General features: G+C 37.1%; 1 protein-coding gene across 7 annotated transcripts; it reads left to right on the top strand.

The window, feature by feature from the left end:
* The first annotated feature begins 14,856 nt into the window (after positions 1–14,856).
* On the top strand, positions 14,857–102,597 carry LOC145997193 (uncharacterized). 7 transcript variants are annotated; one of them, XR_014442873.1, is made up of 5 exons: positions 14,857–14,918; positions 79,101–79,349; positions 87,779–88,282; positions 92,667–95,354; positions 100,840–100,903. XR_014442873.1 is itself a non-coding variant. In XM_083133920.1 (4 exons), exons 2-4 carry the CDS (start codon positions 79,219–79,221, stop codon positions 102,128–102,130), a joined length of 1,926 nt encoding a protein of 641 aa, XP_082990046.1. In that variant the 5' UTR covers positions 14,857–14,918; positions 79,101–79,218; the 3' UTR covers positions 102,131–102,597. The 7 variants fall into 7 exon arrangements, 5 of the variants coding, with proteins under 5 accessions (XP_082990046.1, XP_082990051.1, XP_082990047.1 ...); XR_014442872.1 differs by lacking the exon at positions 92,667–95,354 and adding an exon at positions 96,081–96,280 and having other exon boundaries at positions 100,840–100,885; XM_083133920.1 differs by lacking the exon at positions 92,667–95,354 and having other exon boundaries at positions 100,840–102,597.
* Positions 102,598–127,642: the final 25,045 nt, after the last annotated feature.

The raw sequence follows: 127,642 nt of genomic DNA, 5'->3' as shown, positions 1-127,642 counted from the left end.
GATCCTACCGGTTCGGATCATCATTCATTTCTGGTCCTTCACAGCCGGACAGGTTCTACATTCAGTTTTGGTCCTGTACGGTCCGGAACGCAATCAATTGTTGACAAGAAACGAGATGCGCCAGTGTTTGGCGATTTTGTAGAGAATATACAAAGAACGCAATATGTACCTTCCCATCTTTCTTTAAGAATATGTTTCGAATTGATGGAGGTGTTTAAAGGTGTGAGAAATGAGAAGGGTGAAAATAAGAAGACAGGGGGAACAGGGGAAAATATACATGAACGAATGATGGAGATGTTGAAAAAAAGAAAACTGAACGAGTAACAAACACATACTAATACACTAACATCTACCAGTAGTGTAACAAAATATGTAAAAATATCTAATAACCTGTAGTACGAGTTGAAATAAAAAGTTTGTATATGTAGAAAACTTGTAATTTTCTGTAGAAGTTCAATGTGTTAATAAAAGATTTTGTACAGAACAATATTGTTTTTGTATATAAATAGTATTATATTAGAATGCCTAAGACAGGATAAAAACCCCAAAAGTTTAATGAAAAAAGTACCACGAATCCTGAAATTAACTATGTTTTGATAAAAGAGGTACCGGATTCGAAACCCTCCAGACATGGTTCGAATCCTGGAATTGCCAATGTTTGCATAAAGAAAACCAGGATTCGAATCCCACTCAGGTATGGTTGCGAATGTCGACGGAGACCCTGGATTCGAATCCTGCAATTAACTAAGGTTCCCTAAAAACATGTTTGATTCTGCTCAGGTATGATTGTGAAATGTAAAAGGGTACTTACAACATGTAATAAATCTTGGCCATCCATGTTGCTGCCCAGATGAAAAGGAGATGAACTGGAGGGAAGGATGCCTGCAGAAGGAATTCTATCCACTTCCTTATAGAGACACACATCTGCAATTATTTTTTGCAACGTACGTTAGAAGTCTGCATATGAGATCACGACGTTTTTGTGAGGCACAACAGTTCCTTGATAATTTTCACAGAAGTTCCTTGTTTCGTGTCAGCACATGTTCTTCGAACAAGACTTCCTTATAGAGACGGACATCTGGTATCATTTTTTGCAACGCGGCCCAGATGAAAAGGAGATGAACTGGAGGGAAGGATGCCTGCAGAAGAAATTCTATCCACTTCCTTATAGAGACACACATCTGCAATTATTTTTGCAACGTACGTTAGAAGTCTGCATATGAGATCACGACGTTTTTGTGAGGCACAACAGTTCCTTGTTCCGTGTCAGCACATGTTCTACGAACAAGACTTCCTTATAGAGACGGACATCTGGAATCATTTTTTGCAACGCGGTTTCCTAATTTCTTTATTTGCAATCGTAGACCCCCTTCCGACCACTCTAACGAAAGGTCTCGACGTGCAGATTACGAATATGTAATCGGATTTGCTCTACGTCAATTAGGGGAGGAGTTAGAGCGATTTGAAAATTTCGATTTTTTTCACTTTTTTTTTTTTGGCGAAAACTTAAAATCGCTGTAGCTCGGCTCCTAATTGAGCTAGAATTCAAAATTTCTATATATATTTTACGATTTTGAATGTTACACAGATATTCCTCACTCCGAGAAAGAGAAAACTTTTCTTCATGTTCCTAATCTTATTGTGGTGCAGACGGCCTGTCACGCATGTTACAAAAAAGAGGAAAGGTCTCGACGTGCAGATTACGAATATGTAATCAGATCCGCTCTACGTCAATTAGGGGAGGAGCTAGAGCGATTTGAAAATTTCGATTTTTTTTAACGTTTTTTTTATTATTTTTTTTTGCGAAAATTTAAAATCGCTGTAGCTCGGCTCCTAATTGAGATAGGAGGGTGATCGATAGCTTGTCGGACTCGGAGTGAAGTCCTCTTTTCGGTGAACCAGGTTTCATTGTTCTAGGACCGGTGGTTTCCTACTTTCTTTATTTGCAACCGTAGACCCACCTTCCGACACTCTAACGAAAGGTCTCGACGTGCAGATTACGAATATGTAATCAGATCCGCTCTACGTCAATTAGGGGAGGAGCTAGAGTGATTTGAAAATTTCGATTTTTGCAACTCATATGAGTCAGGAAGACATCTGCGTTGAATAACAGAATGTGTCACAGCTAAAAACCATCTTGTAAAGACGGTTAATTGATTCCGAGAATTTACATGAGCCTTCGTATCAGTCAGAAAAACATCTGCTGAAGACGTTTGACGATTTCTGAGAATTTTACATGAGTTGCCATATCTGCCAGGAAAACATCTGGTGAAGACGGTTAACTAGCTGCAGTAGAACCGTTAGGAACGGAAATAACTGCTTTGTCATGCTTGCGTATATAAAGAAAGGCGTTCTCTCCACAACACAGTGTTCGTGAAACAGTCATCGTACGATCATAGATGTACAGTTATCCGCTGACAATCTGTTAGCACGTTATCGTGATGGATATTACACAACACATGGACAGTTGCGGGAAGTGTTGACGATCATCGCGCAAAAAATCATCGCGGGAGAAAGTATCTCCCTAGTAGAGGAATATGACCGTCTACTACAGACCGTGACATCATTCGTACCCGATCTTACCGGAGAAGGATGGAGAGATATTTCCGAAGATTCGCCAGGCCCGTCATCGACACCCGATCCTGTATCCAGAGTTGTCGAGGAGAAGCAGATAGCCGTCACATCACCAGGAACTTCCAGAAACACCGCATCCGGATCAGACCCGGAACCTTTACCAGGACCGTCATGGAGACCGGATCCCTTACCCTCAGCAGAACCGTCATCCCAAAATGCTTCTGTATCAGATAGAAGAGGTAAGAAAAGAAAACGTGATACAGTGCCTCGTGAACAAATAGGGAACATAATATTACATAACATTCAAGAACGCGAATATCCCAAATTCCGTTCCAAAGGACGTCGTGTGGAATTCAGTTTCTCGCACCCTCCAGAAAATGTCGATCCTCACACATGGATCCGTGAAGGCGTCGAAAATCTTCTCACCTACGTTAAAAAAGACACCAAGGATGAAGACAAAATAGGTTTAACTCTATCTAACATATCTGACCCCACCGTGAAAGATATTTATGTCGGGTGGCATAGGTGTGACCAGTTACAAAGTGATATGGTGTGGAACATCATGTACAAAATATTGCAAAGTGCGAAAACCTTCACTGCTACAGATCGCTTAATTTTGCGAGCTGATCATGTCAACATACCTGTCGGAGGTGGGGGTAAGCGAACATATTGTTTACCTAATTACATATTAAGCACACAGAAAAGAAGTGTCGTCGGTGTGCCAAATAGAAAGAAACCACTCTGTTTAGCTGAAGCTCTGGTCATAGGGAAGGCCTATGCTGATAATGACCCGTCCTATTCACAGTATCGAAAAAATAAATCTTCTCAAACCTGTTTTCGAACTTATGCGCAAAGCAGATGTAGATCTCACAGACAATGCGTGTGCAGGAAGCGGAATTCCTGAACTGAGAAAATTTCAACAAGTTCTTACAGAATATAAAATTGTTGTATACAACAATCTTCGTGATGTTAAAGATGTTTTGTTTGAAGGAGTGGTTGAAAATGCTTCCAGATTTATATACCTTCTTTATGATAACCTCAGACAGCATTATGATGTGATAGTGAACCGTGTTGGAGCATTTTTCGGCAAAACAAGAATGTCGCGGGTGTAACGAACTCATATTTCAAAAAGCTCATAACCATCTGTGTAAACAATTATGTTCTATGTGCCGTTCAACTCCACCGTGTGTGCCTGAACAAGGTGTTCGCAGAATATGTCAGATATGTCACAGAATTTTCAAAAATGAGAACTGCTTCACAAATCATGTTTCTACACCATTCCGATACGGTACAGTCTGTAGTGAAATCCAGCAGTGTCCCCGATGTTTCAGAATTATTCTAACACACAATACATATGAAAAAGTGCATAAATGTAACATTAAATACTGTACCGTATGCAACTGCGTGAAACCTATAAATCATTTCTGCTACATGGCTATACCAAAACCAAAACAGAATTCAAAGTGCAATCGTAATCTCGTGCATTGTGTGCACAAATGGTTATGTTGGAAAACTTATGTTGCAATTCAAGGTAGGACAGGAATGTGTCTACAGGGTCATCCCAGAATATAAACTCTCTTGTTCCACAAATAGAACATGGAACCGTTAGATCCTCTTTTTTGTAACATGCGTGACAGGCCGTCTGCACCACAATAAGATTAGGAACATGAAGAAAAGTTTTCTCTTTCTCGGAGTGAGGAATATCTGTGTAACATTCAAAATCGTAAAATATATATAGAAATTTTGAATTCTAGCTCAATTAGGAGCCGAGCTACAGCGATTTTAAGTTTTCGCCAAAAAAAAAAAAGTGAAAAAAAAATCAAAATTTTCAAATCGCTCTAACTCCTCCCCTAATTGACGTAGAGCAAATCCGATTACATATTCGTAATCTGCACGTCGAGACCTTTCGTTAGAGTGGTCGGAAGGGGGTCTACGATTGCAAATAAAGAAATTAGGAAACCGCGTTGCAAAAAATGATTCCAGATGTCCGTCTCTATAAGGAAGTCTTGTTCGTAGAACATGTGCTGACACGGAACAAGGAACTGTTGTGCCTCACAAAAACGTCGTGATCTCATATGCAGACTTCTAACGTACGTTGCAAAAATAATTGCAGATGTGTGTCTCTATAAGGAAGTGGATAGAATTTCTTCTGCAGGCATCCTTCCCTCCAGTTCATCTCCTTTTCATCTGGGCCGCGTTGCAAAAAATGATACCAGATGTCCGTCTCTATAAGGAAGTCTTGTTCGAAGAACATGTGCTGACACGAAACAAGGAACTTCTGTGAAAATTATCAAGGAACTGTTGTGCCTCACAAAAACGTCGTGATCTCATATGCAGACTTCTAACGTACGTTGCAAAAAATAATTGCAGATGTGTGTCTCTATAAGGAAGTGGATAGAATTCCTTCTGCAGGCATCCTTCCCTCCAGTTCATCTCCTTTTCATCTGGGCAGCAACATGGATGGCCAAGATTTATTACATGTTGTAAGTACCCTTTTACATTTCACAATCATACCTGAGCAGAATCAAACATGTTTTTAGGGAACCTTAGTTAATTGCAGGATTCGAATCCAGGGTCTCCGTCGACATTCGCAACCATACCTGAGTGGGATTCGAATCCTGGTTTTCTTTATGCAAACATTGGCAATTCCAGGATTCGAACCATGTCTGGAGGGTTTCGAATCCGGTACCTCTTTTATCAAAACATAGTTAATTTCAGGATTCGTGGTACTTTTTTCATTAAACTTTTGGGGTTTTTATCCTGTCTTAGGCATTCTAATATAATACTATTTATATACAAAAACAATATTGTTCTGTACAAAATCTTTTATTAACACATTACAACAGATTTGGTGGTTTTGTAACGGTCCGTTCCAGGATTCGGCCAGGGAAGCTAGGGGAATTTATGAGCCAAGAGCTCGACCTAACGTTACCTGGTCTTGTTTACCCGTTGCATTTACCAATGATCAGATTCTTAATATCTACCTCTTGCAGATAAGGGAAACAAATATAGATTTTAACAAATTTAATTAATAAACACATAAACCTAACATACTTACACAAGCAAAAGGATACACTTGTTACACATGATTGGCGCTTATCGCCACACACGACTGTATACTTATAGCACAATACTGTCCCGGGTTCGAACTCTTATGCACACACTCTACCGTGTAAGTTACTGGCGCACTCTCTATTTCAAATCTCGTCACACACTGTTGGCGGGTACTCTGTATTTCAAGTCTCGTCACACACTTTGGAGGATAATGTTCCTTTTTGAGCCTAGTCGCACACTGTCCTCTCTTCCAAACTGTTTCCCAAAAACTGTGGCTTTTGCTGGATCACGTGCCCCCCTGGCCCAATGAAATTGTCTGGCGTTGTTTAGACCAAGCCGTGGGAATAGCATCTCCTGGTCATTCTCTGGATCCTCCAGTTTCTGCCACATGTTCCCTAAATTAGTTCAGCGACGATGGGCAGTGTCCAGTCGAAGGGATACAGGGCTCATTTGTCACTTCTTGCATTCCTTCGTCCTGGTCCCTCCCCGGCTGGGAAGAGAAGAGCCCACACAGGAAGAAACTTGGTTCCCAACTTTCCGAAGGAAAGTATTCTCAACTTTGAGCAACATAGAATTGCTATATATTCCCGTTCCCCCGGGGAAAAATATCTGAACTTGTGAAGAAATTTTTCATCATTTGTCCTTCACTAGTGGAACACCCTGTATATGATGAGATGAAACTGTCTTTCACTAGTCGAACACCCTGTATATAATCACACTAAACTTTGTTCATTCACTTGGTGGACACCCTGTATATAGTTCAGCTCGACTTTTGTCCATTAAGTTCTGTCACACCATGACATCTTCTTCTTTCTTCATAAGGTTGGGTAAATTTGACTTAATAAGGTTGAAGGGTATATTTGTCTTCTCGGTTAACAAGGATTAATAACTGCCGATGTCTTCGCAAGTCCTTGGGATGGGAAGGAAAGAAAGATGGGTTATTCTTACTTCTTTCTATCTGGAATGCCAAACGTCACTGGGTTTGGACTTCATAAAGTTTTGGTGTTCTCAGGTGTCTACAGAGGAAACAACTCTTTTGTCACTTTGAGTCTATTAAGCTACTCAAGTAATGAGTCTGCGAGAAAGCCAGCGCAAGCTCTTGCATCTCAGGTCTGAATGACCACGGTTGGCTTTGTTTTGATTTTCTTTGGTTCTTTCGACCCTCATTATTAGTCTTCGTTAGTCCCACTTTTATTTCCCTCACAGAATTATCACTATCATCAAGCTTCCCATTCAAGCCTGCATTCCCATCTTTTCTTGTGAAATTATCGTGCAATTCATTTAATTTGATTTCAATTTCCTTGGTGTTTTCCTCTTGAATATCAACTTGCTGCTTTACTAGTTCCTCTTCTACGCCCTGAATTTCTTCATCTTGATCTACTTTAGAGCACTCGACTGAACTTCGCAATTCGGAAATTTGCTGTTGGATAAATTCTTTAAATGGAGAGAGAGCAGCTTCAATTTGTTCCCTGATAAGTTTCGCAAGATCGGCGTCCATGGTGCGAGTTATGGGCATAACTAAAAAATCATTTAAAAATTAAGTCGTCTTTAAGAGCAACCGTAAAAAAATCCCCTTCAGTAATTTTAAAAAAAATTACCACATCGCGAATTATTGATATTTATAAATTCCAATAGATGTTGGTCACTCCCTACTCTCATTTATTATTTATCTATCGCCTGTTTTATTCCTCTACATGCTGCGAGGATGACGCGCATGCAACACTCCCGAACAGACGATAAATTAAGACCTGATCATGTTAATTGCAACGGTTCAATTTGATAAATTTAGGTCCCTGTTCAAGGGCATGGCCATATACAACAGATTTGGTGGTTTTGTAACGGTCCGTTCCAGGATTCGGCCAGGGAAGCTAGGGGAATTTATGAGCCAAGAGCTCGACCTAACGTTACCTGGTCTTGTTTACCCGTTGCATTTACCAATGATCAGATTCTTAATATCTACCTCTTGCAGATAAGGGAAACAAATATAGATTTTAACAAATTTAATTAATAAACACATAAACCTAACATACTTACACAAGCAAAAGGATACACTTGTTACACATGATTGGCGCTTATCGCCACACACGACTGTATACTTATAGCACAATACTGTCCCGGGTTCGAACTCTTATGCACACACTCTACCGTGTAAGTTACTGGCGCACTCTCTATTTCAAATCTCGTCACACACTGTTGGCGGGTACTCTGTATTTCAAGTCTCGTCACACACTTTGGAGGATAATGTTCCTTTTTGAGCCTAGTCGCACACTGTCCTCTCTTCCAAACTGTTTCCCAAAAACTGTGGCTTTTGCTGGATCACGTGCCCCCCTGGCCCAATGAAATTGTCTGGCGTTGTTTGGACCAAGCCGTGGGAATAGCATCTCCTGGTCATTCTCTGGATCCTCCAGTTTCTGCCACATGTTCCCTAAATTAGTTCAGCGACGATGGGCAGTGTCCAGTCGAAGGGATACAGGGCTTATTTGTCACTTCTTGCATTCCTTCGTCCTGGTCCCTCCCCGGCTGGGAAGAGAAGTGCCCACACAGGAAGAAACTTGGTTCCCAACTTTCCGAAGGAAAGTATTCTCAACTTTGAGCAACATAGAATTGCTATAACATTGAACTTCTACAGAAAATTACAAGTTTTCTACATATACAAACTTTTTATTTCAACTCGTACTACAGGTTATTAGATATTTTTACATATTTTGTTACACTACTGGTAGATGTTAGTGTATTAGTATGTGTTTGTTACTCGTTCAGTTTTCTTTTTTTCAACATCTCCATCATTCGTTAATGTATATTTTCCCCTGTTCCCCCTGTCTTCTTATTTTCACCCTTCTCATTTCTCACACCTTTAAACACCTCCATCAATTCGAAACATATTCTTAAAGAAAGATGGGAAGGTACATATTGCGTTCTTTGTATATTCTCTACAAAATCGCCAAACACTGGCGCATCTCGTTTCTTGTCAACAATGTAAGTAAATATTTTGACCAAACAATCCACCGATACCTCGATATATTTACATGTCTCTTCTAATTTTGCCAATAACTCTTCCGCCAGTCCATTTTCTTCACAGAAATTCACATAATTGCCGATGTGTTTTTCAACCTGTCTTGCATGTGTTTTGCTCCATAAGTTCCTTCGTTCTGTCGGACCTGCTGTTGTCTCCTTAATATCGCCATACACCAAATTGAATCCGAGAGGGAGTGTCGACATCTGAAATTAGACAGAAAATAAGTTCATTATGTTTTGCACAAATTAATCACTTTCATATATTAATTCACACATATTTTCAGGAACACATACTCCATCACGGAGAGGCTCGGCGAAATGCATATTATCGACATCAGGCAGGCACTGAAGGCGCTGCGCATTTCGCAGAGGCTACGAGGTACATTGAGCGGTACCTGGAGGAAGAGAATAGAATTGAGGAGGCCCAACAGCGTGCCTCCGCTATTTTCCGGGCTCGACGTACCCGGAACAGGGAAAGGCTCCACGCCAATCTCCGTCGGTATAGAGCCAGGTAATTATTTTTCAGTTTATTTCTGATAACATCGTTTATTCTAGCATGCTGTTTTTTCGATTATATATGCTACACATCTGATAACTTTTCTTTCTAGCCGATATCTACATGGAACGGAATATATTTTAATTCTTATATTTTGTTTTTCAGAATGCGTAACCGAAATGACGCTAGAGCCAATCGGCAGCGCCAACTGGTGCCTCCTGTTTCTCCTTCTATTTCTCCTGTTTTGTCAGAGCAGGAAGAAGAGGACGACGTCACCGATGTGGTTGTAGAAGAGGAGGATGGACGCTATACGCCCCCTCTCCCACCCCCAGCAGAAGAGGACCGGGAGCCGACCCCCCCACCATCGATCACTGTTAAACGTCATCCTCTTCTGCATTAAACTGTTGATGACACAGGTACCGTTTTTATTTTCACACCTTTCAAGCTGTCTGCTTCAAAAGAAAGATGTATTTATGTTTACGATTCTCACTGTGTGAAGGTGATAATAGTCTTTGACCAGCGATTTGCATTGTTCTAGGTAGAACATTAAAACTAAATATTTGTCTCTTACCTTTTCAATTTTCTTCACTCTCGCAACAGATGTGCCAGTCTCGGTTATGAACTCCGGTCGGTAGGCTTCGATCAACAGTTCTGCGGTACGTACACAATTTTTCTTTTTTATATAGTACTGTCTCCGTGACGTATTTTCGAATTATATTCGGCGCGCATTGTTTTGCGCAGAGCATCCAACGCCCACGTGCCTCTCCTATTTTCTTCCTGCCCTGGTGCACTATGCACAGTCACCCCCTCCGTGAAACCTACTTTTTTTACTCTATTTATTTTCTTTACATCTAGACGCTCTCTCTCCTTTTTCTCTTTTTGCCGTTTCTCCATCACTCAAATTCATCAACGGCCGCCCGAGAAAAACATCTCCTCCCCAGAATGACTCATCAATCTAAAACATGTTCGGGCATGTTTCAGACCACACCCAATTCCTGGAATTTCAAACTCATCAACGGCCGCCCGAGAAAAACACCTCCTCCCAACAATGACTCATGAACGCCATCTGTTTTCAGACACCGGAAACACGTACTCCAATTACCAGAAAACCAACCGTCACCGCGTCGCCTACTTTTCCTCCTCCCCAACCCAGACTTTCTGACTCATCAACGCCATCTGTTTTCAGACACCGGAAACTACCGCGGGAAAAACCCGAATTCCCTCCTCCACCCAATCAAAACACTCCTTACAAAATAAGCCACGCCCATTTATGACGTCACAACCAATCAAAATCATCCTTACAAAATAAGCCCCGCCCCTTTTATGAGGTAAAAAACAACTGCTGCGTCATCAATTGATCTTTGATCGATCTTTTCCAATCAATTGATTTATCGGACTCAACGGGGGTACATAACTACTGTTCTCCTTTAGAATTTCGTTATTTTACAAATCGTAATATAATTTTAACAAAAACGTGGCATGCTGAAGAAGAATTAAATAGTTTCAAAAAATAATTGATTAATAGACTTATGGCCGTGTGCACGAACGAAGATCAAATTTTAAAGTCGGATCGGGAAAGGATCATTGATAGATTCCATTGCACGAAGACGGTTCATCACTTGATCGCGATCTAGGAACATCAAAACGAGTTTATCTTCTGATCGGTCATTCGCCAGCGTTTTGGTGTCTGATCCTGGTTCACGATACTGACGCTTCGACTGCAGGCAGTTGTTTTTTAATATAAAAAGAGCGGAAAGTGATATCGAGGGCGTGCAAACGCTAGAGATGTTGGCTGTACAATGCTGATAATTCGAGATATGTGTAAAGTAATCTAAAAACTGCCAAAATAATAATAATAATTTGTGGTTCTGTGGTGCAAAGTCGAAATGTTTTTAAATACTGTACTTTCTATCCCAGACACAAAACATGTGCAATTGTATAAATTTACGAAAATACATGTTACTGGCTATTTACACGACACGACAATATAAATATATAAGAATTAAGAAATGAAAAATTCAAATACTTACCTCAATACAGTAATAATAATAATAAAATATCTTTATTGAGCGGGCGAGGTTCAGCGTACGCTGTTCTCTCGCGAATGCATTTTGTAAGGCATTGAAGTGAAAAATTTCCTGAGGGAGGGGTCTCGATACATCTGATGCCCACCTTGGATACGCACTATTAACAATAACAGGGTTATAGAACATTCTCCGTCTCGCGTCGACAATTATATATCTCAAATTATTATAACATTATTCAAGAAGCCAAAAACCTACGTAATTTTTTCTAGTGTAAACAAAACAATTTCCTAAAGGGGGGAGGGCTCGAACCCCTAATCCCCACCTTGGATACGTGCCATTAACAATATTAGGGTTGTAGAACATTCTCCGTCTTGTATCGATAATTATTCCTCTCCTTAAATTATCGTCATATTATTCAAGAAGTCAAAAACCTAATTTTATCAATGTAAACTGAAGTATTTCCTTGAAGAGCGGGGGGGGGGGCTCGAACCACCTGCAGGGCGATTCACGAAAATGACTACAAAATCGAGTCTACAACGAAGTAGTAGTTTTTAGTAGTAAAAGATGTAGTAAAGTGCGATTCACGAAACCGTCTACTAAGAATCGACTACATCTTTAATTGTCTACAGCGCACGGCTACAAGGAAAGTGGTGAACTTGGCGAAACTAAGCAATATCTATGGAAATAATCGATATTTTAATCGATTGCTGTGCTATTTCCTTGACATTATCGATGCATGTCGTACTTCGAGATTCCGAGAGTTGTTTGTTTACGCAGAATGCTCAGAAAACTAGTTTAGTTTGTTAAAACTGCGAAGTAATCGTAATGTACGCGTAACCGCAAAGTAATTGGTATAAAGTGAAAATACTCGTTGAATTAAAGCAATTGTGTGTAAATACACGAAATTTAATAACAGATGCTATGTTTTACCTATGGTTTTACCTTACCTTCTACTGTATGTCACTGTTGAAACAATATGCGGCAGAACTAAGGAATACTATTTTTCTTATGTGTTGCAATTGAATGATGCAAAATGTAAAGGCAGCTGATTTTTCATGATTGATTGATTTAGTTTATTGGTAACACTTTACTATACCGGAGACGGAGTTCTTCAAATTTACAGGAGAAAGTACTTACGCAAATCATTTTCTGTAGCGTTGTTGATGTTCGGGAATGTAGTTTTGATCCATTTTAATGCGAAAGCATGTGGTTTTCTACGAAAATCTATTTCCGACGCGCTATTGCTGCTGCCGCCATTTGCTTTCTGCACGAGAGCACAATACGCTCTCGTATTTTCCGTATATGCTAAATTGAACGAAAGGAGTGCTAATGGAACCTAACCTAACATAGAGTCGTTTTCACGTTCAGAAGACACAATGGGCTCTTATGGGCAATGCTTTTCTTATGGGAAATACGAGCGCGCTGTTGTGAAATTTCTGGATTTACAAATTTAGCTTAAGTAAAATCGGTACATGCAGTTTTGCAGGAAATTTTGTAGAGAATACGATGGTGAACACAAAAAACTGGTAACTTGCTTACATAATTTTAGATAAATTAAAAACGCAAATTTTCTGTGAAAACACAATTTTTACATTGTTTTCATTCCTAACGTTGAACCATGCCGTAAAATTGAAGCTTTCATTATGAAAAAAATTGACACTGTTTTCTAATTGTCATAGGTGACGGTGGTACTCAGAATTTATCAATACTTTAAAGCATATTTACATTAAAAAATATTCAAATAAAGTATATGGAGATTTTTTATATTCGTGCAGTAGAAAATGTCGTCGCTGGCCATTTTGTGTTCTGTAATTCCAAGTAAAAACTTCCAGCGACAAAGTTGTGGAGAAAATAATGAAATTATTTTTTAAAACCACTCAAAGGTTCCCAGAAATATTACTTCCATGCATTTGGAGTTTCTTTTTAACCCGAACCGCGCGCGAAGTAAGGAGACGTTGTCTGGCCATCTTGAGCTGACTCACCGCAGCATTCCGGCTAATCACCACCAAGTTTTCGAGTTATTTTATTTCCATTCAGTAAAAATATGAACTTCATGCAGTTTGTTATAATAGAAATGAAAATACTTAAATTTAATAATTGACAATTATTTCCAATGCTGCTGTTGTGGGCAACATTAGTGCTGTCGCAAATACACGTTGTTTTTGTTTACATTACTGTCGACATTAATACTGAAATGAAGATCACCTTTCAGTTTCCAACGTACACATAAATTCATAGACAGCATATTAAGCTTTGAAAGGCTTTCCAACACGTGACAAAATATGGGGCTTCAAGATAGAAATATGACATGCCTTGCTTGAGTCATTCACGTGGGCCATAACTCATTTGTTTGTTTTGGTTGCAACTTAATCTAACCCATGTTCCAGGTTCCCCTTACTTGAGTGAGAGATCTGCTTTGGTCTGTTCAGACTTTTTCCCTCTCCCGAAAAAGTGTTTTCAGTTGTGTGAGCTCTCAGTGATTTTTACTTTTTTAAGTGATCTCTGAAGTGTCATATTCGTGCATTACACTCGCGTGTGTAGTGATCGCAATGGATCATAGTAAAAAGGTTAACTGTAACGTTCACAGTATAATATTAATATTAATAATTACATATAATTATCATTATATAGACAAAATATGTAACACCTTCATTGTGAAGGAAGGTCATCATTTCCCGGCGACATGAGCTAGCGCTGTATTGGCAACACTGTGCGGTTTCTCCATAAGCGCCGTTGTGTCTTCTGAACGTGAAAACGACTCTAGTAGGCATACCTCGTCCCCGTGATGGTTCGTGAGGCTATCGTGAATTTTTGGGGCTGCCCGTGAAAGTTTGTGGGAAATAAGGAACAACAGTAAGTACTCGTTATTGTAAGAAATAGACATTATTTTCGTTAGAAATTCATTATTTCACCTAAAGAAATGTTCCGCAATGCAGAATAGGGTCTCACTAGGGTCGGGTACCCTATTCTACACCCTCGAATTTTGAAATTATTTTTTTTTCATTATGAACATTATTTGATCCTATTTGTGAATAAAAAAAAATGGAGCGCGGAGAGAAGTATTTACGACTGTACAGCCGTTTAAAGTTGAAATTTTGTCGTTTGAAATGGTTCGCAATTATTTCCAATTTCTAGATCGTGATACTAACACGACACCAAATTTTAACTATCGATCTCAACCTAACTGAACTAACCTATCCACGCGCCAATGGTTCGTGGGGCTAGCGCCAATGGTTCGTGGGGCTAGCGCCAATGGTTCGTGGGGCTAGCGCCAATGGTTCGTGAGGCTAGCGCCAATGGTTCGTGGGCCTAGCGCCAATGGTTCGTGGGGCAGCAGACCATCTCCCTGTAAGTCAAGTACAATGTCCCGTATGTCTCGTCGAACAAACTCCTCTATGTCCTTCATCCGTTGAACGTGTGTCAATCTCATATTTAGTCCTTTTGTCTTAATTCAATGTCACACAAATCAATTCCAATGTCTAAAGTAGCACAAAACAATTGCAATGTCTCAAATATCCAATCCGCCAATAAATTACATAAATAATATATTGAAATCGCAAATTATCCCATTGCACAAGTCATTCATAACAAGAAAAAATTGCAAATTATCCCATTGCACAAGTCAAAGATAAGAAGAAAAAGAAAACGTTCAGACGTGCGCCTGTGACATGAATCCAAGATGCGCCATGGGCATGATCAAATCCCTGCAAAACCGTTTCGACGTTACATAAGGAATCTAAATATTGAAAAACGTAAGTTTCCTAGCACGTAGATCTAAAAAAATTACTTTCCGCGCTATTTAGAAACATCGTTTCTTATGAAGAACTAACGTATTCGTAACGAGAATATTTGAAATGTGCGAAAAATCGAGGGTGTAGAAAAGGGTACCCGAGCCCCTTCTACTTCCATTTTCCGGTGTTCCTTTTACGATTACTATTATATTATTGCTCGAAAAAAATGTTTTTCCTGCTACTAAAAGCAATGCATTTCTTCATTTGTTCGCATCAATATTGTTTACGCGCTCAAGTGTTGTGCGATAAGTGAGACCCTTCATTTCGCGGCATTCGAGTTGATTTGTCGCTCCGAATTCCACCCACAGACGCACAGTTTCTTTCATTATTTCAGACGAGGAATGCTTACAAGGTTAGGTTAGGCCTGTTAGGTTGGGTTCCAATAGCATAAATACAATGAAAAATGTTTTTCCTGCTACTTAAAGCAATGCATTTCTCCATTCGTTCGTGTCCATATTGTTTACGCACAGTTTCCTTCATTATTTTTTCGAGGAATGCCTACAAGGTTAGGTTAGGCCTGTTAGGTTAGGTTTCATTAGCATAAATACAATGACTAATCATTATTTAGGCTAAGTGAACTAAACCTAGCTACCTAAGAACATAGGCAATTTTTGCTTTCCCTAGATTTGTGCAGGAATATGCCTTTTCCTTCGTTGCTACGATTTCAATACTGCCCAACCTGGACACGTTTTTCTGGTTTTTTTAAAGAAAAAAAAATTTCCGCACCTTAAACCTTACTTTCCCCGATTACTAACTACAAAACGTTACCAAAAAATTATGAATCGCGTTCCTCCTAAGCAGCCCATATTCTGCAGTCTTACCCAGAATAGTACGTTAGCAATGTAAAAAATTGCGAAATAAAACATTGATAGGTGTCTCCGGTATAGTAAAGTAGTACCAGTTTATTTTACTTCGCGTTTTGTGCCTCTTGGCTAATTTGCGAAGATGGGATGAGTGATGAAATAGATGAATGGACATTCACAAACAACCAAGCCCGACCGGGATTCGAACCCGGGACCCTTGGCGTCGCAGCGCGATGTGCTAACCACTCGGCCACAGGATCGGGCAGCTGATTTTTCATGCTTTGCCATTATTATCTATAATGCAGGGAGTAAGAAACCATTAAATTATCCACCCATTGAATATCTCGTGAAAACTCAATTTTCTTCTTTTTACAAATGTCAAATTTTTAGTTGTTTGGCATTACATTTTCTTAAGTTAGTCGTTCGTAGCAGGAACGTCTACGTTTTCTTAACCTGTTCAAACCCATTAAGATTAACGTTGCCAATTTCGTACGAACTGTTTCTCTTTACTCAACTTTATGCACAAATAGCCCTGCTGAGCAGCCATCATCTTATGCTAAGCACATTACATACACATTAAAAATAATACTAAAGAAATTATTTACACTTTTAGTGTCTCTTCTGTACTGTTTTCAGTACATCAACAGGTGTTTTGAAACATCTACTGTGTGTAGATTTTCAAGCAGATATGAAAACAAATAGTTTATCATGAAGAATGACAATTTATATTTACAGCCAATATGTTAAAGAAATGGTAGGCGAGTTGTCCATAACAGTTTTTATTTGGTCTGTTCTACACAATGTGAAATTTAAATGAAAATGTAAAAAAAGTGGAGGACAATATGTGCTTCACTTCAACAGAATTCCATTCTTTAAAGCAACATATGATGTGGAATGAAAAAAATGAAAAGATATGAACTATTTGCCTATTATTTTTTCTCTTTCCTGTACATTAGATCTACTGTAGGTGTTTGGTAGAAAACCATTCAGTTTCAGTAGATTTCCAAGAAAACAGTAGAGTACAATTGATAACAGTTGTAAATAGAAATTCCCAGGTAATCGGGCCACTATGTACCTCCACTGAGTATCGAACCTAGTAAAGTAGAATCTGAACAATTGGAATCACTAGCGAAAATTAAGTTCAAGGTTTACGGATTACAAATGTCACTAATTATTAGAACAAACTTTTGAATGTTTTTGTGCTCAAAAATTGTTCATGCCTTGAACTTGGCCAAACTTTTAATTGATGAATAAAATATTGTCATGTTACATGCTACATTTGTACATATGAATTTGATTTCTGACTGAATGCACATACTACGGAAACATAAAAGATAGGCCTAAATGTTACGTCTTTTTTCTTTAAGGACGATTTTCATGTCCCATGTTATACTGTATGGAATTCTCAGCAGACAGTCATTCATTGTTTGTTGCCAAGAAGATGGACTAGTACTGCCACCACCTGGCAAGAAAAACAACAACATACATTTGCATTATCTATAAGCAGCTAGTGACAGCAACTTGGAGTATGGTAAAAGCACCAAACCGTGACATACTTAACCTACTCACACCTGCATCTGAGATCAGAAATAAATCAAACATAACCACCCTAACCTTTTCAGATGTTTGTTTTTGCTATCAGATGCATATGCTAGTAGGTTTGGTGTTTTTAGCATGTAACACCAAGCTGCTGTTAGGTGCTCATGTAATATCTATGTATAAGACAACCACTCACATCACATTTGCTTACACCTCAAATTTACAGAAATTTCATTCAATGAGAATTTCAAGAAATTCTTAAAAGTTACACACATCACAATTTCATACACTCCAGAATATACCTTTCATTCCTGTTGATAACAAAAAAGAAATGTTGACATTTGTAACAATTTGGATTAGAAATCACGGAACGACTTGAGATGACCGGACCCCTCTCCGATTTTCTTCACATTTGGCATACTCACTAATTGAGGCCTCCTAATCACGAATCTGAAGTTAAAATTTGTCGGAAACGTCTAGAAATTACAAAATAAGCGAAAATAAGGTGTTAGTTTTCGGAATGGAAACTGTCGATTTTCGAGAATTTTTTTGTTTCACAAACAAATATATATATGCCTGATACTACCACGACACCAAATTTTAACTATGTTTGCCTAACCTAACAGAACTAACCTAACCACGTGCCAATGGTTCGCAATTATTTCCAATTTCTAGATCCTGATACTACCACGACACCAAATTTTAACTATGTTTGCCTAACCTAACCGAAACTAACCTATTCACGTGCCAATGGTTCGTGAGGCTAGCGTCAATGGTTCGCAATTTCTAGACGTGACCGACAAATTTTAACTTCAGATTCGTGCTTAGGAGGCCTCAATTAGTGAGTATGTCAAATATGAAGAAAATCGGAGAGGGGTCCGGTCATCTCAAGTCATACCTAAAATCACACAATAATGAAAGAACCAACTATATGGGATTATAGATTTAAAATAAAAATGCTCTGTTCACATATTTTTTTAACCTATTTATTGATTTATTTATTGCATTGGTCTTCTACTACTTTTGGCTAATCATGAAGATGGGGATGAGGAATGACATGTTTAAATTGACGAAAGGACACTCACAATAACATCCATGTCCTGGGAAGGATTTGAACCCTTAACTCCTGGCATCATAGCAAACTTTGCTAACCTCGATAACAGTTTGTTATATCGGAGACACATTTCTTCGTTTTTACAGAAGAAACTACTTACAACGTTCATCGAGGTATTTTCTTTCATCCTGGAATCTATTTGACCGGGAAATCATGTATTTTTCAAGAGAAACATCTCAGCAACGCACAAGTGCCATTGCTTTCGCTAAGTGAACTGGATGCTACATAAGTTTGATGATGTAACCCCGTCAGTTTCCAACCCCCCTTTTTTTAACTATGCTTGCCTAACCTAACCTAACCTTATCAGAAATGGTTTGTGGGGCTATCTGTCAGCTACCCATGCATAATATACAATTTGCAGACGTGACGAACATGATAGTAAGTATTTTTCAGTAAAGAAGGTTGGAAACACTGCATACCTACAACAGTAGTCAACCTCTGCCCACCATATTGTGTGTTACGGAAGCGAAAAAAGGAATAATAAAAACTACTCTCTATATGAAAAATTGTGTTTGTTTTTGTGTAAAAAGCATAATGGCACCTTGAACTATGTTTCACAATACGCAATTGGTAAGTACGAACCATGCGAAACACAAAATATCCAATTTTAATGTGTCTCCGATATAACGAACTGTTACCCTAAACTCTTTACCTATTTACACTAGAATGCTTTGGTGCACCAAATTAATTTTTAAAAAATCATGTTCTAATGCAATTTCCTCTCATTGTTTAAAAAATTACTAACCATTGTTATAACTGTATCTTTAGTCAAAACAAAAATAAATGTCTGATGAAAGGAGCGTGTGTTCTCCTGAAACGTCACAAAGAAAAACTGTTTTCTTATGCTTGTAATAACCGTAAACTACAGGAAAATATTTCCTCTCATGTATTAACTATTTTGAAAGTTATGTTGTTTTACAATAATTGCTACCACAATTTTTTAACCGTTAAAAGATAAGTAGTGTTACATAATTAACCATGAATGTGCTGAGGGGTTGCCAATAGAGGAAATATAGTTCTTCTTGTTTATAATAGTGATATCCCTAATATTGTATATGCATCGAAAGATGTTTTATGCTGGCTGATACAGGATTTGAACTGAGAAGTTATGTACAATACACTTCCCAAGCACAAATCCCATACCGTGCCTTGCATTAATGCTCCTGAGTCTGGATCCCAGGGAAGCCAGAATGAACTTGGAACCTGAGAAAAATAAAAAATATATATATAGTTTGCACATGGTAATGAACACATAATCGTCACAACAAACTCTAAATGTTTACATGTGTTTGTGTCAGTACAGTGTACTGTTTTGTTCTAGCAGATAATATGTGCTCTATCTACACTATGCCCTAAGTATACAACGTGCTCTATCTACACTATGTCCTAAGTATACAATGTGTAAATAAAACCTGCTGTAAAGTACAATTTTTATCCACATCTAATTTTTAAATGACATATGTTTCAACAATTTGTATTAATGCATGATCATTATAAAAATTATTTCAAAATAAATGCATAATTATTGTGCTGTGAATTTTATTTATAAATTAAGTAAATGCTTAATAAATTTATGTAAAACTATATTTCACACAAATCTTGAGCACTGCACAAAGAAGAAATATAGCTCTCATGGGACTTCATTGAAGCCCATGTTAACAATTGAGATGGTTAGGTTGATTTGATTTGCTTTATTTTGCTTCACTTTTGGCTAATTTGCGAAGATGGGAATGAGGGATGATATGATGAAATTGATGGATGGACACTCAGAAACAGCCATGCCCAGGTCAGGATTCGAACCCGGGACCCCTAGCATCATAGCACGATGTGCTAACCTCATCGCTGGCAATTGAGAAGGCGAATGGAATGGCATGGATAAATAACAATAATAAAAACATCATCACAACGATTGTACATAACTGGCAAAAATATAGGCTGCTATGATAAGTGGTGTGTGTACTGTGAACATTTTCGATGCATGCGTTTGTATGATTTAGCAACCTTAAGTAGCCTATCAAGAGTTTTCATTTCTTTTCAGAAATGTTTTCACAATTTACTTTTGTCCTGTTACAGCCATCGATAACCTATGCACATTTTTTTTTCACTTAAGTTTGTGCTGCTTCTTCTCATCCGTCTGCCTGCAAGCACGTTCGTACAAAATCAAACTGCATACTGTTAGGGCTTGACTTCCGTATAATTACGATTTTGGCATGGCTTGTGGGATGCATAAGATTGAAAATGAGTGGTTATTATTTATGGTCTGTAGAAGATGAAATTGCTGTTTTTAAATCGCATGAAATCCTAGGTAACAGTTCCGAATGTTTCATGATTTTTCACAAATTTTATAGGAGTATTAGGAAGTGTTTACAAAACTGGAAATGATTGTGGGAGTAAGTTAGAAACTTGGAGAAACTAATTAGCACAGTTAAAAGTTGCACAAAGTATTAATTACAAGATAAATTATGTTTTGAAATGTATTGTGCACGAGCAGGAATGCCTGCAAAGAGGTGCTAACAAATTATGCCTACCAAACTTAATCTGCTCGTGGAAGTGTATTTTCATATAAATTAGTCCAAGATATGGATAATTATTATTATTACTAACTTGGATTACAGGAGGTTGAGAGAAACAATCCTTTTGTTGGGAAAATGAGGTTCCACAGTTTTGATCAATCCGGCACCTCCTGTTCAGTGACAAATTACTATGAAGATATTTTCGAAACAGAAAAAGGATTTCCGATATCTCTAAGATGCGTTTTAAGTACACGCAAATGCCCACTGTCATTTCCTTCTGCTTTTCGAAAACGTGAAAACACAGATTATGGGCCATTTTGGTAGCTCTATTTTCGGTAACACTTTACTATACCTGAGACAGATTTATTCAAATTTACAGGAGAAAGTACTTACGCAAATCATTTTCTGTAGCGTTGTTGATGTTCGGGAATGTAATTTTGATTCATTTTAATGCGAATGCATGTGGTTTTGTACGAAAATCTATTTCCGACGCGCTATTGCTGCTGCTGCCATTTGCTTCCTGCATGAGAGCACAATACGCTCTCGTATGGTCCGTATATGCTAAATTGAACGAAACGAGTGCTAATGGAACCAAACCTAACAGGCCTAACCTAACCTAGTAGGCATACCTCGTCCCCGTGATGGTTTTTGAGGCTATCGTGAATTTTTGGGCTAACGTCAATGGTTTTTCTGGCTCAAGGAACGATCAACGGTAAGCTATCGCCATGTTGTGTGTGGAAATAAACAAGAACAATAAGTACTCGTAAATGTAAGAAATATACATTACTTTCCTAACAAATTCAATTATTTCACCTAAATAAGTGTTCCGGAATGCAGAATAGTACGTTAGCAATGTAAAAAAGTGCGAAAGAAATGATTCCCAGGTGTCTCAGCGGCGCGATTCACGAACTATTAGTAGTCCGATATGTAGTCTAATATGTAGCCGCGTCAGGCTTGTGGTCAAATTTGTAGTCATTTCCTGAATTTGCGATTCTTGAAACTGTCTACAGCGGTCTACAGGCTACAGTCGACTACATATCGGGCTACAGTTGTAGACAGTTCTTGTAGGACCCTTTTTAACCCTCCTAGAGCGGGCTACAGCGAACTACATTCGTCATATTCTGTGTTTGTGTATGACATCCAACTTCAAAGAAGAAAATAGAGCTACCAAAATGGCCCATAATCTGTGTTTTCACGTTTTCGAAAAGCAGAAGGAAATGACAGTGGGCATTTGCGTGTACTTAAAACACATCTTAGAGATATCGGAAATCCTTTTTCTGTTTCGAAAATATCTTCATAGTAATTTGTCACTGAACAGGAGGTGCCGGATTGATCAAAATTGTGGAACCTCATTTTCCCAACAAAAGGATTGTTTCTCTCAACCTCCTGTAATCCAAGTTAGTAATAATAATAATTATCCATATCTTGCACTAATTTATATGAAAATACACTTCCATGAGCAGATTAAGTTTGGTAGGCATAATTTGTTAGCACCTCTTTGCAGGCATTCCTGCTCGTGCACAATACATTTCAAAACATAATTTATCTTGTAATTAATACTTTGTGCAACTTTTAACTGTGCTAATTAGTTTCTCCAAGCTTCTAACTTACTCCCACAATCATTTCCAGTTTTGTAAACACTTCCTAATACTCCTATAAAATTTGTGAAAAATCATGAAACATTCGGAACTGTTACCTAGGATTTCATGCGATTTAAAAACAGCAATTTCATCATCTACAGACCATAAATAATAACCACTCATTTTGAATCTTATGCATCCCATAAGCCATGCCAAAATCGTAATTATACGGAAGTCAAGCCCCAACAGTATGCAGTTTGATTTTGTACGAACGTGCTTGCAGGCAGACGGATGAGAAGAAGCAGCACAAACTTAAGTGGAAAAAAAATGTGCATAGGTTATCGATGGCTGTAACAGGACAAAAGTAAATAGTGAAAACATTTCTGAAAAGAAATGAAAACTGTTGATAGGCTACTTAAGGTTGCTAAATCATACAAACGCATGCATCGAAAATGTTCACAGTACACACACCACTTATCAAAGCAGCCTATATTTTTGCCAGTTATGTACAATCGTTGTGATGATGTTTTTATTATTGTTATTTATCCATGCCATTCCATTCGCCTTCTCAATTGCCAGCGATGAGGTTAGCACATCGTGCTATGATGCTAGGGGTCCCGGGTTCGAATCCTGACCTGGGCATGGCTGTTTCTGAGTGTCCATCCATCAATTTCATCATATCATCCCTCATTCCCATCTTCGCAAATTAGCCAAAAGTGAAGCAAAATAAAGCAAATCAAATCAACCTAACCATCTCAATTGTTAACATGGGCTTCAATGAAGTCCCATGAGAGCTATTTTTCTTCTTTGTGCAGTGCTCAAGATTTGTGTGAAATATAGTTTTACATAAATTTATTAAGCATTTACTTAATTTATAAATAAAATTCACAGCACAATAATTATGCATTTATTATGAAATAATTTTTATAATGATCATGCATTAATACAAATTGTTGAAACATATGTCATTTAAAAATTAGATGTGGATAAAAATTGTACTTTACAGCAGGTTTTATTTACACATTGTATACTTAGGACATAGTGTAGATAGAGCACATTGTATACTTAGGGCATAGTGTAGATAGAGCACATATTATCTGCTAGAACAAAACAGTACACTGTACTGACACAAACACATGCAAACATTTAGAGTTTGTTGTGACGATTATGTGTTCATTACCATGTGCAAACTATATATATATATTTTATTTTTCTCAGGTTCCAAGTTCATTCTGGTTTCCCTGGGATCCAGACGCAGGAGCATTAATGCAAGGCACGGTATGGGATTTGTGCTTGGGAAGTGTATTGTACATAAACTTCTCAGTTCAAATCCTGTATCAGCCAGCATAAAACATCTTTCGATGCATATAAAATATTAGGTATATCACTATTATAAACAAGAAGCACTATATTTCCTCTATTGGCAACCCCTCAGCACATTCATGTTTAATTATGTAACACTACTTATCTTTTAACGGTTAAAAAATTGTGGTAGCAATTATTGTAAAACAACATAACTTTCAAAATAGTTAATACATGAGAGGAAATATTTTCCTGTAGTTTACGGTTATTACAAGCATAAGAAAACAGTTTTTCTTTGTGACGTTTCAGGAGAACACACGCTCCTTTCATCAGACATTTATTTTTGTTTTGACTAAAGATACAGTTATAACAATGGTTAGTAATTTTTTAAACAATGAGAGGAAATTGCATTAGAACATGATTTTTTAAAAATTAATTTGGTGCACCAAAGCATTCTAGTGTAAATAGGTAAAGAGTTTAGGGTAACAGTTCGTTATATCGGAGACACATTAAAATTGGATATTTTGTGTTTCGCATGGTTCGTACTTACCAATTGCGTATTGTGAAACATAGTTCAAGGTGCCATTATGCTTTTTACACAAAAACAAACACAATTTTTCATATAGAGAGTAGTTTTTATTATTCCTTTTTTTGCTTCTGTAACACACAATATGGTGGGCAGAGGTTGACTACTGTTGTAGGTATGCAGTGTTTCCAACCTTCTTTACTGAAAAATACTTACTATCATGTTCGTCACGTGTGCAAATTGTATATTATGCATGGGTTGCTGACGGATAGACCCACAAACCATTTCTGATAAGGTTAGGTTAGGTTAGGTTAGGCAAGCATAGTTAAAAAAAGGGGGTTTGGAAACTGACAGGGTTACATCATCAAACGTATGTAGCATCCAGTTCACGTAGCGAAAGCAATGGCACTTGTGCGTTGCTGAGATGTTTCTCTTGAAAAATACATGATTTCCCGATCAAATAGATTCCAGGATGAAAGAAAATACCTCGATGAACGTTGTAAGTAGTTTCTTCTGTAAAAACGAAGAAATGTGTCTCCGATATAACGAACTGTTATCGAGGTTAGCAAAGTTTGCTATGATGCCAGGAGTTAAGGGTTCAAATCCTTCCCAGGACATGGATGTTATTGTGAGTGTCCTTTCTTCAATTTAAACATGTCATTCCTCATCCCTATCTTCATGATTAGCCAAAAGTAGCAGAAGACCAATGCAATAAATAAATCAATAAATAGGTTAAAAAAATATGTGAACAGAGCATTTTTATTTTAAATCTATAATCCCATATGGGTCATTCCATATCAATTCAACCAAAAAAAAGAGGTTTGGGAACCAACCATCTCAGATTTTTATGAAACTTGGTACATTCAATCCTTCCATGGTGGTAAGAAACCACATAAAATTTTTCGCCTCTAACTCATCTGGTTTCAGAGTTATGGCCTCTCAAACTTTCAGCCAACTCTCCTTTCCCTTCATTTCCGAAGCCCTCATTCAAACCTGCAGCGCTTTACAAAATAAATTATATCTCGCTCACACATGATTCAATCCTTTTGAAATTTCACAACAATATTAACCAAACAATAGGCATTTCAGAAAAAAATATGACATCACATGATATCAATATTTTAGTAAAAAAAAAAATTAATAAAAAAAATATTAGCGGGATTTTTTTGCCGAAAACATGCCTTGCTAAAATTTCAATTATCATTAAAAGGGAATGAATTAATACCAGCATAAGTATTTTTAAAATTAACCTAGATATGTATTCTAACTTACCCAGCAATAAAAGTTATGGTTATTTTATCCCTTCCATAAATATAATATACTTATGTCTGATATTTGGATGAAATGGCTTGCGGAGTATTAAAATATTTTGGTTAACTCAAAATCAATCAAATAATGTGTTATAAATTAACACAAACTCGAAATTCTACACTTTTGATTATTCTTTGAGTATTGTTGTATTATTATTTCCTTGCTTATTTATAAAATAATTTATCCATATATAAACAACATGTATGTGTTTCAAAAAAAACTTTGTTTGATGTTGTGTTCTTTTGTAAGCAGCAGTCAACATTACCTGAGACAGAATAGCAATGAAGATGATAATAATAATAATTTATATAATTTTATTAATATGAAATCATCATTGAACAATATCAGTTATTATGGTATCACCTCCTGCTTCAACATTTGGTGTTTGATGATTCATTCCCTGGTAAACATAGACTAGTGACACATATTCTGACAGGTCACAACATGCAGTAACTTTTAGTAGGCAGTCTGCATAGCTTCTTCTTGAGTGAAAAATGCAGCTGGACTGACTTAAGTCTTTGTAGTGTGTAATAGTAACTGACAGTGATGTTAGAAGCTTCTTGATCCTAAATGAGACTTTGTCTATTGGTTACAGGAAAATGGAAGAAAGGAAGTGTAGTGTTGGACAGTTACTTCTGACAGAGTGCCACAAGTTGAGTTATGTTTCCAGAAAAGGCATTGAAAATGTTGCAGATCTCAGCGAGGACAGCAGGGTTCTGTTAAACTCTAGGACAGAAGCTGATGAGGTTTTACGGACTATATGTTTGCACCATAAAAGTGTTTTTCTAGAAAAATTTGAATTTCTTCAAAAAGTGTGTTGTGATCCCCGTAGAAAGCACAAGAAACCTGTTACAAAATCCCTACGTGTGGTGACTGTACACCAATTTAAAAACCTATTTAGAAGAGGAATTAAAGTGAAACCAGGGCAAAAACTATGTTGTAATTGTAGAGCCGCTTTATTTAAAGATGATGTAGTGAGTGTTGATGAAAGTGCTGATAGCCCAAGAGACACAGAGGATGTTGATGTATGCGCAGAAGAAGTCACTGGATTAGAGAAGAAGGAAACAATCGAAAAGCTGAATTCATCTTTAGTTGGGGTAGGTTGCTCACCAATAAAACTCCATGCTTTAGGTGAACATAGGAAGGCATCTTACGGAAGGCAAAAACTTGAAAATTTTGAGAAAAATGTTCGGAGCAAAATTCAAAATGTATTAGAGGTTGAAATTCCAACAGAAGAAAAGAAAAAAACAAACCTTGAAAAAAAAAGCAGCTGATATGGACAAGCTTGTAGATATTATGAAGAACAGTATGAAATATGTTTCAAGGAAAAAGCAAATTCAACTACTAACCATTCCTGCCTCACTGACATGGACCCAAAAAGAAATGCAGGAGACATTCGGTGTATCCAATTATGCTGTTCGTAAAGCTCAGCAACTGGTTAAAGAACAGGGTTTCTTGGCTGAACCAGCTCCCAGGCATGGGAAAAACTTGAGACCTGAAGTTATAGATTTCGTGAAGAACTATTATGAAAGTGATGAACAATCCAGAGTTATGTCTGGAATGAAAGATGTAGTTAGCATAGGAAAAAAAGAATACAAGAGAAAGCGATTGATTATGGCCAACCTTCGTGAATTGTATTCAAGTTTCAAGCATGAATATGCCAGTGTTAAAGTGGGGTTTTCTAAGTTTTGTGCTTTACGACCAAAGTGGTGTGTTTTAGCAGGTGCCAGTGGGACCCACTCAGTGTGTGTGTGCACAATTCACCAAAATGTCATACTTCTCCTCCATGCTGCCCAAATTCAAGAAAACTATAAGGATGTTATGAAATTTTTGTTGTGCGAAAAAGCTAAAAGGGAATGCATGCTCCGACACTGCAGTGAATGTCCTCCGAAAGAAAATCTATCATGCTACTTACAGTCAAAGTTTGAAGACTATGAAGAAAGTGATACAATTCAATTTTCTCAGTGGGTTTCAACTGACAGAACACAGATGTTGAAATGTTCATCAAAGCTTGATGATTTTCTGGATGACTTAACTAACAAGATTGAAAAATTAATTCCACATTCTTTCATAGCAAAGTCACAGTCTTCATTCCTTAAGAGTCTTAAAGAAAATACACCAATAGATACAGCAGTAATTATGATGGATTTTAGTGAGAATTATTCTTTTACAATCCAAGATGAGGCCCAAGGTTACCACTGGACTTCTGAGTCATGTACTGTACATCCTGTTGTAGTCTACTGTAAGAACTCTGTTGGGGAAAAGATTGTTTCATCACACTGCATCATATCTGATGACCTAAAGCATGATGTGAACATGGTTTACAAAATTCAAGGAATAGTCGTGAGATTTCTGAAAGAAAATTTTTCACATGTCAAGAAAATACACTATTTTAGTGACGGGAGTGCTGCTCAATACAAAAACAAATATAACTTTCTCAACTTGTGTCTGCATGAAGAGGAGTTCCAGCTAGAGGCACAATGGTCATTTTTTGCAACAAGCCATGGGAAATCAGAATGTGATGGGATTGGCGGAACAGCAAAACGCTTGGCACGAAAAGAGAGTTTACAGAGACAGATCACAACAACAGGAGATTTTTACAATTTCTGTGTGGAAAAAATTACAAATATTGCATTTCACTTTATAGAGAAAGATGAAGTTGATTCAACCCGTTTGACACTTCAAAACCGGTTTACAGATGTGCAAACAGTTCCAGGCACTAGAAGTTTTCACAATTTCAGACCTCTGGATTCTACAGGCACCATTGTGGCTAGAAGAATCAGTCAAGATGAGACACCATCTCTCACGTACAGTCTGAAAAACCACCAATCTTTTATTGTAACCGTAGATGAACTCTTTCCTGGATGTTACATTGCTTGTAAGTATGATCAGTTGTGGTATTTTGGAATGGTATCTCAAGTGGATGAAGATCAAGGAGATGTTGTTGTAAAGTTTCTTCACCCCCATGCTCCTTCCCCATCATTCTATTGGCCAAAACATGAAGATACATGTGCAGTACCAATTCCCCATGTGCTGGCTGTTGTTGATCCACCAGAAACAACATCTGGAAGGACATACCACTTCTCAGACATCTGCATGATGTCAGTGCAGGAAAGAATCATACATTTGGATGGCAAAAGGTTCTAAGTTCAATGGACAACAAGATAATCCAACATTGTGTCACAAAGTAAATTTTTGTATAAGTTGCATGCACATATATGGAAAGGTAAAAAATATATATATAGGCAATATATGGAATATTCTGTAATTCTTAAACCTGTGTTTTGATCAATCACATTTAAATATCTGTATGGATAAATCATCAAACACCAAATGTTGAAGCAGGAGGTGATACCATAATAACTGATATTGTTCAATGATGATTTCATATTAATAAAATTATATAAATTATTATTATCATCATCTTCATTGCTATTCTGTCTCAGGTAATGTTGACTGCTGCTTACAAAAGAACACAACATCAAACAAAGTTTTTTTTGAAACACATACATGTTGTTTATATATGGATAAATTATTTTATAAATAAGCAAGGAAATAATAATACAACAATACTCAAAGAATAATCAAAAGTGTAGAATTTCGAGTTTGTGTTAATTTATAACACATTATTTGATTGATTTTGAGTTAACCAAAATATTTTAATACTCCGCAAGCCATTTCATCCAAATATCAGACATAAGTATATTATATTTATGGAAGGGATAAAATAACCATAACTTTTATTGCTGGGTAAGTTAGAATACATATCTAGGTTAATTTTAAAAATACTTATGCTGGTATTAATTCATTCCCTTTTAATGATAATTGAAATTTTAGCAAGGCATGTTTTCGGCAAAAAAATCCCACTAATATTTTTTTTATTAATTTTTTTTTTTTACTAAAATATTGATATCATGTGATGTCATATTTTTTTCTGAAATGCCTATTGTTTGGTTAATATTGTTGTGAAATTTCAAAAGGATTGAATCATGTGTGAGCGAGATATAATTTATTTTGTAAAGCGCTGCAGGTTTGAATGAGGGCTTCGGAAATGAAGGGAAAGGAGAGTTGGCTGAAAGTTTGAGAGGCCATAACTCTGAAACCAGATGAGTTAGAGGCGAAAAATTTTATGTGGTTTCTTACCACCATGGAAGGATTGAATGTACCAAATTTCATAAAAATCTGAGATGGTGGGTTCCCTGGCCTCGTTGAACTGACGTGGAATGACCCATATAGTTGGTTCTTTCATTATTGTGTGATTTTAGGTATGACTTGAGATGACCGGACCCCTCTCCGATTTTCTTCATATTTGACATACTCACTAATTGAGGCCTCGTAAACACGAATCTGAAGTTAAAATTTGTCGGTCACGTCTAGAAATTGCGAACCATTGACGCTAGCCTCACGAACCATTGGCACGTGAATAGGTTAGTTTCGGTTAGGTTAGGCAAACATAGTTAAAATTTGGTGTCGTGGTAGTATCAGGATCTAGAAATTGGAAATAATTGCGAACCATTGGCACGTGGTTAGGTTAGTTCTGTTAGGTTAGGCAAACATAGTTAAAATTTGATGTCGTGGTAGTATCAGGCATATATATATATTTGTTTGTGAAAAAAAAAAATTCTCGAAAATCGACAGTTTCCATTCCGAAAACTAACACCTTATTTTCGCTTATTTTGCAATTTCTAGACATTTCCGACAAATTTTAACTTCAGATTTGTGATTAGGAGGCCTCAATTAGTGAGTATGCCAAATGTGAAGAAAATCGGAGAGGGGTCCGGTCATCTCAAGTCGTTCCATGATTTCTAATCCAAATTGTTACAAATGTCAACATTTCTTTTTTGTTATCAACAGGAATGCAAGGTATATTCTGGAGTGTATCAAATTGTGATGTGTGTAACTTTTAAGAATTTCTTGAAATTCTCATTGAATTAAATTTCTGTAAATTTGAGGTGTAAGCAAATGTGATGTGAGTGGTTGTCTTATACATAGATATTACATGAGCAGCTAACAGCAGCTTGGTGTTACATGCTAAAAACACCAAACCTACTAGCATATGCATCTGATAGCAAAAACAAACATCTGAAAAGGTTAGGGTGGTTATGTTTGATTTATTTCTGATCTCAGATGCAGGTGTGAGTAGGTTAGGTATGTCACGGTTTGGTGCTTTTACCATACTCCAAGTTGCTGTCACTAGCTGCTTATAGATAATGCAAATGTATGTTGTTGTTTTTTTGCCAGGTGATTGCAGTACTAGTCTATCTTCTTGGCAACAAACAATGAATGACTGTCTGCTGAGAATTCCATACAGTATAACATGGGACATGAAAATCGTCCTTAAAGAAAAAAGAAGTAACATGTAGGCCTATCTTTTATGTTTCCGTAGTATGTGCATTCAGTCAGAAATCAAATTCATATGTACAAATGTAGCATGTAACATGACAATATTTTATTCATCAATTAAAAGTTTGGCCAAGTTCAAGGCATGAACAATTTTTGAGCACAAAAACATTCAAAAGTTTGTTCTAATAATTAGTGACATTTGTAATCCGTGAACCTTGAACTTAATTTTCGCTAGTGATTCCAATTGTTCAGATTCTACTTTACTAGGTTCGATACTCAGTGGAGGTATATAGTGGCCCGATTAGCTGGGAATTTCTATTTACAACTGTTATCAATTGTACTCTACTTGGAAATCTACTGAAACTGAATGGTTTTCTACCAAACACCTACAGTAGATCTAATGTACAGGAATGAGAAAAAATAATAGGCAAATAGTTCATATCTTTTCATTTTTTTCATTCCACATCATATGTTGCTTTAAAGAATGGAATTCTGTTGAAGTGAAGCACATATTGTCTTCCACTTTTTTTACATTTTCATTTAAATTTCACATTGTGTAGAACAGACCAAATAAAAACTGTTATGGACAACTCGCCTACCATTTCTTTAACATATTGGCTGTAAATATAAATTGTCATTCCTCATGATAAACAATTTGTTTTCATATCTGCTTGAAAATCTACACACAGTAGATCTTTCAAAACACCTGTTGATGTACTGAAAACAGTACAGAAGAGACACTAAAAGTGTAAATCATTTCTTTAGTATTATTTTTAATGTGTATGTAATGTGCTTAGCATAAGATGATGGCTGCTCAGCAGGGCTATTTGTGCATAAAGTTGAGTAAAGAGAAACAGTTCGTACGAAACTTGCAACGTTAATCTTAATGGGTTTGAACAGGTTAAGAAAACGTAGACGTTCCTGCTACGAACGACTAACTTAAGAAAATGTAATGCCAAACAACTAAAAATTTGACATTTGTAAAAAGAAGAAAATTGAGTTTTCACGAGATACTCAATGGGTGGATAATTTAATGGTTTCTTACTCCCTGCATTATAGATAATAATGGCAAAGCATGAAAAATCAGCTGCCCGATCCTGTGGCCGAGTGGTTAGCACATCGCGCTGCGATGCCAAGGGTCCCGGGTTCGAATCCCGGTCGGGCTTGGTTGTTTGTGAATGTCCATTCATCTATTTCATCACTCATCCCATCTTCGCAAATTAGCCAAGAGGCACAAAACGCGAAGTAAAATAAACTGGTACTACTTTACTATACCGGAGACACCTATCAATGTTTTATTTCGCAATTTTTTACATTGCTAACGTACTATTCTGCATTGCGGAACATTTCTTTAGGTGAAATAATGAATTTCTAACGAAAATAATGTCTATTTCTTACAATAACGAGTACTTACTGTTGTTCCTTATTTCCCACAAACTTTCACGGGCAGCCCCAAAAATTCACGATAGCCTCACGAACCATCACGGGGACGAGGTATGCCTACTAGGTTAGGTTAGGCCTGTTAGGTTAGGTTCCATTAGCACTCCTTTCGTTCAATTTAGCATATACGGAAAATACGAGAGCGTATTGTGCTCTCGTGCAGAAAGCAAATGGCGGCAGCAGCAATAGCGCGTCGGAAATAGATTTTCGTAGAAAACCACATGCTTTCGCATTAAAATGGATCACAACTACATTCCCGAACATCAACAACGCTACAGAAAATGATTTGCGTAAGTACTTTCTCGTGTAAATTTGAAGAACTCCGTCTCCGGTATAGTAAAGTGTTACCAATAAACTAAATCAATCAATCATGAAAAATCAGCTGCCTTTACATTTTGCATCATTCAATTGCAACACATAAGAAAAATAGTATTCCTTAGTTCTGCCGCATATGTTTCAACAGTGACATACAGTAGAAGGTAAGGTAAAACATAGCATCTGTTATTAAATTTCGTGTATTTACACACAATTGCTTTAATTCAACGAGTATTTTCACTTTATACAAATTACTTTGCGGTTACGCGTACATTACGATTACTTCGCAGTTTTAACAAACTAAACTAGTTTTTTGTGCATTCTGCGTAAACAAACAACTCTCGGAATCTCGAAGTACGTCATGCATCGATAGTGTCAAGGAAATAGCACAACAATCGATTAAAATATCGATTATTTCCATAGATATTGCTTAGTTTCGCCAAGTTCACCACTTTCCTTGTAGCCGTGCGCTGTAGACAAAGATGTAGTCGATTCTTAGTAGACGGTTTCGTGAATCGCACTTTACTACATCTTTTACTACTAAGAACTACTACTTCGTTGTAGACTCGATTTTGTAGTCATTTTCGTGAATCGCCCTGCAGGTATAGTAAAGTAGTACCCTATTGGTAAAAGTGCGAAAGAAATGATTCCCAGGTGTCTCACGTATAGTAAAGTAGTACCCTATTTTCGTCTTTGAAGTTGGATGTCATACACATACACAGAATATGACAAATGTAGTTCGCTGTAGCCCGCTCTAGGAGGGTTAAAAAGGGTCCTACAAGAACTGTCTACAACTGTAGCCCGATATGTAGTCGACTGTAGCGTGTAGACCGCTGTAGACAGTTTCAAGAATCGCAAATTCAGGAAATGACTACAAATTTGACCACAAGCCTGACGCGGCTACATATTAGACTACATATCGGACTACTAACAGTTCGTGAATCGCGCCGCTGATCTCTACTTTGGATACGGGCTATTAACAATAACAGGCTTATAGAACATTCTCCGTCTTGTCTAGATAATTATCTCTCTCAAATTATCACCATATTATTCAATCTGAAGGGGGCTTGAGTCTGTTCCGCAACACTCCACCCTTACCGGGCCGCTTCTGGCAGGAAAAACCCAAATAAACAACTAAATAGGCTCGTTAGTCCTGGGTTCCCATCCCGTTCCTCACCAGAGCGCTCGGAACCAAAGAATCAATCACAGGCAAGAACTTACTGAAATTAATGTTGCAGGGTGATTGCTGAAAACTCGCAGAAATGGGCTTTATACATTTATTTACAATTTAACAAAACAAGGCTCGGATTCTTCCAATATTTCTCTAAGTTACATTATTTACATTCCTCTAACGTGAGCCCCACGGCAGAACTGCCAAGTGGAAAGCTGAACATCGGCAGAACTGCCTCGGGATGCTTTTTCTCAAGGGAGGCCACTGGAGCCCGAAGATCGCTCTCCCTTCAGCTATCCAGTTCAAAAACACACTCACTCTGTCCTCTGACACAGGCCATATTTATACTTCCTTCCGCGTCGCATGGGGGAGGGCTGAAAGTTCAAACCTTATTGGCTCTTATGAGCTACACAGAACCATGGAAGAAACCCAAGCATACAAATTCATACACAATCACAAAAAAGAAAAAAAAAACAAATACTGTTTGTAACAAGTCCCCTGATTCCCACCTTGGATACGAGCTGTTACCAATAACAGGGTTATAGAATATTCTCCGTCTTGCCTCGATAATTATTTCTCTCCTTAAATTAACGTAACATTATTTTATTTGACACCACAAGAAACAAAAAAATCTCATTTTATCTATTGTAAACCGAAAACTTTCGGGGGGGCTCGAGCCCCCTAAGCCCCCCTTCGATAAGTGCCTGGGAAGCAGTCACGTTTATTACACCCTTATATTTACACACAATATTAAAAAGTTCTGCTTTTAGATCACGCACAATGCCTTTTTCACAAAAATGGGCAATCCCGCATTTTTTATATCAATCTAGCTGTGATATTTTAGATTTCTTCCGTTAGTTTTCTGATAATAGTTTTCACAGCTTTCCATAGTATTTAGACATGATTTCAGTTGACAAGAACAAAGTAATCTTATTTCAAAACATAGAGCATAAAGAAATCCAACGCGCTTAAGTTAAAACTACCTTACATTGGAAGCCTGGAGAGGACAAAACAGGGGTTCCTTCGTAACACGATTTCTTGAAAACCATTTTACACATTTGAATCAACTTTGTGATAAATTTATTAGAAAGGATGAATATTAACAGTAAAAGTTGTAACTTTTTCCCTTCTACTATATTTTAGAAGATATTCGTTGTCAAATATCTCAATTTTTGCATAAGGAACCAGCCCTTTCCGTTGCGAGCGTTTCGATGATGACGTAATACATCCTCGGACAACTGCGCATACGATCTGCGCCGCCGAACGAGCACCTGCGAGCAACCCCTGAATTGTAAGTACGAAAGAAAGTACTATTAGCGAACATATATTATTTTAACGTCGAAACGGATAAACGCTTGAACAATATAGCCTTGCAAAAATAATCGATACGAATTGTAAATCGTGCTTAATGATGTATTTTATGACCAAACTGATGTCATTGTAATGTAAATTTGTTGAACTTAATGTAAAGCTAAAACTTCGATAGCGTCCCAACACCTCTCACTCGTTTATTTCGTCATTTTTAACATTCGTACTTACCTATTCTGCATTGCGAAATATACTTCAAGGTGCTATTTTGCTTTATTCAGGAAAGAAGTTCAATTTTTCACATAAAGAGTAATTATTAAACCATTGACGTTACCCCCCAAAACCATCCACGGGTAGCCCCACAAACCATCACGGGGACGAGGTATGCCTACGAGGTTAGGTTAGGTTCCACTAGCACTCCTTTCGTTCAATTTAACATATACGGACAATATCGGTTTTTCTCGATTAAAGAAAATACCAACATGAACTTCTAAATGCTACAGAAACTCATGTTGGTAAGTAGTTTCTTGTGTAAAAATGATGAAATCCGTTGGGACACTATCCAAGTTTTACCAATGTAAACGGTAAAATTTTCGTATCCCCAAAACGTATTTCTTCAATTTTACAGGAGAAAGTACTTACCGAAATGGGTTTATTTATACTTTAGGAAGGTCTTGGAAGTTTGTTTTCACCTCGTTGAAATTTTTTTGCCGGTAAATCATGTAATTTTCGACATTAATGTCACTCCAATGCACGAAAGCTGTTCCCTTGATGTCCGTCTACTACGTGAACCAAATATTTGCGAGCGTTTCATGACGTAACAACCGGTCAGTGTTTCCAAATACGCGGTTTTGTAACTGTGTAACAGTTCTAGAACGTAAATAAACGTGAGTTACTGTTCATCATTTCTGATTACGAACTTGCGACAACATGACGTGCACAGGATCAGTGGCGTGCTCAATGTGAGGTTGATGGGGGCTATAACCCCCCCCTTTTCGCCCAGTATCTCTAAGGCTATTTATGAATGGTTCGTGGGCTATTTATGTATGGTTCGTGGGGCTATCCGTGAATGGTTCGTGTGGCTATCTGTGAATGGTTCATGGGGCTATCCGTGAATGGTTCGTGGGGCTATCCATGAATGGTTCGTGGGGCTATCCGTGAATCGTTTGTGGGGCTATCCGTGAATGGTTCGTGGGGCTATCCGTGAATCGTTCGTGGGGCTATCCGTGAATGGTTCGTGGGGCTATCCGTGAATGGTTCGTGGGGCTATCCGTGAATCGTTCGTGGGGCTAGCGCCACTGGTTCGTGGGGCTATCCGAGAATGGTGTGTGGGGCTACGAATATTTTTTTCGAAACCAATTTTTAACTATTGAAACCTTTGCATGGCCCTACTAACCTATCCACGCGCCAATGGTTCGTGGGGCTAGCGCCAATGGTTCATGGGGCTATCTTTTTCACTATTGAAACCTTTGCGTGGCCCTACTAACCTATCCACGCACCAATGGTTCGTGGGGCTATCTTTTTCACTATTGAAACCTTTGCGTGGCCCTACTAACCTATCCACGCGCCAATGGTTGGTGGGGCTAGCGCCAATGATTCGCAATTATTTCCAATTTCACACTTTGCACATTCCTTTCCTCTCTTCACCACCCCGTGTGCAACCAAAAACTCCACCGGATCCTCAACACCCGGCACCAATTTCACAACACACCCACCACACGACACCTATAACTTCCGAGTTTCGTCAATTTTTGACATTCGTACTTACGTATTCTCCATACTAGTACCTAGATATTTTGCTATGAAGAAGGTCGCAACACTGCATAACCACTGATCATGGACTACGCTAGTCAAGATTTCTCCGCCATATCGCGTGTAACGCAAGCAAAAGCGAAGAAAATAAAAATACTCCATATTTCGAAAATTGAGATTATTTGCCTGCAAAAAACGAAACGCGAAATAGAAGAATCCTTACGAATGCAGAATATGTAAGTATCAATGTGAAAAATACGAAAATAAGGGAATTAGAGACGTTTGGTGGTTACCGAAATTTTAATATATCGGATAACGCCCGGACATCTTTAACTCATTTATTTCCTTAATTTTGCAACTGGTACTTACCTTTTCTGCATTGCGGAATATTCTTTAAGGTGAAGTTATGCCTTTTTCCATAAAATAGTGTCAACTTTTCATATTACGAGTGATTATTTGTATTCCTTGTTACGCTTTGGTTTACAGACAATATGGCATGCACTCGTCATGGATCATCGCGCCATGCTTGTGTTTTGTCTTTTTGGAGTGGGTATGCAGTGTTTCAACCTTCTTAACCGAAAAATACCTACTTTCGTGTTCATTATGTGATCACAAACCATTGACGGATAGCCCCAAAAAACCATTGCCGGATAGCCCCAAAAACCATTTCTGGAAAGAAAGAAAACAAAATTCTCGTAAAAAAAATGCACGTTTGGAAACACTGATGAGACCGTGTGACTTTCGACGCTCTCGCCATCTGCACGCACACAATGGAAACAATGGCATAATATGGCAGGCAATGCAAGTTTCTTACGTAAAAAGTGATTAATTCTTGTCCGGCAGCATTCAAATACAAAGTTTTTAGTTCCCCTTGAAAGAAAATACCTCCAAGAACGTCCAGAATGCTAAAGAAACTCATTTCAGTAAGTACTTTCTCCTGTAAATTTGAAGAAATCCGTCTGGGCGATATCACATATTTACCTTTTTTAAAAAAGAAAAGTGTTTTTGTAACTGAAGAAAGTACGTTTCCGCAATGGTTTGTGGGGCTATGTGTCAATGGTTCGTGGGGCTATGCATATTTTTTTCGAAACCAATTTTTAAGTATTGTAACCTATACGTGACCCTACCTAACCTAACCTTATGGGAAATGGTTCGTTGGGTTGAATTTCCGCTATGAAACATTCCCGCATCACACAAAACACCTTCCAGATGTTAGACAATGCTACAGGAACTTATTACCGTAAGTAGTTTCTTCTGTAAAAATGAAGAAATCTGTCCTGGGAATATCAGATTAGTACCAATTTGGCCTTCCAATCACGAATCTGTTGTTAACATGCTGTGGCCGCATGTAAAAATTCACGGGTAGCCCCACAAACCATTGACGGATAGCCCTACAAACCATTTCCAGCAAGGTTAGGTTAGGTTCGGATGGTACTACTTTCATATAGGTGAAAGGCCTATAAATCATTTAGTTCACACTTTTTTACATTGCTAACGTACTATTCTGCATTGCGGAACATGTCTTTAGGTGTAATAATGCATTTCTAACGAAAATAATGTCTATTTCTTAGATTTACGAGTACTTACTGTTCTTCATTATTTCGATTTTGTAACACACATTATGGTGATAGCGTACTGGTTCATCGTGCGTTGTGCGAGTGTTTTGTCGATTTCTGCAGTGTTGCAACCTTGTTCACCGAAAAATACCTACTTTCGACCCCCGGATTTGAAATTATGCTAATACCTTGCAAACCATTGATGTTAACTCCACAAACCGTTTCCCGTAAGGTAATGTTCGATTAGGTTAGGCAAGCATAGCTTAAAAAATTTTAAAAAAAAATACTCGACACGTCATGTTATAGTGAAAACTTGGCGAGGTTTGAAACACTTACTGGGGGTTTCATCATGTAATACACGGAACATCGTGCTCACGTGCAGAAAGCAAATGGCAGCAGCAGCAATAACGTGTTGGAAGGATATTTTCACAGATAAACACATGATTTCGCATTAAAATGGATCAAGACTATTTTCCCGAACCTCAACAATGCTAAAGAAAATGATTTGCGTAAGTACTTTCTTATGTAAAAAGTAAGAAATTCCGTTTCCACTATATGAAAGTGTTACCGTTCGGTTACGTTAGGTAAGCATAGTTAAAATTTAGTTCGTAAAATGTGAAAGCTTTTTTTTTTTTTTAAGAAAAAAAAACAACAACTTTCATCAGCTTTTTTCACGATTTCCAGACGTGTCCGCGGCATTTTAACAACAGATTCGTGATTCGAAGGCCAAATTTAGTTAGGGCCAGTTTTTCAATGTCCTGTTAATCTTTCTGTTAACTAACTGCCAGTTGGAGATAACAGCCAGTCTTAACCAGCACCGGGTTTTTCAATATGAAAGTAACTGCCAGTTAACTAAACCATGGTACGTTCTCCGAAACAGTGTGTTGGCAGTTCTGAAGCACGGAAATTACAGGAAATCGATCTGCGCACCATCTGTTAGTATAGTTGCAAACCGTGTCGACTGGCACACAGCCTGGCGTTTAGATATAGAACTACAAGCACGCCACGCTCGAAAGCACGCTATTGCATTGTGAAACGATAGGAACAATGGCTGTGCATCCATTTTGTAAGCTTTCGAAATAAATTAACGAAAGACAGCACTACAAATTTGGTTTTCTTCTAATAAAGGCCAATTCGACGTGGGGGAAATGATGTTATGAGGCGCAAGCGCAGATACTTTCTTGTAGAAGAAGCGTGAAGAACTCGAAAGTCGAGACATTAATAATAACGGTTTGTTGATATAAACACTATTATTATTATTAATATGTAAATATTGTACATTTGACTGCATGCTTTGTATCTCTCTATGTATGTTGTTGAGCGAAAAAACATGATGTTAATAGTAAGCATGCTTTCTAAACTTCTAAAAATATGAAGGTACGAGTAAAAATAATTTTAAAATTTACTCTAATATTAATCCGAGAAGATCATTAAAAAATAAAGCGTGAATTAAATACAACACACGTAATAAATAATTGACAAGAAAAAAAAATACCCGTGACCAGGACTCGAACTCGTATTACAAAACACAACACTCTCCGAAAAGTGTTACCGCTAACCACTACACCAAATTACAGATTGGAGATTGTCCCGCCTAGTAGACCGGATATCGTGACCACAAATTCTCTAACACAACATTACCAAATGAATTCTAGCAACTATGCTGCTTAATTTCCATATTTGCATGGATGTTGGTAAGCTCTGCCAAACAAAACGAGTCTTTTTCTGTACCAATTTAAAAGTTTTATTAATCATATCTTGTTTAATCTGACAGTGAATTTGCGAGTGTGGAACTTCGATAGCTGCACGAGTCATCCATGTTGCCTCGTAACTTGCAGTTACGCTGGTAACTGCAAGAAGAAGCACCAGTAAAGATAATCGCCACCAGAGTTCCAGTTACGAGCTAACTGTACATTGAAAAACAGAAATTTTCACTAACTTCCAGTTACGTGCTAACATGAACCTTAACTGAACATTGAAAAAACGGCCCTAAGTATACCAAATATTAATGAAATTAGAGACATTCTGTATATTCTACATTTGCTCTGAAATTTATTTGAATTTTTGTTATTGGGGAATATATTTCAAAACCGTACGGATATGGGATTCATTCGAGAAGATTCAACCCCTATTGTATCCTTGGGGTAATGCAACTATACAGGGTGTACCAAAAGTCCCATTACCCCCCTCCTCCCTTTCCCTTTGAATTGTAGACAAACCTGCAAAATGTTATTTAAACAACATGCGTATGATGAGAGGATGGTATACCATTAAATCAGACAAATTACCACTATTTACTCCAGAAAAGCTGTGTGCCCACCATTTTCATGGCACAGTGTTATTTGCCTCCAAGTGCGTTGTGAAATCCTTCGTAACATGTTTGGCGTAAGGGAAGCAAACGTGCTGCGATACTTCAGATACGGAGTTATTTAATAGTCCTAAAACAAAACTTAAATATTTTGACCAATGTTCATGATTTTTACTTATGTACATTCTTAATAATCTAATTAACTCCTTGTTGTATCGTTCAATAGGATTGGCAAACTGAGAATGAACTGAAGTTGTGATATGCCTTATTTTAAATTCTTCCACAAAAGTTTTCCATTCTTGTGACTTAAATTGCGAACCATTATCAGACAGTAGACTATTACATACAGGATAATGATAAAAATATTACAGTTTAAATTTATTAATTACTTCTCTAGATGTTGCTTTCCTTAAAGGATAAGCCATAAGAGACTTAGACATTACATCTATTACAGTCAATATAAATGTGTAACCTTGAGATTTCGGAAGTGGTCCTATCAAATCAACTGTAATCAAGTAATGTAGACTGGTAGAATAAATGTGTAAATCATCCTTTTCATTTTTCAAAACAGCTTATTAGTTCTGGCGCAAGTTAAACAATTATTCAAATACTGTTTAGTACTGAAGTTCATCTTTGGCCAATAATATAATTTCTTACATTTACTGAAAACCTTTCTATATCCAAAATGTCCTTGCAAATCATGCAGTTTATGTAAGATTTTCGGTATTAATGAAACTGGCACAACTAATCTCCAATTATCTTCAGAAACACATTTTAAAAATAAAATGCTATCTTGGAAAGCATACTGAGTCTTACAAGACTTGGAAAGATTTCCGTTCTCAATCTTCTGAATTAAAGCACTACAATATGCGTCACGATGTTGAGACTCCTTCCAGAATTCCAAAGTATCTTCTTCAATAATATCCCATTTTAAGTTATTAATAAACAACTCTGATAAAGAAATATTTCCTGTAGTAGTATCTGGATATTGACTTAATGTGTCAGCGGCTTGATTGTTTACTCCCGAAACATCTATTTAAACGTGGATTTAAAGTTCTTGCTGACCCCAGCCAAGAAAGAAATTTGTGATCTGTGAACAAATTAATTTTAGTTCCGGCTACATAAATATAAAATTTCTCAAAAGCAAAAATAATTGCTAAACATTCAATTTCATGTGTACTGTAAGATAACTCATTACCACGAAGAACTCTACTTGCATATTGAATAATCCTGGGATTATCTTCTGCTGTCTCTCCATTTTGCTATAAAACACCTCCAATACCTTTCTTTGAACCATCTACATTTATGTTAAAATGTTTAGAAAAATTAGGCTTTGCTAAAGCTTCTGGAGATATAACCAAATCACGTAACCTTTCAAGAGCTTCTACATGCACTTCCTTCCATGTCCAGAGAATATTCGACTTTAGAAGTTCATAAAGTGGATGGGCAACTTCTGCAAATTTATTCACGAATTTTCTTCTCCAGTTAACTAAACCCAAGAATTTTCGAAGTGACCTTTTGTTATTTGGTGTTGGAAAATTTATTATAGCAGAATTCTTGCTACTATCTACCTTAATTTCATTTCCAGAAACAATATGTCCAAGAAAAGCAATTTCTTTAGAAGCAAATTTGCACTTTGAAAACTTGATGGACATATTAACATCTTTCAATTTTTCCAGAACAGCTTCCAGGTGTGTTAGATGCTCCTGCAAAGTGACCTTTTGTTATTTGGTATTGGAAAATTTATTATAGCAGAATTCTTGCTACTATCTACCTTAATTTCATTTCCAGAAACAATATGTCCAAGAAAAGCAATTTCTTTAGAAGCAAATTTGCACTTTGAAAACTTGATGGACATATTAACATCTTTCAATTTTTTCCAGAACAGCTTCCAGGTGTGTTAAATGCTCCTGCCAAGTTTTACTAAAGATCAAGAGATCGTCTAAATAGCAAACAACAAAGTTGTTGAATTCTCTTGTGAAAATTTTGTTCATCCTGTCTTGAAAAATGGACACAGCAGATCGTATGCTGAAGGGAAGATATCGAAATAAATACTGTCTACCACGATATGAGAAAGCAGTATAAAGATGTGATTCTGGAGTTAATGGGATCTGGAAATAGCCACACGATAAATCAATAGAAGAGAAATATTTTGATCCCAAAAATCGTTGTAACATTTCATGAATTGTTTCAACTCTAACTTGAGGACTGATCATGCTTATTGAAATTTCTAAAATCCACTACTGGTCTCCATAAACCACCTTGTTTTGGCACAATGTGTAGAGGATTTAAATATGGGGAAGATTCTTGATATATGATACCCCAACTTTCCCATTTGCCGAGTTATTCTTCTAAATTCTTTCTCCTAGAAATTGGTATAGGATAAGGTGCCGTGGCAATAGGCACGTCACTGTCTAACTGTATCTTATATGGTTCTACCTTGGCATGTCTTGGTTTGTCAGAAAATTGTTCGTGATAATTCCATAATAGTGAAAATAAATCACGTTTCTCTGAATCACCAATATCTTCAATTGCAAATACTTTCTCATGAATATCCCTCTGAGAAGGCATATAATTTGCTTCAATATCTAACATATGTACATATTTTACCATCCTACATGACTGGAATTCATTCTCAGTTATGTCAGTATCATGCTTCACACCAGATACAAGCTTGTCAGATTCAACACTTATCATACTAGAATCCTTATTGTCTAATGTTGTACACACTTGCTTTCCTGATAAAGTTATTAAACTTATATTCTGATTCCTAAAATCCACAATTGTTTTGTACCTTCGTAAGAAAGGAACACCTAAAATAATGTCTGCATTAAGTTCTTCTAAAATGAAAAATTCCATTGGAAAGTATTTGCTGTCAATCTGAATATTTATCGTCTTACAACCAACGATTTTGCACTTTTTATATCCAGCAAACCCAAATAATCTAATGTCATCCACCTTGTCCAACATAAGATTACCAATACATGATGATATCTTACACCAAACCTCATAATTCTTAACATTTGCTTGGCTACCACAATCTATTATACAAATGATAGGCAATTGACATATAATTCCATGTACAATTGGAACTTCTGTTAAAGGTACAGGAATATCTTCATCGTTAATAACCCAGTCAGGTTCTTCCTCAAACCATTCTAACAAAAAATCAATTTGCAAGTTAAAAAAAAAGGTAAAGTGTTCCCCTGTGCATAGCACCACGCCATGAAGGCGTATAGGGGGTATAGGGGGTAAACTAAAATTAATTTGCAAGTTACTTAATGCATTTTCATTCGAAAATGATGTTTGATGTTGTTTCAGGAAATGTGTTATTCGAGGAAAAATCAATGTTATTCTCAGTTTGTACTTTGTGTTCGTTTAAAATACAACTAGATCTATTCATACAAGATCAATTAGAATTTACTTGCATCTTTCTAGCATTATGTAAACTAGATTGTTTGCGATTTTGCTTCCAACTTACATGCTTAAGATGTGGTTCCCTTACATAAAACGTCTTTACTTTAATAGTATCCGTAGAGTTAATAGAACTTCCATCTCAATCACTCAAACCAGAATCATGATTATGACCAGTTCCAGAATCACGCCTTATATTTAATCTTCTCGATTGGCGATTTGCAACATTATCAATACTATGAACTTGAGTGTTCATATTAGAATATTTGTTATGAGAAGTACCTGTAACAGTACAATCAGCACCACCATAATTTACATTAACTGGTTTCTGCATATTATTCTCAATTACATCAACACGCAATGCAAGCTGTTTCAAATTATTATCATACTGATTAACAATTTTGAAACACTGCGAAACCTTAGCATCAAATGTTTCAACTTGCGAACAACAATCATCAAGTCCACATTTGAGTTTACCTATATTGTCTTTTGCACCTTGCAAAGAACCTTCAATTTCATTTATTTGTTTCTTGTGAAGATCTTGTGTACTAAGAATGTCTGATATTTTACAGTCATAATTTCGCATGCTTTCTTGCAACTTCTGGTTTAATTCTTCATTTGAACTTACACACGTTTCTGCTAATAATTCGATTCTAATTGCTACATCAGAAGCCAACATGTCTACATGATTATTAACCTGCTTAAAATGAAAATTCATACATTCAATTTTAGACTGTAATTCAACATTGGAAGCTTCAATTTTGGATTTCAACTCTTCGTTGGAAGCTTCAAGCTGAGATTTTAATTCCTCACTGGAAGATTTCGATTCTCTATTGGAAGCTTCAAGCTGAGATTTTAATTCTTTACTAGAATTAACTACCACGAACTGAATGCTCTTGATTGTTTCTAGCAGATCGTTAAAATTAGGACTAATACTCTCTTTGTAAGCTGACAATTCATATCGATTATAGTAGTATGATTTGACCTATTACTGGCTCGATAAAGTATGAACCCCCCTCAGGCAGATTTGGCTACACTTAAAACAAGCTCAACATGCCCACATGAGCTTTTTGCTCAAGTGTGGAACTCTGTCTAATCCAAGATTTTTGTAAAAATGCCCTCGGGAATTTCCCGGGAAAGTATGACCCCCCTCAGATTGATTTGCCTACACTTATAAAAGGCACTTCTGTGAGATTGTTGTCCATAAATTTGTTAAAAATATGCCCCTCATGATATTTTTTTTGGCTACACTTAAAACTAGGCCAAACGTATTAACACACACACACACACACACACACACACACACACACACACACACACACACACACACACACACACACACACACACACACACACACATTTACTTCCGGTTTAAGTTCAATTGGGCACCAGGCTCAACTTGTATATCTAGTATTAAAATAATGTAATTCTTCTAGAATTGCTCTGTGACTCTCTCATTTCTTACATCATAAACATATGATTTTTCACCTATGAGAATAACACTACATATGGTGTCATCAGGGAGTGTATCGTGGAATTCACAGATAATTTTAATGTTTGTCCTATCATTAACCACAACTTGTTTCCTTTTTGAAGTGTTGATGACAAACATGGGTCTCTGTGCTTTGAATTCATCTGGTGTGTAATACATGTCAGTATTGCCAGTAGTGACCCTTTTGTATGCTGTAAATGCCTCATATAATTTAAGGAAATCATCCTTGGACATGTCTAAATTATAATTTTCTCTTGGGAACACCTCATTTCTGCCATTTTTAAGATATATGTTCTTGATGTTGCAGTTATCAAATCTACTTGAATTTTTTTCCTGATTATTGTGTCTTCCAGTCTGAAACAGTACCACTACAAAATCCGGCATGTCATATTGTATACTGGAGAATGAATTTGTAGCATCAAACTCATAATAGGTACCAGTGGCGGGCTTCTGTACACATTGATATGTATAAAATTGTAAAGGAATCTGTGGATTTTTTATTATATCTGCTTTGTATTTAAGAGCATAACTGGCTTCATATTCAACAACTGGGATTCTTAGCTCCATAGTCTGAATAATGCATTTGCCTTCATCAGGTAGGGTATTGGGCAGAGCTTCCCCTGTAGAGTTTAATGTACTGTACCTCATCAAAGCATTATTATCATTGGCAGCTCTTCTAAATGTGATTCATAAACCACCCTTACACATAATATCTTTGTAATCTGAGAAGAATCCTGGCAACAGGCGCATAGGAAACAGCACTGTGTGGTTCTTAGATAATATTTTATCACCAGCCTCAAATCCACCTATTTTGTAGTAAGAAGCCTCGGTTTTGGATAATTTTAGTGTGGCCAAAGCTGTGGAGGTAATGCCGGGATAATCCACTCTGTTTATAACAACACCATGCTTTCTGATCTCAATTTCAGAGAACAGATGCGGCACAAAATTGTCTACCAATCTTATATTTGAATTTGCCGGATAATCTGTTCCATCGAGCTTTACAACATCAAATTTGATGTATAGATCTGCTCTGTGGGGGTGTATAAAGCCATCCCCTACATCAAGATCAACCTCAATCTCTGTGTTGGGTTGATTTAAATTTGCAAATGTCCTGTTTGGGGGGAATGATTGTAGCTCATAACTCTCAATATTTTCCATTGTATGTATTTTTATTTAAATATTAATCTCTATGATTGCAGTTGTTGTGGCTCCAGCAAAATCAACTAATTCTTCTTTTTCATTAGTGACCATCAACTCAATGTAATCTATTCTATTATGGCACACAGGAAAATATAATGTTGGGGATGGAGTGTAGATGATTGGCTCCATAAATTCAGAATTAGGTTTAAATGTTGCAATGATGCCAGTTTGTTTGTGAGTGCCTATGCCTTTTGATTTGGTGATCATACCCTCGGCCACATTACAGTGAATATTCAGAGTCTCTATGGCTAAGAATTTAGGTATATTAATAGCAGTGTGTTTGATGGCTGGTTCAAGTTTTGTGTTGTTCTCAAAGCCTAACAGCTCTCCTATAGTACCCAGATCCACTGTTTCTGTAGCAGATACAATCTCTACTCTGTGAGTGACAGAATTTTGAGTTAATACTATACCTCTGGGTAATTGAGCATTTAGAGTGGACAGATTATATTGCCCTGGAGTGATGACAATTTTTTGATCCCCTACTGCAATTTTGTTGTTGTGGTGTGTAATATTAGGGATCAAGTACATGCCATAAAATGCTCTGAGAGCTATTGTTTTGGGATACACTATATCATCATGTAATTTGATTCAATATTGAATTTTGGCTGGTGAGATGGAATACCCCCATGATGTTTCAAATACCACAGGACCTTTTGAAAATTTTCAATTGATGGTTTATTTATTTGAGGCATATATCTGGGAACAGATAAACACAAATGTCCACAATTAACATCTTTGAAGTTTTGAACACGGGCATTATTGTAATAAAGATTAACTGATTTTAAATATTTTACTAAATTTTCAGGTGGAACACCTCCAAATGAATCAAACACAAATGCCTCATCTTTTAAATATTTAAGATAACAAATCCAGTGAGTGCCCTGATTTTTGTACTTATCTAAATTAACAATGCCACACTCTTTGTTGAGTGGTTGTTCTGGTAAAGAATCAGACATGTGCACACCTCTAAAATGTTTGATGCCCAGTGGCTTGATTAAAGCTTCAATATCTTGGTTTGTAAGCGGCTCTTGTTTTTTTTAAACTTATTCATGGCTCTCTTAACACCTTTGCCTTGTTTCTCCATGGCCAGGTTATGGCGCTTCAATTCATCTAATTCTGCCCTATTTTTCTTGGCATCTATTACTGTTTTTGCTATGGCAGCTGATCCCCCAGCCAAGCTCCCAACAGCCCCAAGTGCTGCTAAGATGGCCGGGATAGTAAATATGAAACCCCCCACATGTGATTTTTTTCTAGATTGTTGTAATTTTTTTAAATGGGGGGTACTAAGCAACAATTTCATACCATGGCCCTTGGCAATACAAGAATTTTTTTTCTTGCGCTGCTTTTTGGTTAAAAGACTATCAATAGTTTTAAGAGATTTAAGACCTGCATAAGGTACTTGATACATAACACCCTTGGCCTTCATTGTAGGTTTATTATATACATATTCACAGCCCCCACCCCAGTTTTTGTTTGGTGTTCATAGCTATGGTGGTCCCCAATGCTGCTATTTTTTCACTTAAAGAAGCATCTTTGCTTACAAATCTACCAAATGCAGCCTCTTCTAATTTCTTGTCTGCAACATGTCTCTTGTCAAGATCAGAATGTGTGTTGTATGCTATGTCATGGTCTCTGCAAGCAGCATCTAGGGGATTAACACCAGGATCACCTCTGTTTAATCTATGCTCCAATTTTGTGCCTGGACCACAATACTGATAGCCTGGAATATGTAGATCAAATGGCAGCTTGTTTATAATGTCATTAACCAGTCCCCGGCCCTCAGAAATATTCCAAAATTTAGGTGGTAGAGTATTAATAATTTTTATAAGATATCCAATCCCCTTGGTGTCATTCACTATAAAATTAGACAATTTTGTGCTTATCATGTCCATAATTCCAACCTTTTCATTGTAAAAATTGTGGTTGCCAGCATTTTCCTCCCCAGCTATCACCAATAACCTATCTACAAGTTTCCTGACATCATCAACCCAGACAAATTTTTTAGGCAGGGTGTTGTATTGTTTGATTCCACTGCCAGTCTTGATCTGTGACCATATGGGCTTGATTAAATTGTTGTATTTTGCTCCACTGCTAGACTTGAATCTTTTGTGTGGGATCATTGTTCTGGTATAGAGCATCTGATTTTATTAATATTTCTTTGTAGTGTTCATAATCTTGATCTGTATAGTTGCCAGGCCTTTTCCTAGTCATCAGTTCCCACAATCCAGGTGTGCCGGGATATTTAACAAAACCACCTTTTTCTCCAAGATGAGATTCTGAATATACAATTAGATCATCTCCCATAAATGTTACTCTGAAATTGCCAATTCTATGTATGATGCTACCATCACGCTCTGTGTCAGCATATAAGCCAAAGACCTCATCTTTGTTGTCTTTAGGTGTGCTTAAATATTTTTGAGCAAGAAGACCCAATTCAGTAGGATCGTGGGTAGCTACAATTCTTCGAGGAGCAACAGGACTAGGTGTATGAATACTGGAAAGTGGGGTGATTGGATAATCTAATATGTTCCTTGCAGCTACAGGTACAAGCTCTGTGATCAAATTTTGATTTTGCTCTGTAACAGTTTTGATATTTTTACCTAATTCACTAATAGCATCAATAATAGGCTGTTCTGTTTGTTTGTGTTCATAAATTCCTCGGTTCTGTGATTTCCATCCCTTAAATCTTTTTACAAGATAATCTCTTAATTTAAGATCATCAATGATTGGCCTTTTCATGGTTATTTATATATGTTTCAATGTCTAGAAAATTGTTGATTTTATTTCTGTATTTGCCACTATTGGGTTTTCTTGTCATATCAATTGTGACAAACCCATAACTGTCCTGGTTCCAGCACCTACTGCAAAACTTGGAAAAATCATTGTAGCTCAAGTCACCACCTACATATTCATCATGTATGTGTTTGAGGTTGGTATGATCTTGATGAAACACACATATAAAATTGCTGTTGTCTCGGATCAGCTGCTTCGGTATTTTAGAAAAAGTCTGTGCCAGGTAGAAGCAATCAATGTTTTTGTGTCGGCCCTGTGTAAAGAAATTTCTAACCTTGTTTTGATTATCCAGTATAATGTCATCAAACACAACAACAGAATTATCGAGACATTCATGAAGTGGCTTAACATCTGATTCAAAAGTGGCAATATCCAATCCATCATATAGCTTCATCAGCTGCTGATATTTTAATTGTTCCAAGCTCTTAGAGAAGACATACTAGTGCCTATTTTTCCAGTCTAACCAGTTGGGTGCCAATAAAAAATTATCAATCATTAGTGTAGTTTTACCACAAGCCGATGGCCCAACAATAAGACATCTAATATTTTCAGGCAGCAACTTGCCATTTCTCTTAATCTGCTGTTCAGGTTCTGGCAGCCTTTTTATAACATCCCAGGTGCTCATATTATCACTTTGTCTGCATCGATCCAGCTGTGTTCTGGAAGTCCTAGCCATTTGACAAATAACTTGTTGCCTTTTCTGCGGATGATTTTTTCTATGAGATATGTGTCAGGCTGTTTAGTTTTGTTGAGTTCTTCTTCATAGAACCGGCCTTTGAGAATTTCTCCTCGGTGATCTTTTATTATATATGTGTTAAGGGTCCCAGGTTTAACTTGAACCACTGTAAATAATTCAGTGCTCCAGTTTCTTGTAAAGCCTCTTTTGAATAAGTGCTTATATTTGCTGATTCTTACTTGATCACCCACCTTGTATTTGGCCTTTCTTGTTGTTGGCTGGTATCTAGGATAATAAACAGTCCTGATCAATTTTTGCTCATCAGATGAAGTTACTTCAGAGGGTTTCATGTTGATTGTGGAATGGACCGAGTTGTTATATTTATGTAGAAGTTCTGGAAGAATATTAAGCCATTTATAATTACGTTGAAGTGTAAATTGTTTATACGTAAGATTTTTTAGGGTTTTGTTGAATCTCTCTACAATTGAGGCCTTGAGATCACTGTAACTCGAATAATGTTGTATTGACTGGCTTTTAATAAATTGTTGGAACACAGAATTATAAAATTCTTTGCCATTATCTGTTTGCAAATAGCGCGGTGATCTTCCACTCTGATTGATGATTGTCCTGAAGGCTTCTGTAACACATTTTCCAGTCTTGGATTTGAGTGGCGCAGCCCAGGCAAATTTTGAAAATGTGTCTATTACAGTGAGTAGATACTTGTAGCCCTTGTTGATTTTGTCTAATTTTTTCAGCTGTCCACTTGACATCTCAATCAAGTCGCTCTGCCATAAATCATCTATGCCTTTTGTAACTACTGGCAGTCTCTTATAATTATGTCTGGCTTGTCTGTGTAATTCATCAACAATAATTTGTCTAGACATAATATGAAAACAAGAATATTGCAACTATGGGGTGTTCAGCAGCTGATACTACAGGATTTTCTAAATATAATTTGTCTCCTATTTGTATATGAAATTCCAGAGAGCCATCATCTTCAGCATAAGATGTTTCTAATGTATTGGGATCTGTAAAATCCTCTAACTCTACACTGGTGATTTTTGGTTTGTTGTCAGCATTTGTTATTGATAAGGTGGGGTAGTGGTGTGCCTGTGGTTGAAGCCAATATTTAATCTTGATTGGTCTCAGTGTGCCCCCAACAAAAAATTGGTAATAAAATTGAGCAGGGGACAGCATATATATTTTGCCTCCTGGTGTAAATGGTGAATCATATTCTTTGTTGGGGATGCTATACAATTCAAGAATTACTGTATGTTTAGGATTCTCAATTATGCCTGTTATTTCTTTTTCTGCTGTAAGCAATCTGCTTGTTACAGATTCAAGGTGCTCATTAATAGTCCTAACAACATCATCATGGCCTGGCTTGATTTTTATGTCCACAATAAGTTTCTTGTATTGTTGCACAATCTCTTGAAGCTGGGTGGCAAAAACAGACAGAGCATTTGCTTGATTGGATTCCATGGTCCCTAGCTGTTGCTTGATATTAGCTACAATTTGCTGTAAATTTTCAACAACTGCCAATTTTGAATTTTGAGCAGTAAGATCATGGACTTGTCTTCTGATATCCTCAAACAGGGCATGCAGTTCATTAATATGTTGATTGGTTGGTAGAGTGGCCACTGTCTGAGTGAGTTGTTTGATCTCTGTCTGGATATTCTTCATATCTTCTGATTTCAATATCCTATTCACAGCTCTCTTAATATTTTTAAGTTCCTGTGATGTAGGCAGATTTGATACAGTATTTTGCAAAGATTCAAGTACCAATTTCACATCATTTAATTCAGAAGCATCAACCACATGACGCATAGCATCTTGGAGCAGGGCTATATCTGCCTGAGTGGGTGTTGATTGTTGTAAAATTTCAAGGTTTGTTTGGATATCATCGATCAAGTGATGAAAATGAGATAGCTCAGATTCAGTGTTGAGGTTTTTATGTTTTGTGATCTGTTGCTGGACACTGACAAGGGTATCTACAATACCAGGCAGGCGGGATTCTAGAGATTCTTGTACATTTGTCAAATCACTTTGCACTGCTGCTATTGTACCCTCAAGATGGGTTATGGTACTTTGAATTTTTCCAAAATTTTCATATGTTTCAAGTTGCAGCTTAATGTTGGCAACACTCCGAGTTATTGCACTCAAAGCATCAGAAGATGGCAAGTTGTTCATAAAATTTTCAAGTGTCTCAGTTTTTTCTTTAACCTCGGCTATGGCATTGTTCAAGGGGTCCAGATTAGGTATCTGGAGTGATTGAATCTGTTATTTTAGAGTGGAAATCACTAGATCAAAATCTTCTTGTGATTTTATGCTTTTGACAATTGTTTGGAGCTGTGTCTGGACATTATTTATCTGCTCTTCCAATTGCTGTTTCAATTGCTCAGAGTTGGTGGCCTGGGTCTTAAATTTGGCTTGAAGAGCTGCTACAGCTTCTTCTAAACTTTGAAAATTATCCAATGTTGCCAGGTCAGTATATTTCTGAAGCAATAATTTGAGTTCAGAATCAATTTTAAGAAGAGGGTCCATGCATTGTGATTGTAAATTTGTAATTTCTAGTTGAAGACTGGCATTGAGTGTGGTTTGTAAAGCTTGTAAATCACTTCTTAATTTCTTAACTCTGACATCAAGCATTAGAATCTCATCACTGTGATCTTCATGTCTTGTATGGCCAAATATATCATTAGGCATTTTGTTTTAGTGTTTATTTATTATTGAATATCTAATTCTTAATTCTATAAAAAAAGGTATAAGCTTGTCATAGGATCCAGGGACCTCAATATATAAGCAGTCACCAGCAGAAACAGTATATACAGTGCCAGAAATCATGTTTGAGTGCTTAATTCTATAAATATTTCTCCCTACTGAAATCTTGACATTACCCTCAGGGGTTGTAATAAATTGCAATTGCCCACCTACAGGTAATTGGTAATGATTTAAATTATTGTTAAATATGTACAATGTTTTACCTGTTTCATCATCAACATCTGTAAGTATGCTGTTCAGATGAATAATTAACAAAGCACTTAGTTTAGATATTATATCAGAAGAGGGTTGTGCTGTTGGCAGGTCCATAATAGCCTGTTTTTTGAACCCAAATAAGTTCATAGGCATGTTTATTTATTTCAAATCATGCTCTGTAATTGGGCATTGTTTGCCACTTTTCAAATCACAATGACTCCATGGTAAAGTATGTATGCCGCATGATAATATGCATCTCTTATGATCATGTGGGTCCAGAGCCACTTTTCTTACAATATTGCTAGTCAACAAGTGATCCACACTCTGAATTCTGGATGTTCTGATTGTGCTACATGATTTGAGGCAATTTTTGTAATCTTCAAATTCAAGCTCTTTGTCTACAGTCACTCTGCCAATGCCCTTGGGCTTTTTGGCAACAGCGCCACTACATGTTTCAAAGATGTACATCTTGGCCCTTAACCCAGCAAATGCCACAATAACATCACCAAGTGTCTCATCTTTTAACTTGCCAGGCACCTTTTTGTTGTGGTGTTTAATTTTTGAATGTTCAGTGGTATCAAAATATTTAAACAATTCAGGCTGTGTTATATCTTGATAAACATCTTCTGTTTGAATATCAAGAACAAAACTATCTGTGTCCATGTACATCAGTTTTACACGATCCTTATAAAAAGGCTTCAACACATCATAATACAATTTTAACATGTGTAATTTGGCCAATTCCAATATCACAGCCCCTACATAAATAGGCTTATCAAACTTAATCTTTGTTTTTTTCATGTTGAAAAGTGCCATATTCTCATCATAAATTCTTCTGTAATTGAAGTTGGGCTTTGCAATCATTTTTTTGCTCCGGCTGGGGTCAGTAATTATTTTAACATCAATATGTTTTCTGACATTTTCAATTGTTTTGCCATACACTGAATTGACCATCAATTTAAACAAGGTCTTATCAAATTGGCTCATTGCAGATGTTCGAAGCTCTGTGTTTGTATCAATATATGGTTTCAACCATCTTGAGTGCCTGAACCTCAAAACTTTTCCAACTTTGGTCACTTGAACACCATGTTTCATCAGGAACTGGAGGTTTTTGTAATATATGACATAATCCTGTTTCGGCTCTAGAGTCATCATCAATTTCTTCTGTTTAGAGCCAGGTGAACACTTAACCTCAGGAATTGGGGGCAGATCAGAAAATGTGTTGTGTAAATCATCAGGAATTGTCAGATCAACCTCTAAGAACAGGCCATAGTTACTGTCATCATAATCCTTAAGATCTTCAATATTGAAATCTTCGACCCACTCAAGCCCTGCATATGGCAGTTTTTTCATCATAGCATAACCATAGAGGCTGTTTGCATCTACATACAGTATATAATTTGATGGCAGTGCTGGATCATAATCAGGAATATATTTGTTATTTGCTCTGGCATATCTCTGAGAACATTGCACCATGCCTCCTCTTATACATTGTTCCATAAACAGATACATATCTTGATCCTGGATCAGATCCAATTGCATTTTAGTGTTTAAAAACATTGCAGACCATGCTAGGCCCGGAGCACTGTAAAAATACATTGGATCCAGCTTATAATTTTGCATGGAAGATTTTCTAAATGCCTGCAGTATATCAGCTAAGAGGGTCACATCAAGTTTTAAATAAGCCTTGTGATAATCACCAAATGTCTGGCATTTTAAATTGTTCCACATCAACTGGGCATGGTGATAATCTTCATCAGTGATTCCAGATCCTCTGATTTTGCTGTAAAACTCTTGTTGTGGTGGCAGAGAACACTCATCAAATTTAGAAAAATCTGTAACATAATCATATGGATATACACCCTTCCGCCTAATTAATTTCAGGTCCTGATTTGGAAACAAAGCACATGTGATTTTGAATTGATCATCAGATAATTGAGTGGCCAGTGTAGCCAGGCTAGCCGATAAAATTCTGTATGAATCAAGAAATCTTAAGTGAATAGGAACACCATTAACTTTAATTATTTTGCTAATGGCAATATATTTTTCATTATTTTCAGCTAAAATATTTAAATTCTGCTTGTCAAACCCCTCGTACCTGATCAGATGATGAAAATCATAATTGGATGCACCATGGCAAAATATGGGGACAAATTTTGGTCTCTGGATCTTAATATTACAGCTATTACACAGGGCCATTAAGAATTTACCATCTGTATGAGAATGGTGTTTCACCTTGATATTTGTATCTGAAAATTCAGAATCACATACCGGGCATTTTTCTGCATTGTTGAAATCTTCAATCTGTTTCTCTGTTAAAGGCAACATGGGTTTTGATTTTAATAAGACATTAGATGCTATGCAACGGCACTCATTTTCTATTCTTTGTGCAAATTCTTTGATGGCATCTGCTCCCATGTATAAATCTTTTTTACTAACAACACCATCCTGTACAACCACATAATAAAAAGTAGAAGGTTCATGTAACTGGTATGATGTACTTGAAGATTCATCAGGATCTGGGCTACAGAATGCAAGGGGTTTGAGATTTGATTCAAAATCACAGACTATATATGCTGGGTGTTCCAACAAGGCTTCAAATTTTTTGAATTTGACATTTTCACTTGGATTAGGCATCACCATATGAACAGGTTTATGGTTGCCACAGTATTTCAGATGCTCAATTAATTTGATTTTAGCAATTTCTGCATTCATTTCACAAACACCATTCACCATTTTTCTACCATCAAATACAATTAAACATCTTCTGCACAACTTGAATATTGTATTGGATTTGTCTAGTTGTGTTCTCACTAAAGCTTCAAGATTATGTATCAGAGTATAATGGCGTGTATCATTCTCTTCAATTAAGAGCAGATCAATCGGAACAGCAGAATCATCATCAAATGTACTGATTCTGAGAGGATCTATCAAGCAATTGCCACGGCCAGTAGAACAAATAAATACATTAATAGATAATTGTTTACCATTAATATCCCTGGCCTTTTTTTCAAATTTATCAATATTCTGAACAGACATTGGATATTCTAAACCCTCCATTGCTTCATCAAAATCATTTTCATGTTGTTTATAATAAGTTATTCTATCAGGATTCCTTGAAACTGGATACAAAGCAGCTAAAATACACCACAAAAAGCATTTCTCATCATTATTTTTTATATTAACCACGGCTTGTTTGTTTTTAATATTGGCAGGTAATGGCAAATATGTAGATCCTTGTAATGGGCTGAATTCAGAAATGTTAACATATAACTTGTGTGGAGATCCGCATAGGCTCCATCCAGACTTTTTTGCTGCAAATTCAGAGTGTTTAATATTCAATTGATCTATCAAACTGCTTATTATTTTGTCTGAATTTGCATTTGAATATACCGGTACAGTTTCTGTTATGTGGGGCTGTGTAAATTTTGTGCCATTTGGCTTCTTATATTGTGTAAACAATTTGAGGGACAGCTTATAAGAGCCATTTTGTGCATTTAGAATTGCCTGCACATCAGGATTTAAACTGTTCAAGAAATTCTTAATACCACATCTTGGCTCTGATACAAACCGGTAATCCCTTAATTGGCCAGCAAAACTGCTATGGATGGGTTCATAGCGTGGCTGCTTTGCCGGTCCAGCATTAACAGGTGTTTCATGCTTCCTTTTCAGAGCAGATGTAGATGGTTGTGGGGGCAATGTTGATGACTGTGCAGAACAAGTACCTTTATGTTTATATGTAAAGTATTCCATGCTATATTTTCTATGGCATTTAGGGCATATTTTTGTGGGAGTTCTATATTTATCTGGATTACAATTCTTTTGATGCTTAGCCCAATTGGGGCTGGATATATTCTTTTTGCATTGATTACAATGTTTTTGATTTGACATTTTTTGTTGTTGTTTATTATATAAGATTTCCTGGGGTCCAAATCAAAACTTTATACTTAATAAAAAATATCAGTTGGGTTCAGTAGTGTGATTTGTGTGTGTGTGTGTGTGTGTGTGTTAATATTTTTGGCTTTGGTATTTATATAAAATTTCTTGGGGTTCAAATCAAAACTCTATACTTAATAAACCTATGACAGGTTGTCAAAAATTCTGTATATTAAATCAAATAGATTTGTGATTCAATTTATACAAATCTGCAATATTTTTGTGTTTAAAAAAATATGAGCAGCACTGCAACAACACACCCTTACTCTTCAACAACTCTCACAATACTGGCTGATATGCAATGCAAAATCTCTTTATATAGCCTAAGCACAGACCGCATTGAAAGCATCTGAAACAATAAGCCAATCAGAATAAAACACATCATCACATTATGTCTTAACCAACCAATCAGAAAACAACACATGTCTAATAATTTGTTGCTTAATATTGGGTAATAATTTGTTGCAAAACATGATGCAATATAAATAAACCAGAAATAGGCCACAAGTGGACCGGAAGTAGGCAAACCGGAAGTAGACCGGAAGTGGACCGGAAGTAAATATGTGTGTGTGTGTGTGTGTGTGTGTGTGTGTGTGTGTGTGTGTGTGTGTGTGTGTGTGTTAATACGTTTGGCCTAGTTTTAAGTGTAGCCAAAAAAAATATCATGAGGGGCATATTTTTAACAAATTTATGGACAACAATCTCACAGAAGTGCCTTTTATAAGTGTAGGCAAATCAATCTGAGGGGGGTCATACTTTCCCGGGAAATTCCCGAGGGCATTTTTACAAAAATCTTGGATTAGACAGAGTTCCACACTTGAGCAAAAAGCTCATGTGGGCATGTTGAGCTTGTTTTAAGTGTAGCCAAATCTGCCTGAGGGGGTTCATACTTTATCGAGCCAGTAATAGGTCAAATCATACTACTGATTATAACTAGGTTCACAAGATTTACGAAAGTTATTCTCTACCGTAGTAGAATAAATAGACCAATGAACAACTGACAACTTACGACAAGAAAAGTGAAACCATGAAAGAAATTTATAGCACTGAACAAATCTGATGTCAGCTTTCGTATCACCACAACATTCCACCTTGTGAGTACTGGTATCAGTCTTATCATCAGAATTAACTTCTTGACCTTGAACGTTTGTAAACGTTGCTAGATATGTGCCCTTGTATTGCAAAGCAGTTTTCTTTCTGCTACGAGATTTAGATGAATCTCTGGAAGACATTTTTCATTAACGAAAAAAAACAAACTTACACACACACACTTAAATACTTGAATATCAATCAAATGCAGTTAGAATCCGCTTCAATCCCAGACCTACTGAGATTATATTTCACATCATTTATCCAAAGAACTACTTAACTTCAGAGTCCTGTCACACGGTCGCCACTTTTTGCTAGTGTCGTAGAGGCTTGAGCATTTTACATTATACTCAGTAAATCACTGTTCTACTTCACAGCAAATTGTGAAATAACAATAATGTATGTAGTTCAAAATCATAACACTGTTCTCTGATGAGTATACTTATTATTTGTACTGAATAAATACATTAATTATGCACCAATTAGTATGATTTGAACTATATACAAAACGTTCTTGTTATCTCTCTTCACTTGTTTTTTACAACTGGTTGCTATGCAACAAAACAGTATGCTATAACATTTCTTTCTTTTTCTTTTACACAAGAAGTGATTATACATTTTACAATTTGAAAACAGTCACAAAGTTACTGTTATGAGTGTACTGGTTTGTAGTGACATTTACAACTAGGTAAAAAGATTTACCTGATGTAGCAGCCAAGAGACAGATATCAGCCAATCCTAGTGGACACATATTGCATAGTAGTTGAGATACAATTTTAACCCTAGCTTACTGAGGGGAGAGGAGGAGGAGACTTGGAGGCCCACCCACCACATCTATTTTTTTAGATTTTTCAACTGTTGGAAAATAAATTACATTGTTCTCTAGGATGCTCCCAATGTGTTATTTAAATAGGAGGTAAAGTGCACTTGGTGGGCATATCAGGTGCCATCTTTGAATGCATCTCATGCCAGTGACAGTGTACAATTGGTTGGTAATGATGGTATGTAATTATTATATTTAATAAACAACTGCGCTTCTACAGACAAAAAGGCATTAATAACAAATATTTTATTTGAGAGTCTTAGTGAATGATAAAATATATGAGAGACACTAATAATAATTGGTTATTATTTTTTATTAGCCTAATGATAGTAATTTTTGTAATCATTGTAATTAATAAATAACTGCTCATGTATAATCAGGAAAGGAAGCAGTGATTCAAAAATAAAATGGTTTCTTGAATTCCAGTGAAGAAAAAAAGTATGGGCCTGTGAGTCACTTGGTATATAGGTTTCTTGTACATCATGAGTAAGCTAGGGTTTAACTAAACGTGTAGTCCTGATGAGCACATCTGACCATGAAATGATCTTAAAACAACCTTTTACATGTTTGTGTCTTAATTTAAATGTTGATGTCATAAAATATGAAACAAATGTTAATATCAAAATATTCGATTTTTCCGAACAATTAAAAATCTTTACTGTTCACAAGACAAATGCAGAAGTATACATATTGCATGAATGTGTGTATATAACCTGTTTAATGGAGCTCTGAGACAGTAGCAACACGTGGCTCCAGAAACCAACCCTTAGAAGTAAATGAAATCTTTCGAACCGAAGCAACATAAGCTTCAAGCGTTGCTTGTCACTTGATCTGTACCGTTTTCTCAGGGAACTTTCAGACCAAAGCAACAAGTGGCATGTGTCACTTCGAAGTAGACCCTCAGTAATCCATTACACCTTTTGAACCAAAGTGCAGCAACGAGCTAAACATATCACTTCCACGTTGCTCGGACTATACTGTTCTCTCAATGATGTGCATTGTGCCACTTTGGTCTGTTGTTTTTGCATGCACAGTGTATGTCTTACTTTATACTGAAGAAGACTGTGTCTCTTGTTATCTGTGACTTCAGTCTGAAAGTTCCTTGAATGGTGCACATCATGTCATCTCAGTCTTGTTTCTGCATGCATGGTGGATGCTTGCTTTCAGACTGAAAGGGACCATGCCCCCCCCCCCTCCACTGTCATGTGTTGCTTCGGTCTGAATGTTCTTACTTCATCAGTGTTAAGATTTAATTTAGCCTGTAAATCACAGAGAACAAATTGCAAGTACTGTTGTTGGAAAAAGGGCTGGCTTTTGAAAGAAGGTTCTTTTTATAATCATGAATGGGTCTCTGGAGTGGAATAAGTAATGCTGTTGCCTTGTAATAAGAAGGGGTCTGAGGTTCAATCCTCAGTGGTCAGAGTGCTTCGGATCTCATTTCAATCTGTAGGTCCAGTCGAGATTTCTTAAATAGGATTTTTATTTTTTCCCATTTTTGGCAAGTCTTATTTGCTTTTGCTTCAGTTTTAGTGCCAGTGTTTTTCAACCACCAGGCTGCAAAAGGTCTGTTGCACCCAGGGGTTGACAACTAATTTAAGTCTAATTTTATATTTGTCAGCAAGTGTACACATAATTGAACTAGATTGTGCCATACTTGATGTATTAATATTATTTAGGGGTTCATATTAATTTGCATGTAAACCAACATGAGAAATGTATTTATGAGTGAAATTGTTGGGATCAGGGCATTGACTTGCAAGAATTAAATTTACTGGACTGTGGTCTCACAAAGTTGAGAATTTTGCAACAAGCAGCCAAAATACATCACTAGTTGCTCCGTGTCTAGGTTTAGTGGGCATTTAACCATATTATAGATGATGTACTGGAAAGCCAGAATACAAATGTATTTTACTAAACTTAAATTTAATGTAAAGAGATTTGACACTAGATTTTCAAAAGGTAGAGCATTATTTTCTTTTTTGATTCATGTACGTGTCCATATAACAAATTCAAACATCGAAAATCGTTACATACTAATCATGCTTTTAGGATATATTAAAAAATACATACAAAACTACTATAGTTATGTGAATATGTTTATACTACATAGATATATTAAATAAGCCTACCGAAATATGAAGATAACATTTAGAACTGGCTTTTTTGAAAACACCGATTATGTCTAGCTACAAATTTCATATTGTAAATTGTATTTTATATTTTGAAATGAGTGTCTATTTTATAGTAGGGAGATAAACGAAAACCATGGAACAGGAAAAGTACTGTCAACTACTGAATTTTCATTGATTTGAGACAATTTTCTGAAAAAAAAGCTGAAATAAGCCCAACCAAAAAGGCTACGGGAAAAAAACTCAGTTTTTTCCCCCAAAAAAGTCAGTTTTTTCCCAACCACTTCCAACTCTAAGTCAAACATACCTAGTTGTATCATAAATACTGACAAAGTTTGAGGCAGTGTGTACAACCGGTTTTCAAGGTCGCGGCCAACCTTCCTGTGCAAGAGGCTGGAGTGGGCTATTGCGAGTTGAGCTGTCATAGAGGAAGTGTGTTCGTAAAAGTGTAGCTATGGAGTGGGGCGATTACGAAAATCGTGTGGCAGTAATAGCGCTTCATAAAGTGGGTCAAACAGCCCCCATGATATTCAGAACACTTAAAAAGTTGAATATCAGCAAATCTTTTGTGTATCGCACCATCAAGCGATTTACAGAGACTGGGACAGTTGATGATCGCCCAAGGCAAGGCCGCCCACGCAGCGTACGAACCAAAAAGTTAGTGCAAGCAGTGGCAGCCCATATTCGGAGAAATCCTGTACGAAAGCAGGCTATGGAGCTTGTGAGCTGAACATTGCCAAAATGTCAGTGTCTTGTGTGTCTCGCTTACCGGCGAGTACAGGTCACTTCCTCAATGAACGTCTGAAAGAGCAGAGGGTGATAAAAGCAAAACGCCTCCTGCAGCATTATGCCAACAATGACCACAGGAAAATTCTTTTCACAGATCAAAAGATATTCAACATTGAGGAAACTTTCAATCGCCAAAATGAACGGGTGTATGCATCAACATCCCACGAAGCTTGGGAGAAAGCCCCGAAGATCCAGAGGGGTCATCATCCGGCCTCAGTCATGGTTTGGTGGGGCGTGGCGTATGATGGCACCACCAAGCTGCATTTTTGTGAAAAAGGGGTGAAAACGTCAGCCAGAGTGTACGAAAATACTGTGTTGAACTCTGTTGTGAAGCTTTTGAGTGACACTTTGTTCAGGAACCAACATTAGACCTTCCAACAGGATTCCGCACCAGCCTATAAGGCACACTCTACCCAGGAGTGGCTCAAGAGCAATGTCCCGGACTTCATTGCTCCAGCTGATTGGCCTGCTAGCAGCCCTGACCTCAACCCGTTAGACTACAAATTGTGGTCAGTGCTTGAGGGCATGGTCTGTACGAGGAGGCATGCCAATATTGACAGTCTGAAACGGTCCCTGGTGAAGGCAGTGGCGACTTTCCCTACGGAGACAGTGCGTAATGCTGTAGATGAGTGGCCGCAGAGACTTCAGGCCTGTGTGAAGGCCAAAGGTGGCCATTTTGAAAAATGATTGATGTTATGTGTTCGTTAGACCTGTAAGTAACCTATAAAATCAGGACATTAAAGTATCTTTAACACTTTCGTCATAATTCACTTTCAATGTTGTGTCAGTATTTATGATATGACTAGGTATAAATCTGTTTACTATAAAAATGAACATAATTTCCAAAGGGGTACACTCGGTTAACAGACCCAAGTTTGTTACATATTCACATCCATTGCTTCTCTGGGGAGAAGGTTTCACATCTTGTTCTTCAATGATAGAAACCTATATTTTACCTGTTATTATTATTATTATTATTATTATTATTATACATTTAATCTTTTGGTACTTCGTCATGATGCACAGACATGAAACAGGGACCATGTAATCTGCTCTCCTTCGCTGTACCTCTGATCCATATTTGTAAGCACTGAAGAGTACTGGAAAAAAAAAAAAAGAAATTAAAATGATCCAAATGATTGTATTTTAAAGTGGCTAAATCTTGGTATTTTATGTGCTGTAAGTGCTTGAAATTTCTTCAAAGTAACAGTTTTTTCTAATCTACAGGTGTAAAAACATTCACTTGAGGGAAGGGAAATTGAACGTAATTCAAAATTTTTGCCTCATTGTGAAATTTCATTCTTCAGGACCTCTGCAAAAGATAAAAATAATAGCATACGGTTTCTTACAAGCTTATGGGTCACCAGTATTTTGAATTAAGCAACTTATCTGATTTCTCCTGATTCATCCGGTCATAAAACTCTCCTATAATGGCTGGAAGTTTGTCGTGCTGACCCCACGTCACCTCATTACCGGTTGAACCCCACACCTCTAGGTTTGACTGTGGTAGGGAGACCAGGCCTCCCACACTGGTGCAAAAATCCGAATAAGGTTAATTTCGGAATTCATTTGTTCATGCATGAATTAACCAGCTACCGGTCGGCACCACCATCGATGCTAAATCCTAATTTTCTCATTAAAAATTTAGTTTATGTATCTATTAATCAATGATGATCACTTGTACGTGATTTTGTATTTTATTAAATGCCTTTCCCCTCTTAAACATGTATAAGAAAAATCGTATTTTTAAAGTCACTAGTTCTACATGACGTAACATCGTTCCATATGATCTGTGATGGACGTACACGAACTATTTTAATAAGGATGTAGAAGAACAAAAAATAAAAACAATGGCTTATTGTGCAGATTTTTATTGTAAAAACTGTCAGAAGAGGAATCCAGAGCTGTGTTCGTGTTCTGTCATATCCTGAAAGGTTAGTTATTTATGAATTCTGTTCGCTCTTTATGTAAAAATCATTTCCATAAAGTTAGTTTGCACGGAGAATAATTCCTAGCATGTCTTCGTATTCTGTATTTTGCTTCATTTAAGTAAAAGGACATGTGTTAAAAAAAAGTCTGAAAGATTAAAGGTTCGATTTTGTAACTTAATGTTATTTATAAGTTACACAGGAGGATAGGAAGCCAACGAGAATAGTAGGAATGACTTGAAGTTTGTTTGAAGTTCGGAAAAGCTCATTTGTGCATGTTATAATGCAGAAAGTTGCAAGTTATCGCGCTCCTATTCGCTTCAGCATGAAGTTTATTTCTTCTAGCATTTAAAAGTTTGTCAACATGTACAGGAGATGAAAAAAAGCGTGTAAATATTAAAGCAATGAAACCTAAGGTAACGGTTCCTATCGTTCTATGATTTTTTTAAAAATTCTCTTAGCAGGAAGACTAATTATCGTAGAATTTTAGCAATCATTGTCACGCGAAATTTGAACCTTTCTTAAAGTAATTTTTTTTAAAAAATATTTATGCTGAAAAAACAACTTAAAAATTACCTTACGCAAGCTTGCACGCTTCCCAAGGACAATGTATTTTCCATTGACAAGGGACTGTAAGTATCGTAGACTAGTGGGAATTAATGTAGAAGTAAATCGGAACCTTAGTAAAATGAATTTAGGGAATTTATTTATAATGCTAAGATAACCAAACCTGGCCTACCTAACCTAACTACGAAAGCATACATTGAACCAAATCATAAGTAATCACTAGTTTTGGAAACGAAATGAGTGTAACTAACCTACATGTCCAATATATGCAAAATATTTTATGAACATTTACACATGTGTTACTGTAAAGAAAAATCCTTTCTCACTGGTGCCACGGGAGGAAGATTTTGTGTTTCAAATCGCATTTTAATCTATGTGCTTTAATCCAACCCTACAGAATTATGGATGTTACTCCTATTATTAATAATAATATATTTTGTTGATGGAATCATCTAATTATACCTGTAGTTAATATTATTGCTGTAATAGCTCTTGTTGTTGGTCATGGGCTTTGATCTACTAGATGGTATGGGTGATTTTGATTTGTTGACATATTTCCTGTCCTGGTATCTTCTTCAGAAATATGTTGTGTCATAACATTTTTCTTGAAAGCCCGTGAATAGATTCCATGATCCATTTAATGACAAAAATTGCATTGTTAGCCAGTTGTAGGTTAGGCAGTAAGCTTCAGGGACTCTTTCTAAAAGATAATGTGGTAAAACTTTGCTTCATATGTTAGGAAGTTTAGTACAATATCTATAATATTTTTTTATTTGCATTACCACACACTGTATGGTGCCATAAGAAGTAGTTACGATGAGAAATAATGTGAAAATTGAGTAAAAATAAATCAATTGAATGGTAGCTCATAAGATTTTGCGCAATTGTTGAAGGAGCTATCATAGAATGGACCCTTATACATTTGACACTACTTTATTCAACAGATACATTAGTGATCTAATGCATATTCATTTTCAGTAACTTTTCTTTGTGTTGACACGCTTTGACCTTAGCTCACTAACAACTCTTGCATCTTGGAATTTATATTTTTTGAGGGACATAAAATGCAGAATGCTTTGTCTTGCATAGTTATATGTTTCTAAAATAATTTTTCGTCTTTTATTTTTCTCGTAGAGCTGAGATATAGTTGGAGAAAATATGGCGAAAGGACTTGAGGCACAAAACATACAAAAGTTAGAGTTTGTGGAGACAATTTTTCAGAGAAAATGTTTATGAATTCTAATAGAAATAAGTTAGTGCATGATGCATACCCAGATGTAGAACCAAGTAAGTATATTGCATTTCTTATGGAATAACATTGTCATCAGTTATGTGGCTCATGCATAAGAAATTGTATTTTCCCTTTTCTGCATTAAAAAAATATATGCTTTAGAGATAAATTTTGCTTAAAGTACATAACACCTAACAACACGATACATTGCTTGAGGATGTTAGAAACGTATTTAATGTTTCACTAAATATTCCAAGCAGGATGGATGAAAGAGATATGATTTTCAGCTAAACAGTCCTGTAAAATATTTGAAAAGTTTGATTAAAGGAAATAAAAGCACATATTTTTCTGTTTGAGACTGTACATATGTGAACCTACTATGGAAATGTTTGTTGGGTGTGTTAATGATGCTTTATTAATTTCAGTAACTTTTATTCCAGTGAAAGTCTGTAGGACCTCAAAGAGATTATCATACCTTATGCAAAAAATATTAATTACTAGTGATTCAATAAATATATATATATACCTGAATAACAACGTGTTTGTTTATTTTCCCTTACATTTGTTATTAGCAATAGAATATAATGTTATACATTTCCACAGTATGAGTATTAAATCATTAAGAGTAATGTACTTACTCTGAAACTGTTCTCTTCTTCTGGAGTATTTCAACATGTAAATTCATTCTTGGTCAAGTATAACATGTCACCATAGTGAGTGTCCGACCAAGAAACCTATCAGTATGACACAATGGTTTGTCTAATGGAATTTCATTAACAATATTATGATAATATTCAATACAGTGGAAATTATTTGATGTAGGGTTTTAAGGATTTCTTATAGTCTTTTACTTTATATTCCATATGTTTAATGCTAACAATATAATTTATATGTGTAATTGGAAGTAAGATGCTTGAAATAAATTTTGGGACTTGTAGGCATAATGACCAAATTGGGCCATTCAATGTATGTGAGGAAGAATCCTCTTATCTAATATCCTTACTTGAGTTTGAACTGTTCTTTTAGGTCTACTTTATGCACAGAAAGGCTAATTGGGTTGAACCTACCGTTTAAAGTGGGATCCGAAACACTATGGGTCTCCACCGGGTATCGAACCCATACCTGATTTAAAAAATGGGTGTGAAGAGCCCCTTGAGAAAGGTTGAAAGTGAAATGTTATAAAGACTTGCAAAGGATATACACAAAACTACGAACTTCCTCAGAGACAGTATAAGAGCCCCGCTCTTCTCAAAAGGTAATGACATTTCTTAAAGTGCTTTCATTATCTCCCAACCTGGTCAATAATTGGTAAGATCAAAAGTTTGAGGAAAGTATAATCTACACATTAGGTAGGAATAAGCCAATCACTTAACATTTAGACATGACACATTGGATGGTCTAGCCCTTGCAGCAAATCATCATGAGTGAGACACCTATGTTCAATACGAGGCCAAGTTAAATTTACTTCTTGATGGAAGGGATGATATGAGAAACATGCACCAATGATCGACTGATAGTGTGAAGCTTGAAAGAATGATTATTTATTAACTCTTTGTGTTCACTTTCTTTTAGACTGACTAGAAACATGTGTGACATTATTTAGAAGTAGCAGGGATTTTGTCAATATGGCATCCACTATGAGTGAAATGTTGCTGTTCATTGGTTCATTTCCAAGTGGCATATGTCACATGTCACTTTGGTGTGAAATCTCTCTAAATTGCAAAAAATACAAAAAATACTGTTGGTTTCTTTGTCATCAGCTGGAAATTTGCACATTTCTTTTGTTTTTTAATTATCTTTAAAAAATTCATGTGCAATATTTATTCTGAATGCATGGATTGTATCATCTTCAGTACTGTATTAAGTATATGAATATCACTTGTATGGTATGTATAGCTGTAAAGGCTCATACTGGAAATAAATTCTATTCTATTCTTCTATAAAATACATATCTGTGCAGGATAAGATCTTTCAGTGGTGTATTTTTAATTCCATTGTGTGTGTGTTTAGGAGTGGGGGGGCTGGGAGTGTGCTTATCTAGCTTGATCGTACATACTCCATGACTGCTTTGTTTTGTATTCTAAGACATTCATATTTCGAGTCCAGTTTTTTGTGTAACTATGAAATATGTAATGCCATATGATGAAATTGTAGTCAATATGTAGAGTGGTTCCAGTAAGTAACATCGAACAAAACTCGCTTGCATGACATATTCCTACTCCCATTCTAGATTAAAAATTAGGGATGTTTGACAAATACTAAAATGAATAAGCATGCAGTGATTAGTTAATAATATATCTTACAAACATCCACACGTTTTTAGAAATGGGTTGAAATTACTCTCATGCAAACCAGAAAAGTGAAATTTCATACAACTTCGATTGATTGATGGATTTGGTGTTTTAAGTCAACTTTATTCACAGTAAGGCCAATCGGGACTGGAACTACAGTTTAAAGTGTGATCCGAACCACTATGCGTCTCCATATAGGTACAACTTCGAGATGGGGTGGTTGCTATATAGGCATTCTAGGTTAACTTGTGTAAGGTGTGACCTTTTCTTACTCTATTTTCCTATAACTATTCATTATCACCATCATAGTAGTTTTTACAGAGAAATAGACTGATAGAATTAAAACAATTACAATTTTATTCAAGAAATTATTCTGTTTGATAACTTCCCCAATGAGCTGTGTCACTCATAACTATTATTTTATTCTATTCTCTCATGGCAGATGGCACTGAACTAGTTTCTATGTCGTATTGTCCAAAATACTATTTCATCTACAGAACACTGAATGTAAGTTGTGATAGAAATTAACTGTAGTGTAAAATATTTACTTTCATCTACAGCATAACATAACCCATGGTTCTACAGAATAGTTTCTCAACCTATAGGGTGCGACCAACTCCTGGGTCCTGAGGGGACATTTGGTGGGTCGGGAAGTTGGGTTCGAAACTTTGTTAACTGGGTCTTAAAAACCTATTACCTTAAATTACTTAGATATATTGTTTTAACAATTTAAAATCGGGCCGTGTTGTTGTAAAAGAGCAAATATATGATTATAGACTAGGTGCCTACCCCTACAAAGTAATTCCGCTTGTTCCCATCTTATGGGTCCCATGAAGTGTAATATCCTTCAAGGTGGGTCCCCGACTGAAAAAGGTTGAGATCCACTGCTCTACAGCTCTGGAAGGGCCTTGGCCTATCAACTGACTGCCAGTCTGCCTCCCACAACCCTACCTAGAGGTGTGGAGATCTTCAACCAGTAATGGGGTGACGTGGGGTCAGCACATCGAACCCTCAGCTGTTATAGGAGATTTCCCAGACTGGGTTACGCTACTCACTTGCAGGTCCCCAATTTTCTTAGGATGGTGGTTAAGTTTGGAAAACAAGTACTGACTATATGTATATATCTTTTATTCCAGTATATTTCATACCTACAAGCCGCCAGCCGATTTGTAATGCTTTCGTTAGATGAATAGCACTAATGTTCCATCAGTAGTTTTTAATATACGTTTTATGATTTATTCTTATTTCCTGAGACAAAACCTTCGAATCCTGTCTTTTGTTTCCCTGGCATTTTCAGCATCAAATCTCCCCCCTCTCAGGGTACTCCACTGATATAAATTGCAGAGAAAGTGGATGCATTTGTCTTTCGGTTTATGAGGCCATAGACAGATGAATGGAATTTTCTACGTTGGTAAATCAGAAGTGTCTACATCTTGCGATTGAATATGGTAGGCCTACACAAGGGAGAAAATTACAGTGACGGCACCAGAAACAGTTGCTGATATTAAGTGTACTGTATCCTGCAGATTTCCACCCACGTTAAACTGTGCAGCAATTGTTATGAAGAGAAAGAGACAATTTGGGAAATGTTGCAACATGGCTCGAGCGCCCTTTAGAACACTTTGGGTAGTGCAATGATCCACTCACCCCACCCTTCCATTCCTGCTTTTATTTTCTGCTAATAATTCGGACATATCTCGTAAGGTCGTAGTATTTATTTTATTTAAGTGCATAAAAATGTTCTACAAGGATAAATACCATTGTTCGGTTAATGCAGGGGTCCTGGGTTCGAATCCCTGTTAGAGCTTTCTTTGTGTCATCAATTTTTCATAGCATCGTCGCGATTAGCCTAAAATTGGAAAAATGCGATGCTAAATAAACAACGACGAGGGAGGGGTAAAACGCATTGATCTACGAACAAAGTAATCGCTGTAGAGTTTACACAAGATAAAATCGCGATTTGCCCAAAATGTCATAAAAGCAACGCATAATAGGGAGAATACGACATAAAAATACTTATTACCACAGATAATACACGGACCATTTTTCATGCACAACGGAATGATTTACATGCTGGAATTTCAGAAACTTGAAATTATTTTCGTATGTTGTGCTTCTGGGCTACTTATTCTCTATATCTCGTAACTTAGATGTAGAAATCATTCAAACGTAACGTGCATTAACTGAACAATGGTATTTATCCTTGTAGAACATTTTTATGCACTTATATAAAATAATTAATTCGACCTTACGAGATATGTCCCGAATTATTAGCAGAAAATAAAAGCAAGAAAGGAAGGGTGGAGTGAGCGGATTATTGCGCTGAGACGCATTCAACTGTCACTGCCAAGAGTAAGATATGATTGGCGGAGAGGTTGCTATGACAACGCTTTACGTTTCAAAACAGCCATAGGGTGGCTCCACATGTCCGGTTTGGTATACGCACAGATTACAAAGGAGAGATAGGAAGTAAGCGATCTTATTAATCTGTGGGGAGACTGCCAGTCGGGAAATATGCCAAGGCCCGTTACGAGCTGTAGAGCCATGGGTTATTATTTTTGTAGTATTAGTTTGCTTAGAGGTGCAACCATTAGATGACAGAGTATTTCACATGAAACAATAAAAAGTTAACAGAAGAGAATTTGGTCATTCCATGCCAAATGATCACAGCTCCCAACACGACCTCTCAGATTTTCTGAAATTTGGTAGAGGACATGAAGTTACTCACATGCGTAAAATTTTAGCTCTCTGTGATACACGGTGTTTCAGGGGTGGCTACTCTCCGGGAATTCCAGGAATTGTGCATGAATTATTGGCTCCGGGAATTATGCGTGAATTCTACGTGAATTTTTCTCCGTATTCGTGAAAAATTATTAATCCGAATCCCATTGAATTTATACATATTTATAAATACCATGAGGCAAGTTTTAACAGTTTAGCTTTTATTTTTATCGAGGAATTAAAATGTAGCTGTGTGAAACAAATCATAATTATCTCAATCCATTTACTTTATTAGTGTCCTTTCCAGAACAGTCGATCTGACAGACAAAAGATTGAAGTTGGTTAGGTAAATTTGACTTTGAAATTTTTATACTATTAACAATTTTTCATAGATTAGTATATCCCATAACATTTGTGACGTGTTTGCACATGTATTTCGAGTCTGAGTATGTGTAATGGCAAATGTAAATTTTGCACCTTAAATGAAATATTAAATATTATACACACACACACAGTTTAACTGAATTGAAATAGATTTTTTTAATACACTGGAATCACACACACCTTTTATATTGTTAATATATTTGTATGTGGGTGGCAAGAGTTGGGTGGTAATGCGTAAGGTTGAAATGCAGAAAACATCTCCTTGTATCCTTGAAATTTTAGAAAGTTTGCCTTGAAAACCAGCATGGTCCTAGAGTAGCCATCCTGTGTTTGTACAGCAGTATCACCAATTTCATTTTAAAAATGTCAAATTTATGCTTACAAGGTCAACAAAAAAAAAAAAATCATAACTTTTCTTCAAAGGTAAACTGTTTCGATTGTGTTATGATTTTTTTCTAATTCTCCTAGCAGGAAGACTAATTATCATAGAATTTTGGTAATCATTGTCACACAAAACTTGAACCTTCGTTTAAGTAACGAGCATTGTTTGGATTTCGAAAAAAGTTATTTATGTTGAAGAAACAACTTAGAAATTACCTTACACAATCATGTGCTCTTCCCATGGACAATATATTTTCTGTTGACAAGCGGCTGTAAGTATTGTATACTATTGGGAATTAATTGTAGAAGTAAATCAAAACCTTAGTAGAATCCATTTTGGGATTTTATTTTAATGCTAAGAGAACCAAACGTGGCCTTCCTAACCTAAGTACGAAAACATATATTGAACAAAATCACTAAAACTCCACAGTATTTGTTAACAGAAGTAAATCAAAATCGAATCATATTAAAATTGCATTTGTAGCATGGTGAAATCGCAATAAAACAAAAGGAACTTGGGCCTTCTTCTAATTATGGTATAACTTTCATCATCTGCTTATTTTGAAGCTAAGGTGCAATGTGTTTTTGTTTGTTCTGGTGCATGGTCAGAAATTAGAAGATTATCTCATGTTACATTTTCATAGCTTTTCGTTATTGCCCACTTAAATTATGGAGGGGTTAGTTTTTCAATCCACTATATGCACAGAAAGGCTAATTGGGACTAGGCCTGCAGTTTATAGTGGAATCTGAATCACTATGTGTTGATCTCCATGCCAGAGTAGTTAGCACATCTTGCTATGACATGAGGGTTCCTCACTTCAAATCCCAGCCTGGGCATGGGTGTTCTTTGTGAGTGTCCCTTCATCAATTTTCTTTCTCATCCATCATTCATTCTCATTTTCACAATTAGCCAAAGGTGACAGAAAAGTGATGCTCAATAAAATAAAAAATCAATCAATCAATCTAGGGAACCATGATATGTGTCCAATGGGTATCAAACCTGGGACCCATTGATTGTAAGCCAAGTGCATACCATCGGATGATTGTGTAGGTATTAACTTTGACTATGAAATACTCAAGTGAACTCTTTCTCAACCACTGGGCTGCAGGCTGCTATGGGCCTTCCATCAATTATACCACTCCATGAGAGTCTCTCATGAGGCATTTTTTTTTACCAATGAGCACAATAAAAATCAAATTAGCAATATATAGTTATATATATATATATATATATATATATATATATATATATATATATATAGTATATCATTTCGCGATAAGTATTAATTGGATTTTCGTGGTGTTCAAATGCAACTCCCCAATGAAAATGAGAAGTTAACAAATTAATAATGTTGTTCAGAGAAAACTATTCCATGTCAATAGATGCAATGGTTGACAACTAATACTAATCTAATTTTACATTTTCTGTAGCATTGTGAAGTTCGTGAATGTAGTTTTGATCCATTTTAATGCGAATACATGTTGTTTTCTGCGAAAATCTCTGTCCGACACGCTGTTCCTGCTGCCGCCATTTCCTTTCTGCACAAGAGCACAATGTTCCATGTGTTAGATGATGTAAACCGTGTAGTCAGTGTTTCAGACTCGCCATGTTTTCACTAGAACATGACGTGTCGAGTATTTTGAATTTTTTTTTAACTATACTTGGCTAACCTAACCTAACCTAACCTAACCTAACGGAAAATGGTTTGTGAGGCTAACGTCAGTGGTTTGGGAGGTATTAGCATAATTTCAAATCCGGGCATGAAAGTAGGTATTTTCTGGTGAACAAGGTTGCAACACTGCATTAATCGACAAGACACTCACACAACGTGGGATGAACCAGTACACTATCGCCATAATGTGTATTACAGAATGGAAATAACAAGTAACAGTAAGTACTCATAAATGTAAGAAATATACATTATCTTAGTTAGAAATGCATTATTTCACTTTAGGAAATGTTCCACAACCCAAAATAGTACGTTAGCAATGTAAAAAAATGCGAAAAATGATTTATAGGTGTCACCCCCATAGTAAACTAGTACCTTACATTTTTCAACAAAACCTAGACAACATCGAAGTACTACTCTTTATGAGTATGGTGTTACTTATTACATTTATCTGAATTATATTTCAGGGTAAAAGGTAAAAAAAAAACGGTAAAGTGTTCCCCTGTGCATAGCACCATGCCATGAAGGCGTATAGGGGGTGTAGGGGTAATGCCCCACACTTTCTTGATCCGGTCGTGAGTGGGGGTGATGTGATCAGCATCATGCCCCTGACCGCCTTTACCCCCCAGGGTTTCCCCCAGGTACCCAAGTTATTGGCGGCTGGGTGGGCACCGGGTCCGCTTTCATCGTTAGAAAAGTTCCGGGATTTGAACCGGCCGGGGATCGAACCCGGGACCTTGAGCATTGTAGTCAGACGCGTTACCGACTGATCCAGGGGCTCATATTAATTAATGTATAAAGTTTTCAAAAGGTAGATAAGTATTTGCAAGTAAAAACTACTGAGTGCGAAATGTGCATTTCAAAGTGTAAAGATCGCATATTGACTTTCAAGTTATTGGAAATGAAATTCACTTACATCTTCAATTTGAGTTACATAGCATTGTATGCACGATGGTAAATATTGCATGAGTGAATATTACGCCCATCATTGAAATTTTTGCAACTTTGTTCAATTTTGGTATTTCGCAAATACATTATGGATAATTTTGTACACTTGTACTCAATATAAACCAATGGATGCTACATTATTTCTTTGTAGTATATTTCTGTCAAAAAGAGCAAGATCTATGATTAGTGCAATGCAAGTTACTTCGTTAATGAACTACATGTACAAATGTGTGTCGCATATCAGCCTTGGTTTTCCAGTTATACAACTCAGACGCACATGGAAATGTAAAAGGAAAATGTGAGAACAAAGTCCTTTAACAAATATTGATTTGTACACTTCCACGGTCAATCATTGTGAGTTCATGTAACTTTTCTCCTTTATTGTTTTATTAAACTAAAAACTATGATATTTTCGTCAATATTCTCAAAGCGTTTAATTTACCGTGTGATCGTAAATCTATTTCAATACTCTTGAATTAGTATGTTAAGACATTTAAGTTTGATGTTCCCAGCACTCATCAAGTATTCATCAAGTTAAGTTAGTTAAATTAGTACTTGTACACTTTGGCTTGTCTTCTGCACGCGTGTGTTGTAACGTTCTTAATACGGAAAAAATACTTTTTAGAACTATGACAACGGTAACTTGCAGCCAAATTTGAACCACAGAAATTTAAAATATCTGCAAATCACAAACTGGAATTGCATTTTCAATGTCAGAAATTACTATCTTACAAACTCTTTCCTCATTCTTCCTCCACATAAAACTTTTCAAAACTTTTTTGCATGTGGAACTGATCCGTAAATTATTGTACATTAAAGAAATACATGAAGGATGAGGTTTCTTTTCGAATTTACAGTAAGTTTCAAATGCAGAGTAAAACTTCATCTAGCTTGAATATTGCTTTTTCACTTGATAATTTGAAAAATAAAGTTAGATTATGGAGAATGGTAAAGATTGGATTTTAAGTTTATCAGTATTATTTAAGTTCTTTCTCTGATGTTGTGTAAAATTTGAAATGTTCTTGGAAGTGATGGCAACATTCTGAATAAATAAGAAGGAGCGATTCAGTCAAGAAAACTAAATATTAGGCTGTTGTAGTCTGTTGTGTTAAATGTTCTAAACAGATTATATCAGATTAAAAATTATGGATACTCAAGTTTGGACTCCAATTAAAAGTTAACCAGTAGAACCACATAAGAGCGAGTTACATCAAAATTCAGCTTATTCAATTCTGTGTCAATCTAAACTTACCATTTTTTTTTCGATTATGCTTTCTATTTTTATCGTCGTAAGAACAAAATATGATTTTTTTTAGTTTGGCAAACTATTGCTCTCTTTGAAATTCTATAAATAAAGAATGGTTGTTTTCTTATTTATATATTATATATTTTATTTATTTATTATCCAAACTCCAATATCCATAATTTATAATCCGATAGTACTCCTGTGACGTTCTGTGAGACCCGTAGTACCTCAGAGGCCTCTGTCGACCTCCATGGGGGAGTTGTTAGCAACTACGCACTACGATGCCAGGTGTCCTGGGTTCGAATCCAATCGGGTAAGACATTGATTTGTCCTTAATGAGAAAATTGAGAATTTAGTAAATGTGATATACAGGGTGCTCGGAAATTCCCCTTACAAACTCCTAGGGCTAGTAGAGGGGACTGAGTAGACAATATTTGGAATAGGAACCCATGTCCGGAAACGTACCGTTTCCGTGCTACAACCATGACAATGTGTCGGATGTACCTGTGTTGGTATGCAACTGGGTAGGCAGTACATGACGTCAGAAGATCACCTGATAACATAAACTGTAATCATTTATTACAACGATGTCAAATGAGGTGTTACGTAAGGTACAGAATTGAATGACGTGTAACTCAGTACAAAATACAAACAAATTTATATGGTAACAATGTCAAGGGAACAAAAAAGAAACATACTATTCATTGATCACAATGACACTTGTGTTGAAAGTGGAATGCAACAATTTGTTTCTGTCTTCTGCATTGGATGTGTTGCATACGGCACTGCTCAACTACAACAGTGGCTCGATGTGAAGACCACCAACGTTGTTGCACACATTGTACCGACGAATCATGTTCCGGTGCACTCGCTCCATCACACCTGGTGTCCCGTCAATCTCTTGTGCAGCAACCCCTCAGTCTCTACAGGAGTCTTGTACACCATACTCTTCATACGACCCTGCAAGAAATAGTCCAATGGCGTTAAATTCGGCGATCGTGTGGGCCACGCGGTTGGACCACCTCGGCCTATTCACAAACAGGCACGTGAATGGGGCTCCAGGCAGGATACCGCGGCAGAGTAGACGTCACGTGCCATCAGGTGATCTTCTGACGTCATGAACTGCCTACCCGGTTGCATACCAACACAGGCACATCCGACACATTGTCATGGTTGTAGCACAGAAACGGTACGTTTTCGGACATGGGTTCCTATTCCAAATATTGTCTACTCAGTCCCCTCTACTAGCCCTAGGAGTTTGTAAGGGGAATTTCCGAGCACCCTGTATGTGGAAACAAAGATTGATTTGCTTTATTTTACTTCGCTTCTTGTGCCACTTTTGGCTAATTTGCGAAGATAGGAATGACTGATGAAATGATGAAATTGATGAATGGACATGCACAAACATCCATGCCCAGGCTAGGATTCGAACCTGGACCCCTGGAGTTGAAGTGCAATGTGCTACCCACTACGCCACTGAGACTGGCTTGTGGAAGCAAAGAAAGAGAACAACGGGGGCAGGGGGAAACTACTGCTTATGGGTTTTTCTTTCATATTTTTTTTTAAAAAAGATAGAAAAGCGAAAATAAACCAAATCTGTCAATCAAGTTTCTTTGTAACTCTTTCACTATGCAATTCTTGTTTAGCATGCAACGTTTTTATTAAAATCATGATACAATTTATGAAATGATGAAATCTGAGGTGCTAATGGACAACCTTCTTTGTAATATATCGATCAGGTTTCATTAACATGAATTTTTACAATACGTTTGCATGTGTAATTTTCCCCCTTTTAAAAGTAGCATGTTTAATTATGTTACTAATCATTAAAGTAAGAATATCTCAATACCATCCTGAAGTATGATAATTAATAATTTCCCCTCCTCAAAGTAATAAAACATTTTTCCTCTCTGAACCTCGCATAGAAATTGTAGCGGCCTTTTGTTTCGGCCAAGACCCAAACATAACCGAAGGGGCCCCGAGCCTCCCATTTGACGTCATGCACTTGTGCATGATTGGTAATCTTCGGATGGCCCTACCTTATATATTAAGTTACCTTGAGTTTCACCCATTGAGACTGTTGTTGAGTTATCAGAACATTATCTGTGTGGGCTTCAGTTGCACACATTCTGAATATCGGCAAGGTCTTCACTTTCTTTCGGTAGAGCATGAATTTATTTCCTGAATTGTAGACATTGCTTTACAATAAGGTTCATATGCTGCTGTTTTCAGCTGAGTTGCAATGATGTGCGTTTCTTCTTAACTTTCAAAAAGTGTGCAGTAAGTGTGGATGAAGACATTATGCCAAATGATTCATTGGGTCTTACAAATGCAACCAAGAGAAAGGTGGCTGCCAACTCATGCCAATGCTCAGTTATGAAATGCAAAAAGAATGTAAGTTCCATATGGCTTCATGCTGACCAATAAGCCTGCATTGAGTGTAGTATATAATGTAAGCCGAGCAAAGTCAGAATACATTAAGAGACCAGATATGCCATCTCAGTCCTACATACCTCTCAGCTGCCATTCAGGAAGATATGACAGTTTTTCACACATTAGTTTGCAACAAAGTGTGTTGTACTTTACCTGCTAAGGTGTGTGACATTTTTTGCACTTTGCCAACAGAGATGAACAATTTTGACAAGGTAACTCAAAGAAGGGCAAATATGCATTTCTGACTGTGAATCCTAAATGTATGGATTTCATTATTTTAGGACTTCTTCCACGTGTAATATTGACTCTAATTCAAAATGGTCATGCTCGTGGAGAAAACAATATTGACTTTATTTCAAAATGGTCATGCTCGTGGAGAAAACAAACCAAAAATGAAAGCCCATTATATTTCATGTTTTTATACGTATTGCATTCTAATTAGGAATACTGTCAGCTTGAAGAAACTGTATTCACCAAGTAAGATTTTTGTCTCCATTTTCAGAAATATGTCTGATTGTGCACTGGCCAGATTTTTTAGATCCCTTAAGTAGTCAAAATACATTAATTAAGCAAAAATTGGAAAGAAAGTAGTGATTTGAACTCAGGATTACTGGCACATGTCACATGCAATACTGCATTTTTCTCTTGCTTGTTCAGTGTCAATCAGAAAGGAACTCTGTAATGCCTTAAATGCAGTATCTCTCTGTGTGATAGTGCTGTTGCAGATGTGATAGTTTCCTTCACATGCCCCATGCCAGAATGTTCAGAGTTAAAGTTTAATGCATGTGAAACATCTTTTCATTTCTTTTACTGCAGCCTTCAAAGTTGGGGCTTCATGTGCATTGCATAGGAAGATGTCCATTATAACATATCAGTCAAGAATAACTATCTGACTTGGCTTGTCCCCAGTCTCACCCTCGCAGGTATTTGATAGGAGAAGATTCCTTCCCTGCCAACACAGATTCAAAATTCTACTCACTGTATCACAGTCTAAATTGAGAGAAAACATACTCAGTGATTTTATTTGACTTACATTTATGTTTTTACAGAAACTTAGTGAAAAACTGCTGTGAAAACGTAATGTAGTTTGAACTTGTATAATTTGTACTTGAATAATTAATTTTTAACTACCTATTTAATTTCAGAATTAACAGAATGTGCATACTTTCGAGGAATGAATAAAATAACCCTGTGCCATGATTTATTTTGCCTTGCTGGATACTTGGATACGTTGAAGATATATGTGACAATTTTCTGGGAAAAATGGATGAATATCAAAAACTGACAGATGTGGAGATATTAGACACACTTGGAAGTTTGAAAAAGGAGCTAATGACAGAGCTTTGTAAATTTCCTGAATGGAGTGAAAATGAAGCTGTTAATTTAAATGAAAGGTAAGTTGTGTAGATGCAAAATGTAATTGAAATTTTACAATGCAATTTATGATATGTAAATCTCTAGTCTCTTCTGAACATTCATTTTATTTCATTTTATTGTTTTCATTCTCATCACTGTAATTAGAAAGTTCATATTTTTTTTACCATTAATTTCTGCTTTGCTTGTGGATGCCATGTTTAAGTGCTAGTTGCCCATGAGATACGCAATTTTTGTACAACATGGTTATCTGTGTATTAGAGGGATCCTTACTTTCATTGTTCCTAGCATCACAATAAAGGGTGGGCAGAGTGGAAGATACCCTTGGGAAATAGAACTGTTCATTCTCCACTCCCCTCCCAAAAATTTCAAGAGGATTCAGTCAATAGCTAAGAAGTTTGACAATACATAATAAGATTCTGCTTCATAGACACTCAACAATGCACACATGTAGAACATGAGAATTGGTGTAGCTAATTTAATGATTATTCAGTCAGCAGTTTTCTGCGGAATGGTAGTGAAGTGCTTGAGCAAACTTATCAAAATTTACACTTAATTTAATTTAATTTAAATATTTGAGATAAATTCTAAAATATCAGTGTTGTTTTAATAAATTTTAAAATATCAGTGTAGTTTTATAACTATTATAATTTGATGCCTATGACATTCCTCCTCTCCCCTGGAAGTTTTATATCTCTCAGGGAATGTGGCTGGATTCAGCACTGAACAAGATATGTTAATAAGTCATCTTGATGACTGCAGATATTGAATAGTAATGAATTATGATTTTACAACATAAGGTATGTGTTTCTTTTGGGGTTAAATTTGAGTCTCATTTTCTGCATAAATATTAATTTGATTAATTTGATCAATCTCATATTATGATCATCCTGGCAAAAATCTCCTTAGCAAAGGAAACAGTGCAGAAGAAAAGAGTCATTGAAAATATATGAAATCAATTAATATTTTTTTTTTTTTTTTACTTTTGATACCTACTCCTGTTGAAAATTGAAAATGAAACAAATTGTTGCTGTAGCATTTGTCATATTTTTTTGTACATAAACAGGAATCTTTTTATTGCTCTTGATATTTTTATGGAATTCTTGAATATTTTAAAGGAAAACTCATGGATGTAATTGGTGTGGAATATTTACATACTAACATTGATCAAAATTGGGAAAACTGGATTTATTATGATTTTCAAACATCAGTGTTGGTATTGGTGAGAATTGGTAAGAGTATTGCCATTGGTATGGATTGAAAGTGGTATTGGCTCAACTCTAGTTTAAAGGCTAACCTTTTTTAATTTTGAGAGATACCTCAATATCAACATTTCTTCAATGTGGACTGCATTTTGGAGACAAACGAGTCTCTGGTGTTTGAACTTACAGTCACTAAAATCTACTGTGTATCTTGTGTGTCCCTTCCATATATGTTGGTGATTGTCCTTTTACAAATTTCAACAATTATCCCTTTATCCTCAGATTTGCAATGAGCCAAAAGTAGCAGAAAAATGAAGTAATACTAAAAGAAATCAATCAAGAATAGTTGTCTATCACCCAAAATTAGTATCTATGTGTATAGTATGCAAGTGATATTACAAGCTCTCCAGCATTTATCCCATATAAATTCAACAGTGCAACAAAAATTACAAAAATTCATGGCCTCCATATCCATTGTTTAATTGTTGAGAGAAAGCAGCAAGCTCAACAACTTGATGTTTTGGATGTTTTGGAATGAAATTTTTCAATTGATTGGAACCTGTTTTTGTAGTGTTATCCAACACATAATGCATACAACTAGTTGCACAAGAAAGGGAATTAGAAAAACAAAGTATTGTTTAATTGGTTATTATACAACGTTTGTCAGAAAAGTTCCAGGACTGAGTTTGTAGAAAATAATTTATTCAACTAGGAACTAATGGTGCTAGGTTTTGTCAAAATAGTCCCCTTGGCTATCTATACACAGCTGCCACCGTTTCTGGAGGTCATGGAAGCAAGCAGGGAAAGCTTCATCTAGGATACTTCTTAGCACATCTGTCACAAAACTGTTTGGATTGCTACCAATATCTTCATGATGCTTCCCTTTCAGCGGTGTTTGCACACGGGGTGACAAAAAATTATCACACGGTAACTGGTTGGGTAAATATAAGGGATGTGGTAGAGCAGATATTCCTGGACTGATAAAGCAGTATGTGGCCTTGAATTGTCGTGCAATAAGAACCACTGCTCAGATGACCACAAATCAGGATGGTGCCACGTAATTGTTTGATGCAAATGTTTCAGGACGTCAATATAAAGGTTTTTGTTTATCGTTTGTCCTTCAGGCAGATATTCAAATTGCACCAAACCTTTAGCAAGAAAAAATGGGATCAACATTGTCTTGGATCATCTTGCACTGAATCTCTGCCCTTCTGAAACCTTTTGTGCCATTCAAGGATACAGTTTCTCGATAATGCCTTGTCATCAAATGGTTGCTGTATCATATTCCATGTTTCACTAGGGGTTTCCCAGCTTAACACAAAACTGAATGTTAACTCTCTGCTCAGAATGCACGTCCATCAGAACACTTGTGTAACTTCCAACAAAATGCGCCAACAAGCCAAACAGTGGGCTACTAACCACAGCCCTGCCACCTAGTGTGTTTACATGGAAACACTTCCAAGGCCATTCCTATTCAGAACACGTTTCAGGTGAATATCACAGGTAAAGAATAAAAAAATCAGTCCTGGAACATTTCTGACAAAGGTTGTAGTTTAGATGAGAACTGTAAATAACAAAATGTTTTTGGATTGTTTACTTTGTGATGTCAACTACTTCAAATTTTTGGAAATTGTATGATTGTTGTTTCATCTGTATGCACCTTTTTCTTCCCACTGTCATTTATTAATTCTGTTCTTTGGAGAGAGTAATCTTCATGGTAAATAATAATTTAATTACCATGCAAACACACATTTATTGGTATTAATATTATTGCTTCATCCATAAATATGTGTGTTAAAAACATTCAATCATGTGAACTATTTAAGTAGTGATTAATAAAATATGTATTATGAACGAAGCAAATGAGAGTGGAAAACCACAAATCAGTTATAACTCATTATCGTCATTGAAACAGTCCCTTCTGTAATGGTAAAATATATCCCTGTCTGTATGTTATTGGAGTATGAGAGAGGTAATAAATTATTTTATATTTCATAAATTAAATGTTACAATAATTGCATGACATGGATAGAATATGGACACTAAATTTTTTGTCTGTGTGTTAGAGCTGATGCGACACTACTTTGAACCAATAGCAATAATCTTGCCAATTCCTGCCTACACTGTAGTGATGGTTGAAAATTGTAGTATTTTATAGTTGATCAAAACACAAAAATGTCAGAAAAGTATTGACTGGTAGTGGCAAATAAAATTTAACCAATTATTTCCAATACCAATACATCTACATGAGTATTGTCTCAGCCGTAATGTACCATATTTACTCATCAGTATTGTCTCGGCCCTAATGTTGCCCTATTTACTTGTGTATAACGTGCACTTTTTTCCAAAATTTTAGCCCTCGAAAACTGTGTTGCATAGGTGTGTATTATGCACAGAATACTTTGGACAGCCAACATTAAACCACACATGTTTTCATTTCACTATATCTCTGCTTATAACACACTATATCTACAGGCACAAATACAAATTGCCACGTTAGATTTCTTCAGTATTAAAAAAAATGCCATTTCCCATGATTTTTTACTTTATAATGAAACTTTTGTGAAATTGAGAGAAGCAGCGCCATTCTTGTGGAACGTGGGATGTATATCAGTGGTATTGGTCAGACAAGCAATGATATAAAATAACTTCCTGAATGCTGCATATTTTCAACATAATTTTGATCTCTCTTTCTTCTACTAAAGAATAAACACGGTGGTTGCAGAAGTGAAAGCTGTGGAGGGAGAGGGGTTGGAGTATGTGTGTGTTGTTGACTCATTGCACACACAAGAAAATATTTTCCTCTTGATCAGCATAGCAACAGCTTTACAACCTACAACTCAGAAAGCCATTTCTTGAACCTCAATTGCACTGCACATTATATCCAAGATATAATTGTTAGTTTCTTTTCCCCATCAAAAAACAGTGTGCTCATCGTGCATGCACATGCATTATACATGCTTAAATATGGGTATACGTGTAATTTTCTTAACAAAAATTGCAGTTTTATTTTACTCAGCTTTTTCTGGTACACTTCGCAACATCTTATTTGACTGCCCCGAAAGAATTCTAAGTCCCGAAATCGTAAACTTAGCAACATTGCACTTCAGCTCCAGGTGAGAGTAGCCAACTTTGAGTAGGTCCTTCCACTAGACGAAAAACGCTGTGGTGATAGGTTTTCAATTTAACACTTTCCATGAACTTAGAAACTATAAACCGCTATTATAATACACAATCAAACAGAAATAATAAATTGGAAAAGGAACCTTGAAAGATATTTACGATTCTGTTTGCTCGACTTGAAATTTGGAGGGTTTGAAACCCTGAACAGAGTTTTTCTCCACCCGGAGGAAATTGCCATCAAGTTTGTGCAGAAAGAAGCAAATTTGTGAGGAGTTTATGCGACATTTTATTTACAATAGCTTGCATAATATCGAACAGTTCTCAAAAACATATATTTTACACGACTTGTCGAGAAAATGTGCTTGAAACACAGGAAGGTGGGAGTCTTCATAAACGTCAACATGTTTTTTAAGGGTATAACGTCATTAAATTAACGTAGAGCAGTTGGTTAGACACTGCTATCTTTATTTTTCATCAAGCGTGAAAGGTCGTGGGTTCAAATCCCACCCTCTCCTCTTTCTTTTTTTTTTTTTTTTTTGTTTGCTGAACAGATACCGTTGATATTAGAATATTTAAAAAATGAATCTGATGCACACTTGAGGGACGTCCCTTCTGTGCATATTTCCCCTTAGAAGTTGGAGATTTCCAGGATTTAAAGTTAAAACTTTTCTTTTTAGTTATTGTTCATATGTTGTGTTAACACACACATCATGATTAATTCACAAATCACATATATGTATTCAGGATGCAAAATGTAATGTTATTTAAGTTATGTATTGTTTGTTCTTTACTGACACCTAAAATATTGATTATTTGATTTCTATATAATTAAAAAAGATACACAGTTATGTTAAGTAGTGATGTAGTGCAGTACTGTAACGAAGGAGAGCGTTTAATGAGTTCAAATTTCTAAGAGTGGTAATTTTATGTCAGTTCCTTCGTAATGACTGTTGTCAATCCCCTCACCACCATCTTACCATGCATCTAAAACTAATAGTAAATAGCTAATTAACATAAATAAATTGTTATTGTGACGAAGGCCGACTCGATAAGAAACTACTAATAAGTATTTATATAGTGAGTGACAAACAAAAAATTCAAAACCTCATAATGATCGTTAATTCCTCACTGCTTTGTATCTAAAATGTTTGTCTTCTTTGAACAGAAAGTACGAGTATCAGATATAACAAACTTTCCGCACTAACTTTGCAATATTCGAAACCACCATTACAGACTTAGCTCTATGTAACTTGATTCTGCGCATTCCACGTGGCATGTGACTTCCTCCTATCATCGAAATAACTTTCTCTTACTATTTCCTTTCCTCTCGTGAAATAAAGAGACCAATGTTAACTTCTTAGCATGGTGGATAAACTCTACACCGAACGATATACTCCTGAAAAAAATCCTGCCTAGGTGGAGAATCGAACCTACGACCTCCCTCGTAAGAATCGAGCATGCTACCTCTTCTCCAGGTAGCTCATGTTAAAATATGCTACCAGTTTGAAGAAACCTATTTACATATAATGTCATATCTATAATTTCCTCATGGCAATTTTCGTGAGGAAATAAAGGGAAAAATGATGAACATGTCTATTGGCGTTTTCTCATATTTTGTAAATTGTGTAAAAATTTTGTGTTTTGAACAAGCAATCGTTTAGTTACGAAGTATTCTGTTGTCTGTTTAAAGTAGGAACAGGAGAACGAAACAGAGTCATTTGAACCAGACCCCGTTTGACAAGAAACTTCAGCTTTTTTCCAAAGACTGTATGAAAAGAGAGAGGAACGTATGAAATATAAAATATGTTTGAAATTAAAACAATGGAAATCTTGAAAGATAATACTAACGAACTTCAAACTATGGAAACATATGGTAGAAAACTCCAAGTCATTTTCGAAATATGAACTTGATGTTTTTCTTTATTATGAAGTGGAGATATGGGACGATACGATCCCTCAGCAAGAAAATTTTAAGTAAGCTACCTCCAACTTTTTCAATGGTCATAATTACTAATTAGGGTCCGGAAGTTGATGAAAAATCAACTTTTATTCTGACCCTTAAAAACAATGCTAAACCTGATATCATGTCCGTTTCCCTTCAGTTAGTTCCGGAAAACACTTTCTATTTTCCCATTTTTCGGCCTTTTTTGGCTTTTAGTTTATTTGTCAGTATTTTTAACAGTTTTTGTTGCGCTTTTACTTATTTTTGAGGTTTATTTTTCTCCTCCCCTGTTGTTTCGTGCATTTTAAATGCATTTAGTAGTAAAACTTACATATTTAGATTTCTTGACATAGTCCTTTTAGCAAATTCACCATGAATCGAAAATACGGTCAATGGAAAAGCTTAATATTATTCTTATCTGAAATGTTTGGCAATGGATTAAAATACTTTGTGTGAAGATCTACTTTGAGGTTCTTTTTTCTGGACACTATTATCGCTTTACTCTGTAGTTTTAAAGTAAAATCAGTTACAATATTAAATGCAATTACACTCTGGTGTACGCGAAGCAGAACTGAATTTTCGGATGCTGGCCTACTACAGTATCATAGAAGGCCCACTCTGAAAGGAGATGAATTGGTTGATTTGGTGTTGTAAGTCAACTCTATGCATAGTGAGGCTAATCGGGACTGGACCTACAGTTTAAAATGGGATCCGAACCGAGTGCATAAAATAACGTGAACCGTGTGGTGTAGGGGGCTAGTTTGCTCATGGGTTCAAACCTACTTCTTTGCAAAATCTTTTTCGGGAAGTAAACGGTTTTGGACGAGAATGTTTATCTACGTTTCTTGGATATTTCCGTTGATATTTATGAGATTTATGTCCAGCATTTCCGGATGCAGAAGTTGACATGTAAGTTCTTAATATGTGTTAACTTATAACAGCTGAATGAAAGGAAAAGTATTTCCTAAAATCCTGCCAATCACTGTCCTTCACCTCCCCCCACCTTGCCCCATCAGTTTTGAAACCCAATCGCCGCCACTGAGCATGCATCGCATAAATATTTTACAGTAATATCATATAATATTGTATTACGTTATTAGAACACTTCGTACTCGGTAAATAAAAAGAAAAAATTGTAAGGAAAGGGTGGGATTTGAACCTACGATGTTTCGATCTTGACGAAAACAGTAAAAAAAATCGAAAGTGCTGTTATCTAACCAACTACTCCAGGAGATTGCTAACAGAAAGCTCAGTAAAACACGTTAATCTCAGTTGAAGCAACACTGTGCCGGAGTTTCGAACCATTTTTCGCCAAGAACCAAGGAAAAGACACACTTTGCAGAATCGTTTGGTGTTGTGCAATGTATCTTTACTAAACATTTCGCATAAAATCATCATAAATTTGCTTTCTTGCATTCAAATGTGACCGCAATTCTTTCCAGGTGGATGAGAACCTGTTCAGTGTTTCACAATGCACATACATTTTCCTATTTTCAAATTCAGAACGAAGAATCTTGAAATATTTTCAACATTCGTATTTCTACTTAACATTTTTTTGTCTACTCATATATTTTATTACTGCTTAATGTATCTTTACTTAATGGAATGTGAAAGAATGAAAAAAAAAATCACGAGCGTTTTCATTCAGGAAGAAGAAATGTTGCAAAGTTGGTTACTCTTAGTTGGCTCTGAAGCGCTATGCTGCCAAATTTACGAATTACGGACTTTGAAATTTTTCAGGGCGGTCAAATAAGATGTTGCGAAGTGTACAAGTTGCAGAGATTCATATAACAGTATTCTCGTGAGATGGACACTTCTAAGTTTAATGATTCCATTGAAAGTCAATGGTATGCTTTAACCCAGAAATGTCTGTAACTGTACTTTGTTTACCAAATATCTATTGAAACAAAAAGATAAAAATAATAAATAAATATTCTATTTTACAAATATTTTAGGAAACAATGTCTACATCATGGATAGGAAATGTAATAAATGTACAACATCCTACTTTACAATTCATTACTCCATATGCCCTTTGTTTCACACTATCTATATTCATTATCTTTATAATGCATTTTCATTACTATATACTCCCAGTAACCATGAGAGTAAAAGTATTGTTTTTATTTCTTCATTGATAGCCAACATATTAATTTATTATATTTTTATATCATAATTTCAGTGAAATTATATCACCTGACAGCAGAGAAATGAAATGTGATGGGGAAGTTATCTCGTCACCAAAAATTTCAATTGTGAAGCACTGTATACCACAATCACCAAAACCCAGCATGTTCTTAAAAGCAGAAGATACAATCAACATGAAAACATCAACTCCCAACTACCACATAAGTGAAGTGGATGACATTTGTGGGAATGGATGTAATAATGTTGTTCCAGGGATATTACCAGAGTCAAAACCTGGTGCAACTGGAAGTGGTAATATTGGAGAGCAGTCGGTTGTTTCCAAAGAAGTGGAAAATCCCATCAAATGTGAGGAATACAAATCTGACATAGGAAATGAATACAAGACATCATTTATGAAAAAAGAAGATGTAAAGAAGGAGGAGGTTGTGAAGCATGATGATGGAGAAGTCCCAAATATTAAAACAGAAGAGAGAATCATTATGAATCTGACAGATATTGATTTGAAGATTGCAGTAAAAGATGAAGGTGATGATACCAGGTAAGGAACAATATCAACACTACATTGTAATACTATCAATATAGGCCTATTTTAAATGTAAGTAAAGCAGTGTGTTCCAGAAATCTTTGAAGGATTAAAGTTGAAAATACAGAAAAAATTTTGAAGAGAGCAACTTAAGGTTATTTGTGATGTAATTTGGAACTAAAAATTTGTAATATGTAATATCTCCACTCCAACATGCATTCTTTTGGCTGCCTGCAGTCCATTTAGTTCATATTGAAGTTCTCTTAATCTTTTTTCATGGGCTGTTTTGAATAATATTCCAAAGTGTCTCTAAGATTCTTTGCTTCAGTTTTTCTAAGAGGGCTGTCAACGTGGGATGTCACACAATCTCTGGTGGCTTCCCTTGAGATATGGCGGGCCTGCTTAGGACATGTCATGAAAGAGGTATAGATACATACTAAATCTGAAAGATACAATACCTATTGATCACATTCATAATTATACTTATGAATGTATATAAAGATATGATATTTTTTTTCTGAGGGCATTCTGTTTTATTTTGCATACTTTTGTAAGAGAAATGGATAGTTTTGATTGCAAAGATACAAGATGAGTGAGAAATCAAATCTATACAGGGTGATTCTAAAGGTATAGTACAAACGAAAACCACAGATACCTCCCATGAAATAGAGACGAAAGTTCCCCTTCCACTTTGCCGAGAGATGCCTCCGTGAGGAGCTAGACAACGCCGAAAACGTGTGAAAATGAACTTCACACCTCTGTACAGCCAGTACCAGTGAAGATAGAAAGGCGGAACAAACGAAGTCAAAAGGAACACCAAAGTCTCCCATCCGAAAAACACTAGGCGGCAGCTGCGCAACGCATGTGCATGGGGTTCCACAAAGGAAATAGGAGTGTCCCGCAAGACAAGTGAAGGGAAAGGGTAGCGATCGACAACGGTAGGGACAAAAGAAGCAATGAAGCATGAAGTAACAATTGCACAGCGGGAAACAAACACCATGACTGAAGCAGTGCAGTCGAGAAAAGTAGTGCGGGGTTGCAGAACCACGGGAGGATGACGTAGGATGTAAAAACACACCGAGAATGCAAGCAAAGTGGTCCGTGACACTCGACAGGCAACAGACGCATACATGGTTCGGGGCAGAAATGGTGGAGCTGGCGGTGCAGCGCAAGGCGAGTCCCCAAAACACAGTGGGGAGACACCGCAGCAAAAACAAAGCACTGTGCAACAAAAGAGAAAGAGGACCGGACGGGGAATGGTACCTGCCAAGGAGACAACAAATGCGGGACGAGGGATTCCCCGTAGCAGCACCGAGGGGATGTCACACAGAGGTCGTGCGCCAGCAGGACAAACACAGCAACTACGAGCACAGGAGGTTATTGCTAATGAAAGGTGCACGTACAGATAGGACCACGTACCCTGTACTGACGTAACAAACGTCGTGATGGGGCGCAATCAGCCTCTTAGAAATGAAGCCGGAGGCACATCGCTGGGTGGGAGCGGGCAAAAGGCTGCTGGAGTGTCGTACGGACCCCACCACTCCGTACGGTGGACGACACTAATGGACGAGGTCGGAATGTTTCCATCCTGATCACCAGGTCCACCGTTCCCAGACCTGACGCAGCTGCTTGCTTCCGAGTGCAACCCCAGCCGAACAACTCGAGTCCCTCCTCGGCCGCAGCCTTCCGCTCCGAAACCAAGCGTGGCCTCACACCACCGCAGCCGCACACTGCCGTGTTGGTGTGAGACCGGGCCGAGCAAGGCTGGACAGATAAACTGTGTGGGACAATCGTGTAATGAAGCTACGTGGGGGTATGCACGTCTGTTCAACTGCTGTGTCACCCCACATTGGTGTACACAAACACCACACGATCGTACGTAGTGCTCCCCGTCGGCTCGAGCAAGACGGATGAAGTACGTGTTGTGGGTGAATGGGGCAAGAATGAAGGACGCTACATGTGTTCCACGATGACAAGGCCCCAGAGTACATGGCCCCACCTGACGGCAGTGGTCAGGTAGTGAAGAGCACAGGCACAGGTGGCTCAGGAACGTCAGCTGATTGTACCACAGCGCCGTGCGGGCGTGTGGGCTGATTGGAAGTGCAGCGTCAGGGAGCGTGTCAGTGAAAGAGCCGGTGCGGTGGTGGTGTGCTTGATGTACGACAATTGAGTACGTTGTTTCGAAGCCGTTTTGACCAGTGTGTGTGTGTGTGCCACCTGTGCACTGCAGTACAGTATTCCATAATTGGCACTATCCTCACCGTACCATGGAACGCTACACATTTGTAGAACTGAGGGACATGCATTTTGTCTACGGCCTTGCAGATGGCAATGGCCGAGCAGCTGCACGCCTTTATCGCGGACGGTATCCGGAGAGGCGACAACCCGACAGCAGGTTGTTTTCGAACGTGCACCGTACCCTTGGTGAATCGGGTGTGTTACGTGCAGGCCATCATGTCGGTCACCCAAGACATGTGCGCACCGCGGCAGTCGAGGAGGACGTACTTGCTCGCGTGGACGACACACCATCCACTAGCACCCGCAGCATTGCACGTGCAGTGGGTATCACAGTCGACAGTGTGGGGTGTCCTACATGATGATCTGCTGTATCCCTATCATCCACAGCGAGTCCACGCGTTGCAGGCTGGGGATTACCCACGACGTGTGGAATTCTGTCAACGACTGTTGCAGTTTTGTACTGACAATCCCCGTTTTTTGCGCCATGTGCTTTTCACGGACGAGGCAACATTCACCCGTGAGGGCATGTTCAATTGCCGAAACAGCCATGTGTGGGATTATGAAAATCCACATGCAGCAGTCAAGGTGCACCGTCAGACCCAGTTTGCAGTGAATATCTGGGCAGGTATCATCGATGAACAGATTATTGGTCCATACCTGCTGCCACCACGTTTAAATGGCCGCCTCTATCGCACCTTTCTTGCATCAGTCCTTCCAGAGCTGCTAGAAGATGTACCCCTCAACGTGCGACATCGTATGTGGTTTCAATTGGATGGAGCGCCTGCACATTTTGATGGCACAGTGCGAACCCTTTTGCACCGTACCTACCCACAGCGCTGGATCGGCAGAGAGGGCCCCGTCCCCTGGCCCGCCCGTTCGCCTGACCTCACACCAATGGATTCCTTCTTGTGGGGCCATGTGAAAACACTCGTCTACGAGACCCCGGTGCCTGACAAGGAAACATTGGTAGCGCGGATACTTGCAGCATCGGCCGAGGTGTGTACCATGCCAGGGATTTTTGATAGGGTTCGCCAGAATTTCCTGCGACGCTGCAATGCTTGCATTGAATGTGGTGGTCGTCAATTTGAGCAACTTTTGTAACAACGTCAGTCCGGGGTACGACTACGTACTACGTACTATTCCTATCTGTAAGTGCACCTTTGCGTGGCAATAAACCTCCTGTGCCCGTAGTTGCTGTGTTTGTCCTGCTGGCGCATGACCTCTGTGTGACACCCCCTCGGTGCTGCTACGGGGAATCCCTCATCCCGCATTTGTTGTCTCCTTGACAGGTAACATTCCCCGTCCGGTCCTCTTTCTCTTTTGTTGAACCATGCTTTGTTCTTGCTGTGGTGTCTCACCACTGTGTTTGGGGACTCCCCACGTGCTGCATGTGTTTGTTTCCCGCTGTGCAATTGTTACTTCATGCTTCATTGCTTCTTTTGTCCCTACCGTTGTCGATCGCTACTCTTTCCCTTCACTTGTCTTGCGGGACACTCCTATTTCCTTTGTGGAACCCCATGCACATGCGTTGCGCAGCTGCCGCCTAGTGTTTTTCGGATGGGAGACTTTGGTGTTCCTTTTGACTTCGTTTGTTCCGCCTTTCTATCTTCACTGGTACTGGCTGTACAGAGGTGTGAAGTTCATTTTCACACGTTTTCGGCGTTGTCTAGCTCCTCACGGAGGCATCTCTCGGCAAAGTGGAAGGGGAACTTTCGTCTCTATTTCATGGGAGGTATCTGTGGTTTTTGTTTGTACTATACCTTTAGAATCACCTTGTAGAATATTCTGAAGTAGATATTTGGTACACTACTATCTTTTTCTTCAAAATTAAGATTTAATGGTATTGCGTACACCAGTAGTTCTCAGACTTTTTTCTCATAATACCCCACCATATTTTTTCTCCGAATAGTGGGTTTTGGAGAATTTTTTTGCCTGCTTGATTAATGGCACGTTTTTAGCATGTATCTGCAAAAGAGCAAGATGACATTCAGCGTGTATGTTAAAGGGTGGTTAACAAATAAACATTAGAATCCTACTTTTATTATTCTATTGGATGTTCTTACATTTACAATCTTTATGATTAGTTACAACAATAAAAATGTGAAACACATGTATGCTAAGAAGTATAGTAAAAAAACTAATTTTCATATATTTTTTCCAGAGTTGTACAAAATAAGTAAGGATCAAAAATAAGCTTGTAAACAAACTGTCAAGCAGAATTTTGGAGTTTTTGTTGTAAATCTACAGAGTTTTTCATGTGAGAAGGATGTGCCTGCATAGCCCGACACAGTTTCTTGATGTCTGGTTGTGCACTTAAAATTTTCAAGTGAAGATTTGGCTTCAAATTTAGTCTATTGTAGATTTGAAAGCAGTATTTTATTTCAAAACATGTGAAACAAAGATAAGAGTGTTAAAGCTATGAACTCAAAAAATATCAAGTCTGCTCTACACATCTGCTGCAAAAATGTTGCTGTGTGGGTATTCTCGACATTTCTCTTCTGAGCTGATTGTAACCCTTTTGACAATGTGTTCAAACAGTCGAGCACCTTCCTTGCATACGTTTTCTCCTTGGCAAAATTCCACAATAAACAATCAAAAAGCATGAAATCGAGAGAGCATGTGCCCGTCATGACAGATCCACATGCCATTGTAATGTAAATTCGTATCAGCATGGGCACTATATTGCTGCACAGTGAATATGTGAATCAACCTACTTTCAACATATCATGAGACATGTCTGAATTTGAAAGTGCCTCTTGAATTGTTATTGTCCAATCACTCTGATCAAACATCATTATTGCCTGGTGTGACAAGTAAATCAAGTAATTAGTTAAGATAATTTGAAATAACTGCAGCTTCAGGCATTATTTATTTTCTTATACCATTTTCAATCATCAACTTTTGGCCAGCACTCAACATTTGGCACATCATATGAGTATTCTCGTTATCTCTGTACTGATATATTTTGTCTATTAACTTCCAAGCGAAGTGAAAAGAATACTCATGCGAAAAAGTAACCTCAATACTAATTTGGTGTCTACTTCAATCCCGATCAACAAGTCTACTCTACAGCTAAGATTATTCTCTTATTCTTGCTTTGGGTTCGTGGTGTAGCTTCAACTGATATTGATATGGATGCAGATTATGTTTCTGATTCAACATACTCTGAACACCCTTTTGTGTTATTAGTTTCCTCTTGGGTGTTCTCCAAGTTGACTTTCATAGTCATCTTGAAATCATACATTAACTCAGTCGACTTCTTTCTCAGTCTTTCTGGAGTTTACTACTTCTCTCAATGTAAACATTACTTCTCGTCTCCATAAACATCTTCTAAAATGACATAATGCTCTTTGCAGATGAAATGGCCCATTGATAATAGGGAAGGCCAGAAACTTCTGGGAAAAAGAAATCTGGATTTTAAAATATAAGTACCTGGATTTTGGATAAATCCAGATTTCAAATTGCTTTTTGTCTGCACAAGCAGTAACCATTCTAAGTTTCCACTTTCATAGAGTAATTTGACTTGAAATGTTTTGAATATTTTCCTGTGCATTTGAGAGGTATTTTGAAGAGTGAAGGGTAATTGTGACCTGTGTCTGCTGATTACAGAGTCTCTTGAAAGAGAAAGTCAATAGGGTATGAGAAATTTATTACTTCCATATCATTCTTAACTATCCTTTTTATGTACCTCTCCACAGTAAATTTGCAGCATGACTATGTTCAAGTAAATAATTTTGTCCTCACTCATGTACATTCTCATGAAGTACTCTTCGCAACATCTTAATTGACCGCCCTGAAAAAAATTCAAAGTTTTGAATTCGTATATTTGGTAACATAGCACTTCAGAGTCCACAAATAGTATCCTGCTTAGCAACAGTTTTTCTTTCTAAACGAAAACACTCTTGTGAATTTGTTTCATTCTTTCACATTCCATGAAGTTAGAAATCTAAACCAGTAATATAATATGCAATTAAACAAAAATCGTAAATTGGAAATAGAAGTGTTGATTTTTTTAAGACTATTCATTCTGAAATAGAAAATAGGGGAATTTATGTGCAGTTGGAAACACTGAACTCATTCTCCACCACCTGGATAGAATTGAAATCGCATATCAATGCAATGAAGCAAATTTCTCTCGATTTTAGTCAAAATTACAGTAAAGATAAATTGCACAATACCGGACGATTCTACAAAGTGCGTCTTTTCCCTGATCTGTGGCGAACATGGTTCAGAACTCCGGCAAAATGTTATTTCAACTTAGATCAACTTGTTTTACAGGCTTTCACGTTAGCAATCCCCTGGAGCAGTTGGTTAAGCGGTTGTCTAGTTTTGCTTTTTCGTCAAGAACGAAACATCGTAGGTTCAAATCTCACCCACTCCTGATTCTTTTTTTATTGTTATTTACGTAGTATGAAGTGTTGTAATAATGTAATATAAGATTACATTAAATCACTGTAAATATTTATGCGATGCATACCTCGGAAATGTTTCTACTCATCTGAAGCCATGACTGGAGTAGATAAATAAAAAAGCATTAAATTATCTACACTTCTATATTAAATATATTAAGCTTATAAATTGTTAAAAAGCTGTGTTCATTCCTTAACACACACACTTGTGATCTTTTGTAACTGTTAGGTGTTAACCTGGTTGCATGTGATGTTACTGGCGGAAGTCTAGTAGATTGAGGCCGGAGCAGGACAAGTGGGTTTGGAGCGAGGAGGTGGAGCGATGCTAAAAAGAAATGGAGGGAAAGGGTGATGGATGATGCAAGTTATAGCGGAATCCTTGGAGTTGGAGGTAGCCATTTTGAAAACAAAGTCACCGCCTCGTAAACAGGATTTTTACGGTGAGAAACCGAGTTTGTGTTATGCAAAAGGTTCTGCAAATAATACAAGAAGGAATATAATATAAATTGCATTAGTCTGAACGTTCGACTGAGTGATGTCGCAGGGTTAAATCATCGCGTGGTGTGAACACATGAAAGCAATGTAAGCGTTACTGGTATAGTCGCACGTCCTGTGTATGGACAAGGTACCTACGCTAATTAAACGGAAGTACAAGCAAACTGAAATCTTATAATGTATTATTCATGGTGTGGTTAAGAAACTGCATCTCCATGATTATCAGAAATTGCAAAAGCAATGATATATGTTAGGTTGTCGTATTGATATTCAGATGCTCATATGTGCACTCAGAGCATATGTTTATGTATTGCATGCACCAGCTGGTTTATGTTTTGCATAGGTGTTTGAAAATTAATTCAAACCTTTAGCGTAGTTCTTAAAATGAGGTACCTCTAGGTTTTAAAGAAAATTGGTATATCGGTGGTGTGTATATTTGTGCTGTAAATTACATTACGTAACAAAGAAAGTTGCAGATTCAAACTGTAAAATCTTTATGAGAAATTTACCATTAAGAATGTACACAGCTTCAAATGTAACATTTATTACAAAGTCAGATCAGAATAAATAGTTTGAACGTTTGTCAGCTTTATATTACACCAAGGTATATAATCATTATCTTCAATCTGACATGTGTATAAAAATGCAATAATCATGAGATTCTTTTACAGGTGGGGAGAGTTACGAGTGCTGATTGGACAATACAAACTTTTGTCCGGTATGGTATGGTTGAACGTGATAAGTGTTCCTAATTAATCGACTTCTACTAGTGAATTCAAGCTTAACTCTTGATCTCATGCAGTGAATGAATCTTTATGCTATGACTATCAAAGCATTCCCTAAATAAGAAGGAGGGAAAATAAACATCAAGGTATTCTAAGTATATAACTGGTTTAAGTCAATCTTTGAGAAGGTTTAGAGGGTATGTTAGGGAAAGTTTATTAATAGTCAGGTACAGGGTGTTCAGTAAATAAGACTACCAAATTTAGATATACCATTCTTTATTTTAACCTTTTGAGTCCCAAGGCCATTTTCACAAGTAACCCCCTCGGTCCCGAGCAAATTTTGAGCAAAATGCAGAGTTTCAATTAAATGAGTGTAGATTGGAGGCTAATTGCTCTAGAGAGATGAGTGATATATTGTTGTACGCGGAATGAACCAGATTTTCAGACTATATGAAATTTGTGCAAATTCGACGTATATGTGGACCTTTTAAAAACTACTCTAGCTGTTTAATAATCTACATGGAAAGTATATATCTTCTCGATGTAATTATGACTCAAAATGTTCATAGCAAAATTAATATCTTTATTTGTTTAATAATGTTCATTATTTTTTAATAATTGACATATACTTCATTAGATTTTATATATATATATATATATATATATACACACACACACACACACACACACACACACACACACAGTATACAGGTGGTGGACAAATTAATATGAACACCCATATGAAATCAGGTTGTAATTCACCCTTGCAGTACAGTCATGCCATCTGCTACAGAAGTCTGCCACATCATGAAGGTAGAGGAATCAGTTTATCAGAGGCAGTCATGTGGGTTATGTATGAGCATTCCTCTACCAGTCCAATACCATTATGATCGACCTCTTTGACTTTCAAAATGGCATGATCATTGGAGTGCATCTAGCTGGAGCCTCAGTGACAAAAACAGTCAACCTTGTGCGGGTTGCAGGGTCTCCCCCATGGCGCATTGGTAGCGTCATTGCCTTGCAATCAAGGGGTCCCGGGTTCGATACCCGGTGGAGGCACAAGTGGTTCGGATCCCACTTTAAACTGTAGGTCCAGTCCTGATTAGCCTTACTGTGCATAAAGTGGACTTAAAAACAGCAACTTGTGCGGGTTGCAAGGAGCACAGTTTCAACTGTGTCGACAGCCTACAGTGAAGAAGGTAAGGCATAATTTTCGTTACAGAATAGCAGTTGAAATTTGAAGCTCACCGACATAGAAAGGCTGGTGTTGAAGTGAATAGTAGCCCAAATGCACAAGACAACAGTTTGAGATGAACTCCAATTTCCAAAATGAACTGTATACTGGAAACATTCATGGCAGAGTGGTTACTCCAAAGCCATTGGTTTCACCTTGTAATACTGTGAAGCATTGAAAATGTTACCGAGGGCACAGAGTCTGGATACAACAGCAGTGGAAGCAGGTCATATGGCCTGACGAATCTGCATTCACATTATTCTAGACTACTGGACATGTTTGGGTGTGAAGAACGGCTGCAGAAGCCTTTTATGTTGACTGCCTCCTACCTTCTGTTAAACATGGAAGGGGTTCTATGATTTCTGAGATGGTGTGGGGAGCGATATTTTGGTTTAGTCTTTGACCACTTGTAGTTCACCATGGATGGATCACAGCAGAGGAATATGACTGCATTCTGGGGATCTCCATCCTGTGATGCGCACAGTGTTCCCTAGCACCGACCTGTGTTACACACTTTTCGGTGCATCAAAGCATGTTCAATGAGCACGAAGATGAAGTGGAACATATCACCCGGTCTCCTCAGGTTCCTGATCTTAACATATTTGAACATTTATGAAGTATTTTGGTGGCCAATGTGCTTACTAGGTTTCCACCTTCAGTCACACTTTCTGAGCTAGAGACAGTTTTGCATGAGGAATGGATGTGTATTCACTTCAACATTGTGGATGACCTGCATTTGTACATCCCACATTGGATACATGCTGTACTTTCAGCCAAGACTGGATCAACTTCCTACAAATAAAGATGTTTGTGTCATATCAGGGTGTTCATATTTTTTTTGTCCACCCACGGTTTCAGGTTTTCCCCAACCTCAAAATAATCCTGGGTATGGAACTGAGAAGCACGCAAAACTTTCCACGATGAAATCATTATACAGGGTGGCTCAAAAAGTCACTTAACACCCTCGGTACAAGGCCACTGCAGTGCGCAACATGGAAATGGTGATGACCAATCGTTGCCAGGCCAAGGGGGAACCACATTGACGCCTGCATGGTTGGCGGCCATCTTGATGTCTGTAATCTTGAATTCAACTTCAGAATTTTATATGGGAAGGGGGTGATATGATATATCAAATCAGACTAGAATTTCACGAGAAATGCAATGGTGAAGGTTTTTTTTATGTATCTTTAACCAGTAAAAAGTTATGACTGAATTCTTGTACCAATTTGCTCCTTTTCGAGGTGTTAGAAAAATGCCTTAAAATTTGCTTAGCGCATCGGTAATGCATCGAGATCAAAGTGACGTCTAGGGAGAGAAGTTCGCATGCCATTGCACATGATTTTAATCGGATGCATCCATAAAGAGCTGCGCATTATGAATGGTTGTCGCAAACAATTACAGTGTGACGCTTCCATTGAATTAAAAGTCCTTGACATTGACAAGGTTAATGTTTATGTTCATAAGGAAGTTCTTAAACAGAATATTCGATGATTTTTATCTGAGAACCCATTTTTGACAGATCAAAGCTGAATGGTTAGTGCTGGTAAGTTAACGGTGTGGTGTGCTGTGTGGAAGACGATTGTTTAGTCAATTTTCCATCAACGGAACCTTAAATGCTTAGGGCTAGTTGGATTTTTTAAATAAACAGGTTTTCTCATCCTTTCTTATGGAAGAAGGTACTTTTTACAGAGTTTTCTTCAATAGGGAGGAACATCAGAACACTATGGGAGCGTTGTGAAGAAGTTTCTGTCCAAAGTTAGTTATCAGATGACAAGGGTCGCATATTCTGTTTATGAACTTCCTTCTGAACATAAAGATTAGCCTTGTCACTGTGAAGGACTTTTAATTCAATGGAAGTGTCACACTGTAAATTGTTCGCGACAACCATTCATAATGCGCTGCTTTTTATGGATGTATCCGATTAAAATCACGTGCAATGGCATGCAAACTTCTCTCCCTAGACATCACTTTGATCTCGATGCATTACCGATGCGCTAAACAAATTTTAAGGCATTTTTCTAACACCTCAGAAAGGAGCAAATTGGTACAAGAATTCAGTCATAACTTTTTACTTGTTAAAGGTATGTTGAAAAAACTTCACCATTGCATTTCTCTTGAAATTCTAGCCTGATTTGATATATCATATCACCCCCTTCCCATTTAAAATTCTGAAGTTGAATTCAAGATGACAGACATCAAGATGGCTGCCGACCACGCGGGTGGCGTCAATGTGGTTCCCCCTTGGCCTGGCAACGATTGGTCATCACCATTTCCATGTTGCGCACTGCAGTGGCCTTGTACTGGGGGTGTTAAGTAACTTTTTGAGCCACCCTGTACATACAGGTAGTCCTCATGTGCTACTCATTGTAAACTTAGGAATTACGAGTATATTTCCAAACCCCCCTTCAATCTCAACACACCCAATGCTTCATTTTTCTAGCAGTACGTAGTACTGAAACCTTCACGATAAATAAATTAGATAAATTCCAAACGTACGATAATATATGATTATACTACAGTACTTTCAGCAGCCATGGTTAACTTTACTAGATCTTCATAGAAATTCATTGTCTTTGTGTTCTCATGAAGAGACGAAAACTTTTCATGGACAAAAATGTACCATGTGCACATTCACACAGCCGTCAACCATTTTTACATTCTTATTTGCAATGAGGGGAATTCCGGGTTTCTTTTAAATCACTGCTTAAATTTGGAAACTTTTGTTCATGAAAGGAACCTGTACCATTGTTGTATTTAATTATAAATTACCTATAATAATTAATGTAGTAATCCAAATTATGTATGACCTTGCCCGATATACATGCAGTTTCCAGGATGGGTGTGACCCTACTTCTATTTCTTTCAATTCCATCCATGAGAGATGCTTTGCAATAAAATATCTGGAGGAAGATTTTTAAAGTACATAACTAAGAACAAACCATTAAATATCCAACCCATTTTATTTAGTAGTATGCACTACTGCAGGCAAGCAAGTAAACCTGTTGCAAATAACGTGGTCTGTGCATAGTGAACTGGTCATCTGCATGTGGATACCTACATACAGATCCCACTGTACCACAAAATACCCACTCCTGCGCAGACTTGAGTCACTGCTCCCACCCGCAGTTGTGATGCACATTGACCCTGGCCAGCAAGTTTTTTCCAAGCTGCGCTGGCATGTGCAGAGATGGGTCCTGAGAAGTAGCACGTTGATTGAACAGATACCGGTTTATGGAGTCAGTCATGCTGGCCCATGCAGATCTCTACATGTTAATACCTTCTCTGGATTGGTATTGAAATTAGAAAATTGGCATTTAGTAGGAATATATAGAAAGATAGTTTATTGCTGTTTGAATAGATTGATGTATAGGTCAAATAGAAGTTAGAATGATACACATACATATATTGTAGAAGCATGAAACTAATACATCATTGGTACTTTTATAATGATATTCTTGTTGTACATTTCAGGAAGAAACATATAAATTTCATAATACCGAATACAAATAGAAATTGTAGTATACCATCAAGCATCATGTGTAGTAATGAAATGTACATTGGAGATCTAAAACTACATAAAGTCAGATGTTCTGCCATCAAGGGGAAAAGCATTGAGGCCAAATTGAAGTGTTATCGCAAGGAAACACTTAATAAACCACCTCTTTTAATTGAAGCTAAGAACAAAAATAGTGTTAATCAAAAGAAGGACATTAATATGCAATGTAGAATGAATAAAAATGTTTGTGCTTTCAATTGTGCTCACTGTCGAAAATCATTTACAACCAAAGTACGCTTAACACGTCATATCGATAACCACAATAAATGTTTTTCGTTACAACGAAATCATTGCAAAAAAGCTTTGATCCAAGACCCAAAACTGAACAAAAAATATAACCATGATCAGATTCGCCCATACGAGTGTCTTCAGTGCAAGAAGAGTTTTCATGAAATTAAAACTCTCCGGAGGCATTTGAAAATTCACGATGGAATTCGCCCATATCAATGTCCTCAGTGCAAAAGGAGATTCACGGCAAATGGAAGCTTGAAAATACATTTGAGAATTCACGATGGAATTCGCCCATATGAATGTCCTCAGTGCAAACAGAGATTTACTCAAAGTGGAAACTTGACATCACATTTGAGAATGCACGATGGAATTCGCCCATTTGAATGCCATCAGTGTAAAAAGAGATTCACTGCTAATACACACTTGAAAAAACATTTGAGAATTCACGATGGAATTCACCCATATGAATGTCCTCAGTGCAAACAGAGATTTACTCAAAGTAGAAGCTTGACATCACATTTGAGACATCACGATGGAATTCGCCCATTTGAATGCCATCAGTGTAAAAAGAGATTCACTCTTAAAACAGACTTGATAAAACATTTGAGAATTCACGATGGAATTCGCCCATATGAATGTCCTCATTGCAAAGCGAGATTCACAGAAAATGGAAACTTGAAAAAACATTTGAGAATTCACGATGGAATTCGCCCATATGAATGTCCTCATTGCAAAGCGAGATTCACAGAAAATGGAAGCTTGAAAAAACATTTGAGAATTCACGATGGAATTCGCCCATATGAATGCCATCAGTGCAAAAAGAGATTTACTCAAAATGGAAACTTGAACGTACATTTGAGAATACACGATAGAATTCGTCCATATGAATGCCATCAGTGCAAAAAGATATTTACTCAAAGTGGAAGATTAAAAATACATTTGAGAAGGCACGATGGAATTAATCCTTACGAATGACTTCACAGTGTAACATGCACACATAAATGCCTGCGTGCACCAACGCCGTTTATTTCAAAGTTCAGATGAACGAGATCAATTTTAATACACTTTAAATGAACTTGGTTTAAAGACTACATTGCACCAACGAAAAACGACGTTCACAAGATTCCTTTCAACTGATCCGAGACTAAATTGTAAGGTTATACCTGAATGGTTGGCTAAAACAAATGACATATCAAGAACCCCACAGAGTAGTGTGATGTGGTCAAGTATCAACATGGAGAAGAAAGTAATTCGGGCTGCAAGCTTACCTGAATGTGAGATATGTACTGATGAAGCTTGTCGATGAGTACAAGGATGTAGTAGAGTGTAAAGAAATAATAATATTAAAAAAGAACTTGGCACAAGACGAAAGGATAAAGAGAAAGCATGGAACATTCTTCTACGGGACTTTAATGCCTTACGAAATGCATTTGTACAATTAATCTCAGCCGCTCAATAAAGATATATTATTATTACTGTACTGTGATAAGTATTTGATTTTTCATTTCTTAGTTCTTTTATATTTATATTGTCGTCTAACATGTATTTTCGTAAATCTATACAATCATATTTCCAACACCATGTAGCAATATCGTAACATTGCTCTGTTCTAATTTACCTTGCACATAATATATGACATTTATATATGTTTTGTGTTCTGGGATAGAAAGTACAGTATTTAGAAACATTACGACTTTGCACCACAGGACCACAAATTATTATTATTATTTTGGCAGTTTTTAGTTTACTTTACACATTTCTCGAATTATCAGCATTGTACATCCAACATCTCTAGTGTTTGCATGCCCTCGATATCACATTGCCCTCTTTTTATATTAAAATCAACTGCCTGCAGTCGAAGCGTCAGTATCGTGAACCAGGATCAGACATCAAAACGGTGGCAAATGGCCGATCAGAAGATATACTCGTTTTGATGTGTTGAACTGTCTTCGTGCAATGGAATTTTCCATTGATCCTTTCCCGGTCCGAGATTAAAATTTGATCTTCGTTCATGCACACGACCATTAGTGTAAAAACCATTTATTTTTTAAAAAAAACAAACTTATAAAGCATTTCAGTTTGCCAGAGGAATCTGCCTGTGACAGCAATACGAACACCATGGTTACATAGGTGTAACTTGGCGGGGAAGGGAGCTAATAACCCCCACATTTTCGGGACATAAGGAGCAAACTAATAAAGTAATATTTGTGATCTCGCTAGTGTAATATTGATGTAGCAAAATAATCTTGAACCAGAGTTACCAGATCACTGTAAGGGAAATGTAGGACATTAAGTCAAAATGTAGGACACAAGACAGTAGTACCAGTTGATTCTTTCTGTGGACAAGACCGTTTGATACCATAGCCTATTTGGGCTAAAATTATGCTATATTTTCATATCTTCTGGTGGATTTAGCTAATTCCTAGGTGTAGGAAATTGCCTAATCATGCTACGAATTCTAAAAACCCTTGTATTATGATGATTAACATTCTTGAATATCTAGCTTAGGAATATTCTACTCCCAATGTCACATGATCCCCACTGTTGATTGTTTGTCAATGTATTTAACTTATGCTTCAAACAACTCTACTGCTAGGTGGTTAGTCTTGTTTGAGAATGGTGCCAATGTAGTTTTTTAGATATGAAAACTACTGACTACTTGATTACTAGTTATTTTTGAGACACTCTGCTTTGCTTATAAATTTTATACGTACTTTGACAATTTAGTATTAAGAAAAATAAATATTTTTAATGTATCCTGTAGTATTGTTAGAACTGAGTTAAAAATTGAGATCAGACAGTAATATTGCGGTCTATTAATAGCAACTTAAATTGTTCTGTGACTAAACTTGTTCTGTGACTCTCTCATTCTTAACATGATAAACAAAAGTTTTCTCTGCAATAAGAATAACACTACATAAAGTGTTGTCAGGCAACGGCTCACGGAATTCACATACAATCTTGATTTTAGTTCTATCATTGATTACCACTTGTTTTCTTTTTGATGTGTTGATGACAAACATTGGTCTGTGTGCCTTGAATTCACTAGACGTGTAGTATACATCTATGTTTCCTTCAGTCACTCTTTTGTAAGCAGTGTAAGCCTCATATAATTTAAGAAAATCATCTTGTGCTATGTCCAGATTATAATTTTCATGAGGGAAAATCCTGTTACATCCATTTTTAAGATAAATATTTTTAATCTTGCAATCATCAAATTTCTAGAATCTTTTTCTTGACTGTTCTCTCTCCCAGTCTGGAACAACACAATTACAAAATCTGGCATATCATACTGTATACTACTGAATTGAGTAGTGGCATCAAATTTGTAATGTCCACCAGAGGCTAGTTTTTGGACACACTGGTAAGTGTAAAATCCAATAGGAACTTGTGGATTTTTTTTAGAATATTTGCTTTGTATTTGAGAGCATAATTAGTTTCATATTCTACTACTGGTATCCTCAGCTCCATGGTCTTGATGATACACTTGGCTGCTTCAGGTAAGCTGTTGGGTAATGTTGTACCATCAGGATTCAAAGTACTATAACACATTAGTGCATTATTGTTGTTAGCTGCTGTGCGAAAAGTGATCCTCAGACCTCCTTTCCATATGATGCCCTTGTAGTCTAAGAAGAAACCTGTCAGCGGATGCATGGGAAGTAGTACTGTGTGGTTCTTTTGTCAGAATTTTGGTTCCTGATTCAAATCCCCGTTTGGTAATATGTTGCATCTATTTTGGGAAAATTTAAGTGTTCCTATAGCTGTAGAAGTAGTACCAGAAGAGTGTACTCTATCTATCACAGTACCATGTTTTCTAATTTCCACTTGAGAGAACGAGTGTGGTACAAAATTATCTACTAGTTTTATATTTGCACCAGAGGGAAATGCTTCATTATTTTAATTTTTTACTACTTCAAATTTAATGTACAAGTCATCCCTGTGAGGATGTACAAAACTGTCACCCACATACACGTCAAATACAATTTCACGATTGGGTTCATTGAGATTATCAAATGTACGACGGGAAATAAAATTGTAATTCATAACTTTCAATATGCTCCATGTTTATGGTTATTTTTTTCTGTGATTGCTGTTGTAGAAGCACCAGCAAAATCTACTACTTCACCTTTTTTGTTGGGTACCACCAACTCTATGTGGTCTATACGATTGTGAGATATTGGAAAATACATAGGTGAGGAGGGTGTATAGGTGATAGGCTCCATAAACTCAGAATTTGGTTTGAAATTTGTTGTTATTCCAGTTTGTTTGTGACTACGTATATTGTTATCAGAATTGGTAATCATTCCTTCTGTCACATTACAATGGATGTTCAAAGTCTCTATGGCCAAGAATTTAGGAATATTGCTACCTATGTGTTTGATGGCAGGCTCAAGTTTTATATTATTCTCAAAACCTAGTAGGTTACCATGTGTACCTAGATCAACTGTTTCAGTTGCAGAAACTAATTCTACTCTGAGTGTAACAGAATTTTGTGATAGTAACACTCCTCTAGGCAGATGAGCTTGTAATGTTGATAGATTATACTGACCAGGAGTAGTAATAATTTGTTCATTGCGTACTGCAACCCTATTATTGTGTTTCGGGATATTGGGAATAAGATACACACTGTAGAAAGCACGAAGAGCTATAGATTTAGGATAGATAATATCATTGTGTAAGCTAAGTTTTAGTATTGAAGTCTTGCTAGTGAGGGATGGAATACTCCCATGATGCTTCAGGTGTCACAATGCCTTCTGGCAATCTTAGATTGTTGGGTTATTTATTATAGTTAGGAAGGCCAGCATAGAAACACATAGCTGGCCACAATTTACATCCTCAAATCTCTGGATACGCTCATCACTATAATAAAGATTAGACATATTAAGATAACTAACTAAGCCTGATGGTTGTATTCCACCAAAAGAATCAAAAACAAAAGCAATATTAGCATTGTTTGTAATAACAAATCCAGTGAGTGCCTTGATTTTTGAAACTATCTAAATTGATTACTCCATACTCTCATTTTATATGGTTCGTTGATGGGTAGAGAATCTGACATGAAAACCCCTCTAAAGTGTTTAATTTTCAGTAACTTAATCAAATTTTCAATATCATAGTTGGATAATGGTTCTATTTTTCTTACATTTTCTCAAGCCATTAATACCCTTGCCTTTCTTCTCCACTGCCAGATTATGACGTTTTTGCTCTTCTAGTTCAGCTCTGTTATTCTTTGCGTCAATACCTGTTTTTGCTACAGCATAGCAGCACTACCCCCTGCTATACTCCCCACAGCATGTAGAGCTGCTAAAATAGCTGGAATACTGAATATGAAACCACCAGTATGTTTCTTTGTTCTGGAACTCTGCAATCTTTTCAATTGAGGTGTACTAAGAGTTAATTTCATTCCATGACCATTACTCAAACATGATTTTTTCTTCTCATGTTGTTTTTGGTGAGGAGACTGTCTAAGGATCCTAGAGATTTTAGATCTGAATAAGGTTCTTGGTATACAATACCTTTAGGTTTCATCATAATGGGTATGTATATATATATATATTTTTAAGATTATAGTCCCCACCCTAATTTTTTGTTCTGACTGTTCTACCTAATGCTGCTATTTTTCCACCTAATGAAGCGTCTTTGCTGATTAGTCTTCCAAATGCTACTTGCTCCAATTTTTGATGAGCCTTATGACGTGCACTAAGATCATTGTGAGTATTGTAGGCAATGTCATGGTCTTTACAAGTTGTATCCAAAAGATTAATTCCTCTGTCTCCTTTCTCCAGTCTCTGTTCTAGTTTAGTCCCTGGACCACAGTATTGGTAACCAGGTAAGTGCATTTCGAAATGAAGTTTGTTAATAATGTCATTAACTAAACCCTGACCTGCCAGAATATAGGAGGTAGAGTATTAATAATTTTAATTAAGTATTCTATGCCTTTACTGTCATTTACAATAAAATTGGCTAGTTTAACACTAATCATATTCACAATGCCTATTTTTTCATTATAGAAATTATTATTGGCAGCATTTTCCTCTCCTTCTATGACCAACAACATATCTATGAGTTTTCTTACATCATCCACACACACAAACTCTTTGGGTAGAGTATTGTAGTGTTTAATGCCACTACCAGTTTTGAGTTGGTTCCATATAGGTTTAATCAAATTTTTGTATTTGTCTCCACTGCTAGATTCTACTCTGTATTGTTTTGGTATAGAGCACCAGACAGTATTATAAGTTCTTAGTAACTCTGGTAATCTTCATCTGTATAATCTCTGGGGTGTTTCTTGGTGATGAGTTCCTACAGTCCCACAGTCAGTGCTAGGATATCTAGACCAGCTATTTGCTCCACCCAAATTGCCTTTTACATGATCCCCTTGAAATGTAACTCCAGATTTTCCAATTTTCCAAACTACTCCCTCATTAGGCTCCATGGTTGGATATAATCCAAACACTTCATCTTTGTCAAATTTCCCAGTACTCAGGTAATCACTTGCCAAGGAACCTAATTCAATTTTTTCTGAATCTCCTAGCCTTCGTAGGTGGTTGTTGGAGTACTAGATGAGTGTGAATACTGGATAGTGGTGTAGGGGGAAAATCTGCATAATTTCTAGCAGCAAGAGGCACTAGCTCATTCATGATATTCTTATTTTGTTCTGTGACACCCTTAATTCTCAACCAAGACCACTGATAGCATCAATAATTGGTTGATCGTGATGCTTGTGTTGTTCATAGTATCCTCTATTTTCAGATTTCCAGCCTTTAAATCTTTTGGCCAGATAATCACATAAATTCTTCAAAAAGTGTCTTCAATATAATGTTTTGTCATTTTTGTTTAGGGGTTATTTATAACTTCACAACGTATCTTATAATGTCTCAATATTTATAAAATTGTTAATTTTGTTTCTATATTATCCATTATGTGGTTTTTGAGTAGCAAATCGAAAATCATCTTTGTTCCAACAGGGAGAGCAAAATTTTGAAAATTTACTGTAGTTTAAATCTCCTCCTACATAGTCATTATAATAATAATAATAATAATAATAATAACAAAATCGCCTTTATTGGAGCGAGATATTTAGGATTATTGTGGTCCTGATGAAACAGAGAAACTAGATTTGTATTATCACGAAGTAACTGTTTGGGAATCTTAAAATAAGTCTGAGCCAGATAAAAACAGTCTATTCCCCTGTGACGACCCTGAGTAAAAAAATTACGAATTTCATTTTTTCTAAAATTACGTCATCAAAGACTACAACTGAGTTTTCATAACAATTGTCAATTGGTTTTATTTCTGATTTAAAGGTCCCTCATACAGCTTCATAAGCTGCTGGTATTTTGGTTGCTCCAAACTTTTTGAAAATATATATAGGTGTCTTTTTTTCCAGTTTAACCAATTGGGAGCAAGCAGAAAATTATCTACAAGTAGTGTAGTTTTTCCACAACCAGATGGAACTCCAGTGAGACATCTGAGATTCCTAGGCAGCAGCTTACCATACCATTTTCTTTCTAGTTTCTAGTAAATCAGACAAACGTCTTACCACATTCCATGGTGTTGTCCTAGAATTACTTGGTCTGTAGTAATCCAACTTTTTTTCTGGAAGTCCCAGCCATTTCACTAATAACTTTTTGTTTTTTCTACGTAATACTTTCTCAATAAGATATGTATGTGGGTATTCAGTTTTGCTAAGTTCCTCTTCATAAAATCTTCCTTTCAATATTTCATTGCAATTGTCTTTTATTTTATATGTATAACTGTTCCCTGGTAAGACTTCAACCACAGTGAACAACTCCGTACTCCAATTTTTAGTAAAACCATTTTCAAAATAGTGTTTGAATGTACTAACTCTCACTTGATCATCTATTTTGTACTTAGGTTTCTTGGTTGTGTGTTGATATTTAGGACAGTAAACAGTAGAAATTAATTGTACTTTATCAGATTTAGTTACTTCAGCAGGCTTCATCTGCATGGTTCTATGTATAGAGTTATTGTAATTATGAACAAGATGAGATAAAATTTTTACCCACCTATAGTTACCCTGCAAACTGAACTGTTTCCATATATGATTTTTTAGTGTCCTGTTGAATCTCTCAATTATGCTAGCTTTCAAATCACTGTATGTAGAATAATGTCTAATATCATGCTGGACCATTAATTTGGTGAATGTGGAATTGTAAAATTCGTTTCCTCAGTCTGTCTGTAGGTGATGAGATATTCTGCTTTGTTCAAAAATAGACTTAAAGGCCTCAGTGACACAAGCTGCTGTTTTAGATTTCAGAGGAATAGCCCAAGAATATTTACTAAAAGTGTGTATTACAGTTAGCAAATACTTAAAACCATGATTTATCTTATTCAGATTTTTCAAATTTCCTGTGTTCATTTCAGTCAAATCTGCCTGCCATAGATCATCAATTCCTTATGTTACCACAGATAGTCATTTGTAGTTACAACGATCTGGTCTGTGTAGTTAGTTCATTAACTATATCTTGTCTAGACATCGAGTGAAGTAAGAAAAGATTACATAAAAGGGATTATCCTCAGGATACAATTGATTGATTTCAAATAATAATGGGTCACCAATTTCAACATCAAAAAATTGTTTATCTTCATATATTTATATTTATTTGTACTATTATCCCAAGATGCTATTTGTATTTGAAGTGCTCTGAACACACTATCTTTTCTTTGTATGGTGAACAGTGGCACCTCCAATTGTTTTCCCTTTTTCAAATATCCAAACTTCAGATATTGAATAGTACCATTGAGGAAAAATTCATGAATGTGTGAGTAAGGATATAATTTGTAAATATTACCAGCCTTAACATATGTCCAGTGCTGTCTAGTATTTGGAACACTGTAAAGTCTGACGATCTCAACAGAGAATAATTGACTAGATTTCACTTCATGCAGTCTGCTCAGCCGTGGTTCCAAGTGTTCCCCTATAGTACCCCATACAGCACAACATGGTTTCAGATACGTTAACAACACATAAGTTGTGAAACCATGTAACATTGCGGCAATGTTGCAGAACATACAGAAATGTTTTGGGTAAGTTTTAATAATGTGGAAATATTTGTGAACATAACACAACATTGATAATGTTACAGAAACATGTAAATGTAACATTACCGATATTACAGAGAAATTTCCATAAGGTTGCATAATATTTCAGTTTCATTACTGCAATGGTATTTTACATTGTGGGGGATTATTGGGGCCAAGCCCCCTTCAAAAATTATTACAATATTCGCTTGTAAATCATTTCCTGAAAATAGAATTCACAGGATTCTATTTAAAAAAAAAAACTAGGTTTAGGCAAGATATTTAAATGTATTTATTTTTACCTCTCATGAATTGACCACATATCTTAATTGTTGCAATTAATAAAAGGGGAGAAAAACTGCATAAAAGTACTGGATATGAATTCATTAATATCAGATAACAGGTAGAGCTTAAAAAAAGAAACTAAAGTGAAAATGAAATATTGACAACTAAATCACTAAATTCTAAAATAACATCAAATTTGTGTAAAAGAATTGTGTTTTGCATGCTATAATAAAGCTCTCCCTGGTTTGTAACACCATGTCATGAAGAATATAGGATTTGAGTGATGTTATCAGCATCATGCTCCAGTCACTATCCATCCCCTTTACCAATTGATGAGAGGCTGGCAGCATGTAAAACATTTTGCAGAATCATGGTCATCTGAAAATTCGATTCTGTCTGCATTTCTCAGGGATAACATATGTTCAACTTACATGGTTTTTCAACTTACACAGTGGTCAAACTATCAGTATAACACATCAATATTGCAAATTAGATTTCAAATGTTACAAATTGAGCATGTGGTTTTAAAGTATATAACTTACATATACTAAAATTTACCATGTGTAAATTCTGGTATAATCTGGTGTAACATATTGTTCTGTTTTGTTATATTCCTGTTAATTACAAAAGAATCAAGAGGTGACTTCAGCCTTTCATCTCAAATAAAATAATTAAATAGCACACTTGCATGTTTGTATTGTAGTTTAGCCTGCATATCAGAGAGAACAAATTGCAAGTAATGTTGTTGGAAAAAGGCCGGCTTTTTATATACGGTACCTTTCATAATCATAAATGGACCTCTGGAGTGGAATAACGTAAATGCTCTTGCCTTGTAATAAGAAGGGGTCTGAGGTTCAATCCTCAATGGAGCCAGTGTGCTTCGGATCTAATTTCAAACTGTAGGTCCAATTCCGATCTCTTAAATATTTTTTTGCCATTTGCAGTCAGTCTTATTTGCTTTTGCTTCAGTTTTAATGCCAGTGCATTTCAACAAAAGGTCCGTTGCACCCAGGGGTTGACAACTAATTTAAATCTAATTTCATATTTGACATCAAGTCTATACATAATTGAACTATTTATTACTCTTTATGATTATGCCATAGTTGATATATTAATATTAAATATTCATTGAGGGTGCATGTTAATTTACACAAACTTTAAAGATCAGAAATGTATTTATGAATGAAATTCTTGAGATCAGGGCATCGACTTGTAAGATATAAATTTACTGGGCTGTGATCTCAAAGGTGAGAACCATGGCAACAAGTAGCAAAATTACATCACTAGTTGCTCCGTGTCCAGGTTTAGCCGCCATTTAACAAAATTATACATTATGTATTGGAAAGCCAGAATTCAAATGTATTTTACTGAACACAAAATTTAATGTAAAGAGAGTTGATACTAGATTCTCAAAAGGTAGAGCAGTATATTATTTTTTGCTTCATGTAAATGATCGTATAACAAATTCAAGCATTGAAAATCATATCATACTATTAGCAGAGCGTATAGAAGGAATAGTGTGCGCACTCCCTGAGTTGCCGTGGTCCACCACCTAGATGGCAGTGGTGACGTTTGAGATGGCGCGGAAGATGCTCGCGTTGCTTACATAACTAACTACATAAGAAACAGAAATGCATGTTACTTACGTTTGGAGAAGAGCTCAGCAGCTGGATAGTTTGGAGAATTTCCGAGATGATTTTGCTGTGTTCGAGGCACTTAATTCCTTTCTTATCTCCTTAGTGCGGAAGAAAAATCGACATTTCAGATAGTGAAATACGAGTTTTAGCGTACGCAGCACATAATCTTCACAGCATCCTAATTGCGAAGTTTTTACAGCAATTATATTTAAATTGTCCAAACACTCAAAAAATATATCACCCCATAAATTATTAGCACATGATAATTTTTTTGCAACAACTTCTTCCACTCGTAACAGCACATCATAAACACTTTTCGATACATAGGTAAGGTATTTACAGCCGTCGCCCGAACCATAGTCTTGTATTAGCATAAGTGGGGCAGGTACATTAGTTGATTCCCCATGCAGAAAAGTTGTACATAGTTTACAATCCGTCACTTTTGAAATATACCGCACTATGTATCCTGCCAAATGATACACCAAGTATTCTTTACCAACACTTTGTTCATTTAAGTTCGGTATGTTGTTTTCCCAGTCTGGTATTTGAATTTCATCTTCAACAATGGAAATTTTTTCCCTTATTTTATTTTCAGCTTGCTTCTTCACCAAAAGATTTTTATTTTCGGTTGTTCTAACCAGAGTTCGCATTTGATTAACAAAAGACGTCAGAGGAGATTCAGTCCTGTATTCACAGTTTCCGCCCGAAAGTAAAGCAAGTCTTGCTGGTACGTAAATTGATTGCATAAGGACATTTAAGACCCTTCCCCAATTTTTTCAAGTGATCTTCAGAAGGCAAAGGTTTCAAATCGTGATGCAAACAGTGTCTAATACCCCTTGGGGACTTAATTTTTAAAAGAAGAGAATCCACTATATACTCAGAACTGTGTCTCATTCCTGTCTTACTTTTCAGTTGGCATTTCTTTAAGATTGTATCAATTACAATTTTTTGATTTTTGCTAAGAGACGCGAACTGTTTTGACTGTGTGACCGTTGTCTTTAATTTAGCATCTTTAGCGCCTTTTTCAAGCAAATTTATTTTATCGTTCTAATTAATTGCGTTTCTGATTCTTAAGTTCTTTCTTTAGCAATGCTATTGTATTGCTAGCATCCGCAGTGTGAAGCAAATCATCCTCTGCTGATAAGCTTAATGATACATTGCGACGAGTACTTGCTTTATTATAATCTGTCCGCAAGGATTGCCTTTTCATGGGAGATTTTCGCTTCTTAACTGTCTTAGAGAGGTATTTAGGCAGATTAGGAAATATATGATGAACGGCTTCTGGTTTTAATTTCCATCTTTGTCCTGGAAATTCTACTGTTTCGCCATCCACAATGAACGAATCCGCTTTCACTAAACGATCAGAGGAAAAATGAATATCACACACATAGCAATTATGACTTAGTTTTTTATCTGTTCTAGGGATGGCACACTCCCATTTTGAGAAACCATTACTGTCTTTAGGTGGCCTAAAAAAATGTCTACTACCTGAAGAACAGAGGTCATATCCAGATCTACAGCCGGGTACGAAACACGTAGACATCTTGTAGTTTTCGCTCGCTGCTGTCTCAAACACAATAATAATGCGTTGAACACAACACAAACTAGTCACAACGGATCAATCACAAATCTAACGACACTAAACTGAATAACGTAACAACGTTGTAATTAATAAAAGTAGACAATGTTATTCTAGTACAACAAAACACATGCTCTACATAAAGCGCGGCCGCACTGCAAGCAGAAGACGCTCGTCGCAAGCGAAGGTGCTGCCAGTGTTTCGGTTTGGCACCGCTCTATTCACTTGGCTTACGGGAAGAAACCGAAGTGCACACACTTTCTCTTCTATATGCTCTGCTATTAGGTTCTATTAAAAACGCATACAAAAATACTCGAGTTATGTGAATATGTTTATACTACATAGATATATTTAATAAGCCTACTGAAATATGAAGATGACACTCGGAAAGAGCAGCCCATTAAAAAAAAACATTTTTTTTTTTTTTTAAAAAAAACTGTTTATATCTAGCTACGAATTTTATATTGTAAATTGTATTTTATATTTAGAAATGAGTGCCTATTTTACAGTAGGGAGATATACGAAAACCATGGAACGGGAAAAGTACTGCCAACTCCTGTATTTTCATTGATTTGAGACACTTTTGTGAAAAAAAACTCAACCAAAAAAGCCACGGAGAAAAAACAACTTATTTTTCCCCCCAAAAACCCAGTTTTTTCTGACCACTTCCAACTCTATTAGATTATAAAACAAACATGGAATGACAGTTATTCTATACATTTATATCAAAACTGTTACAGCAATTCCTTCAATCAAACATCTCAAACTCACTGTGCCACATCTAAGGGGGAATAGATGTACCAAAATGAGACTTCCTTTTCTAATGTCTGTGCTTTAAGAATACAATAGGCACAATTTTGGAAAGGGAGAAAAGAAATGAATTATGAGCTCTGTATGTTTGTACAATTTCTCAAAGAACCAAAACCATTGTTGGAAAAAATTCTGCATCTCACATAAAAAAATGAACAACTTCTTCCACTCGTAACAGCACATCATAAACACTTTTCGATACATAGGTAAGGTATTTACAGCCATCGCCCGAACCATAGTCTTGTATTAGCATAAGTGTGGCAGGTACATTAGTTGATTCCCCATGCAGAAAAGTTGTACATAGTTTACAATCCGTCACTTTTGAAATATACCGCACTATGTATCCTGCCAAATGATACACCAAGTATTCTTTACCAACACTTTGTTCATTTAAGTTCGGTATGTTGTTTTCCCAGTCTGGTATTTGAATTTCATCTTCAACAATGGAAATTTTTTCCCTTATTTTATTTTCAGCTTGCTTCTTCACCAAAAGATTTTTATTTTCGGTTGTTCTAACCAGAGTTCGCATTTGATTAACAAAAGACGTCAGAGGAGATTCAGTCCTGTATTCACAGTTTCCGCCCGAAAGTAAAGCAAGTCTTGCTGGTACGTAAATTGATTGCATAAGGACATTTAAGACCCTTCCCCAATTTTTTCAAGTGATCTTCAGAAGGCAAAGGTTTCAAATCGTGATGCAAACAGTGTCTAATACCCCTTGGGGGACTTAATTTTTAAAAGAAGAGAATCCACTATATACTCAGAACTGTGTCTCATTCCTGTCTTACTTTTCAGTTGGCATTTCTTTAAGATTGTATCAATTACAATTTTTTGATTTTTGCTAAGAGACGCGAACTGTTTTGACTGTGTGACCGTTGTCTTTAATTTAGCATCTTTAGCGCCTTTTTCAAGCAAATTTATTTTAGCGTTCTAATTAATTGCGTTTCTGATTCTTAAGTTCTTTCTTTAGCAATGCTATTGTATTGCTAGCATCCGCAGTGTGAAGCAAATCATCCTCTGCTGATAAGCTTAATGATACATTGCGACGAGTACTTGCTTTATTATAATCTGTCCGCAAGGATTGCCTTTTCATGGGAGATTTTCGCTTCTTAACTGTCTTAGAGAGGTATTTAGGCAGATTAGGAAATATATGATGAACGGCTTCTGGTTTTAATTTCCATCTTTGTCCTGGAAATTCTACTGTTTCGCCATCCACAATGAACGAATCCGCTTTCACTAAACGATCAGAGGAAAAATGAATATCACACACATAGCAATTATGACTTAGTTTTTTATCTGTTCTAGGGATGGCACACTCCCATTTTGAGAAACCATTACTGTCTTTAGGTGGCCTAAAAAAATGTCTACTACCTGAAGAACAGAGGTCATATCCAGATCTACAGCCGGGTACGAAACACGTAGACATCTTGTAGTTTTCGCTCGCTGCTGTCTCAAACACAATAATAATGCGTTGAACACAACACAAACTAGTCACAACGGATCAATCACAAATCTAACGACACTAAACTGAATAACGTAACAACGTTGTAATTAATAAAAGTAGACAATGTTATTCTAGTACAACAAAACACATGCTCTACATAAAGCGCGGCCGCACTGCAAGCAGAAGACGCTCGTCGCAAGCGAAGGTGCTGCCAGTGTTTCGGTTTGGCACCGCTCTATTCACTTGGCTTACGGGAAGAAACCGAAGTGCACACACTTTCTCTTCTATATGCTCTGCTATTAGGTTCTATTAAAAACGCATACAAAAATACTCGAGTTATGTGAATATGTTTATACTACATAGATATATTTAATAAGCCTACTGAAATATGAAGATGACACTCGGAAAGAGCAGCCCATTAAAAAAAAAACATTTTTTTTTTTTTTAAAAAAAAACTGTTTATATCTAGCTACGAATTTTATATTGTAAATTGTATTTTATATTTAGAAATGAGTGCCTATTTTACAGTAGGGAGATATACGAAAACCATGGAACGGGAAAAGTACTGCCAACTCCTGTATTTTCATTGATTTGAGACACTTTTGTGAAAAAAAACTCAACCAAAAAAGCCACGGAGAAAAAACAACTTATTTTTCCCCCCAAAAACCCAGTTTTTTCTGACCACTTCCAACTCTATTAGATTATAAAACAAACATGGAATGACAGTTATTCTATACATTTATATCAAAACTGTTACAGCAATTCCTTCAATCAAACATCTCAAACTCACTGTGCCACATCTAAGGGGGAATAGATGTACCAAAATGAGACTTCCTTTTCTAATGTCTGTGCTTTAAGAATACAATAGGCACAATTTTGGAAAGGGAGAAAAGAAATGAATTATGAGCTCTGTATGTTTGTACAATTTCTCAAAGAACCAAAACCATTGTTGGAAAAAATTCTGCATCTCACATAAAAAAATGATAACAGGAACACTTTATTGCCTACCTTATGGCATAGTGGTAACGTTGTTGCCTTGTAATTAAGGGGTCCCAGGTTCAATCTCCGGTGGAGGCATGTAGCAGTTCAGTTCCCACTTCAAACTGTAGGTCTAGACCCGATTAGCTTATCTGTGCATAAAGTGAACTTAAACAAAAAACACTTCAAACTGCAATGAACACTTTCTTAAGCTGTGCGAAAGGCACACAAAAGCACAAACAGAAATAATCATAGGTGAATATATGTCTGCTATGTAATTTAACCAAGATTTTCAAGGCTGATTTGGAAATGAAATTTGCATTTCATTGTCTCTAGATTCTGAATTTGAAGTGGAAAATGTTAGCTGGGGGATGTTTGATAGAGCCTTGGGGTTAGTTGAGGGGATGCTCATGTAGTTTAACATGGTGACAATGAGACAACTAGGGCTGAGGGGTGCTTTGCGAAAATGTTGCTACCTGCACCCTCACCCCCTTCCTTTGACCACCCGCAGGATAGCCAAAAGAGAAACTTAACTACTGCATGTTTATGCTTGCTATATTGGGGGAAAAAAGTTTCACCAAGTTTTCTTGCTATGTATGCCTTTAGCAAGCTGTCTGGTGGGAGGAACAATGGCTGATGGGAGCAATGGCAGATATCTATATCTTGCTGATGCCAATGTTATCACTGTAAATCAAGGAGAATGTGATGGTAGATTACTCTTTAAAACTAGCACAACCACAAGCCAGCAAATGTCTAATTCGTGGTTATGTTTCTGTAACTGCAGTGTAAATATGTTAATCTGAATCAGTGTAATGCTTTTTATGACTTTTGTGATAAAAAAATGCAAATTATCCCAGTTTCCATTACATCATTAGATCTTACTTGTTTTGTTTGTTGTTTCTAAGTTTGACCCACACACGCCACTTCTGCCATATTAGACACATCTTGCTCTAGCATTTGGCCAGTGTTGGTGAACAGTTCCTAAAATAATAAATTTTATGAATTAAATCAGTAGTAATTTATTTCTATTTAAATTGGATTCCTAATGTGGATGAGTAGTCAAATAAATTACTTGTGAATTAACAAGTGAAATACTCGGTGAGCATAGAAGAAAAATTGCAGAAACAATAACGCAACCTTGGACATTGGGTATATTCTACCCCAGCCCGAACACAACCATTACATGTAACAGTCAACAGTGAGTAATGAACTGACAGGATTATTTTGATGGGTGACTGATAGTGGAATTAATGTAGAGTATAAAAAGGGTAATGGTGGAACCTACCCTACATCCAAGTTTGGAGTTGATGTTTCATTTCCCCCCTAACATTGCAATTGAACGTTCATCGCCCCCTGCAACCCTGGGACCATTATTACCATTACAGCAAATTACGTTTCCCCCACAATTTTATAATGGAAAATTATTCATCCTTATAGCATTTTAAAATAGTAGTATTCAATTGTCTGGAATGGCACAGCAGCATTTATCAATTGTAGCACCCTTTTGGTGGAATTTCAATTCATCCAGCACTAAAATTGTTGCTTGAGAATAAGAACTATATTATTATTTTATAATATTTTTTTTACAATTATTTTTTTGTAAGAGGCATGTTCCTGGCTATGATGTTTATATAACTACACATTAACCATTCAGTAGCACGAAGGTCCACCTAACTAACAGACTCACATTTTCATTTGGTTGACAACCCCCAACCCCTCTCATAGAACATTTCCTGGGTGCACCTATGCTTTAAAACAAATAAAACTTCATTGAATTTTTTGATATTTTCCTCTCTTCGATTGCTGACCTTCCTTGGAACAATTTGGTTTGATTTTAACCACATGCCTATGCATGCAGGGCATCTCAAGCCTCACCAGAAAATAAGTCGGACCTCCATCCTCAAAAGACTGGAGATTGAGAAAAAAAATTAGTCGAGAAAACACTTTTTTTTAAAACAGTTGTGGTTTGGCTTTCAAAATGTATATCACAAAATTTAAAAACAGGTACTACCAGATACAATGAAAGGAAAACGCATTCTCTGCTTACAAGTGATAAGCCTAACTAAGTAACTTAACGACTGGTGCAAGTAAAGAATAAATAAAATTAGGAATTTAGTTCCGTCACAGAAAAAAATACCCATGTGGTGATTAATATTGAAAATATTGGAAAAGCTGACTAAATATCTAGTGATATGGTCATTCCAAATTTTTAGAGAGTGGTGCTTACTTAACACATGCACATAACTGCCTAACCTGATAAGCAGTATGGAAACTAAAAATACAACAAATCACTTATGAATTAGTGTGTGTCTCGTAACAGACATTCCTCATATTACAATGAATAATGAGACCAGATTAAAATAATAATAATAATAATAAAAGCATTAGCTTCATCAACTGGCACAGTTGGTCACTGTAATAGGAATGACTGAAGATGACCAGACCGCTCTCCAATTTTCTTCATATTTGGCATACTCACTAATTGAGGCTTCCTAATCACGAATCTGAAGTTAAAAGTTGTCAGAAACTTCTAGAAATTGCAAAATAAGGCGTTAGTTTTCAGAATGGAAACATCCAATGTTCGTGAAATTTTTTGTTTCACAAGCAAATATATTGTAGCGTGACGTCGGGTAAGGTACAGGATCGAGTCACGCCGGGACGTAGCTCAGATAAATACTATAGGTCTTAAGTTTGACTTGGCTAACCACCTCTACCCTTAAGGAGGCTGATGAAGGATTGTTGGGAGCCTGTGTTGTTGAACGCTACTCACCCCTTGCTGTTGGTCTGGCCCTGGGCTTCTGGCGTCGGCGACGGTGACAGGTGTCCGCTGGAGAGATCGAAGATGACGATAAGAGACGGCAGGCAATTCGGCGACTTGTTTTATTCTTGCAGATTCTTCGGTTGGCTTAATCCGGACTGCTTATGGACTTCTCGCTTGTTGCCGCCTCGTAGTGTCGCGATCTCTCAGCAGGCCGTCGTCCTCTTCTCGTCGATCAGTTTGGTGGTGATATTGGAGCGAAGTGAGAGATCGATTTACTGTCTCCAGCGGTTTTATACATTGGATTTGAGTCATAGGTTGGTGGACTTTGTACCTCAACTGTGCACCTGGGGTATCCCTGGATGCAGATGGAAATTTACAGTGGAGGTGCACTCACCGCTGGCGAGGGCCGTTGCCTTGCTGAGTGTGCAGAGCCGAGTGGAAAATTCTGGTTGCTCGGCTCTGCATCCGGTGGAATGTGCGGTGAATGAGCGTTCAACTTGCGAGCTTCAGAGCGATGTTTGAGGCAAATTAATGTTTCGACTTTTATGGTCCCAATTCCTTCATCATTCCCCTGGCCAAGATGTATCCACTGTGAGTGGTTACGAAGCAGAGTAGAGATGGTTATGTAGAGTATATTTGGAAATAATAATTGAAAGTACATTGAGTAAAGAAAAATAAAAACCCTGTATATAATAATGTGGAAAAATAAAATAAAATAAAAAAAAAAAGTTGAAGCTGTCGGCATAGCTGTACTGCATGGGTCTGGCTGCATGTTCAGCTGGAATGCTGACCGCTGGTGGTATGCTGAGTTGCAGGCTGCCTGTGGTCTGCTGGCTACATGTTTATGTGCTTGCTGCAGGATGGCGGCATGGTGTCTGGCTGGCTGCATGATGTCTGCATCGTGTGCTGCAATAAGATATCTGCTGGCTGGCCGGCTGCATGATGTCTGCTGCAATAGGAAGGCTCCTGGCTGGCTGGCTGCATGATGTCTGCATCAGGATGTCTGCAATAGAATATGTGCTGGGTGCCTGGCTGTATGATGTCTGCTGCAATGGGAAGGCTCCTGGCTGGCTGGCTGCATGATGTCTGCATGGTGTCTGGCTGGCTGCAATAGGATGCCTGCTGGCTGGCTGGCTGCATGATGTCTGCATGATGAGCCGCATGAGGACTGCATGATGTCTTCAATAAGATGTCAGCTGGTTGGCTGGCTGTATGATGTCTGCAATAGAATATGAGCAGGGTGCCTGGCTGTATGATGTCTGCATGGTGTCTGGCTGGCTGCAATAGGATGCCTGCTGGCTGGCTGGCTGCATGATGTCTGCATGATGAGCCGCATGAGGACTGCATGATGTCTGCAATAGATGGCTGCTGGCTGGCTGCTTGTACAGCTGCTCCAGGATGACTGCTGCGCCATGATAATTCCTCGCTGACCGACTGCTGGGTGACTGGCTCTATGCGGAACTGCCGAAGAGAAGCTTGAGAACGCCGTGAGTGTAGTATGGCCAGATGGTGACGTTGTGCAAGGGGGAGCCGACAAGCGTAGGGAAGGGGAAGTTATAATAAAAGGTGTTCGCCTAAGTGCGGAAGAGTAAAGGTTGGAGTCGAAGGTGACATAAGTGAAATGACAGGGGTGGGTAGACAGTAGCCATCATCGAAGGTGATACGTGTGGGAAGAGGAGGAGCTAAGCGAGTGGGAGTTGTAAGTTGACGAAGAGTGGGAGGGGGAGGTGGGGAATGTGCGGGACGTTGAGATATAGCAGCTACAGAAATAGGAGAACTAATAATAGGGACGGAACATGTCTTAGGAGGAGATGGGGTTCGCCGGTGACAACATGAACAGCAAGAAGTGTGACGTTTTAGACGTAAGTACATGTAGGTAATGCAAATACAGAGAAGCAGCAGAGCTATGAAAATTAAGAAGAGATAGGTGGTTGTATGAGCAGGAGATTTTACAAGGTCATGAGGGGTAAGTGCACGAGCCTTAGAAGTAAAACATAAGAAAAGGGGAATGTGGAGAAGTTTAAATTGGTATATGACACCTAGAGTGAGACATGTGAGCCAGACAAAAATTATAATGATAGGAAAATCCGCATGTCTGTAAAGTGGAGTTATAGGAGGGATGTCAAGAACTTTATATTGGGAGAGGTTAAGGTGAGGGATATGAAATGTCCATTGTTTATGATAAAGAGCCGTTGCATTCACAAGGGGGGAAATCTTATAATGGGTGTCGAGTAGAAAATTGGGATTGTTGGTCCAGGCAGCAGGAAGGATATGAATTGTTCGGTGGATGGTTGAATGATCGAAACCACAAGGAAAGATAGCATGAATTTTGATATCGGGGGTGATAAGTACATCTGTACGGCAAGCCACGTGTAACAATACTGCACCGGGTTCGTGAAAAGTGGTAAGATTATAATGTAAAGTGGAGCCATTAGCGTAAAAAAAGGTGATGGTAGGAGGAGGATTAATTATTGCATAAACATTTAAATCTAATTTGACCACATCAGTGAGGTGGGATTCGTGACATGTGTAGGTACACCCATTCATCGTATCAGCCACGGTTGTTGCTTGAATCAATTTGGAAAAACAGAAATTGAGCCCATCGTGTCTTCCTGTGTGAGAAGGCAGAAGGCACAATTTCTGTGTATGGACCTGACAATTTTCAAGGTCTGTACCGCTAATAGTGACAACATTATGAGAATCATCAATGGCGATATACGATGGATTATGCGACACTACGCATGTTAAATTTTGATATGAAAAGGGGACAGGGATTGCTAAATAAAGTTTATATTTCTTCTGAGTGGAAGTGATAGGCATCTTCAACTCAATATTGACAGCATCAGCAGAAATTCTGCATTGGGACAGTGGTATCTGATAATACATGTCAATAAGGGTGAGAGGAATCGCTATATCAAATCCAGTAGGAAGAATATTTTTTTGAATCTTTTTCAAGTCTCGGTGCAGTGTTGTTTTAGATACTACATGTTCAGAGAGAAAATGATGTTTACAATTGTTAATGGTATTCTCATATTCAAAAAGGGTGAAAATTTGGCTAAGCTGTAAGGTTAGGGTCATAAATTCGATGAGATATGCCTGTGCTTGATGCGCATCTTTGATTGTTAAATTTTTGAGTTTATTAATTAATGCTGCCTGATTTCTAGCCAAACTATCAGAGTGGTTAGCATATTCAGTAAAAACATCCTCAATCTGATGTTGGAAAGAGTGAATTTCACCAGTTAAATTTTGATAGAAAATATGATTAGCTTGCAGTTGTAGTTTAATGTTAGATATCGTTTGTTTTACTTCATGAGCATTTTGGAATAAGGGTTCTAGTTGCTTAGTAGTGGCAAAATCACAGCAATAGTTAGCAATGCTACTTATAAAGCCAAGGAGTGCACGTTTTTGTCTAACTACGGAAGTGTTGGGAGTGGGTCTTGTGAAGAGGGAAAGGTGTGAAAAAAGGTGTGAATGAAAATTTTGGAGTTGGACCGCAAGTTTACATTGGTTGGAATCTTCGTCGCCTTTGTTGCACATGGCATTATGTAGTGTTGATGGGAAGTGCTGGGGTTTAGGCATTTCTAATTTCACATTATAGTAGATGGGGATGGTATAATGATAAGGGATGGTTCCTGGTAGTTCTTTCAGATAAATTCCCGAGATGATTTTCACATGTTCAGTCGCCGTGGTGACCGAAAAAATGAGGGAAAAAAGGGAAAGTAGTAACATTACTGCCATTGTCGGTAGTGAACCCTGAAAGGGACAAAGATACAAATTTAAAACTGAGTTTGCATAAAAAAAAATATGTATTAAGCATGAGATTTGTGATGAAAAAAATGTTTTCCGAGTTAGCTACTCAAATAAAAAGGTAAAAGAGCACTAATGATAAATTTGAAAAGAGAAGGAATAACAAGCTGTAATGCAAGAGATTCTCGAGACTGAATAGTTTATAATATAAACTTCTGCATTTTTATTTGTTTGTATTTTATTACCATTTGTTTACGTTTTGCGCTCCGCGATGTATTTGCTCGAGCCGAGGCGATTGCTACATCGTCAGCTGTGCGAGATTCGTCTACGGGTAGGTCGCGCATGCGCAGATACTTGTGCGAGTTTTTTTTTTTTTTTTACCATCTGCTTGCTGCAGACAGGAAAAAAAAAATCGCGTTGTCTCAAGCGAGTGGAAAATTCACGTACTCAACCAGTAGTCAGTTGAGAGACTACGTTCCTGATTGGCCGTTTTTACTTTCTACTTCTATATTATTATTTTGTGGAATATTAAAAGTTTATTTTAGTCTTCGAACTTGCTTTTAAAGTTAATTCCCGACTCTTTTATGTGTACAGTATTTGAGGAGGAGGGAACAGGAAGAAGAGGGTACTATGTGAATCAAAATGTCGGAACTTCTGTTTTTACATGTGCTCGTTGTTGTGTCCGGCTTGGTGAAAAAATCGCGTTGCGAAGAAAAAAAAATGCGAAAATACAAGTATTATATTGACATGTGGGTGCGAAAAGAATATTTATAAAGTGTGAATGGACTGTGCAACGGTGAAAAATTGAATATTTAAGTGACAGACTCGTCCGAGTCAAGGTGCCTTGTTTTCAAACGGTGAATCGTGATAGCATCAGTTTTCAGTTTGCCACGACCATCGGTGTATTCCACCAAATAGGAATTGGCGTCGTTTTGTGAAATTATTTTCCCTTGAAATTTGTAGGAAGAGGAAAATGCCTTGGGTACGTGGGGATGAGGGGTAGTGTCCAAAATATACACTAATTGTCCAGGGGAGTAGGTTGTTTGTTGTGTCTTTTTGTCGGCACATTGTTTTTGCTGCTCAAATCGCTTTGCTAAATGTTTGTGTGCTAGTTCTCGAGCGGCTTGGAGTTGTTCTATTCTGTGTTCATTAGAGTGGATAGTGGTGTTGGGATTAGTAGGGAGAACAGCATCTGCAATTAACCTAGGGTGTTGTCCAAATAGCAAAAAATAGGGGGAGTTGTTCATGCCAAGATGTGTACTTACATTGTGGGCATGGGTCGCGCTAGCCAAAAGTTCATGCCATTTACCTTGTTTTTGTACCACATAAGTTTTCATGATGGATTTCAAGTAGTGAAAAGATGATTCGACGACACCATTTCTGAAGTGGGCAGCAGTATCAACAAATTTTAATGTGACACCAGTAATTTTGGATAATTCCTGTATTAATTTGCTACAGTTCGGGGAGCTCCTGTCAAGCATAATCGTCTCTGGAAGACCAAAAATGAGAAAAACATGCGAGACAAGGGCGTTAGCTATTGAGTTGGCATCATGGTTGGGAAGGGTTGTAGTTATGGCAAATGTGGTACAATTGTCAACAACGGATAGAAAATATTTGTGTCCTGTGTCAGAGGTTGAAGTCAGTGGTCCACACACGTCAATATGTATTTGGCTAAAGGGATGACTAGCGGGTGGGCTCGTTTGCAGTGTATGTTGTATGGCTCCGTGAGCTCTTTTTGCTACTTGACATTCAGTGCATTTGCGTACTGCAGCGTACACATATTTCTTTAGATTAGGTCAATAGTAGCGTAAAGAGAGATGGGAGTATGTTTTAGCAGCACCTTGATGTGCGGCCATCATTTTGTTACAGTGAATTAATTGAAACACTTCTTTTCTTAGTTTTTGGGGAATACATAACTGTCTTCTATAGCCTGGTGAAAATTTAGTGTTCCTATAAAGGATTCCTTTGTCAAGAACAAATGAGTAGGCTGTTTTCTCTAATTTGTGATCAGCATCTGGGTGGTTTTCATGAATTTTGATTAATGCTTGTAAGTATGGGTCCTCTCTTTGTGTCGTACCTATGTCAAAGTCATCAGATTGTAACACGAAGACTTGATTTAGTATGTCCTCCTCGTCTGTGTCAAGGGAAGTGTCTTGTGCTGTATCGTTGGGCAAGGAAGGGGCTGGGTCTACAGGATTCCTCGATAATGCATCAGCAATACCATTCTGTGATGATGGGATATGGTGGATTTGGAAGTCGAACTCTTGGAAGAAGAGTGATCTTCGAGCAAGGACCCCGGACAACTGTTTTGTTGTTCTAAGGTAAGACAATGCATGGTTATCTGTGAAAACTATAAAGGGTGTGTTGATTAAGAAGAATTTGAATGATTTTAGGACATAAAAGGCAGCTGCAATTTCAAGAGAAAAGACGTCTGCTTTTTTCTCAGTGTCTGTAAGGTGTCTGCTGCAGAAGGCTATAGGATGTAGTACTCCATCATCATCCTTCTGCATAAGACAACCGCCCATACCCTGGTAGGACGCGTCGATGTATATGCATGAAGTTTGCTTTGGGTCATAAGGTCTAAGAATGGGTGCGGAAATAATTTTGTCTTTTAATGCCTCAAAGCTTTTCTGATGCTCTTCATGCCAATGAAAGTTTACTTTCTTTTTGAGTAATTTGAACAAACATTCTGCGGGTTCCGCAAACCCTTGTACATAGCGTCTGATGAAATTGCATATGCCTAGGAAAGATTTCAAATTCTTCTTAGATTTAGGTGGAGGGAATTCTTTGATTGCACGCAGGATGTGATCAGAAATTTGGAATCCCTTTTGCGACACAAGATGGCCTAAGACTGAAATTTCTTCAAAGCAAAATTTACATTTATTTGGCCCTAGTTTCAAATTGGCTGCACGTAATTTAGCAAAGACTTTATGTAAAACTTGTAGCATTGCGTCAACTGAGTTTGTGTAGCAAATTATGTCATCCGTATATGCAGATATCTCGGAACTATCCATGCCAGATAGAGCCATAGACATTACATTGTTCATGACCTGACTACTTGACTTCAATCCCATTGGCAGTACTTCATACTCGTAATTTCCACAATTACTAATTGCAAATGAGGTCATCTTCTTTGACCTTTCTGTTAATTTTACCTGAAAAAATGCCGATTTAAGGTCAAGGGTTGTGTAATATTTCTTGCCTGCCATGTCTGCTAAAATGTTATCAATGTTAGGTGTTGGGAGAGAAGAGGGCTGAATAATTTTATTCAGCGCCCGAAGGTCAGACACCACGCGGAACGAATTGTCTCGCTTGCGCACTAAGAGAACTGGGTGTCGGAATGGACTACCTTCTGACCTGCGAATGATTCCATCTTGTAAGAGCTTGTTAAGCTCAATTTTCATTTGCTCTCTAAGATTCAAAGGGATGGGGTATTGTCTCATATATGGAGGTTGATTGTCGCCAATGTCAATGTCGTACTCATAAATTGGGGTTGTGGTGAGTTTATCGCCTTTCCAAGCTAAAACATCAGCATAATCAAATACTAACTTTATGATTTTTTGTTTGTCTGCCTCTGATAAGTCAGGGTTAATACTAATGCAAGATGGGTCAAATTTTTTCTGACTTTCCTTCAGTCTTGTGTTTTCTGTATTGTCTTCTGTGCATGCGTATGTAGTGGTAGTCGTATCAGTGTTGGATGCGTCTGTCATGTCTACTAGAATGTCACATGGGGTTGCTTGGCCAAGTGGGGTGTTGGATTTGAGTGTGACTGCTTTCTCTGAGGGGTTATGAATTAGTAACAGAGGGGAAGAAGTGTTAAGGAGAGCATGGGGTATGAGGATATTGTATGTAAGGAGTGTTTCCTGAGAGGGTGTGAGTAGGATATTGTGGGGGAGGGGGGGAGTGATGGAAACTGAAACATATGTTCGGGTTCTAGGTTGTAGGGTTACATTTTCTGGGATTGTTACTAAACTGTGTTGGTTGCTAGTAGGGTGTAGTTTAGAAAAAATTACATCAGGGATGGTGTAGGTGTGTGATTTTGTGGGAAGGTTATAGTTTGGAATATGGCCTAAGCGTCTAAGAGTTAACAGCTTAGTACTAAGTGAAATGTCACAATTTTGTGTCTTCAAGAAGTCATTGCCAAGGAGAGGAGGTAATTCTTTGGATTGCACAACTCTAAAAGGGTGGGAGTACCTATATCTTC

The sequence above is a fragment of the Lepisma saccharinum genome, chromosome 13 (genome assembly GCF_977018435.1).
Source record: "Lepisma saccharinum chromosome 13, izLepSacc3.1, whole genome shotgun sequence".
In the NCBI taxonomy this organism is placed as follows: domain Eukaryota; kingdom Metazoa; phylum Arthropoda; class Insecta; order Zygentoma; family Lepismatidae; genus Lepisma; species Lepisma saccharinum.
The sequence above is the reverse complement of the archived record's forward strand: the minus strand, read 5'-3'. Positions and strand labels throughout refer to the sequence as shown.

Excerpts from the sequence above, each read along its gene's own strand:
- LOC145997193 (XM_083133920.1), top strand. The coding sequence starts at position 79,219 with ATGGATGAATATCAAAAACTGACAGATGTGGAGATATTAGACACACTT. Across the intron at positions 79,350-87,778 it reads GCTGTTAATTTAAATGAAAG|TGAAATTATATCACCTGACA; the intron begins GTAAGTTGTGTA and ends TCATAATTTCAG. Across the intron at positions 88,283-100,839 it reads GATGAAGGTGATGATACCAG|GAAGAAACATATAAATTTCA; the intron begins GTAAGGAACAAT and ends TGTACATTTCAG.